Source organism: Diospyros lotus, chromosome 14 (assembly GCF_014633365.1).
Source record: "Diospyros lotus cultivar Yz01 chromosome 14, ASM1463336v1, whole genome shotgun sequence".
Taxonomy (NCBI): Eukaryota; Viridiplantae; Streptophyta; class Magnoliopsida; order Ericales; family Ebenaceae; genus Diospyros; species Diospyros lotus.
The window spans coordinates 28,375,164-28,519,342 of NC_068351.1; the positions used below are offsets into that span (position 1 = coordinate 28,375,164).

General features: G+C 34.2%; 3 protein-coding genes across 4 annotated transcripts; all 3 read right to left on the reverse strand.

The window, feature by feature from the left end:
• Positions 1-12,361: 12,361 nt before the first annotated feature.
• Positions 12,362-113,033, reverse strand: LOC127790519 (disease resistance protein RPV1-like). 2 transcript variants are annotated; one of them, XM_052320067.1, is made up of 5 exons: positions 112,343-113,033; positions 14,784-15,888; positions 14,289-14,687; positions 13,275-14,186; positions 12,362-13,158 (listed from the first exon to the last, which is right to left on the reverse strand). In XM_052320067.1, the coding sequence occupies exons 1-5, from the start codon at positions 112,870-112,872 to the stop codon at positions 12,487-12,489; spliced, it is 3,618 nt and encodes a 1,205-aa protein (XP_052176027.1). In that variant the 5' UTR covers positions 112,873-113,033; the 3' UTR covers positions 12,362-12,486. The 2 variants fall into 2 exon arrangements, with proteins under 2 accessions (XP_052176027.1, XP_052176026.1); XM_052320066.1 differs by having other exon boundaries at positions 14,289-15,888.
• A 3,029-nt stretch (positions 113,034-116,062) lies between these two features.
• On the reverse strand, positions 116,063-117,394 carry LOC127790983 (uncharacterized). The gene is made up of 7 exons (XM_052320720.1): positions 117,379-117,394; positions 117,040-117,283; positions 116,827-116,959; positions 116,655-116,742; positions 116,449-116,519; positions 116,254-116,367; positions 116,063-116,155 (listed from the first exon to the last, which is right to left on the reverse strand). The coding sequence occupies exons 1-7, from the start codon at positions 117,392-117,394 to the stop codon at positions 116,063-116,065; spliced, it is 759 nt and encodes a 252-aa protein (XP_052176680.1).
• A 1,121-nt stretch (positions 117,395-118,515) lies between these two features.
• LOC127790985 (uncharacterized) lies at positions 118,516-120,839 on the reverse strand. Its single transcript, XM_052320721.1, has 4 exons — positions 120,158-120,839; positions 119,582-120,052; positions 118,942-119,491; positions 118,516-118,840 (listed from the first exon to the last, which is right to left on the reverse strand). Exons 1-4 carry the CDS (start codon positions 120,837-120,839, stop codon positions 118,516-118,518), a joined length of 2,028 nt encoding a protein of 675 aa, XP_052176681.1.
• Between the last annotated feature and the right edge of the window lie 23,340 nt (positions 120,840-144,179).

The window sequence follows — 144,179 nt, forward strand, 5'->3', positions numbered from 1 at the left end:
AAGACCTATTCTTCTAAAGATTTCACTTACATCACCAAATAAAATTACACTTAAAACATTATGAATTCTCTTCATTCCTTCCTAGAAAATTCTAAAAAATATATATATTTTCGACCTCGCTTGGGCAAAATTAAGAATTTACACTTAGGCCTGAATGTGAGATTTGATCGTTAATCCTTTTGTTTCAACCTAAAATCAACTTAGTATTGTTCTACTAACAGAATTAAATTTTTCTTAGGGTTCTGTTGACTTTTTGGAAGTCCGTTACTATGATTCGATTTTTCAACCTAAATCATAGTAGCACCGAAAATTGTTTATGATATGATTACTTCTGATGTCATAAATCATGTCTCGAAATGCTTATTGATATCAAATCATCTTCCCTTGATATCTATGCTTTAGGGCCCTTAAGTCAATTCGATTATTCACAACTATATCAAAAATTATGTTAACACCCTAATCTTCTTAAGATTTCACTTACACCCCCAAATAAAATTACACTTAAAATCTTATGAAATTATTTTTGTTCCCTTCTCTAAGAAATTTAGAGAAAATATCTTTTCGACCTTCCTTGAGCAAAATCACGAATTTACACTTAGGCCCGATTGTGTGATTTGATCGCTAATCCTTTTGTTTCATCCTAAAACCAACTTAGGGTCGTTCTGCAAACAAAATTAAAGTCTCCTCAGGGTTCTATTGACTTTTTGGAAGTCTCTTGCTACGATTCGATTTTTCAGTTTGAATCACACTTCTCCCGAAAACTATTTCCGATCTGATTTCTTCCAATGTCATAAATCACTTCTCGAAATGCTCGTTATCTTATCAACTTCCATAGATATCTAGTTTACAAGGTATTCCTTGGAATTGATTCGGTTACTCATAACTGTACAAAACATTATGTTAAAGCCCTAATCTTTTGAAGATTTCACTTACACCCCCAAATAAAATTACCCTTAAAACCTTATGAAATTATCTTCATTCCCCCCCTGAAAATTCAGAAAAAACATCTTTTGACCTCCCTTAGGTAAATTAAGAATTTACATTTAGGCCCGATTGTGAGATTTGATTGCTAATCCTTTTGTTTCAAACTGAAACGAACTCAAGGTTGTTCTACTAACAAAATTAAAGTCTCTTCAAGTTTCCATTGAGTTTTTGAAAGTCTTTTATGACAATTCAATTTTTCAGCTTAAATCACAATTGTACCCAAAACTATTTCCAATCTAATTTATTCTCTTGTCATAAATCACGTCTCCAAATGCTCATTGATATCATATCATCTTACTTAGATATCTAGGCTACATGACATTCCTAGAGTCCATTCATTTACTCATAATTGTACTAAAAATTATGTTAAAGACCTAATCTTCTAAAGATTTCCTTTATATCCCCAAATAAAATTACACTTAAAACCTTATGAAATTCTTTTCATTCCCCTCTAGAAAATTCAGAGAAATATCTTTTCGACCTTGTTCAAAAAAAAAAAAGAATTTACACTTAGGCTCAATTGTGCGATTTGATAGCTAATCCTTTTGTTTTAACCTAAAACCAACTCAAGGTTATTCTCCTAACAAAATTAAAATATCTTAAGAGTTTTGTTGACTTTTTTGAAGTCTTTTACGATGATTCGATTTTTCAACCTGAATCACATCCGTACCGAAAATTGTTACACCCCCAAATTACATCATTTAAGTTAATTCGATTACTCATAACTATACCGAAAATTATGTTAAAGCCCTAATCTTCTGAAGATTTCACTTACACCCCAAAATAAAATTACACTTAATACCTTAGCAAATAATAGTAATTCCAGCATTGAAAATTCAGAAAAAATATCTTTTCGACCTCCCTTGGGCAAAATTAAGAATTTACAGTTAGACTCGATTGTACGATTTGATTGCTAATCCTTTTGTTTCTACTTGAAACCAACTTAGGGTTGTTCTCCTAACGAAATTAAAGTCTCTTCAAGGTTTCATTGACTTTTTTGAAGTGTAATACCCAAAGAGTCCAGAGAAGGGTAATTGATATGCCTTGCAAACTTAGAGGGTCACAAGACCTAAAAGGGTTGCGAGACATGGACATGAAGCCCAAAGGCCCAACGGGTTGTAGGAGATCAAGGAAACAAGCCGAAGGAGCAAGAGGTCGAGCCGAGACCAAGTGGGGAGGACCCACTCGGTTATGCCGAGTGGGTACGACACTTCTTTGATTTTTTAGGCAAAAATTTCTCATATGAGCTCTGATTGAGGTGATTCAAAGTCCTATGGAAAGCTAAGAGAATTATCTACAACTTTTGTGTTTTGAGTTTTGAGAGATTTGAGCTGAATCAAGGTGTAACTTGGGTATGAAATTGAGGTATGAGAACCACTCAAGACCAAACCAAGGAAAAGGGCAAAATAAGGCATGATTGAGTGGCCCCCCACTCGGTCATGACCGAGTGACACCCCACTCAATCATAACCGAGTGGACTTGGGCCAATCTCTCATCTTTTCCCTCTTAAATGGGCCATGAAATCATTGAAACGGGCCGCGAGATTCTTGCTTCGATTGTCGCACGTCTCCCCTCTCTCCTCTACTATAAATAGAAAGCCACGTCCTCGACACAAGGGATTCACTTTTGAGCCTTTCAAGTACAATTTTGCACTTTTGCTCTCGAGAACTGACTTAGTCATCGGAGGGTTTGGGCGGGGACCCCTATCGGCGTCCTAACGGTGCTCTCATTTTGTAGGCCACTCGGTTATCAAGGGCTACTCGATTATCAAGGATCACTCGGTTATCAAGGGCCACTCGGTTATCAAGGGTCACTCGGTTATCTTCTGTCACTTAGTTATCTTAGGTCACCTGATCATTAGCTTCACCAAGGGCCACGTGATCAGCAAGACCCATGTGATCGCTAAGACCCACGTCATCATCAAGGCCCACATAATCGTTAAGACCCACGTGATCATCAAGACCCACGTGATCGCCAAGACCCACGTGATCATCAAGACACACGTGATTGCCAAGACCCACGTGATCATCAAGACCCACGTGATCATCCAGACCCACCTGATCATCAAACCCTCAGTGCACATTGGTGACGAGACCCTCAGCGCACCTCGATAAGGAGACCCTCAACGCACGTGCACGTTGGTGACAAGACTCCACTCTCATCGCACCTTGGCGACAAGACTCTCAAGACACTTGACTCTCAGAACCCTCAAGACTCACAAGTCTCTAGAAACTTTCGTGGTCAACCACGCACCTTACATTCTCCCACGTAAAAAAAAAAAAATAGATTGTTGTATTTTGGCAACAACAATTGGCACCGTCTGTGGGAAGAATGACAAGAAGTCAACTTAAGAGTGGCAAACACCCATGGACATCGATGAACTCTCTCTCAAGGCGTCGAAACACGCCCATCTCCATGGAAATCTCAACAACAGGGAGCGCACCCGCCTGCTCGGGACCCTCACCCTCATGGAGCACCTCCCTTTATTCCAGACTCTCATCTGCTGGAAGCCCCTTTGCCTCCCCCCATCTCACAGTCACAGGGAGGTGCCCGCTCTAGATCCCCAAATCTGCAAGTGGGGTACCAGCTAGCCCCACTCCGCTTAACATTGGCTCACAAGCATACCCCATTGATCAAGCTGAGACTTCGCGACCACCGTCGCACATGGTCCTATGGGATGAGTATGAAGCATTAAGACAACAACATGCTGAGGGTATGCAGGCACTCTGAGACATGGTTGGGATACTCCAAGGCATGATTCCTAGAGGGAAATTGCCCGACACCTTGAAAAAGTTCATGCCAGAATCTATGCCGCCACCTGAATCTCATCCTGATGTGGGAGCTGATTCCTATCAGGAAGCCACATCCGATTCTCATTCTTGGTCCTCTCCTCGCTGGGAAGGTATGCCAAAATCACCACCACTAAGAAGGAATCTCACGCTATGCCCAAAAGAAATAAAAACCCAAGAATGGAGAATAGGGCTAGGAGCTAGCATAAACTGGGGTACTATGAAACTATGACCAGTACGCCAACAAGACCGGATAACCAAGCAGCAGCAAGTATACGAGATGACATGAAAATGGTAGTTGAAGAAGTACTTGAACGAAATAAATTGATCCCAACCACGGAGGAACAATAATGCAGAAAATGTCCGTTTACTACAGAGATATTGGAGAAACCACTTCCTAGAAAATTCAAGATGCCCCAAATCACCCCCTATTCCGGCAAGGATGATCCCTATGATCACATTCAAAACTATGAGTCATTAATGATATTGCACGGGTGGGATGATAGCATAATATGACGAGCCTTCTCATTAACTCTGTCAGGGCATGCCCAAACATGGTTTAATAGTTTACCTGAGGCCACTATCTCTTCATTCGGTCAGCTCAAAACAGAATTTGTTAAGGCATTTATGGTTAATAGTCAAAGAAAAAAGGGTGTCACATACTTGCTCAGTATTCGACAAGGGAACAAAGAAACTCTGCGTCAGTATGTGGATAGATTTCGGAATGCCACCCTCGAAGTTCATGACTTGCCAATTGTAATGGCAGTGTCTGCTATGTTACACGAAACACGGCTAACTCCCCTATAAGAATCATTATCTTTGCACCCTCCAACATCCCTAGCAGATTTGTTTACTAGAGAAAATAAATACATGCTCCATACGGAAGTTATGAGAGCTGTAGGTGGGAATGAGGACAGAGAGCGAAAAAGAAAGGAACGCGATGTTGAAGAAGACTCCAGACGAGTTAGGGGATCAAATATACCTCGACCCCAGTTCCACCATTACACAAGACTTCTTTAACCTCGATCGACCCTACTTGCAGCCATCAATGGGTCAGGTCTCATTAAACTCCCGAAAAAGGTTGACCATCCCATGGGGAAGAATAAAGAAGAATATTGCAGTTGTCACAGAACTAGTGGTCATTCCACTGATCAGTGCCAAGAGTTGAGAGATCAGATCGAGATGCTAGTTCATGAAGGACATTTTCAAAGGTATGTACAGGTCAAAGACAGGGAGCCTCAAAGAGAAGAAGATAGATAGGAAGAACGGGAGAGATCAAATCAGAGACATCAAGAGAGAGAAAGGGATTATGGAGAAAATCCACCTCTAGACAATGAACCAGTTCATGAGCTCATACATGTTATCTCGGGTAGTGAAACTATAGTAGGGGACTCCTCATTTTTCACTAAGACAAGCCACGAAAGGACAGGCCCTTGGGGGAAGGTGACCTATCATTGATGCCCTCAAAGAGAAAACTGGGAGCAAAATTCAGACACACTCAAGAGAGCCTATGTTAAATATCGAAAAACCAAACAGTTCAAAATTTTGCATGACCTTTGTATTTCGGGATCAGAGACAGCAATAAGACCCCAGAATTAAACAATGGAGGTACTTACTTATTTACTAAACCATTCAAAAAATGTCAGCGTTTTCATTACACATTGCTTTATGAAAGTTTGTTTGCTATGTTTTGCTTCCAAGAAATAAAAACAAAATCTTACCCATTGCCCCGCTCACGGCCCGGCAACGAGGGAAAAATATATTCAAGCCCGTTACCCCATGCATGGCCCGGCAATAAGGTAAAAGTACATTCAAGCCTATTGTCTCCCTCATAGCCCGGCAACGAGATAAAAGTACATTCAAGCCCGTTGTCCCGCTCATAGCCCGACAATGAGGTAAAAGTACATTCAAGCCCATTGCCTCGCTGTCACGACCCGAAATCTGATATGTCATGACCGACACTAATCCCTAGGACCAGCAGCCCCAAAATGGACTAGTAAGCCTTTTCTCTAGCTCGATTTGAATAAAACAATATTACTGACAAGATATAGACCATGAATAAAATACCAATTCACCTTCCAACGTAATATCTCAATATTCCATATACAGCAGCTGTACAAAATATCTATTACACTGCTGTCATAAATACATATATGTTCCCGTACCTTGGGCCCTTAGCACAATTATGTGCCAACAAAAATAAAAGACAAAACATCAGACTCTACAACACGTGTATGTCTCCACAGAGCATCATATAATACATTCGGAATCAAAAGAGAGTATGATATCATACCAGAAGATCTGCTGGACCAATAATCAAAAGGAGAATTCCCTGAAAATATTTTTAATAAAATGAGGTGAGTCTTGTGGACTCGCGAGTATAAGGTATGTCATGCCCACTAGGAGAGTATACAATAAAATGCTAGGATGATCATCATGAGTATAATAACGTAATAACAGTATAAACAGTGGAAATATGAACCATAAATTTAAATAATTTGAGATTTCAAATGAAAACATAGTGTAGGAAAAATAGGTGCCTAAAGACAACCCCCATAAGTTGTTCCTTAACCACCTAAGTCCCCCTATACTTTTGTATGAGATGCATGCACTGATTCTGAGGACACACTAGTAGAAACTGGCCTAACGCCTATATACACATGCACACAAGTATATATAACGGCACATACATCATCATCACACAATATCATCATAAAGGCCCACGTGATAGCAGTGCTGAAACATACTATCCGTGTCTCTCATGGCCTTGGCATGCCAAGCCTCACAGTACCATGATCTTTTCCTGCTGTGAGTCACCAGGGAATCTACTAGTTAGTCCTCTAATAATAATGCAAATGATACCCTAATTTATGCACAAGTCATAATCATTTATCATTTCATGTGGTGTCTAAAATACACCATATCATTCAACATTTCACATTTTCAAAACAAGAAATCAGTTAGGGTATCTTTCTGTTTATGTCTCTCCCAGTAGGATGAAAATATTTCATGCAAGTTAGAAACATTTAAGGGTATTTTTCTATGATCCGCATATAAAAATCATGTACGAGTTATGCATATAAAAATTTATACAAGTTTATAATATTTATGAATGAAACAGTATATACGTGCATAATATAAGGTAAACATAACATATCCTATCTACTCGCCTGGGAAACGATGACTCAAGTCCGAGTCTGGGGAGAAGATAGAACAAAATCCTGAGAATCTAAGCCTACAATAAATAGAATGGGGTGTCACATTTAGGTAACAAGAATAACGATATAAAGAAATTATCGAAAATCCTAACCATTGCCTAACACCCTGAATCGATTATTTGGTACCTTGGCCTGCGCAATATTCAAATCTGGCGTCATGGAATTCGTCAAGCTAAGCCATCGACTACGTCATCATGTCTCGCTTTGCTTGCTACGCGTAAGTGTATAGTGGAACTACACACCCACTTATAAGCTACAATATCATAATATATATATATATATATTTACCCATAAACTAGTTTTCTTTTAATATAGATAATATATTTTTTTATCTAAATTCCTCCTTTATCAAAAATACATACATATATATATTTATAACTAAATTGATAAATTTTCTTAAAAACTTAATAATTAATTAATAATTTAATAAATTATTTAAATGGAATAAATTACAATATTCTAGCCTTAGATAAAAAGAATCCATCAGAAATCCGGATTCGAAATAAACCCACATCATCATCATAGACTAGCCTAGAACGCACTCGGGGTCAGTCTTACTCGGTCTCGAGTCATCTAATAGGGCTTCGTCCTTAGGACTCCGATCAACAAAATGACTCGCCAATCATATCTCCAATTCTAAGAGACCTAAAGAGAACCCAAATTAGACCAACCTCGATATCCTGAGTAAGACCAACCTAACCAAGTCATCCTAGGTCCACGGACAAATGACGAGGGAGAACAAGCCGAGTAGGCCAGCCCAAGGGCTGCCACAACTGGGTCAGTCATGCCCAACACATCGGGCCATCCTAAAACCCAATCGTGCCCCGCCATCCTAGGCCAAAACCTAACCCGACATGCCCAACCCCAAAAGCCCTCATTTCCTTTTTCCTTATATTTTATTTATTTTTATTTTATTTTCTTTTATTTTCTTTCTTTTTCTTTTCTTTTTCTTTCTTTTTTTCCTTCCCATCAAACTGTCGCCACTGGCGACCACCGCCGACCGGCCAAAAATGGCCGATCAATATACCGATACGAAGCCCTCGCCACGAATAATAACATATATTAAAATGAAACCCATCGGACGGTCAGATCTCAATAGATCTGAAAATTAATTTTCGACCGAAAATAGGGGCAAATCTGGCCGTCGCCGTTCGCCTGCCGCCAACCATTTTTTTCGACGATCAGAAACTACACCGAGGTGCGCAACACTAAGGAGAGCAACATACCCAAAAATGAGAAAGATCGGACGGCTAGATCTTCATAGATCTAGAGTCAAACTCTCGGCCAAAATAGATAAACAAACTGCCAACGTCGCCGGCCACCGTGGCCGGCGATTTCTGGTGATCCAAGACCGCCACCCAACCCCCTCAAGCAAACCGACCAACATATCCAAGAATCAAAGAAATCCAACGGTCGGATCTTCGTAGATCTGACCTTAAACATTCGGCCATCAAGCCCCATCGCGCCTCAACCCACATTCCACGAAAACAACAAGAAAAACCGAAAAGATGAAGCCAAAGCACTTACCTCCTTGTAGATCGGGGGCACTTTAACAGTGAAAACGAAGTCGGATCGTCGATCGAACGGTCGGATTGCTCAAAATCGCCGAAAATCCGAAAGGGGAAATGAGAGAATAAAAGAGAGAGAGAGAGAGAGAATATTGTTTCTGTTTGGGGGGGGGGGGCTACCGAGCGCCTCCCCCTTTTCTTTTTATATTTTCATTTTTTTAAATTAATTATTATATATATAATTTAATTAAATTAATTAATTTAGTTTTTTTTTTTTATCTTTACACTCGCTCATAGCCCGACAATGAGGTAAAAGTACATTCAAGCTCGTTGCCCTGCTCATAGCCCGACAACGAGGTAAAAGTATATTCAAGCCCGTTGTCCCGCTCATAACCTGACAACAAGATAAAAGTACATTCAAGCTTGTTGCCCCGCTCATAGCCAGGCAACGAGGTAAAAGTACATTCAAGCTCGTTGTCCCGTTCATAGTCCGGCAACGAGGTAAAAGTACATTCAAGCTTGTTGCCCCACTCATAACCCTAATTGGGCTTAAACGGCCTATTAAACCCGTTACGGGTATAATACCTCCAGGTTTAATGTTCCCATTAAACCCAGAACGGGTTTGACCTGCCAAATCAGTCTGGAATAAACAATATTGGGTCTAGAATGCACAACAAACTTCATGTTTATTAATAAATACATCATACACCAATGCAAGTTAATCAAATCAAGATCACAAATCATTTTGTACATGTAAAGTTCATCCACGGGCATGTGTACAAAAATCAGAGTTTTGGACAAAAGCTTACTATATATTTTGATTACATATCAACATAATATACATTTTACATATGAACAAATTACATATACCAACTACACTACTATGCCTATACAAAAACATATGAACAAATTACGAATTACATATACAGTCAAGTATTACTATTTGTTGTGTGTTATAATAGGTTTAGCAATCCTCAATGTGTTCGTGAAATTAAAAAAAAATAATCAAGAAAAAGTTTGATCGTCTGACTTACTCATTTGCTAAATTAATGGACCCAACTCTAAAGGAGTTATGGTTTGGAGAGTTTCAGGTACTGTGATCAAGTTCTACTTATAAATCTTTCTACATTTTCAATTTTATCATGGCACTACATTTTTAGTTTTATCATCGTTGCTATCACCATAGCCATAAATTTGCAGAAACTGTACGCATGGGATTCAAAAGATGAATATGAAATTCATAGACGTTTTAATAAAAAAGAAAGTGAGCGATTAAAAGAAATGTTAGCTGTCATTAGAAGGGATCAAAGTAAGAAGCCAGATTGGATTGGTGTAGATATCTTCGAAGAAATGAAGAAATTTTGGAGCACCGAAACTTATAAAGCAAAATGTGAAAAAGCCAAGAAAAATAGAAGTTCTGAAGTTGGAGGAAATGTTCACACTTGTGGTTTCATACCCTTATCTGAGCATAAGGATAGATATGTATAATCACAAAACCTATTTCCTTTTTCCTTTATTCATTTCACTTAATTATTTTTCTATATAAATATAGTTGTATGAAAGACTTTTTTCATTGTAGATTAAAGAACATGGTGTCGAGCCTACTACATCTCATTTATTTGTGATGACCCACACAAAAAAAAGCACATCATAATTTATTGATAGAAGATCAAAAACTACGTATATATGTACACATTACTTATCTTGTTGCAATTTTAATATTTATGAAATTGGCTTTTCTACCAATTATTCATTAGCTAACCACAACTTTTGCAGGATGAATTTTAGGCATTGCAACAGGCAACATCATCTTGAGCACATGAGGAGGGCCAAGTCCAAGAGGATGGAAGTGATGGTGCCCAACACACACAGCCAACTATTGATGATAGAAGTCTTTAGGTGCAGGCTGTTGAAGGTAGAAAAAAGGATCGTGTATATGGCATGGGTTCAGAAGCTCATAATATCCCTTCTCGGTCTACAGGGCTGCCGCCGCCAACAACCCAAGCAGATATGACTCAATTGCGTAATGACATGTCTGGGATGGTGCATGCTGCTATAAAGGGCACCATAGATAATGCTATAGAGTTCATCGTTCAACGTGTGTTGCAGCGTATGAGAGATGCAGGATATTGATCAAGTGCTATAGTTACACTTCCATAGTAGTCATACCAGGAACATTGAGACTTGTCTTTTGTTAGTATATTTTTTGCATAATGTTCATATAGTTAATGATGAATATTAATGCAAGTTTTATTTTGATTTATGCATAAAATTTTTGATAGTCTACAATATCAATTTTTAATTCGAATTTTTTAAAAATAAATATAATTTTTTAACATTAATTGCGCAATTAAATCGAGACCGGTTTAATTGCCCAATTAAACCCGAGACTAGTTAAATTGCCCAATTAAACCCGATTCACCTTTAATTACACAATATTTTATGACAAATTCGTGACGGATTTTTGATCAGTAAAATTTCTAACTATTTATCTTTTTTTGAAATTAACTAATTAATTAGAGACTGAAAATTTGTCTGTAATTTTAGTCACAAAATACTACCAGGTTATATCGGTTGCTAATTTGGTATTCAATGAATTTTATTAATTTAGCAACGAAAATATAATCCGTTGCTAATTCGATCAGTATTTTTGTGACCAACATAGTATTCCGTCGGTAAAAATTACCGAGGAGCTGTTTCCCTACCGACACATTTGGTCGAAAATTCCATCGCCAAATCAGTATTCTGTCGGTAAATCGGTCGAAATATCAGTCGCAAATGAAATTTTTTCTTGTAGTGTTGTTCGATTCTTCTATTCCGATTCAGGTATATATTTACATACCGTATGCTATTTTTATAGAGGTCCTCATCAAAAGATTTATTTAGGCAAATAAGAGGAAAGTAATATATCATAAATAGTTGAAGCTCCCTTGAAGTTTGTAAATAAAGTAATAGATGTAGAACTCAAAATATTCATCCCTTTTCTTGTGGATTGCAATCAAAATTCCTTAAATTCTAATTAATTAAGTAGAGTCCGTTAATGACTTTTTGCTAGTTTTGAAACTAAATCAAAGTTATTTGACCAAGTTGGAAGCTTGATCTCAATCTGTTATAAGTGGCGGAGCCACATGTTGGTCAGCTGGGGCCTAGTTGGTTTTTTTATTTTTTTAATTTTTATATATATTAGTATGAATAATTATAATTTTTATAATTTGGACAGGACTAAAATTAGTCTTTGGACTGGACTAAAATTCTTCCTCGGCTCCACCACTGTCTGTTATGCTATTACAAGTACTCCTTGTTCTTCTGAGCATTTATTTTTGCACATTGGATCCACAATAGATTGTGAAGGACATGGATCGAAAAGGCATTTTTAAAGATTGAAGTTTAGTTATTCTAGGTGGTTCATTTCCACAACTGCTAATACACTATCTCCCAAGCCATTTATGTTCACTTAATCAAACATGTAAATAATCATAATCATAATCATAATCATAATCATAACCAAAGCAAGGAAGCATTATTGGTACTAAGTTTCCTTAACAGGGCAAGAATGTGGGAAATACCAAGCAGCCTTCTTTAAGTGATTTTACACGTATTGATGACTTCTAGCTGCTCCCTCCATTGTAGTGAAGCAAAGAGCTTATGTCTATGTCCTCTCCCATCGACAAAAAGTAACAAATGTTAATAATTCAATCAAGTTGTGCACTACCAAATTAATTCATGTAAGTATCAAAATCAATTTACGAGGGTTTATAATTCAATCTGCTTTTAAATTTAGCAATGTTTGTACCAAATGAAGAGCAGATATTGATGTGTGTTCGATAAAGATCGAAAGAGATCTAGTTATAACATAGTTGCACACAGATAAAATTTATAGCACTAATCCCAATAAGTACTGTTGGTTTCTCTTGGAAATAAATGAGCATGAAACAAACAAAATATAAAATCCAATCCATCACAAGCAACTAATTACCTCCAAATGTTTTAACCTGTCCTAGTCATATAGTGGTCTACCGAATAACCGTCGGGACAACCTGTGCAATACCAAGGATGAGTGCCGACAAGAATGACTCTGGTGCTTGCCGGATTTGTAGGCACCGGATAGTTCTTACACTTCTGGCAATCCTCATTGCAGCAACTAGGAACTGCCTTTCCATATAAGGAATGGATTGGTCGGGCGTCATCTGAATTGGTAGCTTGGTTGCTCTTCTGTTCTTTTGCCTCCTCCCTATACACAAGACGAACGCCAACCTCCTTCACTTGAAAAGCTTCAGTTGTAGGAACTGAAATGTTCAACACGTCGCCACCTTCTAGTTGATGATCCTCAAACTTCCAATAACTTAACCATAACAAGTCCTCATCAACTCCTGGAATGCCAACGACTGCCGGGCCGTAGCTCCATTTCAAATATTTGGTTTCATTACTAATAATAGTGTGTAAGCCCCAGCTATCCCCCCAGAAAGATGGAGCTATTAAAGCATCAGAAGGGTTAGAAAATGCAACAACAGAACACACCGACAAGCCTTGAATTCTTAAATAAACATCAGAGGGCATAATAGTAAAACAAACTGAGGTTCCTATGTTCTTGTGATTGAAACTTGTAGGAATCTTGTTCCCTCGCATAAAAGTGGTTAGCACGTGACGTTCGTGCAACACCTGTGCCACAAAAATTTACAATTTTAAATGTTAAAAAAGTTAACTCACACATGAAGACAGACATATATATACATCTATATATAAAGAGGGGGGGGGGGGGGGAGAGGAAAGAGAACCTGGGGACAAGACATCCTCTTTTTTACGGCAACAATACTTGAGAGAAGCTCTACAGGTGATTTGTCCACAACTTCAGAGTCTAATAAGCCAAACTTGTTAATTAGCTCTCCATCAACACTTTCTAAGGGTTCCAATTTGAATTTGCCCTTAATCTCAATTAGACTCAAACAACCATTATAGCCTAACCTTGGAGACATGCCCTGTGTTTCAAAGCTTATTTTTTCCAGCAACTTACATCCTTCAGCCATCAATAAGTCTATATTTTGTGGCAAACAATCAACGTTCTTAAGCCTTGGGCATGATAGCAAATACAATTCATGTAGTCTAGAAAGACCCCTGACGCTATTAGGGAGGCCATACATTGCGTTATTGCTCAAATTTAATATGCGTAATGAAGATAGGTTGCCAAATTCAAGAGGGAAACAATCATCAGATAAATTGCAATTTTCTAGACTTAAATGCACCAACGACTTGGGAAAAGAAGCCCGTGAAGTTTCTGGACAACTTCTTAGACTTGATTGCCAAGGCCACACAAACAAAGGCCACGCTTTGACCTCCTGAGTGATACAAAGTAATTGACTTTTTATAATTCCATCTGCATGGAGCACTGTCAAAGAATCCATATTGCCCAACTCTGCCGAAATATTTTCAAGATTTATGCAACCAGAAATATCAAGTGTTGCTAGAGATTTTCGCTTATAAATGATTTCAGGAAGCTTCCTCAAGTTCTGACAATTCCTCAAGCTTAAGAAAATAAGTCTTTCTAGGTGTCCAATAGATTCATGAACCTTAACCAACCTTGCACAGTTTTCAAGTATAAGTCTCTCGAGATTGGGCAACATCAAAAAATTGGGAGTCTCAGAAAGGTTATTGGAATGACTTAGATTGAGGATTTTCAATAATGTAAGGTGCTGTAAGACAACAAAAGAGAGACAATATTAATAATTTGATTAAAAATATTAAAATATAGCAAAAAAAAAAAAAAAATAGGGAGATGGAAATAAGAGACAAACCTTCACTCCATTCCAAACCTTTTTCAAGCAACTATAAGGCATTTCAAGAGCAACTAGCTTGTCCAAAGGGAAATCATCGGGCATCCTTTGTAATGGGAAACCTGACCAACACAACCATCTCAATCCCTTGGGAAATTTTTCATAATTTCCACATGGTTGTACATTGCTAATTTGCAGAAGTTGTAGGTTGGACATGCCTACAAATGCATCAACTTCCAATACTACTTCATTTGAAGTTTTTGTAGCAATGCCTACAGAGAGACTAGAGAAGAAGGAAAAGGAATCTCTCTTACGCTTGTTATACCAACTTTCTCCGTGGGGCCCAAAGTCATTCCATTTAGCTCTATCTTCCTTTAAGAAATGGGTATCAAGAGTGAGGCCTCTAATTTTTCTTGTGCCCTGAAAAAGAAAGGAGGAGAGGAAGCATTTATACATAATTAGAAAGTATTCATTGACAGATATGTACAAATATAAATGAGTAGGATTAATTCTTACAAGTTTTTCCCTCAAGACATTAAAGGAATCCTCGTGTTTCCAAAGCCTGCTGCGTTCTCCTAACGCCTGGGGTGATTCTTGCCGAACAATTTCTCTTCCCATTTCTTGAATCATTGGATGCATTACCAACTTGTTGTGTATGTCAACTCCTAATAGATTTCTATCAATGAGGTTGTGAATTCCAATCAATGAGAAATAATCACATCCATCTAGGATTGTAATTGCATAGTCTTTGTCTTTTCCCACAAAGAAGCATGCAATATCAAGGAATAAATTTTTGTCATGATCATCTTGTAAAGAGTTGTAACTTAGTCTTAGTTTTTTAAGAATTTCACTGTCAGGAATTGCTTTCAATTTTTGAAGTTGACTTTTCCACACATCTAAACTTTTCCCAGACATTGAAGAACCTAAAGTTTTAAGAGCCAGCGGGAGCCCATTGCAATACTCTACTATCCTCTTTGAGTACACCGAATAACCATCAATAGGATGGTTTTGTCCAAAGGCATACCAACTAAAAAGCTCTAAGGATTCATAAGGATTCAACTGGTCTACCTTGTGTATCATGCAATGTTCATGAGTTCTTAGCAAGTGTTCTCGTCTAGTGGTTATGATCATTTTGCTACCTGGAGAAAACGAATCTTGCATTCCAATAACTGCATCTAATTGTTCTCGTTTATCCACGTCATCAAGAATTATAAGAACTCTTTTAGATCCTACAACTTGTTTAATCTTAACAAGCCCTTCATCAACATTATTTATCTTTTTCTCATTTCTTCCCCTTAGAATATCTGAAAGAAGTTCCCTTTGTAAATGAATTAAGCCATTTTGTTGTCTTGAAACTTCTGTTATATTTGCTATGAAACTGCTACCTTCAAATTTGGAGAAGTTTAAGTTGTACAGAAATTTCGCAATGATTGTCTTACCAATTCCACCAATCCCGCAGATGACAACAATTCTAGCGTCACTTCCTCCATCTCCTAACCACAAATTAATCATTCTGACACGAGAATCCAGTCCAATGATGTATGGGGGAACATACAAGATTGTTGGCCTTAACTTGTCGTCAACTGCTTTGACAATGTTTTGAATAAACTTTGACTCGTCCCTATGATTTGCAATCAAGACAAACTATAAGATTTGTATATTCACTAAGCGTGTCATAACTTGAATATGTTAAAAATTTATTTACACTTAACAAATAAAAAATCAAAATTATTATTATCATAATATCTGAATACTTGTATCAATTGCAAGTTAAAATTTATCGCATTGAGAATATATTAAAAAATAAAAAAATAAAATGAAAATAACATAAATCTTAGAAGATACAATGGTATGGCAACCATGTCTAATAACACTGGAATCTTATTTTTTTGAAAAACAGAATTCATTCTTCATACTAAAAGTTTCTCTTGTTTCCCATCTACCCGTGCTAATTGAGTTTTACAATCTTTAATTCATGTATAGATTTAGATTTGGCTTGTAAAAATCTAATCAATTTAGAAATCTAATAGAGAGAGAAGAATAACCAAATCTGACCAGTGCATTATAATTGAGTTAGATTTAGATCAAGTAAATCGGTTTAGGTATTAAACCAGATTTATTTTATAAATGCCTCACCACAAAAACATTCCCCTAGCCACTAATTATTTGCAAAAAATAAATAAATAAATAAAGTCTCATATGTCTAAATCCTAATCTAATATTCCATTTCACATGCATATTAATTTTAGAAGATTTTATTCTCATTTATTAATAACAGTTAACATATTCATCCCATTGATTACTGCGTGAGTTGAGACCTCTCTTTTGAGTGAGCACTCACGTTTTTTATTTACCTTTTCTTTTGAAAACAATATTTCTACAGCCCCATTTTCCATTTTCACTTTGAGTTTGGATGTTATTTAAGTTTGAGTTCATGCATGGTAACATAATAAATAAGATATTTGGTGACCTTCAAATTTAATTAAACTCAACTCATCATTTTAGGTTTGTTAGAAGACCCAAATCACTAACTATATTTTGATGTATTTAATAAATTTAAGTATTTTATCAAATAATCATATATAATTAAAACTTAACTCAAGTAAATCAATTTTTACTAAACATTTTTATACATTCAAACTCACCTTGCCTCAATCACAAACCTCGACTATTCTCATTTCTCAATGTGTTTTTATAAAATAAATAGTTATATTAATTAAAAATATAATATAAAACTAAAATTGAAATTTTATCACATATATAATCAAAATATAAAAAATAAATAAATAAATAAAACAAATATTCAAATATGTTTAAAAACTCCATCAATGGCACTGTGCATGCATGCTGTTACGTGTTTCTTTCTTTATTATAAAGTTATAAATTATATGATAGGATAATAATAATAATGGTTACAAAATGGGATGCCCAATGCATGTTGCAAGACAAGATATTCTCTCTTTAATTTGCCTCATCTTGCTCCTGCATAATAATACTATTTAATCTTATTTTATATATAGTTTAGGTAGTAATTTTATTATCTAAAATATTTAAAATACTCTTGTATTAATTTTAATCACATGCATGCAATTTGGTTCCACGTACGTTAGTTAGGAAACATAAAGACTATTCCTATCTATCTAGTAATTAGTATCCTCTTTTCATGAATTAAAACTCAAATACATGTCCAAAATTTTCACATAAAGCTTGCGTTCAATTGTATAACACAACTTGTCTTTGTTGAACCTTACACTGGATACCTTTAATTTGAGTTCTCTCTCTCTCTCTCTCTCTCTCTCTCTCTCTCTCTCTCAGATTTCAACGTAAAAATAATATATATATAATAAAATTAATCTTTTATTTAATAATTTAAAATTTTAAATCTTAATTTTGAGAATCTTTATGCTCATCGATTAAAGAAGAATAAAATAGAAAATTTGATAAATAAATAAATCAATAGTAAGAAAATAAGAAGAATTTAGAGAGATTAAGGTTGAGAGGAGAAGAAGGATATCCATCTAGAGAGATTTATGGATCCATCTTAACATGGTGAATTGTTTCTAAAATTAAATTTAAGGTTGATTTGTGATTTTGATCAATTTAGATTAATGCTTATGATATTATGAGATTATTGTCTAGAACTAGAATAGATGATAGAGCCATTTGATTGAATATGGTTTGTTCGTAGAACTATACATGTCCTAAGAGAGCCCACGATCCTATATTAGAAGGTCGTACTAGTCACAGCTTCACTTAAGAATAAATATCAAAGCGGGTTAAAAATTGATTTCAAAGCTAAAAGCATGTTCATGCACTAAAAGCATGTTAAGAACGGATTTCAAAGCTATGAACCATGAACTGTGATAAGAAGTGGATGAGAATGTTAATTTACCCATCTAGTTGATCATGTAAAGCCATCCCTGCCAAATTAGTTGCTTCCTCCAAAGCTTTTCTCCATCTTTTCAATTTCTCCATCCATTTGCTTGCTTTAGACTTTCCTCCCTTGAATTGCGCCTTGTGTCTCATGAATGCCTCTGCATAATCCTCATTTTGTTTTCTAACCTCTGAAGGATCCACACCATAGAATACTGGCAAAATCATGTGGCGAAAATCTCCCATCTTTCGTCTTTCAAGAATCTTCACTAACTCATCAAGACACCAATTAGAAGATGCATAGTTTTTGGAGAAGACAATTATTGAAACCTTAGACTCTTTAATTGCTCTCTCCAATACAAGTTTGATATTTTCTCCTCTTTCTATCTCATCGTCATCTCTAAAAGTACGAAATCCAGCATTCACTAGAGCTGTATACAAGTGATCAATGAATGTCCAACGAGTATCCTTGCCTCTAAAACTCAAAAACACATGATAGCTGCTCCGAGAAGTAGAAGAAGAGGTTTCATGAACTCCTGTTGTAGTCATTTAATAGAATTAAAAATTGAAAGACTAATTAAAAATCGATCGTAATAACGAATCATGGAGAAAACTTGAGATCAGGTGTGCCTCTTTTGATTCCACAATGTTGGGTAGAAGATCATCAACTCTAAAAAAATTTGAAAGGGTGAAAGAAAAATGGATAAGAAAATTTATATTTTCAAGTCAAACTGAAATGAAGGTTTCACAAGGGTTTGATTTACTTATATAGTAGAACGGGGACTGATGCAATTAAATAATATTATCTATCCTATTAAATTTTTTATTTCAAAAAAAAAGAGAAGAGAGGAAGAGAGAACGTGTCACGTGCAGGCCCCCCTCCTCTTTCTCTCTTCCTCCATTTTTCACCTATTGGCTAATAGAAGCTCGCCACGTGTCACGTGCAGCCGCCGCCCCCCCGCCCCCCCCCCCCCCCCCCCCCCCCCCCCCGGCTTTCTCTCTTCCTCTGCCTCTCCCTTGCGGCAAGAAATTGAATGCGGTTGATAGAATGTCCTGACAGCGCCCCAACACAGCTTCTCCCTTATCCATTTTTCACCTATTGGCCAATAGAGGTGCGCCACGTGCCCTACTCTTTCTCTCATCCTTTGTTTTTCCCGCTGTTAAAAAATTAAAAAAATTAATACGATAAATAATATTATTTAATTTTTTAATAATATCAGATCGTAAACCTTATTTAATTTAATGAGATAGATAATATCATTTAATATCATAAATTTTAATACCATATCATCATGTCTAATATATTAGTAAAATAAAATAAGATTGAAAATGACAATAACAATTAAATTTAAAAATAAAAACCTCCAAGAATGCATAAGTTGGCTAATTATTCGTATTTATGTTAGATAATGTCTGATTAAGAAAATATGACAAACAAAAATATTAATTAAAACTAAAAAAATAATCATCATACCAACGTCTTTTGAAAATAGTTAGGATGATGCTACGTTGTTCACGAATTTTTTGGAAATAGTTAGGATGACGCTACGTTATTCATGAATCTTTTATAAAATAATTTAATGCGATAGATAATATTATTTAATACGATAAATTTTAATACCATATCATCATATCTAATATATTAGTAAAATAAGACTAAAAATGACAATGACAATTAAATTTAAAAATAAAAACCTCCAAGAATGCACAGCTTCATTAATTATTTGTTTTTATGTTAGATAATGTCTAATTAAGAAAATATGACAAAGGAAAATATTAATATATTTAAAAAATAATCATTATGTCAACGTCTTTTGAAAATAGTTAGGATGTTGCTACATTATTCACGAATCTTTTATAAAATAATTTAATGCGATAGATAATATCATTTAATAAGATAAATTTTAATACCATATCATCATATCTAATATATTAGTAAAATAAGACTAAAAATGATAATGACAATTAAATTTAAAAATAAAAACCTCCAAGAATGCACAGCTTCATTAATTATTTGTGTTTGTGTTAGATAATGTCTAATTAAGAAAATATGACAAACAAAAATATCAATATATTTAAAAAAAATAATCATTTTGTCAACGTCTTTTCGAAATAGTTAAGATGTCGCTACGTTATTCACAAATCTTTTATAAAATAATTTAATGCGATAGATAATATCATTTAATACGATAAATTTTAATACCATATCATCATATCTAATATATTAGTAAAATAAGACTAAAAATGATAATTGATAATTAAATTTAAAAATAAAAACCTCCAAGAATGTACAGGTTCATTAATTATTTGTGTTTATGTTAAATGGCAAACGAAAATATCAATATATTTAAAAAATAATCATTATGCCAACGTCTTTTCAAAATAATTAGGATGTCGCTACGTTGTTCATGAATCTTTTATAAAATAATTTAATGCGATAGATAATATCATTTAATATAATAAATTTTATTACCATATCATCATGTCTAATATATTAGTAAAATAAGATTGAAAATGATAATGACAATTAAATTTAAAAATAAAAACCTCCAAGAATGCACAGCTTCATTTATTATTTGTGTTTATGTTAGATAATGTCTAATTAAGAAAATATGACAAATGAAAATATCAACATATTTTAAAAAATAATCATTATCTGAACGCCTTTTCGAAATGGTTAGGATATTGCTATGTTGTTCACGAATCTTTTATAAAATAATTTTATGAGGTAAATTTTACATATTATTTTTAAAGTTTATGTATATTACATCAAGTATATTTGTGTTTTTAGAAGTAGTACAAATTTCCTTTGTTGTTAATAAAAAATACAAAATTTAATTATTTTATCCTTCCTTTTAAACCATTCTTCTCTAGTTCATTTTTATCTCTCCTCTTTTTTTTTTCTTCTCCCTTCGTGTCATTGATGGTTCGTCATTGATGATGGATTTCTTTCAACAAAGTTGGACGATAATATAGCTCCAAACCATTGGGATGAGTTTTTAAATCTAGAAATCTGCCACGATGATTTTTAGCCTCTAAGAAAGAGAGAGATGGGTAGTTTGGTTATCACTTTGTCATATCAGTATCATTAGAGATTTATGGATTCTCAACAAATGAGATTTAACAAAAAATACCATCAATGAAAATCCCATTACAGTGAAGAGCAATGGTCAATGGTATAGTAGTAATGGTCAATAACCCATTTCGGTGAAGATAAACACTATTATTTATTATTATTATTATTTTTGTAATTGTAGTGTAAAAAGAAAATGGAAGGTATTTTTAGAATTTCAAAAGAATTAACTCTCATTAGTTAACAATAAAAGGGGAAGGTGAATGCCGATAGCCATAAAAGTCTGGAGAGATTTGTGTTATTTTTAAAAACATAAAAATATTTAGTGCAATTTAGACTAATCTTAAGGATGATATGTGAAATTTTTCTTAAGTTTTTTGTTAGTATAAAAAAAAAAAAAAGAAAAAATCATTTTAGGAGCACTCATTGTTATGATAGCTTGATCTAGTGTAGCTTTTGCTTTGGGATATCACTTTATCATGCATGAAATTTTATATAATGATTTTGTAATGAAATTTTTCTTGAGGAAAATTAAATGTATGAAGGCAAAAGTCACAAACTATTGTTAAATGTCCACAATACCCTATTTACTAATCGTGTTAATTAAATTAAAATTTATTATCTAAAACAAAAGAGTGTCATCTAATGGGTTCACTAGAACCTTACCTATTAATTAGTGATGGTTTGGAACCTATGAGAGAGAGAGAGAGAGAGAGAGAGAGAGAGAGAGAGAGGAGGAGTTGGAAGGTTACCTACTCATCTTTGGTTTCAAACTTGAATTCCTTCTAGAAATTGTTGATGAGTCAAGTACAATGGTCAAAAACCTCAATTTGAGTTGTGGCTTTTTCATTCAAGTGGTGGCACTTGAAGCCATTATGGTTTAAGCATTACTTATGGCATATTTGGTAGTATGTATCATTGTAAATTTTAGAGATCTTTTGGTTTCGATTTGATTCAGTATGACCCTCAAAGTTAGAAATTCATTTTTCTCAAATGAAATCCTTTGAAAGTGGGTTGTTGAGTTCCAATTCACCTATCGCTTACTCCTTTCCTCGTTTCTCTCTCTTTTTCTAGCTAAACCCCAAGCATCTCTAGTTGAGCCGACTTTGTTTTAAGTTTTGTTTAATTTTATTTTATTTTTTATTCAAGGAATATTGTTATTAACAAATGAGGTGTTTTAGCTATTTTAAAAAAGTTTAGAAATTAATTTAATAAAAATAAAGTATAATAAAATGTTTGAATTAAAAGAAAAAACTAAAATTTTAAAAATATACCATCAATTTATGTTGGTGTGTTGATCAAGTCAAAAGAAAATATGTAAACACTATGAGAAGATGCTAAAAGGAAATTAGAGGTGAAATTTACAAGAAAGTGATGGGTTTGATTTAATAATTATAGCAACATGGGATGCGCGTGAGAGGTGAGGATTATAATTGATCTTGTTAAGATACAATAAAGAATTTAATTATTGGGAAACATCATCGTCAAGTCGCCTGAGTCTGTAAGGAAAGAAAACAGTCAGAAGGTGCAGAAGGGTCCTTGTATAAATATTTCGATACTTAAGTTAGACACTAAGAGTAATAAAAATCTAAGAATAGTATTTACACTAGTATCAGAGACGTATCTTTTTTAGAATGAGTGTTTTCATATTTATAGAGAAATATGAAGTAATCCAAAGTGTCCCATGATTAGAATTATTTGTAGATAATGTTTATCTTAATTATTTCTAGTTCGATTAGAACTAGAATTGTTGTGGACATCATTTATCTTTTATAGATGATGTTTATCTTGCCCATTTTAGAGATGAAATTCCTTGTGGATGATTGCCTTTTTTTTTTTTCTGGAAGGATTTTCAACTATCGGGGTTATCAAGTTCACGCATTGTGTGGGACCCCTTCTTATTTGGGAAAATATTTTAGTGGTGCACCAGATTCCCCGTGCATTTAACTAGATGGTGGGACTGCAAGTTAAGGCTACAGCCTAAGCTACGAGCCGTGGCACGGCTGCGGGTAGTGTCACAACGATGTGCCATATCACAACCTCAGGCAGTGGTTTGCGACCGTGGGCCTGGCTTGTGGTTGATGGTCGTATCATAGCCTCGGGCTATAGTTTGCAACCTCGGGCCTGGTTTGTGGTCGATGGTCATATCACGGCCTCAGGCTATGGCTTGTGACCTCGGGCCTGACTTGTGGCCGCGATTCTTTGGGGTCGCTTGGGCCAAGAAGTTTTCACGCACCTTCTTCTCGTTCTATTCATTCGAGTTGATCTATCAATTTAATTAATTTTTTCCTTTTATTGTATTTTTGCATTATGCCGTATCAATTACTCCACACTCTTTTTCCTAGGTTACCTAAGAAGAAGAGTAGTTATTCTTTACTAATTTTTTCACATGTCTTTTTTCATCAATGGGCTCTTCCAGAGGTATTTTTTGGGAAACTTTTGACTGAGCCAAGGTTTTTTGTGTGTGGTCCCCCACTAAGGAATGAGGGGCCTTCATTTTTATCTTCTTACAATTTTAATTTCTCTCTCTAAGGTTTGTTATACCCATTTTCTCCCAATTTTTTTGCTTCTTGTGCTCCCGCTATAAACCCTAGCGACCGTTGCTACCTTGCATCACTAGCTACAGTTGTTGCTAGCTCGTGTCACCAGTCGTTGCCACAATCGCCTTGGGTCACCAGCTACAATTGTTACCGCCTCACATCGCCAACCTCGGTAGTTCAATAGCTCCCTAGCTCATGGCTGTCTATCAGTCTACGGTCGTTTTGTCATTGTCACTTCTCCTTACTATTGTACTTTTGTTTTTTCGTTGATCTCTTATACTTGGATATGTACTAAGATGATATTTTTTGTCCGCATTGACTTGTTTCAATTGGCCATGATTTGTTTACTAACTTTTTAACTTTATCGCCTTTTGAAATGTATGCCTTTTAAATTGTATGCCTTATTTGGTTTTAACATCTACTGCTCTCCAATTCTTTAGCTGAACTAGTTTGGCTGAAGAACTTGTTGGGCGTTCCTTATGTAATACCCAAGAATGATTTGAGGCTATAAATAATATTTGATGAAGGGTACAAGTGGAATTATAGAAAGAATAAGGCTATAAGACACATTGTCATAGTCTTAAGTGACCGAATCAACTGGAGGGAGTATCCTGAACCCTAGATAACCAAAGAAAATGATATAGTATCGACAAGTGATTCGAATTATGATTTTTAGTGATGAAAGAAATTGGATCGGGAACAATTTTCGGTACAATTGTCGACCGGGCTGAGAAAACCGAATTGACGTAGGAGACATGTGAAAAGTGAACGGAGCGTGTCAATGACCTATATTTTATATATATAACAACCATTAAGTGATTTCAGGTTGAAAACGAATGGATTTAAGGTCAAAACGATCAATCGGGCCTAAGTGTAATTTTCTAAATTTGCCAAAGGGAGATAAAAACAATAATTTTTCAAGAATTTCGAGGGTCAAATGAGATGGTCAAAACTTGTGGGCCTTAGTGATGGTGTTGGAAAGATCAAGGGTATCATGGTAGGGGTTAAAAAGTCATTTGAAGAAATCTGGAGGTTGAAGTGTAATTTAGCAAAAATTTCAAAGTGTGAATGCAAGGAAAAGTCGGCCGCCGCACTGCCACCGCATGTGGCCACCGTTTCCAGCGATGGGACGGCCGAGGGATGATTGGGGAAGGTGCTATACGGCGGTAGGAAGGCTTGGGGGCCAGGCTTGGGGGCCAAGCTTAGCCAGAATTTTGCTATAAATAGCTAAGTTTTTGGTCAAGAATGGAGACTTAAATTGCTCGCGATTTTGGATGTTTTTGAGAGAGTGGATAGAGGGGGCTTTTAATCCTTGCATCAAGAGGAAAAGATCTGGAGCATCTGGTACATTTTCGTATGCGTTTGAAGCTGGTCAAGGCTCGGTCGGAATTTTGAGGCAGTTTGCTTTTCGCCGCCTGTAACTACCCGTTTGGGGCGTTTTTCAATGACTTTTCGGCATAAAAATTATGCCATTAGGATCAATTCTCCAAGGGTTTCAAGGGGGTACCTTTTGTTTGGGCATCGGAGACGTCGACGGTGGTCGAAAAATTGGGGAAGAAAGTGGCGCTCGACTGCACGCACCATACACACGCTCAGCCACGCGTGAAGCGCGTGAGCAAGGCTATTTTGGTAATTTTAATTTCAGTATTTTTATTTAATTATTTTAGGAATTATTATGTTGAAATATTTTGAACAATGTCTGAGAAGATAATTATTTTTGAATTATCGAGATGAAAAATAGGAGAAAAATAGAGAAAATTATGGAAAAATTGAGGAAAATGGATTTTAATGTTTCCTTAATTAAATATGGTGTTTAGGAAATGTTGTGGCTCGAGGTTGAGTGTAAGTTCAAGTGATTCCGATTTTGGCATGCAAATCAAGGCAGTACACGAGGATCGAGGCAATTCGAATATGCTCGAGGTGTGTGGTTTGACTCTAATTTTACCCTTATTTTGGATATGTCTTGGCGTGAGTGTAGTGAGTTCAAGTGAACGAGTGACACAGTAGGGCACTCGGGATACTATGCTTACACATTTTATTCATGTATATATGGCATCATTTGCATATTGATCATGTGGTATATTGCATAAACTGTTTTTACTTGCAAAAGAGTCGGTGCATGGCGTGTGATTTTCATATCATCGGGGCATTGATTTTCGTATCGTTGTTGAGTCCATATGGGACGGGATGGGGTCTACTTGAGAATGAGACAAGGTTAATCTAAGTGAACGAGTGATACGGTAGGGCACTCGAGAGATTAAGTATGTCGCGGCAAGGTCAACCCCAACAGTATGTGGAATGGATTTTCCACGGGAGGTTGAGTATGTTTGGGAGATTTCTCAAGTTAGACATGTTGCATGTCATTTTGTCTGTGTATGCCATGCTCGTATGTCTTTCATGCATTTTGTAAACTATTTCATGCCGTCACTTAGATGTTTTGTCATCTAACATGGGTTATGCCCCTGGAACATTCAATGTTCCAGCCAGGGTCTGCTACGAGGGCAAGAACATGGCCGGTTGAAGGTCAATGGTGCTTAGATTGATAGTCGTTGTAACCTTTTGGGGTTTTAGTATGTATTTTAGCTTGTGTATGAATAGTTGTACGATAACGTTGTTATCATTTGGGTTATCTACATTACATATTTTGTTATGGAAATACTATGTAAGAATCACGGTGTTTGATGTTAATGTATCCGTTATGTTATGATATGTCTCGTTTGGTTGTTAAGATTATTGATTTTGTTAAGTTAAACGCGCAAGACTGGGGTTTTCGGGATCCTGTATGTGCATGTGAAGATTGTTCATAAAGCAACGCGCGTGATAAAGTTATTAAAAAATAAGAATTCTCTGAAATACCCTTATAGTGACACGCCTGATGAGGCCCATGTTACACCTTAGTTTCTTTGTATCATGTCTTGAATTGCACATAACTATTGGGGAAAGTTGTTTTGTTGCTCCGTAATCTAACTTTTGTGTTCCTACAAGTGATTGTCCTCTGAACAAATTCTGTGGTGTTTTCTACTAACGACTTTGGCCGCATGTGTTCGAGGCGAGTCTTTTCGTCTATTGACCCTCGGACATCTTAATGGTATGTTTTTTCCATGTGTGTCTAAGGCGAGTCTTTTAGCTATTAACCCCCAGACATCTTAATGGTTTTTTTGTTGCATGTGTCCGAGGCAAGTCTTTTCATTTACTGATGCTATTGACCCCCAGACATCTTAACAATATGCTTTTACCGTGTGTGTCTGAGGCAAGTGTTTTGGCTATTAACCTCGTAGACATCTCAACAATCCTTTTTGCTTTGTGTGTCCAAGGCGAGTCTTTTCATCTATTGACACTATTAACCCTCGGACATCTTAATGGTATGCTTTTACCGCGTGTGTCTGATGTGAGTCTTTTTGCTATTGACACTTAGACATCTTAACGGTCTTTTTTTCTTCTTTATTATTGATCTGTGTGTTTGTGAATGGCTTGCATCATAGAGAAAGGGAATCCACAAGAAAATTTTATTGATCTATCCCCTAATAAGCTTGGGGATTCATTAATTACATAAATACTAACTTTGAAAAATAACTACTTTATTATGTCAAAACTTCAAGTAAATTTGTCAGGATTGCCTCCCTGTGGCATATGTAAGATGCACATGTTTTGGTCCCGTTATTTTTGCGATTAGGCTGTTCTGGCAATGGTGTAGTTTTTCTTTTTATCTTTACTCTTTGTGGATGTGATACAACAACTCCGTGCCTTCCTCTAATTGCCTCGAACTAGCCCTATTCCCTAGGCCATTGGGAACTTCATTAACAAGTATCCGAATGATATTACTGCCCTCATTTCATTTCAGAGTGGTCACCCTAAGATAACATTGTATGCTGGTGAAGATGTATTGACTACCATAAAGTTAGCCTGCCTAGTGATGTTCAAAGGCTCTATTCCCAAGGTGATTACAAGCTGTCCTGCTCCAACTATAGGGACTGGCTCTCCTATAAAATTGAATAGAGGGGAACGTATTTGCTTCAAATGATCTATAGAAATATTCATTTTTCCAAATCAATTCTAGTACCCTTTTTTCTGGAAGGATTTTCAACTCAGAGTTATCAAGTTCACGCATTGTGTAGGACCTCCCCTTATTCGAGAAAATACTTCGATGATGCTCCCAATTTCCTATGCACTTAACTAGACTATGAGATCGCGAGTTAAGGCTGCGAGTTGTGGCACGACTGCGGACTATGTCATGACCGTGGGCCTAGCTTGCGACAACGGGCCATATATATCATGGCCTCGGGCCGTGGCTTGTAGCCGCGGACCGTGCCTACGACCACAAGCATGGCTTGTGGCCACGAGTTGTATCACGACCTCAAGTAATGGCTTGCAGCCATGAGCCTTGTCACGGTTGCAGGCTGTGGCTTACGGTCGCGGTCTTTTAGGGTAGCTTGGGCCGCTAGGTTTTCACGCGTCTTCTTCTTGTTTCATCCATTCGGGTTGATTCATTGATTTAATTAATTTTTTTCTTTTATTTTATCTTTTTACACTATGTCGTATCAATAATAATACTAGATAATGTTTAATTTGTAAAATAAGACTACCAACGTCAATGGCATGTTTAATTTGTAAAATAGTCTTTCTTATGGAATGAGTAGATACGCTATCACTCTTATCATTTTTGAGTCTTTTTTGTGATGACAATATTTTTACGAGAGCAACAAAATGTAAGCATGAAAAGGAAATGGGGCAAAATTTACAGCAATTAATACTACACCTTCATTAATTAAATGTGATGATTATAATTAATATGAGATAATTTTCAATTAGTAAAATAATATTAGAAATGAAAATGATAAGTAAATTCAAAAAAGAAATAATTAAAGAGTGATTAGGATGTTGCTCTTATTATTTATAAACATTTTACATAATATTTTTTTATTATTATAGTTCTTACTAGAAATTAAAAAAAATAGGAAAAAGTAATCTCATATTAGCACTCGTTTATCACTTTATGATATATAAACTTAATTTTATCTAATGATTTTGGAATAATATAAAAAAAAGTAAGAAAAAAGAGTATGTATGAAAGGACTAAAATGTAAAATCACCCCATAAAACCTAGCAATTTTATCTAATGATTTTGGAAACTATAATAACAGTATTAATGTTATTATTATTCCCTCTAATATTTTCTTAATGTTAATCGAATTATGTACACAAACCTTATATTAATAATGACTAATTAATCATAATGTAACGTAATGTAAGCAACCATCAAGCATGATGATTGGTAGCAATTGTTGATTATTGTATTAATCATTTTATTATCACTTTCATGGCCATTTTTTACCATTATCACAAATGAAGAGCAGGATGATTGGATCAATTGACATGTCTTTCTTTCAGCTTATTAATTCGCTTGTTAATTAACTTGTTTAACAAGTTATGTATTTATATATGAAATTTGTAATTTTTTTTATATTTATCTCAAATCAATGAAACAACATCAAAATGACTTGATTCTCTAAGATCCTGGCCTCCAAATCAAATCTCCACTGTTCAAATACTAGAACCACATGTCAATGTACCTGCTAAATTTCAACTAAATTGGACCATAAAACACGATCCAATTATGTATTTGACCACAATTGTGCAAATAGAAACTAAAAACCACAAGTTAGTACAAAAACGATTTGATTTCCAAGGATTTCGGTCTCTAAATCAGATCTTCACGGTTCAAATCTTAGACCTATGAGTTTTGAACGTATAATCCAAATTTCAGCTCAATCAGACTACAAAATACTTTCTAACCAACTGTTTAATCATAGCTCTATAAGTAAAAATGGACCCAAAAATAATTTTTTGGGTTATTCCTTAGAAGATAAACATTCACAACTAATTGATATTGCAATTAACACTAAATTTTAATTCTGTTAAAGTGAGATTTATCACATAGATTTTAACTCAACAATTATTACTTTTCTCGTAATTATATTTTTATAAATTATTATATTTTATGTCACAAAATATCTGGCAGATTTGTAACATTGAAAGTGGTTGGGATTCCCAATGATCCATATTATGTATGCATGCTTAATGTTCGAATCACTGGGGGACATTAGACCCCACAAATGTCCCCCGCGGAATCCTTCTTTGGCTAAGAAGAACAGAAAAAAGAAATCAAGACGACTGGGAGCCCATTGAGCTGGTTTGATTGCAAACGATGAATGACAATATTCACACGAAATCCAACTTTCACTGGGTAGGTCTTCACCTCTTTTATTTAATCGTCGTTGGAACTTTATGGCTATTAAACAAATCATCGAACTTTAGGGCTATTAAACAAATCATTGATTGTACGATGTTGTCGGATCCATTAAAAGTTAAAGAAGTGTTTAATTATCATTACAAGTTAATGACTGAATTGTATACAATTGAGGAACAATCTTGCAACAATGAACACCAAAATGTAGACCCCTTTCATAAATAGTCAACTTTTTTTCAAAATTAAAAACCGTCAATTGCTTGATGAATATTATCGATAATTTTTATTCAACAATTGTGTGTAGAAATTCCAGGTGTTAGTAGATTATCTACCAATTTTTATATCACTTGTCAATCCTTGAAGCTCCATGATTTTGATATAGATTATATCACAATCCACTAATTAATCATCCACTTATTTTTGTTCATCCTGTTTTTCTTCTCTCAATTACTCAAGGTGTTAAGCTGACAAGGAAAATTCTATTGACAGCCCGTAAAATTATTCTTCACAGTTCATATCATGCAAAATTTTGCTCCATTTCCTTTTCATGCTTAAAATATTGTCATCACAAAAAAAAACTCAAAAATGATGATTGTGACAACTTACCTACTCACTCCATTAGAAAGACTATTTGTTTCTTCAAATTCAATTGTCATTGACGTTGGTAGTCTTATTTTACAAATTAAACATTATCTAGTATTAATATAATCCTCACGTCTGATGCCCATCCCATCCCATGTTGCTATAATTACTAAATCAAACCCATCACTTTCTTTTAAATTTCACCTCTAATTTCCTTGTAGCATCCCATACATCCTAGCTTTTTACGTATTTTCTTTTGATTTATCAACGTACTCCTATAAATTATATTGGGATAATTGGAGCTCTTGGCGTACCCCTTTGTGTTAGTTGAGAGTTACAGGAGATATGTAGAGATTTGTCAGCTGAGAAATTCTATTGGCAGCCCGTGAAATTACTCTTCGCAGCCCATACCATAAAAAATTCTCCACTAATTTTAAAATTTTCAGTTTAGCCTCATCTCTCTCTTTCTCCCCTGCACATATACACACATACACACACAAACAGGGAGGCAACCATGGTTGTCGACCCACCGCCATTACCCCCCCCCACACACACACACTCTCGCTCTCTTTCTCTCTATATAATGGCAGCTGACCCACTCTCTCTCTCTCTTCTCTCTACTACGACTCATAGCCATTGATAATATTTTAAGCATGAAAAGGAAATGGAGCAAAATTTAATGTTAGTGAGTAGGTAGGCAACAAAATGTAAGCATGAAAAGGAAATTAATGGAGCAAAATTTACAGCAATTAATGCTGCACCTTCATTAATTTAATGTTATGATTTTAATTATAATTAATATGAAATAATGTTTAATTAGTAAAATAATATTAGAAACAACAATGTTAACTAAATTTAAAAAACAAAATTAAAGAGTGGTTAGGATGTTACTCTTATCATTTATAAATCTTTTACATAATATTTTTTATTAGTATAGTTCTTATTAGAAATTAAAAAGGATGAGAAGAAGTAATCTCATATTAGCACTTATTTGTCACTTTATGATATATAAACTTAGTTTTATTCAATGATTTTGGAATAATGTAAATTTTTTAAGGAAAAAATTATATATGAAAGGATTAAAATGTAAAATCACCCCATAAAACCTAGTAATTTATTTTATAGTAACTGTTGGAAACTGTAATAGTAATAATAATATTATTACTCCCTCTAATATTTTCTTAATGTTAATCGAATTCTGTACACAAATCTTATACTAATAATGATTAATTAATCGGTAAGCAATGATTATGATTGGTAGCAATTGTTGCCTTGTTGTCACCTATTTTTTATAGTAAACTTTAATCAATTACTTTATAGTTAATTATTGTAACTGTTGTTTTATTATTACTTTCACAGTCATTTTTTATCATTATCCAGAGTGGATCCAGCTCATGTGCAGGGTGGACTCCATTTTTTTAAAAATGATTTTTTTAACCCAAAAATGATAAATTTTTTAACCCACCCAACTAGCCCAAGCCCAAACCCAAATCCATTGCCGGGCCAAACCTGAACCTAATCTCTAATTCTCAAACCTAAACTCAAATCCTACATCTGGCCCCGGCGATGGCGATGTGGCTTCTTCTTCTTGTCTCAGCTCTCTTTTGTCTTCACCTCTTCCTCAACAATGACAGCAAATGTACATAGTAACTAGTAAGCCATCTCTTCTCTCTACCTCTTCCATCTATCTTGTATTCTTGTTCAAAATCTGGGTCTCCGCCGGTGGAAACGGATTTGGCAGGGGATTCGATGGCATTGACGGCAGTCACGGCGGCTGCAATTCGGAGAGGTAGATGGGCGGGGGGGGGGGGGGGGGGGGAGGGGGGCTGGGGCATCGGAGATGGTCCAGACCGTCTGGACCGAGACTGAGATGGCTGTGGTTGTGGGAGAGGTTTGGAAAGGGGGGGTTGGAGCTGCAGAACGAGAGGATATAGAATTTGGTGGAAGAAGAAGGACACACGCCGCGACGACAATTCGGATTTTGGAGAGGTTACAGAGGTGGGGGCAGGGTGGCTGGGGCATGGAACCGTCTAGACCGAGGTGGAGATGGGTGTGGTGGTGGGACCACGGGACGGTGGGAGACAGGGGCGGGAAAAAATTCCCATTTATTTATACATATAAAACACGTTAAATTTTTATTTTTATCTTTGTATTTTTCTTCTATTAGTTAAACTCATGATAGGAAAAAAATTTTGAAACCTCCCAAAATAAAAAATCCTAAATCCACCCTTACGATTATCACAAATAAAAAAGATGATGATTGGATTAATTGACAGGTCTTCCTTTATTCATTGAGTTTAACAAGTTATCTATTTATAAATGGAGTTTGTAAAGTTTTTTATACATTTAAAAATTGATAATATATTTATAAGAAATTAGTGATTTTTTTACAAAATAATCAACTAATTTTTGAAAATTATATATATTTCTATGGCATAAAAGTATTTATAACTTTTTAAAAATATATATATATAAATAAATATATATATATGAACACTTTACATAGTAAAAATAGTTATAATTTTTGAAAATGAATTAATAATTTTATAAAAAAAATATTTATAATTTATTAAATATATAAAAGTGTTCTTTCTGGCCACAAAGGGGAGGCAATCGAACGTGATCTTATGATGGCAGGGAATGGGTTTTGGCGGGCGATTGGCATCTACAAGTACTCCGATACTCAAGTAAGTAATAGAGTAAAATGACAGAGTATTAGTGGACTAGAAAATAACATATATTGACTCTGATGAGAGTTGGTTTATATAGAAGAAGAAGAGGTCCTCCTGTATGTTTGCGTCATGTGTTTGCAGGGTGATAGAATTGGATATCCAACGCTGATGAGGCTCCCTGATGGTGGCATGGTGCTGATGAGACCCTCATTAATGTGTATCGGACCCACTATTAATTAGGATGTGATCTGTCATTAATGAGGATGAGATCTTGAGCAGGCACGAGAGTATCCAACATACGGTTGCAATGATGCTGTTGTAGGCTAGCGCAGGGTCAGGATAAGGTCGGGGGCTGAGATCGGCCCAAGACAGAGCTTGATTGGTCCGTGGGCCAAGATAGAGCTGGGTTAGGCCAAAGGTTCGATTTGGGTCAGTATAGTCCACAGCACCCCAAGTCGGATGCTTAAAAAATGATTTTGAGTTAGAGAATGGGAAGTTAGGCGCATTTTCTACTTTAACCAAGTTTGAGAGTTGAGTTGGCGTTAGGACCCGACCGGGATAGATGGCCGAGCGGACATGCGACTACGATTGGGGGGATGTAGGTCTTATGGGTACCTGAAGTTAGCTCAGTTTCTATGATGGGGCGATTCTCTTATGCTCTGGTGCGTAGCACGTGTGATTTCGAGATTTGAGGCGTTACGCTCGGGAAGTGGGATGTTGTAGACAGGTAATTGACAGCCCCTTTGTGGTTTTAAATGTGTGACAAGTGGCGATCTCATAGCGATAGATTGGTGATGAATGGTTCTCGACCGTTTGATGTGTCCATGCGGTCATTATAAAGGTCCCATTTCGCCCAGGGTTTTTGCTCCTTGTCTCTTCCAATTTTTGAATTCTTGCAACCTCGCGTGTTCTTAGCGTTTTTTCTTTTGTCTTCAGGGTCTATAGTTGAGATTGTGCTTCCTGCACACATTCTTCCTCCGCCAACAACTTGACTAGGTAAATCTTCAAATTTGGGTTCCTTTCATTACCGCAGACTTTTGTTTGGGCATTGTGGGGAGTTTACCAAGTGCATGGGTGATTTATCACTTTGCTTATTCTCATGTCCATATATCCCTTTGTAGGCAAAATGGCACCTTAGTTTCCCAAGAAATAGCTAAAAGCACTCTATAAGGGGGAGAACGAAGCTGCATTGGGCTCCGCGTTGCCTGTCAAAGCAGCTGAGAAGGCCCCAGCCTTACTCAAGTCTTATTCTTCTGCTAAGGTATCAATCTCTTGTCCTGAAGGGCCTACTATTTTTGAAGAGCTTGCTTGACACAAGATGTGGTAGAGGGACTCCGAGAGGGAGGCCAGACCGTCTGATGATTCAGACCTTGTCGGGGTTAAGGCTTACTCGATCCCGCTCTAGGATCTCGACTTTTAGAGCGACCTCTTCATCAATGCCCACTTGTATTCATTGTCGGGGCGAAAAAGGTTATTGGATCTTGGGTAATCTATTGCATTCCACCAAGTCGTATGCCAAGTGCTCTAGCTTGCTGTAGATTGTCGATCGCTTGAAGCAAACATCGTAAACTAACTTACCAATATGAAGGGAGAGTATGAGGAGAAACTATCTCAGGCCCAAGAATCTACGAAAATGGAAGTAAAGAGGGTCGTGGAGACGGTTACTGCCAAGGTAAGTATTCAGAAGTGATGGCCAAGGCAGGGGAGTCGGTGGTGAGGCAATCCATCCGCTATAAATAGGAAACAATTGGAGGAAATGGGAAGAAGAGAGACAACAAGCAACAACGACAACAGAGGCTGGGTGGAATGGCTATGGCCGACGAGGGAGCTGGGTGGCTTGTTAGCGGTCGATGGCAGCCGAAATGGTGGCTGGAGGCTGTTGAAATGGGCCGCCACAGCAAGCGACAGCCATAGCCTCAAGCTGCAACAGCTGGGTGGCGCGGCAGGGGCAGCAGCGAAGTAGGCACAACGATGGTCAACGAGGTCAACGGAGGACGGTAGCGGCGGCTGGCGGAGGCCAGGCGGTGGGTGGTCGGCGACTGTGCGTGTAAGCACCCCTGCCCGGATACCCCCAACCACCCGGACTACCCGAACGGAAGCGCCTACTGGAGGAGAAAAAGAATGAACAAAAGACAAAAACCATCCTGGCATGCATACACAAAAATAAGAACAACGAAAGCAAAACTAAACACATGCATGCTCTACGAGTACCCCGCAACATAGCGGTCACATGATAAATAAATAAATACAGACTCCTGTGCCAACATACACGAGACTTGAGGAAAGACCTGTCACAGTAAGAATAATAGAGTAAATCGTATTCAGACATCAGAGTTGACAGGGAATGACAAGATTGCCTGTATACCATACCGACTTTGCCGCTAAACGCTGACTCCCTTGCTCGGATCCACACTGGCACTACCTGGAATGATGGAAAACAAAGTGAGTCGAGAAACTCAGCAAGCATAAGGAAAGAAAGGCTGAAGGCTACACAAAACTAGTAAACTTCCCCCAGAACACCAACCCCAAGTACAAACAAGCCATGAGACGTCACAACACAATGGTATAGCAAAATAAAAGCACATACCGGTCCTTGGGGCCCACACAAGACACACGGCACCCAAGTCCCATACCAACCTGCCGCTGCCCTAAAAGGCAACATGAATCTCCAACAAACCTGCGCGCGCCATCCCGGGTCGGTACTCCAGGCACCTGTCCATGTCGGTACTCCCGACACCCGAGCCAGAGGCTCCCTCCGAACGGTACTCCCGTCCGAGAACCAAATACTACCAGTAACCATGCAATGCACATAACAATGCAATGGCGTAGTGAGCATCAACGTGATATAAGGCGCCCATACATCCAGGCATCAGGCCATACTCCGCCTGCATAATAAACTACACGCGATGCATATGCCCATGCTGGATGCAACCTGACCAAGCTAGCATGTCCGTGTCCAAGCATACTCAATAAATGAATATCCCAACATGCAACCCGTACCCATGTGCATATCAAATCATCAACAGTAATACAATATATATAATCATGCAGTAAATCACATACCGATAGAGCTAGGCAGTAGTGCTCGGCACCGGTCAACGGCCAGTGACTAGGAGTGTCCACTCGACGGTCCACATCAGGGCCATACAATAGTCTACCCCAACGTCACCAACAACCGACCCCTGCCCCACTGCTCGATAGCTCTAACCGAAACATAAATAAACCCAAGAAAAACAGTAAATAAACCCGATAAAATCGTAAATAAATCCGCACGTTTAGGAACCTAATTCCTAGGCTGGTTTAGCATCATTCCCAAAAGGAGTGGGGGCTGTACAAACTCCCATAGGCTCACAACGAATAAAATTCTAAAAGTCTCGGATTTAATTTAAATTAAAACAAATGAATAATAATTCAACAAATAAGGCTAGGTGCCGAATTAAAGTAAGAGAGGTGATAAAATACATGAAATCACGAGGTCTTTCACGAAAATTAAAGATCATGAGACGAGGGTTAGGAGCTTGCCTTTTACTAGCGGATTCCCACCTCCTGGCTCAACTGCTGCACAAATTAATACATTTTACTAATAAAACTAAGCTTCGATTTAAAATCCATACGCGTATTTCCAACAACCTAACCAAATCGGTATAAAATCGAAGCTATTACGGGTATATGAGGTCACTAAAAATTAGAAAGTAAATAGAGCTTACCTTATTTTGCAGATTTCTGGCTTTAAATGTCCGCGTACTGCAAAATAATATTAACACTAAAATAAACCAAAATACAGCTTAAAAATTACGATTTAATTCGTAGAAAATGTTTAATACAAACTGATTAACTTACCTCGCCTTCAAATCCTTACTAATATTACCTGTTACTATTATTATTTATTTAGATAACTCAAATTATACTTATAATCTTTAAGCAACATTTACATAAATGTATAAATATATATATATATATATATAAACAAACTTTATACTCCCAAAGGCATAAGGACGCTGCTGCCTACCACTTCCATCCATCAACATACATTACCACCTTTTTTATATATATTATATATATATATCATTCCAATTTCTCCCCTAGTAAACACACCCAGAGAACACACCCACTAACTATCTTAAACATACCCTAGTGAACACACACGCACACAGCAACACACACTCACACACACAGCCGAATAAGTATTAATAATATATATATATATATATAAGTCATCACTTCATGTATCACAACAACACACACACCCTGTGGATATATACATATATATATATATATATATAAACTGTGCCTACATCCCACAATCACCCCATCACGTTACAAAGCAGCACCCCCTGCTCGCTGCTCACACCCACCTGCACCTACATCCCACAATCACCCCATCACGTTACAAAGCAGCACCCCCTGCTCGCTGCTCACACCCACCTGCACCTACATGAATATATATATATATATATATATAAATCAACACCCACACTTAAAACACTCACAGCGAGCACCCCTTGGAAAATAACAGTAAAATTCCTCATAGAGGCCTACCCAAGAGCTGCTATACAGAGAATAACCATATATATATATCTATATATATATATATCTACATACCGCACGCATACGCACACACCCTCATTGCAGTGGCCATTCTCTTTAACATAATTTGGACTCACTCTCACACATAGTAACTTATCTCCGACCCAAGATGCTACATGCTCGCTGTACACCTGCGTGCATACATATATATATATATATATCCGCTTCACAGAAAATATAACAGCAAGAGGGAGGATGAGAGCTTGTTTATTTGCAGAATCGAAAGCAACAGCAACGCACCCGAACCCTCTCTGTTATGCAATTCTTTTTTCCTCCTTTGCTTCTTCTTTGCTTTTCTTCCCCAGTTTTCTGCTTAGCCGAGATCCTCTCTTTCCACTCACTTATCCACTAAACTCACCGCCTCAATTTGCTTTACGTAGTGCCTTAGGAACTTGGGAAGAAAATGATGCATTTAGCCACGTTTGGGAGCTTTGGGCATACACACACACACACACGAGCTCTCTGCCACTTGTTTAAAGCTCTTATACATAATACAAATAATATTATAATAACTATAGACACTAACTAATAATAATAATAATAATAATAATAATAATAAGTGATAATGTTAATAATAATACTAATAATAATTATAATGAGAATAATAATAACAGCAATAGCAATACTAGTAGTAATAATAAATAAATAAATTTGGGTCATTACAGTGCGTGCATAGCTGTTCACGTGCAGGAGAAGCAGGGAGGAGAAGGAAAAAGAAAGAAAAGAAAAAAAGAAAGAAAGAAAAAAAAGAAAAGAAAATGGAAGAAAAAAAAAACAAATGAGGGGCAAATAGAAAAAAGCTTTCGAAAAATTTTAAGAATTAATTTGGGCCTAGAAGAGCATGCTTGAAGCTAGGAAATTATTTAGGCATGTGTTTCAAGGTCAGGACACGCATACTAAAAAAGTCTGAGAGGCTAAGTCAAGGGTGCGTTGAGGTTACAAATTAAGTACATTAAAAGCGTGGCATGAGAATCAAGATATTCCGAGATACGTTCGAGGTAAGTGGTCCGACCCTAAACTCAGTTTCATATAAATGATTTTATCATGTTGACATGTCTTGTTATGCTATACATCATGTAGATTGCATTCACATATCATGATGATGAAATATGCATATGTTCATGATGATATTATTGATCATGGATCGCATGGATTTGAGATTAGGGACTGGCACCGCTGCTCTGGCAAGGATGCCCCCATACACCTCGGCTTGGTAAAAAAGTCGTAAAAATGGGGAGTAGCAGTTGGGTGCAGTCGACTCAAATGAAAGGAATGATGACATTTTGCATTTTGCATATATACATAAAATATAATATTTGTAACCTTACTTAGATGATTCATCATCTAACTTGAATTTTGTTTTTGGAATATTCGAACGTTCCAAATGGAGATTGTAGTAGAAACAAGGATGAAAGAGGCATGTAATGGCACTTAACAAAGTGTATGATGTATTGGTTGTATGTTTGTGTAACCTATGTATTTAAGTTCTGTTACTTTGAATTCTGAACGTTTTGAAGAATGATAATGTATAACCTTATTTATGGTTAATGATAAAGTTAATGTTTGATTCTTGCTTCTGCTATCGTTTAAGTACCTAGTCTAGCTTATATGTTGTATGATTTTTCATGCTAGTTGGGTAGATGAGAATTTTGGGAGTTTTGTATTATGTTGAGATTGTTTCTTGAAAAAGATAGCCCGAAATTTTCTAAGTTATAACACACTCGAGAAAGTGGGATGTTACACGCTTGGTTCGAGATCGCAAGGGCGAAAGCCGAGGCGGCCAAGACCAAAGAAGAGTATGAAGTGGCTCTGTTCCACGTACGAGTTATTTTCCCCAAGTTGGATCTCTCGGCCTTCGGTCGCGTAGGGTTGTTGATCCTTTTCTAACGTCCTTGTCTGAAACCTTCATTGAGTCGTGATCTTTTGCTTTTTCCCTTTTTCTTTGTGATAGTCTGTATGATGATGTAAGTCTTCTATTACTGTAGAGTACAAATCCTGTAATTTGCAGTTCTTCTATTTGTGATGCTTTACTTCCGTTGTTTCTTCCCTTCATTTTTGTCTTATTTGGCCTTTGTGATTTTGATACTTTTAAATTCTAATGCCTTTTATAGGCCTTTATGGACCTATTGTGCCCGAGGGTCAGGTGTTCATTGAGTAAGTTGGCGTGGAGCTTAGCTAGGTGTGACTTTGATTTTGAATTTGGGGGTGGCTCTGACACCTTTATTTGATTTCACATATGCTTCTAGAATTGAGGCCCATGCTTGAGAATGTGAGGCATGTTTGTAGGTGTATAGGCAGCCCATTACCCTAGGTGGGGCAGGCTTGTCAGGGCATTGATTGCAAGGTACGTGGCGGGATAGCAACGATTGCTTTGGCCTGTGTCGGTCTGATGGATGTCCTACACAATGATTATTAATATGCGTTTCTTCTGCATGTGCATACCTCTCGTGCTTGCCTTTAACTACTTGTCTATAAGGATTCTAGAGACCAGATTTTCCAGTCGGTTGGATAGTTCACTGGTCTGCTCGTCAATGGTCGTCCCGACTTCAAACGCCGCTTATGCGTATGACTGGGTAAGTGATGAGGTTACCAAGATTGCGTTGAGGTATGCTACTGATTCATCTATGGAAGCGATGAGGCGGACATTCTTCATCTCTAGGACTGAGGATAGGGAAAAAAGTTTCATCTGCCAACCATGCGGGAAGGAAGAACGTGTTTACTGTCTGGCTTAGGACGTTGGGTTTGTCTATATGTACGAGGCATTCTTCTAGCGACTGCGTTTGCGATTGCCTCTAACCAAGTTCCAGGGTTCGATTTTGCAAGCGATGAATGTTGTCTCGACGCATCTACACCTGAATAGTTGGGGTTTTATTCATGGTTTCAAGGTATTGGCTAATCTTTCACTAATGTGACAACTTTTGTGGTATTTTGATAAAATTTTTGAAATTGTAGCATTTTAACAATGTTTTAAAAATGATAAATTAGTAAAGGTTCTAGAGTTCGAGAATATTTTAACATAACAATGGCATCATATTATTCTGTTGATATAGTATTGTTTCTTCTCGACCTAAGGGAGCGATCGGAGACGGGCCTATAACGACAAGGGACGGATTCCGACGATCGGCCCATCTGAGAGGCGACTGACACTTGCAAGCACTCCGATGCTCGAGTGAGTAAGAGGGTAGAAAACTGGTAGAGTATCAATGGGTCCGAGAGAAGAACATATATTGGCTCTAAAGAGAGTTGGTTCATATAAAAGGATGAGAGGTCTTCTTGCATGCATGCGTCGTGTGTTTACAAGGTCATGGGATTGAGTGTCCAGCGCCGGTAGAAGTTCCCAGGGGATAGCATGACGTCGACGGAACTCTCATTAATGAGGATGGGATCTTCCATAAATGAGGATGGGATCTTGAGCGGGCTCGCGGGTTCCCAACATACGATTGCAATGATACTACTGCAGGCTGGCGTAAGGCCAGGATTGAACTAAGATTGGGTTGAGGGCCATGGGCCAAGATTGGGGCAGGGGCCATGGATCGAGATTGGGCCTATAAGCACCCCCGCCCGGATATCCTAGCCACCTGGACTACCCGAACGGGAGCGCCTACGAAAGGGAAAAGAATAAAACACAAGACAAAACTACCCTGGTATGCATAAACAAGAATTAAAACAACGGAAGCGAAGCTATATATACATGCATGCACTACGGGTACCCCGCTAGCATAGCGGTCACAAGATAAATAAATGATTACAGACACCTATGCTGATATACACGAGGCACGAGAAATGACCCGACACAATCAATAATAATAGAGTAAATCCTACTCAACCATCAGAGTTGACAGGGACTGACAGGACTGCCTGTACACCATATCGATTCTGTCGCTAGACGCGGCTCCTTTGCCATGGCCCACGCTGCCACTACCTGGAATGATGGAAAGCAAAGTGAGTCAAGAGACTCAGCAAGCACAAAGAAAGAAATGCTGAAGGCTGTATAGATCAAATAAGCTCTCCCCCAGAACACCAACCCCCAAGCACACACAAGCCATGAGACGCTACCACACAAAAGTATAGCATAAGCAAAGCACATACCGGTCCTTGGGGCCCACACAAGATGTAACGTCCCGCTCGAGCGATAGGAAGGTCCGGAACAACTTACCCTGATGGGCCTACACGAACTTCCCAGGGGGGTCACCCATCCCTGGATTACCCTAGGTTAAGCACGCTTAACTTGGGAGTTCTTTGCCAACATTCAGCCCAAAAAGTATCTAGCTAGTGTTGTTTCCTTTCTTACACTATCCTCGATATATACTAACTTTTCTGGGCTCTCGGGGTATTACTTGTAACATCCCGCTCGAGCGATAGGAAGGACCGGAATAACTTACCCTGATGGGCCTACACGAACTTCCCAGGGGGGTCACCCATCCCTGGATTACCCTAGGTTAAGCACGCTTAACTTGGGAGTTCTTTGCCAACATTCAGCCCAAAAGGTATTCAGCTGGTGTTGTTTCCTTTCTTACACTATCCTCGATATATACTAACTTCTCTGGGCTCTCGGGGTATTACACAAGACACACGACACCCAAGTCCCATACCAACCTGCCGCAACCCTAAAAGGCAACATAAATCTCCAACAAACCTATGCATGCTGTCCCGGGTTGGTGCTCCCGTCTCCCGTATGTCCGTGTCAGTACTCCCGACACCCGAGCTAGTGGCTCCCTCGGAACGGTCCTCCTATTCGAGAACTAATAACTACCAGTAACCATGCAATGCACATAAAAATGCAATGGCGTAGTGAGCATCAACGTGATACACTGACGTCCATACATCCAGGCATCAGGCGATGCTCCGCCCACATAGTAAACCACACGCGATGCATATGCCCGTGCTGGATGCAACCTAACCAAGTTAGAATGTCCGTGTCCAAGCATACTCAATAAATGAATATCCCAACATGTAACTCGTACCCATGTGCATATCAAATCATGAACAGTAATATAATAAATCTAATCGTGCAGTAAATCACATACTGGCAGAGCTAGTTAGCAGTGCCCGGCACCGGTCAACGGCCAGTGACTAGGAGTGTCCACCCGACAGTCCACTTCAGGGCCGTACAATAGTCTACCCCAACGTCACCAAACAGCTGACCCCTGCCCTACTGCTCAATAGCTCTATTCGAACCATAAATAAACCCGAGAAAACAGTAAATAATCCTGCACGTCTAGGAACCTAGTCCCCAAGCTGAGTTCGGCATCATTCCGAAAGGAATGAGGGCGGTACAAACCCCCGTAGGCACTCAACAAATAAAACTCTAGAAGTCTCTGATTTAATTTAAATTAAAAGAAATGAATAATAATTCAACAAATAAGGCTAGGTGCCGAATTAGAGTAAAATGAGGTGATAAAATACGAGAAACCATGGAGTCTCTCATGGGAATTAAAGAATAGAAAGAGAGGGTTAAGAGCTTGCCTTTACACGGCCGTTCCTTGCCTTTCTTGCACTCCCGCTGCGAAGTAAAACATTTCTTGGCACTAAATAAAATTGTAGCTTTAATTAAATAAATCTACCGTGTAATATGATTAATTTAGCCGTTTAAAATTCCACGTAGGCGCACCACAATTAAAATCCCAATGAGACTCATATTTATTTTAAATTAAATTATACCAATAACATCCTCAATTTATATAATTAATACACGAAACTGAAACGAATTAAGGGAATACGATGGGTTCACAAAATGGAAAGAAATCGTAAGGGTAGAGAGAGCTTGCCTTGTTTAAGTTGATTACAGTGTTTTCACGCTTGAACGCCACCAAAATAATACACGCTGTAAATTAATATAAACGCCCAAAATTAATAAAATTGGACCCAAAACGAAATTCTAACCATACAGAATGTTTAATACTAACTTCTCTACTTACTTGGCTAATTAAATCGCAATTAAACTGAGTTTAATCTTCAATTTTCTTCCAAAATTGGCCCCTGCGCGCGCTGCTTCTTCTCCATTTTCTTTCCTCTATTTCCCTTTCTGCTTACTGGTTTGAGAATGGCCGAAATCGGCTATTAAAAAGGCAAGGATTTGGGCGGTCCAACATGCGCCGCGTGGAAGCCAAGGGCTGCCCACCGCCTTGCCCAAAACGACGCCATTTTGGGCAAGGTTTTGGTTGAAAAATCATCCAAAATCCTTCCAACGCACGCATGCCCCAGGTCTCGATCCCGCGCTTAATCTCTGGCCCCCTCACGCCCGACCACTCGCGCCGCACGCATCCTTCAACCATATAGTGCCTTCAATTAAATTTAAAGTGACTTTCAGTCACTTTTCAACTTTTACACCAACACTCACAGCTTTCCATTAATTACACACACGCCCCCCTTAATAATTTTCCTTACACCCAAATTTCCTTAAATTGACACACCCCAAAATTTCAGAAATTCCACTAATTTAATTTATTTTTTTATTTTCATAAATACTTCCAAATAAATAATTATTTTCTCAAAATAACATAAATAAACATTTTCTTAAATCTCCCAACTCCCAAATAATTTAATTAATTACCTAAATTTCCTTTAAACTCACAAATATACAATAATCTCCACAAACACAATAATTAATAATTAATATGTCTCTTAAACCCAAAAATATTTAACAATTATTAATTGCTCTGACCAAATTAATAATCATTTATTTAATTCCCAAATTTCAGGATATTACAGGAACGGTATGGTCCAAGTATCATAATCGAATAATAACATATTCATGATCTCTTTGCACTATCTTGTGTAGCTTTTGAATATTTTAAAATTCAAAATAACCTTCGTAACTATCGTCAATAAAGAAATCATGAACACATGATATGTCACTCTTAAATAATTTTAAATAAATAAATTATCCAATGGAAAATCCATTGAAACATTAGAACCACCAATTAAAGAACATCTAATAACAAGATTTGAAGAAAAATATAAAGTATTAGCCTCGCCCTATAAACAGACATCAAAAGACCCAATAATTGTAGCTACTAAAGGAGATATTGATAAAATTATCAAACAATACATTTTTTTTTCAAATAAATATTTAATTCACTTAGGAAAAACATTAGGTAAAACATATACAAATGAAGAATCTTCTAGCAACACGCATAGATTTACAATAGAAAATAAGATAATACTATTTGTCGAACCATCAACAAAAGAGTTACTCCAACAAATAGAAGTAAAATTACAAAACCTTAGCCTACGTTCTATTTCATATTTTAATTTTTAGTTTTGAATTTATTTTCACCTTTTGTGTTTTGAATATATATTTTGAGATTTTGAAAAACATATTCTTTTTGTCATTCTGAAAAACTATTTTTTAAAATAGAAAACTAGAAAACGCGTTTAAGTTGGAATTAAAAAAATATATATTTTATAATATTTTATTCAATGAATTTGATTATTAAATAATAAAATTAACTCTTTTTAATGAAATTCTACTATTAAAATAAAATAATAAATTTAATTAATGAATTAGTGAGATCTAGCTATAATTTATATTAAATATTATTATACATAATATGTGTAATACTCTTAATAATATACTATATGTTATCCTGTATTTTTAATTATAATATAGATATACTAATTTTTTAAAATTTTAAATAAATATATAGTTTTATTTTCAAAATTTAAGAATAAATTTTTCTTTTTTTTCTTTTTCTTCTTTTATTCTCTTTGATGCCCTACATTTTCTCCGTCGCCCGCAACCACCGTCGACCGAAGATTCACACTATAAGAGCATACCATTAGAAACGTCAAGTCAATGGGGTTAACATACACAAAAATAGGCCAGATTTAACGGTTAGATTTTCATAGATCTAATTTTTAATTTTTGACCAAAACTAAGAAACACAGTTAGTTGCCACTGGCCACTGTGGCCGGTGGTTTCTGGTGATCAAATGCCTTTTTCACATTGTTGGCAGTCGGTGGACATTATGGCTGTGGGTCTTTTTCTTCACTGTTGTGATGTTGCCGGTAAGGGGATTAGGGTCATTGCCATGACCGATGACGCGTCGTCGATAACCGAAGGCTCCATGGCCTTGAATGTTGCCTTCCGTTGTTATTGGTTATTGATTTTCTCCTCTGACGCGTCTTCTTCAACCATGAACTCTTGAACGCCTCCGCCATATTTGACCAACCATGGCCTTATGCATCTCCATAGCCGTCGATCTTTATTGCTTTGCCATGGTCAGTGGCGGACATGGTCGATGATGGTTGTGGAGGGTGCGGTTGACAGTTGAGCCTTAAGAAGGAAGGTAAGAGAGAGAGAGAGAGAAGATATGTGTGCGAGAATGGGGTGAGGGGGTTGTTTTCCATGTTTTGGTGTCACTACAAAAAATCAACCTTTTAGCTACGGAATTTTTTAGCGACGAATTTAGTGACGAGTACCTTTCCTCGCTAAAAAAAGCGTCACTGAAATTTAGCGACGGGATTTGTTTAGTGACGAAATCAGCGACACAGGTTGTACTCGTCGCAAATCAGCAACGGAATTAGTGATGGATTTATCCCCGTTACTGATTAGCAACGGGAGATACCTATCGCTGATTAGCAATGGTACAACCCCGTCATTGAATTCAGAGACGAAAATTCCGTCACTGATTAGTGACGAAATTATTCCGTCGCTAAATTCAACCCCAAAATTCAAAATTTAACGTACGCCAGGCCCCAACCTCCCCTCATGTGCTGCCGCGCCTCTGCTCACCACGTGGCAGCGTTGGGATATTACTCCCAGCTATTATCTCAAACTCTCTACCGGATTCGAACCCCCAACCTCTCATGACCAAGTTTCGCATGCGAGCCAATCGATTTGGAAGCCTCCTTGTTTATTGATGTATATAAAATATATTTATAGTATTATCTTTCAAATATTTCAGAATTATATTTATACACCAAAATTTCTCAAAATTATTTAATGATATTAATTTTAATATTAATGTTAGTAAAGGGAAATGAATATTAATTTTAATTTTATTTTGTTATTAATTCAAATAAAAGTTTATTAATTATGTTCTTATTTTGATTTTAATTTGTAATATGTTTAAAAAATTATTAGTTTAATTTTTACTAATATTAATGTTAGTAAAAATTATTATGATATGTTTAAATGTAAATTTTTTTTATTTTTTAGCGACGGAACCCCGTCGCTAAATTTTAATTCTTTATTTAACTTTATTTTTTATTTTTTAGCGATGGGATGGCCCCGTTGCTAAATTTTAATTCTTTATTTATATTTATTTTTTTAGCGACGGTGTTGATATTGTTGCTAAATTTTAATCCTTTATTTATTTATTTTTTAATTTTTAGAGATGGGTTGACCCCGTCGCTAAATTTTAATTCTTTATTGAATTTGTTTGTATTTTTTAGCGACGGGGTGGCCTTGTCGCTAAATTTTAATTTTTTATTTAATTTTATTTATTTTTTATTTTTTTGCAATAGGGTGACCCCGTCGCTAAATTTTAATTTTTTATTTTTTTATTTTTATTTTTTAGCTACGGTTGACCCGTTACTAAATTTTAATTAATTAATTAATTAATTAATTTTTTAGTGATGGGGTGGCCCCGTCGCTAAATTTTATTTTTTTATTTAATTATTTTTATTTTTTAGTGATGGGGTTGACACCATCGCTAAATTTTAATTTTATTTATTTATTTATTTATTTATTTATTTTTTAGTGAAGGGATTTCCGTCGCTAAATTTAATGACGGGTTTTCCGTCGCTAATTCTGTCGTTAAATTAAAAAAATATTTAAAAATATTAAATATGAAAATTCAGTCACTATCCGTCGCTAAAAATTGCTCCTATAATAAACTTCTATAAATAACATTACTCCTATAATAAATTTCATCAACAATTGCTGGACAGACGAAAATAATAAACTTCCATAAATAACATTACTCCTATAATAAATTTCATCAACAACTGCTGAACAAACGAAAATATTTCTTATTTAAAGATTAGAAGACTTTTAGTAAAAAAAAAAACACTTTCCTTACCAGGTTATATGAAAGAAAAGATTGCAGATTAGCCTATTGGAAAGAAATATTTATTAATGGATTACCTACCTTTTTTGAGATCAAAGTCAAAGAAAATATAATTAGAGAAGAAAAGCCATCAAGGGACACAATAAACTATGATTTACGGACACATGGAGAATTAGTTAACATAATCACTAACACTAGATTACAATTATGCAACGATACAAAATTAGCAAACCAATTGAAAAAAGAAGTCTCTGCCAGTAAAAAGGAAATAAAAAATTGGTGTGAACAATTTGATTATCTAAAAATTAGAACCCCTTATAGGAAACACAAATAACATTATCAAGAAAAAAAGATATATATAACCATGAAAGGCCTGAAAAAATAAGAAAATATTACAAAAAGGAATATCACAAGAAGAAAGAAAATTATCCCAAAAGGCAAACCCATAATAAAATAGTCACATGTTACAAATGTAGAAAAAAAGGGATACATAGCCCCGTACTACAAAGGATCGCACTATTTGTACAGAAAAGAGATTACAAAACCCTTTACAAGGTGATATATTGCGATATTTTGATATCAAAATATCGCAATATATCGTGATTTTTGTTTACCCACTTTTCTCTCTCTCCTCGCCCCTGCGCCCTCGCCTACTCTTGTCGTCGCCTCGCTTCTTCTCGCCGTTGCACCCTCGCCACCTCCTCTCTATCGCCTCTCACCGCCTCGCCTCTTCTTGCCACCTTCCCTTTGTCGCCTTGCCACCTCGCCTCATCACCGCTACATCCTCCAACAACCAACGACCACCCAAACCAACTGAGGATGTAGTAGGCTGCGACAGTCGTCAAACAGTAAGGGAGAGGGTTTAGATTTTATTTAGAAATTGTTAATTTCTTAATTATTTTTGTTTGATGGATTCTTGGCCAATTAATGATTTAATGTGGCAATTTAGATCTTTAAATGAGAGAATAACATTTAAAGAGCATTTAATTCTAGTTATTTGTTGTAGAAATTAAATGTTAGGACATGAAGATCATTTAGTAATTTGTGATTAGAATTTAATTAATTAAAGTTATTAAGGAAGTGGGAATCCACGTGGGAGATGGTTTTAGTTTAAAGACTCCAAGTTATAATAGGAGTTGGAGATGGGCTTACGGCTGCCTATATATATATATAACCATAGCCATAGTTTTTCTCACGCCGCATTGAAGAACAGAAGCCAATAAGCTATACAGAGAATTTGTCAGTTGCAGCAATCTTCGAGTTTTATCAGTAACGTTGATCCGATTGATTGTAAGACAAGTTCTTCTCCTTGTAATCTTTTTTTACAGGAGCATGTTAGCATTCATTATCAGTTATTCCAGATTCCCATTCTAATATTCAAGTGTTATCAGTATCGTTTAGCAAAAACATTTATATATCTATATATATATATGTATGCGCATAGTAGTGAGGCCATGAGCAAGTATCTATCTAGGTAAACCATTCTTACGGGATCATGTTTCATTATTAATCTCAGTTTCAGTAACTCTTTGTTTGAGTTTTCATATTGATCAGACAGTATGTTCATGCATATGTATATATATATATATATATTCATGCGGTAACAGTATCCAGTGAGTTTTTGCTAAGTGATGCATAAATTCTTACAGTGTTTTTCCTCCAGAGTCGATCTTTGACTTGTCCTTATGTTAGTTCATGTCGATTGGGATTGGTCTCTCAAGATTTCTTTTTGGAATGGTGTAGTAATGTTAAGTTTTTGATTCAACATATGGTCTCTATTATGGTAAGCTTTGTTTCGTATAAATTTCAGTCATTCGAATGAGCTCCTTTGTCATTAAAATGAGTTCAATAGTATTCGAATGAGTTCCTTGTGTATCGCATCATTCGAATGAGTCTTGAGAGATATCCGAATAAGTTCTCAGTAAGTATCATATCATTCAAATGTATTCTTGAAGTTTTAAGTATGTCATTCGAATGAGTCTTCTTGTCATTCGAATGAGTGAGTCCTTGAAGATCCGAATAGCCTTTGTTTTAGAATTCAAATGAGTTTTCTATCATTCGAATGACCATGGTGTGGTCTATTTATTTCATTTGAATGGGTTACTATTGCATTCGAATGTGTCCCTTTCTGTCCGTTTAAATGTTTGCAATTTGCCAAATTCATTCGAATGAATTTAAGAGGCATTCGAATGTCTCTCTTATACTTTAGTTGTTACCCGATTATCATTAGATATCATTCGAATGACCTTATCCCACATTCGAATGTACCCCCAATATTACGTTTGATATCCGAATGCCTTTCCTTGCATTCGAATGACCTTCTTTGCATTCGAATGACTCTCTTGAATCATTCGAATGGCTTTCAGTAAATTCTTAATGCAAGTCTTAAATTTAATATAAATATTCAATACTTCAAATATTGAATTTTCGTGCCAAGATATGATAAACTCCAATATGCCATGCCCATACTCAGAAATTACAGAATCTTTGTATCTTAATATAGCTGATAAAAATCATATGTCATGTTTAGCAATTAGATATGACATGATTAGACTTTTTTTGTGAGATTATGTGCATACATTTTGGTATGAGCATTGAGCATGATTTTATATGGAGCACTACATATCGTGTGTCAGCATATATATGAGCATAACATTGCATTATGCGTGTCAGGCGGCTTGTCCACAGGGATCCCACCAGTTTTAGTTATAGCTCAGTATATGAGTTACTTGCCTGATGTCGATCAGGGGGCTAAGGGCATATTGCCCACAGTATGTACTTACAGTTTTTATGTTTGCAGGATTCAAATAAGTCAGGTATGTATTACAGTTATGTGGGCCTGTGAGCCAAAGTTGCATACCTGCATTTATTTTACAGCTTATGTGCATTACATCTCGTAAATGCAACCTTACAGTGATTCTTATATTTTTCAGTATAAGGATAAGTTATTATCTCTATGAGTATCGATATTTCTCAATTTAGCTTCAGTTATTCTTTCCAACTTATTACTTGCTGGGCTTTGTAGCTCACTTTGTACTCTTCACCATTCCAGGTCCTAGCGGGGGAGTACCAGATGTGGGGCCTAGCAGCAGTGGTTAGTAGTGTGTGTACATGGAGCCACTCAAGACCAAAGATGTCTGGCAGTTGTTAGTTATAGCGTCTTGTCAGTTTAGGATTGGTTTATATTTTAGTTGAGGGATTTTCCCTTTGATAATAGATTATGTTTCCTGATTATTTTGGTTTCAGAGTTTTTATTTCAGTTGTTTGAGATGTTCATTTTAGTTATTTATGATATCAAATTCCAGTTATGTTGAGTTTTATTCGATCTTTTCTCAGTAGCACCTCTTCTCGGCAGTTCTAGGAAATGGGGTGTTACACCCTGTAGACTAGATATCTAAGAAAAATGATATGATATCAACGAGCATTTCAAGACGTGATTTATGACATCAGAAGAAATCAGATAGGAAACAGTTTTCGGTGTAATAGTGATTTAGGCTGAAAATGAAATCATATTAACGGACTTCCAAAAAGTAAACGGAACCCTGAGAAAAATTTAATTTTGTTAGTAAAACAACCCTGAGTTGATTTCAGGTTGCATCAAAAGGATTAGTGATCAAATCGCACAATCGAGCCTAAGATTTTTTAGGGAGGGGGGAACGAAGTGAATTTCATAAGATTTTAAGTGTAATTTTATTTTGGGTGTAAATAAAATCTTCAGAAGATTAGGGTTTTAACATAATTTTTGGTACAGTTATGAGTAACCAAATCTATTCCAAGGTATGCCCTGTAGCCTAGATATCTAAGGAAGTTGATATGATATCACCGAGTATTTCGAGACTTGATTTATGACATCGGAAAAATCAATTCAGAAACAGTTTTTGGTACAATTGTGATTCAGGATGAAAAAGCTGAATCATCATAAGAAGCTTCCAAAAAGTCAATGGAACCTTAAAGAGATTTTAATTTTGTTAAGAAGACAACCCTGATTTTGTTTCAGATTGAAACAAAAGGATTAAAGATCAAATCACACAATCGAGCCTAAGTGTAAATTCTTAATTTTGCTCAATGGAGGTTAAAAATATATTTTTTCTAAATTTTTGGGGGTGGAATGAAGATAATTTCATAAGGTTTTATGTGTAATTTTATTTGGGGGTGTAAGTGAAATCTTCAGAAGATTATGGCTTTAATATAATTTTTGGTACAGTTATGAGTAACCGAATTGAGTCTAGGGTATGCCCTGTAGCCTAGATATCTAAGGAAGTTGATATGATATCCCTGAGTATTTTGAGACGTGATTTATGACGTCAGAAGAAATCAAATCGAAAATAATTTTTGGTATAGCTGTGATTTAGGATAAAAAAACTAAATTGTCATAAAAAACTTCAAAAAGTCAACGAAACCCTGAGGAGATTTTAATTTTGTTAGGAGAAAAACCCTAAGTTGGTTTCAGGTTGAAACAAAATGATTAACGATCAAATCACACAATCGGGACTAAGTGTAAATTCTTAATTTTGCCCGAGAAAGGTTGAAAATATATTTCATAAGGTTTTTAGGGTGGTGGAATGAAGAGAATTTCATAAGGTTTTAAGTAGGGTTGTAATCAAACTGAGTCGAGTCGAGCTTAGCATAACTCAGGCTTGGCTCGGTCTATTTTTTTGGAGCTCGAGCTCGACTCGATCTCAAAATCTTGTTCAAGCTCAGTTTCATTTTGTTCTTCATGAGCTCGAGCTTGGCTCACTTAAAATTCGTTTAGATTCATTCGCGAGCCAAACTCGAGCTCGGATAGTTAAAAGCTAGATTATTTTGTTCGAAAGTCGAGCTCGAGCTCGACTCTACAAATCCAAATCCAAATAGTAATGAACACACACAAAGAACACATTCAAATCTAAATCCCAATAGTAATGAACACATACAAATCCAAATCAAAACGCAAACAGTAACGAACAAAGAGAGAGATAGAGAGAGAAGGGTTGACTGGCGACGACCTGGGAAGGAGCAATGGCGGCAATCGACTGAAGAAATGATGGATTGGCAACGAGGCTTTGGGGTCGACACCAAGAGAGGTGAGGTTTCGGGGTTTAACTGGACCGGTGACGAGGCTTCGGGGGATCTTCGACAAGGAACAACGACCTGGAATCATAAGTGACATACGGGTCGGCGCTCGACGACGAGGTTAACATAAGGAGCAACAACTTGAGCCGAGTGTGCGTGAATGATGACGGAGGAGAAACAACCAGAAAAAAGAAGAAGAAAAAGAGAAGAGAGGGAAAATAGGCAAAGGTCTGGTTGGCCTTTGAGATGCGTGCAATGGGGGAACATTTCTCCCCCAATTTCAACTATAATTTGAGCCTACAAAGTCATTTTCTATCTTTTCTTATTAATTATTTTTTTAATAATATATATAATAATTATATATAAAATATTATATAAAAATTAATTACATAATAATATCATTTTTCATAAAATCTTTTAAATAATTATTTTTATAATTTTATATTAAAATTATAATTATAAAAAATACTCTTATTTTTTTAAATTTATAGTTACTCCTTATATTTTTTAAAATTATAATTTATCTCACGTTTTCATTTTCCCAATCTATTTAGAAAGGGTTTTAATCAAGATATTAACATCTTCAAGATCAATCCTAAAAGCAGAAAATCAACTTGAAGTTGCAAAGTGATCCAAGTTTCATTAAAAAGAAGCAAAAATAGGATAAGAATAAGAATAAGAAAAGAAGTCTAGGTAGAAGAAGAAGACAAGTAAAAGAAGTCTAGGCTTGATAAGAAGACAAGTTCACCAGTTGGAGGTAGCGACGGCGTTGAGGAGGTGGCGTGGCGGCAGCGGCATTGAGGCGGCAGAGGCGACGACTAGTGGGTGTGATCTGGAGGTGGATAGCATAGCCGTAGCGAGGAAGGCGGAGGTGGCAAGGAAGCAGCGACAAAGGCAATGGGTTGGAAAAGGTAGGGAGGGGGAAGGTAGAGCAATATGTGAAAGGGATTTAGGGATTTGGGGACTTGGGGGGGGGGGGGGGGGGGAAGGATTTGGGTAGGAAAAGAGCCGGGGAGATTTCTGTCTCTTTAATTCTATTTTTAAAAATATTTAATAATTAAATAAAAAATTATATAATTCATAAAAATAATATTAATAATTATTTAATTGATAAAAATAATATAATTTAAGATTATGATAGCTGACAAAATAATTTAAATTATGACAATTATTAAATATTGTAAATAATAATTTATTGTAATCATCTAAAATGTGATAATAAAATAATTTAAATCATTGCATTTCAAATTAATATTTATCTAAAAATTAATTATATTATAAATCTAATAAAAATAATAAATTAGTTTGACATATTGGATTATTTATTATTAGTTTGTTAACTCAAATAATTAATTTTTTTCTATAAATAAGAATTATATTAAACGAAAATCGTAGAATATCTACAGATTACTATGGTAGGTCTCGAGTCTTATATAAAAATAATAAGGCAAAACTTGTAAACAACGAAAGTAAAACTAAATATTGAAAAGATAATAAATTTTCAAAACTAATGATATAGAATTATCATACAAAGAGGTCAAACAATGATTAAGAAAACAACGAAGAGCTCGACACACGAAGACAAGCATTGAGAGAATTTAGAAATGATTTTGATAATACTTTCATAAAAAGTAAATAGATATTTCGTGAATTTATTTTAAAATAATTTATTCTTAATAAAAATTGCGTCTTCGAGTTAAATTATAAGAACTATTATTATATGTTGAATTTACACTATTATTGTCAAGATATAATAATAATTTTTTTTATGCAAGAGAATGTCTCAATCAAGATGCAAGAGAGTGTCTTTTGATATTTTCAAGAGGCTTGCAAAGAGAAAAACAAGTTTAGAGAGCGAATGAAATCACTTGCAAACCTTTTGATGCATAAGTCAGTCTTGTGTTCGAAGTGAAATTATAGTTTTATTAAGATTGTGTAGATATCTTATCTTAACGGAAAGTTCTCTTATTTATAAAAATAAAGAGATTGACAAAGTAGCCCTTAAACTCCTTTCTATATAATATAATTCTTCGATATTGTTTTATTTTTTTATTTCTAAAATTTAAAATAATAAAAACTTTAACTATATTATGGTTTTTAAACTTTTTATTTAATTTTCAAATGTAGTGTTTGTTTATATTTTGTATATATTTAATAAATATTACCAATAATTAATTATTATACATTTAACATATTTTTTTATTTTATGCATATGAAATATATTAATTGTTATATTTAAAATTTAAATAAATATATTTATTTTATATATTCATAAATAAAAATTTAAATATTTATAAATTAACATTTTCAATTCATCTTAACTTAATATATTTATTTAAAGTAAAAATTTTAAATTTTATAAATTAATTTTTTATATTTATCTCATGTTTAAATGTATATTTAATTTTTTATAAAATTTAAATATTTATATATTTAAATATTCATCTTGTTTAAATATTTATAAATTAGTTGACTAAAAAATCAAAAAAATTGAAAATTCAAATTAGCATTCAAAATATTTTTATAATAATCAAAATATATTTATAAAAATAAAGAAAAAGACAATTAAAAATAGTGAGGGATTGAACATTCTGTTTCTATATCAGCCACAGATTCACATATTAGTCCCTAAAATTAATTTTTTATTTTTTTGTTATTTAAATAAATATTAAATTTTTTTTTTATTTTTAATTTTAGCAACGGATTAATATTTCTGTCACTAATTTTAGTGATGGACAAGTGTTTCTGTTGCTAACTTTTAATAATAAAAAAGTAAATTTTTATTTAAAAATATTTTTATAATACTTGAATTATATGTATAAAAATAAGAAAAAGAAAAATTAAAATTAGTGAGGAATTTATCATTTCGTCGCTAAATCAACGATGGATTTGGAGAATCTGTCGCTAAAAATAATTTTTATTTTTTTATTTTTAATTTTAGTAAATGACAAGTGTTTCCATCGCAAAATTTTAATATTAATAAAAAAATTAAATTAAATATTTATTTATCGACAAAATTCATATTCCGTCACTAATTTTATCAACGTTTAGAATGAATTCTGTTGCTAATTTTAGAGATAGAAAATGAATTCCACTAGTAAATACAAATTTAATTTATTTTTTTTATTATTAAAATTTCGCGATGGAAACACCTGTTAGTCGCTAATTTTAGCGACGAATTCTTATTTTCGTTGTTAAAAATTTATTTATTTATTTTTATTATTTTAGTTCCGTCGCTAATCTGTTGCTAGTTTTTTGAAATTCTTTTTCAGTAATTCGTCATTATTCCATCACTATTCCATCGCAAAATTGCGAAGGAAATTTTCGTAGCTAAAAATCCGTCACTAAACACCGAATTTCTTGTAGTGCTCGAGGAGGCTTTTGAGTCTGTCTCAAGAGACTTATCTACGTAAGATCTTTGAACGGTTTCATATGAATCACTCAAATCCCATTGATACTCCAGTTGATAAGCATTATACCTTGAGTCATACTTGGTGCCCTAAAACAAAGGAAGAAAAGAAACAAATGAAGAAGAAATTGTACACTAGTATTGTTGGGAGTCTCATGTACCTAATGAAATGTACTCGTCTTGATATCTATTTTGCTGTTAGGCTAGTATAACGGCCCGTCTCCCGAAACATCCGCTAGCATAGAAGGTCTGTGAAAGGGTCGCCATAAAGAGGCACCAAAACAAAAATCCATAAGATAACCATTTCATTTCCATTTCAAAAGAAGCTTACATAATAATGAAACATTACATCAATCTTTTAATCGGGCACATCTGTAATAGCCCGCCTTCTCGGACGTGTTATATCTTAGGAAATTTGTTTTTTTTTTTAGTTATATTATTCCCGAAATTCCCTAAGGCCTTATCTAGTGCTTGACGAGATGTTTACACTAGAAATTAAATACAAGCGGAAGCTGAATCGAACCTGCTCATACATTCACGAATATCTGGACATAGTGTTTAATATAAAGTTATTACATAGGCTTCTGAAATAAAATAAATGTACATAATTCTTGAACATAACATAACATAACACATTTCTTCGTTCCCTGACGTCTCGCATCACTACATACCTCCAGCCTCGGTGTCATCACTGCCAGTCCCGACTGGAACGTTGAATGTCCCAGGGGCGAACCCAAGTTAGATGATGAACCATCTAAGTAAGGGTACATAATGCTATGTCATGTGTGTATGCAATGTCTTACCTCGTAGGTGTCAACTGCACCCTCATGCTACCTACCATTTTAGCGGCCACCTCTTTCGAAACCAGGGTGTATGGGCGCACCCTTGGTAAGGCAGCGGTGCCAGTTTGTACTCCCTACGGCCTCATATGCGTGTGTTCAATAATATCAACGTGCATTTATGCATTTCATAGTCATGTCATGGATGCAATCTACGTGATGGTTACATTTCATAGTATGTCAATATGACGTAAGCATTTTCAAATATTTAAGCTTGGAACAGTACACTTACAGCTAATTTGCCTCGAAAAGCGTGCCGAGTAGCTATTCCTTAATCTCCTTGCTCACAAGGACTCCTACAATATACATTTATTTTTAGAACACCATTTACTATATTTTTCATAATTTCTTTCTTTTGTTTCTAAGCTTTATCTTTTCGAAACTACATAATAATTATCTAGACTTCATAAAAATTTAATCTCTTTTTACTAATATTCCTTAAGTAATATTTCTAGTATTCTGAAATTTTCATGGAATTTTCCAACTTAAATTCCTATTTTTCCCTTATTTCATAATAGCTAAATATGTAATTATTACATAATAATTACCTAATCTTTCATTTAATCAATTTCTCTTTACTAATATTTCTCAAATAATACTTCTAATATCCTGAAATTTTCTTGGAATTTTTGAAATTAAAAATCTTATTTTTCTCTATTTCCATAATAGAAAAATCCACTTAATAATTAATAAATTTAGCATTTCCAGAAATATTTTTCACAAAATATGTCATAAATAAAATTTCTAATTTAATAAAATTTTTTACAAAATTTTCTTTCTTCTATTTCTTTATTTCTTTCCTTTTCTTTTCTTTTCTTTTCTTTTCTTTTCTTATTTTCTATTTTTCTGACGGGCGCGTGGGCTGCATGCGCCTTCTTCCCACTCGCGGGCACGTGCAGCCACGCGCCCGATGCAGCCATCTTCTCCGGCGGCCAATTCGCCGCCAGCTGCCCCTTCGAGCTTCCGAGCTTCGAAACGAAGCTCTCCCCCATATTTTCGACCTTCCGAACCCAAATACAACATCAAAATCAAGAAAAAATGGCACGAAATACCTTGATTTGCGCGATGAAGTCTCGGCTCCAGCGACTTGTGCAATTTTTCGGCGACCCTTGGATCTCCCTCTTTGCTGCTTCGTTGGCCTCCAAATTTTCCAGAAATGATGCCCACGACTTGAAGATCAAAACCCCGCTCTCAAATCTCTCAAACTCTCTCCCAATCGGCTGATCTATGAATTAAAATTTTCGGATGCATGGGGCTTGTGCGATTTGGCTATTTATAGCCCGATTTCGACGTGCCTTGCTTCCCCACCGTCGGCCACGCGTCCCAGAGGCCATACCTAGGTCACTTCGTCATTAAAAACCCCTCCCTTACCCTGAAAAATCAATTTGCAGGCGCGGCCATGCACTGGCCGCGCGCTGCTTCTGCAAAATCCAGATTTTTCGGATTTGATTTGATTTTATATATATATATATATACACTACGACATACATACATACATACATGCATATATTTATATATACTTATTATATATATACCTACGATATGCATATACTTATTTTTGCATATAAAGTTTTTGTCATAACTCATATTATTTCATTTACATATTTATATATTTATTTATATTTTACATATTGACATACTTACACATAGTAAGCACACTTTAATTATACATCATACCAAGCTAATATAAAATATAACTAAGTATAGTATTAATTTTTATTCATAATTACTTAGGGTATTACATTCTCCCCTCCTTACAAAAATTTCGTCTTCGAAATTTGATTATTCATTCATACTAACTATGGGATCTTCGAACAGGTATGGATAATTGAGCCTCATATCTTCTTCTCGCTCCCAAGTTATTTCTTCGCTTACCAGGTTTCTCCACAAAACTTGCACCAGGGGAATTGACTTATTCCTTAGAACTTGATCTCTACGATCCAAAATGTTTACCGGTTTCTCCACGTACGAAAGATTTTCTTGAATCTCGACAGCCTCGGCTAGCATTACCTGGGAGGGATCTGGCTCGTGCTTTCGAAGTTGCGATACATGAAACACGTCATGGAGGATCGACAGAGCCAAGGGTAGAGCGAGTCGATAAGCGACTGGTCCAATTCTTTCCACTATATCGTATGGTCCTATATACCGGGGGCTTAACTTGTCCTTTTTCTTGTTGCTTCTAGTCACCATTCTTAGTGGAGATATCTTCAGGTATACTTTGTCGCCCACTTGGAATTCCAATTTCCTTCTTCTTGTATCTGCGTAGGATTTCTGGCGATTCTGGGCTTCCTTAATTCTCTCTTGAATGATTTTTATCTTTTATGTTGTTTTCTGAACTATCTTGGGTCCCAAAATTTGACTCTCTCCTACCTTAGTCCAGCATATCAGGGATCTACATTTTCGTCCGTATAGAGCTTCATAGGGAGCCATCCCAATGCTACTGTGGTAGCTATTATTGTAAGCGAACTCAACCAATGATAAGTGTTCTTCCCAGCTTCCTGGAAAATCAATAGTACATGCTCGTAACATATCCTCTAAGGTTTGAATAGTTCTTTCTGATTGGCCATCAGTCTGGGGGTGGTAGGCTGTACTTAGCCTAAGCTGAGTACCTAAACTTTCTTGCAAACTTCCCCAGAACCTAGAAGTGAATCTTGGGTCACGATCTGACACAATGCTTACAGGTACTCCATGTAACTTGACAATTTCATTTACATACTGTTGAGCTAATTTGCTGATTGGTTGGTTTACTTTCATGGCCAAGAAATGAGCAGACTTAGTTAATCTGTCAACTATCACCCAGATGGCATCATTTTCTTTAGGATTTCTTGGTAACCCAATCACGAAATCCATTGTGATGTGCTCCCATTTCCACTCCAGAATTTCTAACGGTTGCAAACTTCCACCCGGCTTCTGATGCTCGATCTTGATTCTCTGACACGTGTCGCACTGACTTACGTATCTTGCCACACTTTTCTTCATTCCCAGCCACCAGTACACAACTTTCAAGTCTTGGTACATCTTGGTGGCGCCAGGGTGTATTGAGTATCTGGATCGATGGGCTTCTCCCAAAATTACTTGTCGCAATTCCCTCACACGGGGTACATATATTCTTCCTTGAAAACGAAGGATATTTTCTCTTACCTCAAATTCTGGTTTCTTTGCTCGCCCGTGATCATCCACCCACATCTTTATTCTAGGGTCTTCCGAGTAGGCTTGTCGTATCTGGTCCATTGATTCCGGTTGCAACGTGAGACTAGCTGCGTAGACTGAGTTTCCTCAGGAAACTACTCCTACCGCCATTAAGCTGAAAGCTTCAACTAGCTTTCACTCTGCCATCATTATTCCGGCCATACAGGGGGTTTCTTTCCTGCTCAGGGCGTCTTCTACGACATTAGCTTTACCGGGGTGGTATTGAATAATACAATCGTAGTCTTTTAACAGCTCCATCCATCTTCGTTGCCTCATGTTTAATTCTTTTTGCGAGAAGACATATTGCAGACTCTTGTGATCAGTAAAAATCTCGAACTTCTCACCATATAAATAATGCCTCCAAATCTTTAAGGCAAATACTATTGCCGCCAGCTCCAAATCGTGGGTCGGGTAGTTCCGCTCGTGGGTTTTGAGCTGTCGAGACCCATAGGTAATGACCCTACCGTGTTGCATCAGCACACACCCTAAACCGTTTCTCGAGGCGTCAGTGTAGACCATGAATCCTCCTGATCCATTTGGCATAGCTAGTACTGGAGCGGTTGTCAGCTTATCCTTAAGTGTCTGAAAACTTTCCTCGCACTGCTTACTCCAGTTGAACTTCACCCCCTTCTGAGTTAACTTGGTGGGGGTGTTGCAATTTTGGAAAACCCTTCCACGAACTTCCTATAGTATCCGGCTAATCCCAAGAAGCTCTTGATTTCAGTAACCAACCGAGGTTGCTTCCAATTTGCCATAGCTGTTATCTTGGCCGGGTCGACCGATATTCCTTCAGCCGATATAACATGCCCCAAAAATGCCACCTGGTACAACCAAAATTCGCATTTCAAAAATTTGGCATACAGCTTATGTTCTTGTAATGTTTGTAATATTATCCTTAAATGTGATTCGTGCTCTTCTTCTGAGGGAGAATATATCAGTATGTCGTCTATAAACACGATCACGAACTTGTCCAAGAATGGCCTAAAAACCCAATTCATAATGTCTATAAAAGTTGCTGGGGCATTAGTTAGTCCGAACGGCATCACCAGAAATTCATAGTGCCCATATCGAGAGCGAAAAGCTGTCTTAGGCACGTCTTCTGCTTTGATCCTTAATTAATAATACCCTGATCTTAGGTCAATCTTCGAGAAGACCTTGGCTCCTTGTAATTGATCGAACAACTCCTCGATCCTGGGGAGTGGGTACTTATTCTTGACCGTTATTTTGTTTAACTGTCGATAGTCGACACACATTCTCAGGCTCCCATCCTTTTTCTTAACAAAGAGTACCGATGCTCCCCATGGTGACATACTTGGCCTTATGAATCCTTTGTCGAGCAACTCTTGTAATTGGGTCTTTAGTTTCCTTAACTCTGCAGGGGCCATTTTGTACGGGGGTATCGAAACCGGTCCTGCCCCTGGCACGATTTCTATTGCAAACTCAATCTCTCGCCTAGGTGGCAATCCAGGCAATTTGTCAGGAAACACATCCCTAAATTCTCTGACGATTCGTACTTCCTCGATCTTCAATGGCTCCGTGCCTTTCTCTAGGACACAAGACTGGTATCCTTGTGCTCCTTGTCGTAATAATTTCTCAGCCTTTAGAGCCGAGATCCACCTCCGATCACTTACCCTCTTTTGCCCTTGAAACTTGACATTCAGGTCTCCACCCCTGAGACAGACTGTTTTAGCTTTACAGTCCAATGTCGCGTTGTACTTAGTTAGGAAGTCCATTCCTAGGATCACGTCAAAATCTTGAAATTCTAGAAGGATTAGATCCACCAGGAACTCAACTTCTCATATTCGAATCTTTCTATCTTTGTATCTTGATAAAGTTTCCAGAGACTTCCCCATTGGGGTTGTAACAATCATTCGACAATTCAAACTTTCTAGTTTATCTCCTAATACTTTAGCAAATGCATGCGAGATAAATGAGTGACTTGCACCTGAATCTATTAATGCATGCATGGGAATACCAGATAATAGCATGGTACCTTCAATTACGGCTGGGTCTTCTGCCGTATCTTGTTGTGTCAGATGAAACACCCTTCCCTGCTGAACTCTAGCATTTTCGGTCATCCCTTGAGATTGATTCGTCAGTCGCGGCTTAGGACAATCCTTTGCAAAATGACCAGTCTGCTGGCAGTTGTAACAGGTGATTCTCTTTTTTGGGCAGTTCTGATTGAGATGCCCCTCCTCTCCACAGTTATAGCAGCCTTTCATTCCAAATTGGCACGGCTTCCCATGGTGTTGCTTCTGGCACCTTTGGCATGGAGTACTAGGTTTGAACTTCGGCCTCTGGGGTTCCAATTTCTTGTCTGTTTTATGACTGCTTCCTTGTCGACTTTCTCCTTGAATCGCTTCAATTCGGCTCAGGTTGGCCTCAGTGGTAAAAGCTTGCAGCACCACTTCTGAATAGGACTGAGTATTTATACTACTCAATGCCCTCTGGAGTTTCAGGTTCAGCCCTCCCAAAAACTTTTGGGCCTTGATCCTTTCGTCTCCTTCGTAAATGGGCATGTACCAGATCAATCGGCTAAAAGCATCTTCATATTGAGCAACAGTCATGTCTCTGGTCTGTTTTAACTCCATGAATTCTCTTTCCTTTTTCATTCTCACATTCAGGGGAAAGTATTTTTCATTAAAGAGCTCCTTAAATCGCTCCCAGGTGATGTAGGGAGCCCTGGCCCGAGAGTTCATTTCCCTCTTGACTCCCTTCCACCACCTATCTACTTCGTCTTGTAGCATAAATGTGGCACAATTGACCTTTTCTTCTTCTCTACAGTGTAGGTGGTCTAGTAGCTTCTCTGTTTGCTTGATCCAAAATTCTCCTTCACTAGGGTCTGCGCCAAGCTTCCCGTGAAAGATGGGAGGGTTCTGTTGACGATAAAGATCAAGAATGCTGACTGCATGGCTGTCTCGGGAGTGAGTTTCTTGTATGAGTCCCACCACACTCCCCAGTATTCGCTCCATTTGATCTAGTCGACTACCTCCGGTCTCTTGACTGGAGTCGCCTTCTGGATGCCTACTGGTGTTTCCTTCGGTGTTGCCAACTTGTGGGTTGGGCGTCCTAGGCCCAACTGCTAACCGTCTTTGAGTGTTCACCATCTGAAAGAAAAGTAGCATCCTGGATTAGAGAATATGATCTTGCCATCCGATTACCTCTATTGATATTATACATTCAGCTACAAAATGTTATATGTACATGCTACATAGTCCCATAGATTACAGACAACACTATATGTAAATAGTTAGGGGGTTTCTGAGATGGGTCTATTTTGGTCCTGATGACCTCCAGATCCAAATGTTCTTTTCATCATCAGATTCGTATGGGGGTGCCTCGGGGTCATTCATCATAACTTTTGTCTCTTCCTCGTCTTCAGAATCGGTGTCCTTGAACTCAAGAAGGTCATCTTCGGCCCAGAATATGGGTATGTCGTCTTCTTCTTCTTCTGCTTCAATTGGATCTGCCATCTCTTCTGCTTCCCCTGGCTCAATTGGGTTTTCCATACCTTCTCCTTCTTCCTCTAGCGAGTCCTCCATGTCTTCATCGTGCTCCTCCACTGGTACTGGCTCGTACATTTTTATGAGTAGCTCGCGAACACGTGCGCAGTAAAGGCGAAATTCGGGGAACTGTTCGCCTTGATGCCGGACCCAATCTGCAAATTCTTGCAGCTCATCTTCCAATACACCGACCATCATATTTATCTGAAACTGAGCGAGTTCAGGCCAAAGTCGGTAGCTTGGGGGCACGTCGTCGATAATTTCTTCTATTTGGACGAGGTATTCCATGATCCCCTCGTTTGGTAGCGGAACTCGATGTTCCAAACAGTGTGCCCAATGGTCGACTAAGATTTGCTCTGAAAAATTTCCATCCATCCTGTCACCACAACTTTCGTTAGTATCCCTAATCGTTCTCATATTGGTACTCTCGTCCTGCTAGGCTTAATCCAAGTTTTCCTTCCTAGGTATTCTGTTTGGGCTCTGATACCAACTGTAAAAGCCCGCCTTCTCGGACGTGTTATATCTTAGGAAATTTGGTCTCTTTTTTTTTTTTTAGTTACATTATTCCCTAAGGCCTTATCTAGTGCTTGACGAGATGTTTACACTAGAAATTAAATACAAGCGGAAGTTGAATCGAACCTGCTCATACATTCACGAATATCTGGACATAGTGTTTAATATAAAGTTATTACATACGCTTTTGAAATAAAATAAATGTACATAATTCTTGAACATAACATAACACATTTCCTCGTTCCCTGACGTCTCGCATCACTACATACCTCCAGCCTCGGTGTCATCACTACCAGTCCCGACTGGAACGTTGAATGTCCCAGGGGCGAACCCAAGTTAGATGATGACCCATCTAAGTAAGGGTACATAATGCTATGTCATGTGTGTATGCAATGTCTTACCTCGTAGGTATTAACTGCACCCTCATGCTACCTACCATTTTAGCGGCCACCTCTTTGGAAGCCGGGGTGTATGGGTGCACCCTTGGTAAGGCAGCGGTGCCAGTTCGTACTCCCTACGACCTCATATGCGTGTGTTCAATAATATCAATATGCATTTATGCATTTCATAGTCATGTCATGGATGCAATCTACGTGATGGTTACATTTCATAGTATGTCAATATGACGTAAGTATTTTCAAATATTTAAGCTTGGAACAGTACACTTACAGCTAATTTGCCTCGAAAAGCATGCCGAGTAGCTATTCCTTAATCTCCTTGCTCACAAGGACTCCTACAATATACATTTATTTTTAGAACACCATTTACTATATTTTTTATAATTTCTTTCTTTTGTTTCTAAGCTTTATCTTTTCGAAACTACATAATAATTATCTAGACTTCATAAAAATTTAATCTCTTTATACTAATATTCCTTAAGTAATATTTCTAGTATTATGAAATTTTCATGGAATTTTTCAACTTAAATTCCTATTTTTCCCTTATTTCATAATAGCTGAATATGTAATTATTACATAATAATGACCTAATCTTTCATTTAATCAATTTCTCTTTACTAATACTTCTTAAATAATACTTCTAATATCCTGAAATTTTCTTGGAATTTTCAAAATTAAAAATCTTATTTTTCTCTATTTCCATAATAGAAAAATCCACTTAATAATTAATAAATTTAGCATTTCCAGAAATAGTTTTCACAAAATATGTCATAAATAAAATTTTTGATTTAATAAAATTTTTACAAAATTTTCTTTCTTCTATTTCTTTATTTCTTTCCTTTTCTTTTCTTTTCTTATTTTCTATTTTTCTGACGGGCGCGTGGGCTGCACGCGCCTTCTTCCCACTCGCGGGCGCGTGCAGCCACGCGCTCGATGCTGCCGTCTTCTCCGGTGGCCAATTCGCCGCCGGCGACCCTTCCGGGCTTCCGAGCTTCGAAACGAAGCTCTGCCCCCCTATTTTCGACCTTCTAAACCCAAATACAGCATCAAAATCAAGAAAAAATGGCACGAAATACCTTGATTTGCGCGATGAAGTCTCAGCTCTGGCGACTTGTGCGATTTTTCGGCGACGCTTGGATCTCCCTCTTTGCTGCTTCGTTGGCCTCCAAATTTTTCAGAAATGATGCCTACGACTTGAAGATCAAAACCCCGCTCTCAAATCTCTCAAACTCTCTCCCAATCGGCTGATCTATGAATTAAAATTTTCGGATGCATGGGGCTTGCGCGACTTGGCTATTTATAGCCCGATTTCAACGTGCCTTGCTTCCCCACCGTCGGCCACGCGTCCCAGAGGCCATACCTAGGTCACTTCATCATTAAAAACCCCTCCCTTGCCCTGAAAAATCAATTTGCAGGCGCGGCCATGCACTGGCCGGGCGCTGCTTCTGCAAAATCCGGATTTTCCGGATTTGATTTGATTTTTATATATATATATATATATACTACGACATACATACATACATACATACATACATGCATATATTTATATATACTTATTATATATATACTATATATATACCTACGATATGCATATACTTATTTTTGCATATAAAGTTTTAGTCATAACTCATATTATTTCATTTACATATTTATATATTTATTTATATTTTACATATTGACATACTTACACATAGTAAGCACACTTTAATTATACATCATACCAAGCTAATATAAAATATAACTAAGTATAGTATTAATTTTTATTCATAATTACTTAGGGTATTACAACATCAATCCACACATAGCAAAATAATAAAAATGGCACAAAAATTAAAATACATCAAATACAACTTTTAGCCCTTCACCCTCAAAACAACCCCCAAGGACCATAGGCTTGGAATGACTGTACACATATCTACACCCGCTCAAGCATAGCTAGACTCACCACCCTCCTTTGGCTTTCCTTTGCCTTTACTTGGAATGACGTAAAGAAGCAATATGAGCCACAAGGCTTAGCAAGTTCATATAGCAAATAAAGGCATAATGAATGAATTCAGATAAGCAAAACATGATATCTCAACTGCAAACATAAGAAACTCCCTTATCACAAGGAACTAACTATGGAATAAGATAAATAAGATTAGGTTGAGAAGTTTTCACCATGGCCACTTATTAATCATCATGCCTGATGCCATGCTATATGTTAATGTATATGAAAATCCATGCAAGATGCATAAATGATGTGGATCTTCGTCCACCCACGCTCTGGTTCAAACCATACAACATTCCATATTCTTGTGGATTGCCATCCACCCACACACTAGTTTAACACCAGGCGACATTATGGGCTTAAGCCCCCATGGCCAGGCACAAGGCTGCCGGCATTATTAGGATATCCTCTGTTCACGTACACATTTAATGCCATAAAAAAAATAGTTCAGAATGCACACATGTATGCCACAATGTACTATGCATCCTTACTACTAACCATATGGAATAATGCATCCACAAAATATTGTTACCCCCCTCTTAGTCAAAGATATTTCCATGATAGAATCCCTCTCTAACATGCTTTGATACGTTCATTTCATCCCAAGGTTCCCCATGCATAAGCACATCAACAAACTCCCAAATGTTGGTTGAAAACAATAAGATCTTCTTTGAAAACAAGGTTAGACCACTCAAATCTGGGCCAAATGATCTGAAACCTATACCAAAACAAAGCCTATCAAGTCTAGTTTACAACACAACAAAAGGTTCACAATTCTGATCTTTCTACAAAAAGTTAAGCCCAAAATAGTAAAGGGTGTGTGACCTATCAAAGGCCAGACTTAGTTGACAAATGGGGAAGCAACTGTCGACTAACAGAATCTTTTTCACCCTTTTTGTTGACAGTTTAGGGCAACTGTCAACTAATAAAATGCCTAAAAGCCTTCTGTCGACTAGATCAACCCCTTTTGTCGACATTCGGACCCCCAAACACGAGAATTAACATATGAACACCAAAAATACACGCAAGATGCACCAAATTCTTGCATGCTACTTCACCCTATCAACAAATACACCATTCCATACAAGAAAATAGGGAAGAACGAATTCCCTATTTAGATGATACGTATGGTTAACCCAAAATTTTGGAAAACAACACAAGATGCGATCAACCAGATTTACGTAAAAACAAACCCATTTCCAAAGGAAGGGTTTTTTTTTTTTTTTTTTCTAATTTTTACCCAAAGATGGATGTTCCGAGGCTTCTAACAGAAGGAAAAGATCTAGATTCATACCAGCAAGAGTCCCAAATGGAAACTTTCCATTTAAGAAGAAGATAGAGAAAACTTGCCTTACTCAAATGGAAGATCCTTTGGAGAAGAAGATGTTGAGCCTCAAAAACTCCACCAAAAGCTCTTAATCTTGACTACCAAATCCACTCTTGAAGCTCCAAGATGAAAAAGAAGAGATTAGGAGAAGAGGGAAAGAAGAAGAAAGAAACGAGAGGGAGAGAAGAATGAATGGGCTTACTCTCTCTCTTTTCTCTTTTGTAATATCCCCTCTTTCCCATTTTACCCTTACTTCATTATACAAATTCCCCTTTTTGTCACTTCCTCTTTTCCTTTTCTTAAATCATCACAAATTCACATATACCTTAACTCACAATACATAAACCATCTATTTTCATAAACACACTACAATTTCATCCACACAGAATTAATACCCAAAATAAAATATATATATATATATATACCCATGATCGAGTCGTTACAGCTAGTAAGTAGATACCAAAGCAATCTAGGCAAGAAACACTGAAAAGTTGTCAAGAGAATCATGAGGTATTTACGTGGTACTTGTGATTATGTCTTGGCCTTCCAAGGTGGAGATATGAAAGTGCGCAGTTATACTAATACTAATTTTGGCGAGGATATAGATGATAGTGTCTCCACGTCAGCATATGTTTTCATTCTTAGTGGAGGCTCTATTTCATAGCAAAGAAAGAAACAAGATCGCATTGCTGATTAGTCGACCATGGAAGCAGAGTATGTGGCTAGCTCAAAAATTTGAAAGACAAGCATCTTGACTTAGAGCTTTCCAACTAGAGCTTGGGTAACAGCTCAAGCTGGTGAACCTGTCAAGATTCATATCAACAACTTGGCTGTGATATAATTCGCACACGACCCTAAATATTATGATAGAGGAAAGCAATAAGAAAGAGATACCAACATTAGAGGACTATCAGGAATAAGGAAGTGATTTTAAATTATATTTCTAGCGTTGAAATGTTAGCTGACCCATTGACAAAGCCACTTAGTAGGATTGTGTTTGAATCCCATGTAAGGCGTACGGGATTATGTAGAATTTAAACTCCACATTTTGATCACTATTTACAACATTTATATTGTTTTTGTACTGATGGATATTTGTTATCTTCTTTCCATTTTCATGATATAACATTATTAATTGTGTTGTTGAGATGTAAAACATTAAAATAGTTGCATATGTTTGTGAATGTCACCAAGCTTCGATCGATCTTCTCACGCAGACGATCACCTTGACACCTGCATGGTGTGCAAGATGAGACAACTTATTCTTAGACTTATGTGGTCAGTGTAAGTGATTTGATACATGAGGGGTATTCAATGTTGTTAGTGTTGCTTTAGTATGGCTAAGATGAGGCTTATTTAAAGAAGTTGAATATGGATCTATCTTAAATTCCATATTAAGCATGATAATAGCTGGATGTGAGCACTCATGAGTTGAATGACTCAGGATGGTGCCTATATGGTGATTGGGACAACATTTGTACAATGTTTTGAGTATGACATCCCCTATTAGTGGGAGTCCCACTGTCACATGCATGTCATACAACATGCACTTGTATAGACACCACTACAGGGAAGTGACAAGATTGTCCCCTCTCTGTCACTACTTGGGACCTTATTTACGTATACCTTCTGACCTAGAATTGTTTCATGAATTTAAGGTTTAATTAAACTACTTTAGCATGTCTCCTAATTGGCCAACAACTAAGCACTAGGCAGGCCATGACTAGGCAAGTGGTTGAACCAAGAGATGGACTAATTCAAATTCTAGGAAAAATAATTTATACTGCGTCATGTAAGTTTTGTATCTCATAGTCTAGACGATCATCTGTGTGATGGTCATGAGTGCAAGAATTTCGAACGATGATCAAATGTTGTTCAAAGTTACTCTAGAGGGATTGGAAGTATTTGATTGATGTGTTATATATTGTCTAAGGCATAAATGACATTGCCCTCGTTTAATTTTTTATATGCAGTGAAATACTATGTGTTAGATATGAGCCCTAAAGACTGATTCTAGTGACACAAATGGACTCAAATCTTATAATTCTTTAAATATTATTTAAATAAAAAGTTTATGTTTTTATTTAAATTACAATATGATTTAAATTGAAAAATATATATCCATTAGTATAATAAGGAGTGGATACCATTCTTAAGAGTTAAGAATACGAGTTATGGATAATCCACAATTCGTTATACTATAAACAAGTTCTTGGGCATAGAGTTCCTAATCTGCATAATAGCAACTCGTAAAGGCCAGCACATCGTCTTTCTCCTTGTTCATTATGAGATATTGAAACTTAAGGTTGGTGAGTCTCGTGTTATTCTATATGAGATATAGAAGGAAGATGAATGGGTGCTCGTTACAAGAACGAGTTCACGGAATGCAACTGTTAACATTGAATCACATGGGTTATATCTCACGGGTCAATGATTCAGTGTTAGTTGCGGATGTGCAACTAGTCTTTAGACTTGAGATGACATGGATTTCTATGTATTGGTGGATAAGGATATCAACGATATTATATGGTTATTCTAATCAAGAATAATCATACGTATCTATGTACCAATTCAGTGATACATAAGGTATGTGTGCATTAGATATGAAATCTATCACCTCGAGATTTATGAGAAGGATATCTTATGCGATCCAATAATCACTTGACGATAAATCCTTAGCCGAGGTAATATGACGATGGAATTTGTTCCATAAGGTTGTGTCATAATTAGTCAATATTGATTTTGGATTTTGTCATATAACGAGATTAAGAGATTCGACCTACTGACTATGATCTCATATCTTGTTGGGATATAAGATGATAGAATGACCGTATATGACGCCCCACTCCCACTTACAGGTACCACTCTTGAACAATCATTCGAACTGCTCACATACCCAGCCATTTGTGAAGGGCGAACGATGTTTCAACATGAAACGCCCTAGGTGGGAACTAAGATTCGTCATTCCCTTTCTTTAATCCCAGGATCAACTAGCAGATTTGGGCTTTAACCATACCACACTTGGTTTGATTAATTTCCATTAAGTTGGCCCAATCGCCACTTTTAATTCTTCTCCTTTCCAAGAAATTTCGCCGGGCTTCATATAATTTAAAATTCCAATCAACCCATTGATATTTACCAATTTTGAGGATAAACGCATATGATTTAAATTTTTAAAAATTTTGACATTTTCTCCAAAATACCCAAAATCCCTTTATTTTTTAAAATTCCTCCGGAGCCCATAATCAACCTAGAAATGACCCCAAAATCCCTAAATTTCTGATATTTTTAAAAAAAAATGGCTGGCGGGGCCAGTTGGCCGCGGGTTGAGTGCGCCCATCACACGCTGGCCACACATGTCGCGTGCCTGCTGCCTACCGTGACCCCATGCAAGCCACCTGGTGGCCCCGACTGCTGCTACTGTTGTTGCCTTCTTCACCCTTTCTCCTCCCCCCCCCCCCCATTTTTTTTCCTCTTGGGCTTCCTAACCCAAATTTTCCAAAATACAACTACAATAAATATACTTCACATTTATTCAATTTTGCCTCTATTTTTCCATAAATAAGGCTTAAACAAAACTCTTGATGTTTCCACAACATACATCAAATACCCACTATTTTTCCACAAAAGCTTACACAACAAAGAAAAATAATATTTCTTACACCCACTCATTGTGTTTATTACAACATACATCAACACAACAAAAAAGTAGGCTTCCATAAGCCATACAATGGTCTTGAATCTTCTTTCTCATGCATCCACATGCTATTCCATCTTTGTTTTGATTTTCTCATGCCTTGACAACCTATATGTGAGGGTAAAAACCTCATGAGCTATTAAGCTCAGTAAGGGTGCAATGATAATAAGCATGAACATGAATATAAAATGTGATGCCAATGCATACAATGCAATAAAGTTAGAGCTTCCATATCCTCACAACCACCTTGGTTTGAGGCTTTAACCTATCCTATCCCACACAACCTCATGGCCATAGGTCCTTGAACACAAACAACATGCCAATGCACATATAAAAATTCATGAACTATACTTACAACCTTACTGGCCACTATCCCATGGGGCTATCCCTTACCTTAGCATTCTTTGAAGCTCTTAAACCCTTCCTAGCTTCATTCCATCCCTTCTACCCAAGAGATCCTTTAGATCATCCACCATATTCAACTTCAAGACTTTCTTTGCTTTTAATCCTTAAGAGAAAACAAAACTTTGGTGACTAAAAATTTTCTTGAATATTGGAATAAATGAAAGAATAAGAAGACTTTCTTCAAAATAAACCAAGAGCTTACCTATGCTCTTTCTTTTTTTCTTCTTCTCTTCTTCTTCTTTCTTTCTTTCTTCAAATGGCCAAAGGGAGACTTGTCCTCCCAACTTGCCATTTTATACTAAATTTTCCCACTTTCAAGAAGGGATCCTAACCCTTGGATCTTTATGGATTTAAGAGAATAAATCCTAGCCCTACACCAAAAGCACAATCCATATGCTTTACAAAGAATAAATCTTGGCCATTCACCTTTCTTTTAAAGAATAAATCTTAGCCATTGAAAGAAACACACTCCATGGCCTTTAGGTCTTGATAAATATCTACCCTTGGATCTCATTCACTTTTCAAGACAAGATCTTAGCCACACAAGAAAGCACAATCCATGTGCTCTTCTCATTTTAAATCCAAGCCTTTGGATTTTCAAGAACCATCCACCACCCTTGGATCAAGACTTCCAATCCTATAAATAGATTTTCTTTTCTGTTTATTTAATTTGGACTATTTTCAAGCCCATAATTTTGAAAGACATAATCACTTTCTTTTTCTTTTAAATAAATCCTACATTTTCCAACCATTAATGGTGACCATTTACCATTTTCATTTGGATTTTCTTTTTAATCCAACACCATCACTACATGAATGACTAATTCCATTAACATTTGGATTTTTTTAATCCCACCATTTTACTTGAATAAGAATTTACCAAGTGTCATCTCATTTTATTGTATAAAATATTAATTCATTATCATTTTGTGCTCCCCCACCCAAAAACATTATAAATAAATAAATAAAAGTGGGTTTAAATAATAATTCAAATCAAATGCAATAGATTTAAGGGTTAGCAATAGATGAAATTTCCAGCAAAAGTTTATAGTCTCTGTTTATATATATATAAACTTGTTATCAATTTGTTTACACTCTATGGAATAATTTTTGGCCAAAACACTTAGCAATAAATATAAGCTTACTATATTATATATAATATATAAAGGCGGGTTTAACCCTAACCAGGCTTAATAGGCCTATTAAACCGTACCGGGTTGAATACTATATTATACATATAAAGACGGGTTAAACACGAATCGGGCTTAATAGGCTTATAAAACCCGTATCGGGTTAATACTATATTATGCATATAAAGGCCTGTTAAACCCCGATTGGGCTTAAACGGCCTATTAAACACGTTACGGGAATAATACCTCCAGGTTTAATGTTCCCATTAAACCCGGAATGGGTTTGACCTACCAAATCAGCCCGGAACAAACAAAATTGGGCCTAGAATGCAAAAAAAACTTCATGTTTGTTAATAAATATGTCATACACCAATACAAGTTAATCAAATCAAGATCACAAATCATTTTGTACATGTATAGTTCATCCACAGGCATGTGTACAAAAATCAGTGTTTTGGACAAGAGCTCGCTATATATTTTGATTACATAATAGCATAATATACATTTTACATATGAACAAATTACATATACCAACTACACTACTATGCCTATACAAAAACATATGAACAAATTACGAATTACATATACAGTCAAGTATTATTAATTGTTGTGTGTTATAATAGGTTTAACAATCCTCAATGTGTTCGTGAAATTAAAAAAATAATTAAAAAAAAGTTTGATCGTCTGACTCACTCATTTGCTAAATTAATGGACCCAACTTTAAAGGAGTTATGGTTTGGAGAGTTTAAGGTACTGTGACCAAGTTCTACTTATAAATCTTTCTACATTTTCAATTTTATCATGGCATTACATTTTTAGTTTTATCATAATTGCTATCACCATAACCATAAATATGCAGAAACTGTACGCATGGGATTCAAAAGATGAATATGAAATTCATAGACGTTTCAATAAAAAAGCAAGTGAATGATTAAAAGATATGTTGGCTATCATTAGAAGGTATCAAAGTAAGAAGCCAGATCAGATTGGTGTAGATATCTTCGAAAAAATGAAGAAATTTTGGAACACCGAAACTTATAAAGCAAAATGTGAAAAAGCCAAGAAAAATAGAAGTTTTGAGGTTAGAGAAAATGTTCACACTTGTGGTTCCATACCCTTATCTGAGCACAAGGATAGATATGTATAATCACAAAACCTATTTCATTTTTCCTTTATTCATTTCACTTAATTATTTTTCTATATAAATACAGTTGTATGAATGAATTTTTTCATTGTAGATTAAAGAACATGGTGTCGAGCCTACTACATCTCATTTATTTGTGATGACCCACACAAAAAAGGGCACATTAGAATTTATTGATAGAAGATCAAAAACTACGTATGTATGTACACATTACTTATCTTGTTACAATTTTAATATTTATGATATTGGCTTTTCTACCAATTATTCATTAGCTAACCACAACTTTTGTCGGATGAATTTTAGGCATTGCAGCAAGCAGCTTCATCTCGAGCACATAAGAAGGGCCTAGTCCAAGAGGATGGAAGTGATGGTGCCTAACACACACAGCCAACTATTGATGATAGAAGTCTTTGGGTGCAGGCTGTTGGAGGTAGAAAAAAAGGTCGTGTATATGACATAGATTTAGAAGCTCATATTATCCCCTCTCGGTCTACAGGGCCGCCCTGCCAATAACCCATGCAAATATGACTCAATTGCGTAATAAGGTATATGGGATGGTGCATACTGCTGTAAGGGGCACCATAGATAATGCTGTAAAGTTCATCGTTCAACGTGTGTTGCAGCGTATGGGAGATGCATGATATGGATCAAGTGCTGCGGCTGCACCTCCATAGTAGTCATACCAGGAATATTAAGACTTGTCTTTTGTTAGGTATGAACTTGTATATTTTTTGCATAATGTTCTTATAGTTAATGATGAATATTAATGCAAGTGTTATTTTGATTTATGCATAAAATTTTGATAGTTTACAATATCAGTTTTTAATACGAATTTTTTAAAAAATAAATATATTTTCTTAAAATTAAATTACGCAATTAAACCCGAGACCAGTTTAATTGCCCAATTAAACCCGATTCACCTTTAACTGCACAATATTTTATGACAGATTCGCGATAAATTTTTGGTCAGTAAAATTTTTAACTATTTATCTTTTTTAAAAATTGACTAATTAATTAGAGACTGAAAATTCGTGTGTAATTCCAATCGCAAAATACTACGTACCAGGATATATCGGTCGCTAATTTGGTATTCAATGAATTTTATTAATTTAGCGACGAAAATATAATCCATTGCTAACTTGATTGGTATTTTTGTGACCAACATGGTATTCCGTTGGTAAAAATTACCGAGGAGCTGTTTCCCGACCGACACATTCGGTCGAAAATTCTGTCGCCAAATCAGTACTTTGTTGGTAAATCAGTCGAAATATAGGTCGCAAATGAAATTTTTTCTTGTAGTGTTGTTCGATTCTTCTATTCCGATTCAGGTATATATTTACATGCTGTATGCTATTTTTACAGAGGTCCTCATCAAAAGATTTATTTAGGCAAATAAGAGGAAAGTAATATATCATAAACAGTTGAAGCTCCCTTGAAGTTTGTAAATAAAGTAATAGATGAAGAACTCACACTACAAGAAATTTAAGATATTGTGACAAAAATAATTGTGATGGATTAAATTTTGTCACGAAAAATATCTTTTTTGTGACAAAATTGTGACGAAATCGAATTTTCTTATGCAAAATTCAAAAAGTAAATAAAGTTGTGACAAACAATATTTTGACATAATATTTTGTCATAATATAGTGATGTAGATAATTTATAATGACAAAATAATTTTTGTCACATCAAGTTGGCGCCAAATTTTTGGCGCCAATTCAACTTACATAATATGACAAAATAACTTTGTCACAAAAAATTTTGTCACAATATTTAATTATATAAGATGTAATTACAAAATTTTTTAGTCACAATAAATAATAATTTTTATAACAAAAATAGTTTGTCACAACATAGTATTATAAAAATAAATATGACAAAAATATGTACGTCACAAGAAATTTAATTTTTTGTGACAAAAATAATTTTAATGACAAAAATAATTTTATTAAATTTAATTTTTCATAAAAATACGTCATATTACCCATAAAAAATAATAATCTAGTGAAAAAAAATTCAAAATATTTTGTCAAAATAAAAAAACAAAAGACATGTAGTGACAAAAATATTTTGTTATAATATTTTGCCATAAAATATTTAGCCCCAATATTAATTTTGATGAATTCAATTTTTTCATAAAAATACGTCCTATTAGAGATAATAAAATAATAATTTAGTGACAAAATAAAAAATTTCAAAATATTATCACAATAAAAAAACAAAAGACATGAAATAACAAAAATATCTTCTTATAATATTTTGTCACAATGGGGCCAATATTAATTAAATATCTTGACAAATATATTTTGTCAAATACAATTTTAGTTACTATATTTTATCATAATATATATATACACATATCAATTTATCTCAACCCTTATTAGTTAAAAATATTTAAAAATTTTGATCAACCCCCTAAACAGAAGAAGGGTTAATTTAAATATTTTATTATAAATTTTTACATGTCATGTTTTGTTGGTGTAAATGAATTTTAACTAGACATATGTTATTCTGTTGTTTGATCATTGATTAAAAAATCACAATCACATACACATTTATCAATTGTCAGTCCAACCAAATGAGACGAATTAAACTTGATGACAAGTCAAATCAATATATATCATGATAAATTAATTAACTCAATTTGATTGATTGCCTGGCAAAACTAGTTAAGGAAAAAGATCTTAGATAATGAAATGATAGTAAGTAAATATTTTATTTATGAATATTGAACATAAATTTATTATTTTCACATCAAAGTTAAATGGTCACAATAAAAATCTATGCTATAAAATAATGTGGTCTCCTAAAACACCATCTTTTGTATACCCAATATATGATTAAATGACAAAGAATAAAATCTTATTATGTTACAACATGATGTCTTGACTTCCAAACATCCCTTTTTTCTTTTACAACTATACACTGTTTTGTTTCATATCTGGCATTTAATCATTGACCTTTTCTTAAATTGTCATTTTTTTTGTTTGTTGTATGCATATACAAACCCATATAGATATGGCCAAAAAAAAAAAAGAAAAACAAGAAAGAACAACCCCTCTCACAGAATGATTTTCTATATGGCGATAATATTTTATCAAGGATTTGCCAAGCTTACAATGATTAGATTGTGATTGTGATTATGATTGTATATCCCTATAAAGTTTCGATTATCAATTTGGGATTATGACATACATCTCCAAGATGTTTCAAAGATTCAGACGGATAAGTATTGCATATTTCAAATATATAAGCATTAAAGAATAACAGCACTAGAATCACCAAGTTTATGAGATCCTGAATCCGAATTGTTTTCTAACCAAGGACTTACTCAAAGGCATTACTCTGTAGGATCTTTTCGCCTAGATTTACAACTTCTACAAGAGCTTCCTTCCACCTCTTCACTCTGTCCATCCATTCATTTTTTCTTTCATCAGTTTCCACATTAGCTTCCTTTTCATGTCTAGCAAATGCTTCTCCAAAGGTCTCAATCTGGTTCATGACATGGGATGGATCCGCATCATAGAAAATAGCCAAAACAACCTGCCCAGATGTCTTCTTTCTCACCAGAATATTCACAAGTTCGTCAAGGCACTATCCTGAAGAAGCATAGGTTTTTGAGAAAACAATTACGAAAAAGCTTGATTGTCGTATTGCTCTCCTAAGCTCTGACTCAATATCTTCTCCTTTCTCAATTTCATCGTCATCTCTAAAGGAGTGTATTCCTGCTTGCTCCAAGACTGTATGGAGGTGATCAATAAAAGTCTTGCGGATGTCTTTGCCTCTAAAACTCAAGAACACGTGATAAGCACATTGAGACATGGAAGAAGAGGCAGCCTAATCTGTAGTAGTAGCCATCAAACAAAGCTCCGTGGGGGTCAAGAGATGAATGAATAAGAGAAATTTGTGTAGTGTATGAGGAAAACTAAGTACTTGCAGACATGTCAAAATAGAGAGACAATTTCTCAAAATAATCCAAATCAACTCAATGCAATAGGGAAAAGGATAACAAGATAGTCCAAGGCAAATTCTTTCACAATTGCACCAGTCTAACTGCAAGTGGACTCAATTTTTTCTTTTTTCCATTGAGTCTGCCACTGTCACAAATTGGATATCCAAATGATCAAGAATGAACTAGCATACCCAAATGATCTATGAAGATAAAAAAGCAATCCAACCAGTGAGCAAAAATCCAAATGGACAAAAGAACATGCCAAATGAATTAGGCAGGAACAACCCAATTCAAAACCAAACCAAACCAAATAGAATAGTTTACCAATTGAACATAACAGTAAACAAATCTCCACTATAAACCAAAATGCAATTTGCCAAGAAAATAAGCTAACAACTATCGTCCGCATAGCACATCTGAATAATCGGCAGCTGCACAACCGAACCACCAGTAGCAACCCGTGCTATTACTGAAGACCGAAAATCCAGCATCCACCTCTACTTGAACTTAAACAACCTCTTGTGATCATTCGATAATTTTGCAAACTTTTATTCTTCAGTACTAGATATGATCAAAACATAAATTGATCTTGTGATCTCTTCTTGAAAAATTATCCTGTAAAAAAATTAATTAATAAAAATAAGTGAGATTGTACATAATAATTAATAATAAACATCATATATAATTGTGATCTTAATAATATATGAATTAAAAATTTTTCAAATTATATGTAACACAATATTAAAACTTACCGTCATCTTCATCTTCATCATCTTCGCTACCACCACCATCATCTTCTTTATCATCAACATCATCATCACAATAATCAATAATAGTATCATCTTCTTTATTGTAATCTTCTTTGTCACTACAAATATCATCAGTTTCATTTCTTGTTTGGACCAATTTCTTATTTGGAACAACAATGCTAGCATCTATTTCATCTGGAAACACATCTTCTCGAAGCAATGATCCTATATTTTCTGCATCTATTTGTTCAACCTCAATAACATCATTTACCTCATATTGTTGATATGGTTCATCATTCAAAATTAACCTTTCACCTTGTTCTATATTTTCTGGAACATCATATACATTTCTAGGACATACTTTCTACACAAATTTCCAACTGCTTCCATTTGTCGTGTCACCAATATAAAAAACTTGTTCTGCTTGTATGGCTAGCACATATGGATCATTGACATACCATTTTGGACTCGTATTAATACTCACTAGTTGACCATATGTCTTCATTCCGTTTCTTTTATCTCCTACATTCCACCAATCACATTTAAACAAAAAAACACAATTCCCATAACAATACTCAAGCTCAATGATATCCACCAAGACACCATAAAAATCAATTTCTTCTGAATTATGTCCTCATTTTACCACAATACCACTATTTTGTGTACGACGATACTTATCACGCTCAATCGTGTGAAATCTAATTCCATTAACTATTATACCACTATATTTTGCAACACGAATATCAGGACCCAGTCCTAATGCATATAATTGATCTTGTGATCCAACTGAGCCATTTATATTTAAGTGTGCCACCTATAAAACAAATCAAACAAATTATCCAATGTAAAGTTTTTTTTAATATTAATAATTTATGCTTAATAAAAAAAGCACAACATACATACATGTTGCTTAAACCAAAATGGAAATTCATTTTCATGTCTTTCTTGCACATCAATCAAGCTTTGCCTTTGAACTTCTTCCTTATGTAAACTGTATGTATAGCAACAAATAAAATAGTATAATGAAACAATAATATTTATATAAATGATCTTCGCAATTATTAAGTGTATACCACTGAATTTTCTTGAAATCAGATGAGGATAACAATTGTTATAGTTTGAATTCTAAGAAATGTCGAACCCCCTGAATGTATGCAGGGCAAAATTTATTCTTTAGTTTTATCCAACTTTTATCCATCAAGTTATCCTAATATTAAAGAAAAAAAAAAGAGTGAAAACTAAGAAATTCAATAACTCATAAAAATATTACAGATACATAGTACACTCAACTACCAAGACAAAATTGGTTTGCCTCAGATTCCTCTGTAATAAAATGCAAACATAACGATATTAATTCCAATAAATAAATTTAATACTTTATAGTCATAGAGAAGGAGAAAGGAATAAATTAAAAGGCCCAACTCCACAAATAAAGACAAATATATTATAGCCCATGAACAATATATCCTTGTGTTTGAAACTAAATGCTTTTCTCCATCTGGATTATGGCTTAGGCTTTTCTTATTAGCTGATTAACTCCTCTGAATTTGGGAACAATCATAAATGCACTTTGGATATCTAAACAGTTCCATAACAGTTAAGAAAGATTTGGTTTTTTGGTCCAAAAAAAGAAAATCAAGAAGACAAAGTTGATCAGCCTATTGAAGTAAGGCTTTATTTTGAGACACATCGTAAAAGTGATGATATTTGGACTCATCCACAAGCTCAAGAAAACTATGTAAGTTCATTTTATTGATTTTTAATGATATGTTATTTTAACTATTAATTTATATAAATTTTTATGCTTGAATTAACTTCTATTTTTATTTTTATAGGAGCAAATGAATGCTCTTTGGGTCAAAGCAATGGAGGATGGTACTGAAATGACTGGGTGCCAGATTCTCGAAAAGGTTTTGAAGCCAAAATCTGGATATATTCGTGGACTTGGTTATGGGGTGAAACCAAGTAAATCTAGAGAATTAGAGCTAGAAGCTCTTTTAGAAACTGAAAAGATTGAATCTGGAAAGCGAAATACTGAATTAAAAGAGCAAATACAAAGCCAACAAATCAAAATAAGTAGCTTACAAGAATCTTATGATCAACTTAAAGTTTTGATTGATGAGTTAAGGCATAAACGAAGTGGTGAAATGAATACATCTGCTTCTTTTCATGAAGGTAAATATATAATTTAATTATTAATTAAGTATTTTATTCAATTCAAATTCATTTAATTTTCATTTATTCTATTGATTTTCTTTTTGATAGGTTGAAATTATGGAACAACAAGATGAATTATGGAGCAACAAGTAGATGAAGATCAAGGATGCTCAGTGTCAAGTAACTTTATTTAATTTTTATATTTCAAGAGTGAAAGTAGTATTTTTTTTGAAGCATTGTTTTTATTTTAGAAACGATAACTTTCCATATATGAAGTTTTTTTTATTTGTATTGTTGATTTTATTTATTATATTTAGCATTGTTGACTTTATTATATTTCAAGCTTTTTTAAATTTTTATTTTATATAAAGATGAATAATATCTGTCTTAAAATAATTCCATCAATATGACTTTTATCACAAAAAATAATTTAAATAAAAAAATTGTCACTATTTGTTATTATTATAGTTATGAGAAATGGAATTTTTTTTGTCACAATTAGATTATTGAAAAATGATTTTATAGTTTCAAATTTTGACAAAAAATCACATTCTTCAAAAAATTCGTAACTTTTACCATTTTTTGACCAAAAAAATCACTTTTTATAATTATTGATATAAATAATTTTGTCACTATTGAGAATATGACAAAAAAAATATTTGTCACTCTTTAATAATGTCGATGAAAATATTTTTGTTGCTATTTATGATTTTGGAAAAAAATAATTTCATCAATGTTAATATTTTCTTAAGAAAACAATTTATCACTTTTATGAATTACTGACATAAATATTTTTCTCACTATTAGGAAATTGAGAATATGATGAAAATATTTGTCACCCTTTGATAATTCTGAAAAAAATATTTTTGTCACATTTTTTGATTTTGTGAAAAAATAATTTCATTAACATTAATGTTTTCTTACTAAAGAAATTCGTCATTTATGTGAATTATTGACACAAATATTTTTGTCATTATTGAGACATTGAGAATATGACAAAAATATTTGTCACCCTTTTATAATTTTAACAAAAATATTTTTGTCACATTTTTTGATTTTATGAAATTCAATTTCATCAATATTAATATTTTCTTACTAAAAAAATTTGTCACCTCAAGTAATTACTAACAAAAAAATTTGTCACTATTGGGACATTGAAAAAAATATTTTGTCACTATTGAATAATTTTGAGAAATTTATTTTTTCACTATTTCTATTATATCAAAAAAATATTTGTCACAATACTAGATAATTGACAAAATTAATTTTATCACATTAAAAATTATGTCAAATAAGTTTTGTCACTATTTAAATTGTGACAAAATATTTTTCAATTTTATGACAAAATAATTTCATTAGTATTAATATTTTCTTATTAAAGAAATTTGTCACTTGTGTGAATTATTGACAAAAGAATTTTTGTCACTATTGGGACATTGAGAATATGAAAAAAATATTTATCACCCTTTCATAATTTTGAGAAAAAAAAATTGTCACATTTTTAATTTTATGGAAAACAATTTAGTCAATATTAATATTTTCTTACAAAAAAAAAATTTGTCACCTATACTAATTACTGACACAAATATTTTTGTCACTAATAGGACATTAACAAAAATATTTTATCATTATTGAATAATTTTGAGAAATTGATTTTGTCACTATTTCCATTTTATCAAAAAAATATTTATCACAATATTAAATAATTGACAAAATTAATTTTATCACATTAAAAATTTTGTCACTATTTAAATTGTGACAAAATACTTTTTGTCACAAGATACATTTTGTCACGATAAAACATATGATTTTTATCTAAAATTTGGATTTATTGTGACTAAATAGTACCTATTGTGACAAAAAAACTTCTTTTACAACAAAATAATTTGTCATAATAAGTTGGTTTAAATGACAAAATATTTTTTGTCACAATAGAACTGTTGATATTATGACAAAATTGCATTTTGTCACGATATACTTATTAAGACAAGCTTGTTGTGACAAATTTCATAGTTATTGGTGAGGGGTTTATACTCGTCAGTGTACGAGTACAATTATAGTCTAAATTTAAATTTATATTTTCTGGATGAATCCAGGTCGTCCACTGAGAGATTTATTTATGGCAAAAGAAAAAAAATCACACATGCACACACGTATTTGGACGAATTGACAACAAGATTTTTTTATGATTTTTTAGACAACAAATACTAGGAAATAACGCAAGGCAGATGTTGAAATAAATACTGGACATGAGAATATGAAATTGGATAGCACTTGAGTTAAGACAATTTCAGCACCAATCCGTTGATTCCCAAATTTTAGCAGAAAAGATTAGCAACATTAATTTAATTTCAGATATGAGGGTTTGCTATTAAATGCAATTAGAGATGGTGATAGTTCTAGTTTAAGCAATCCCCATACATGATATGCGGGATTCTAGTTTAAGCAACTACCATAAATTCGATTGCAATTAATACACAAAACAACTAAATTAATCATCCGGGTTTGGGTATGATAGCGTTTCCAGTTCTAGTAACTCCTATACATGGCATGAAAGCTCTAAGTTAAACTTACACTCTAATCCAAATCTAGTAATTTCTCAATAATTACTACACACCCATACTGAAATTTAAATTAATGTCACTCATTTAAAGCGTAATTTTTTTGGGGAATCATTGGCGTTGGACACTGTCCTTGCTTTAACCCAAGATTGGATTTAGCTACTCATCTCCATTTAAAAGTTAATTTACAGGAATTTAAATAGCGTAATTTAAATAACAGAATTTAAATGACAGGAATTAAAATTGCAGAAATTTAAAGGCAGGAATTAACTGACTATTTAGGCTGTAGATAATAAAGTAACAATAAAGGACATAAGAATTCAAGAAAAAAAATAAATAAAGTAAGATCACAAGAGAAAACAATAGAGAAAAGAAGAAAGAACAACAACAATTCTCAAAGAGAATATCTAAGAAAACAATTAAGTTTTGATTCAAGAATCATAATCACTCTTACAAATGCAATTAAGTGAACTATTTATAGCCCACAAGATGCAATACAAATCACATAATTTCAATTATTCAAATAAACATAATTATATCTAATGGGCACTCACACACTTAAAGTTAAATGGAATTTAGCTATAATACACACCTAAAGTTAAATGGATTTTAGCTAAAATACACACGTAATAAAGTACTTATAAAGTTAAATGGATTTTAGCTATAATACACACCTAATAGTTAAATAGATTTTAGCTAAAATACATACCTAATAAAGCACTCATAAAATAAATATTAAAAAAAATAAAAATAAATTTCTACAATTGGATTTTTTTTATATCTTCATTAGGATTAAAAATAATGCTTTGGTCTTCTCCAAATAATGTCGTCCATGAGCTTACTCAAATTGAATCTTAATTCTTCATAGGCTTTAATTCTTCATGGGCTTTAATTCTTCATTCTTCAATCCAATTTGAGTCTCCAAGCCCACATTCTTCATGCTTACAAACAAGCAATTGATTGTTATTAATAAATTATATTATATATATATGTATTACACACAGCACATATATACACTACAAGAAATTAGGCTTCTTGTGATAAAATATTTTCTAACAATAACTATGAAAATTGTCACAACATATTTGTTGTGACGAAAATGTTTGTCATCATATTAGTCACAACAAGCTTGACTTAATAAGTATATTGTGACAAAATTGAATTTTGTCACAATATCAACAATTCTATTGTGACAAAAAATATTTTGTCACTTAAACCAACTTATTATGACAAATTATTTTGTTGAAAAATAATTTTTTTTGTCACGATAGGTACTATTTAATCACAATAAATTCAAATTTTAAATAAAAATCATATGTTTTATTGTGACAAAATGTATCTTATGACAAAAGTATTTTGTCACAATTTAAATGGTGACAAAATTTTTAATGTAATAAAATTAATTTTGTCAATTATTTAATATTTTGACAAATATTTTTTTGATAAAATTGAAATAGTGACAAGATAAATTCCTTAAAATTATTCAATAGTGACAAAATACTTTTGTTAATGTCCCAATAGTGATAAAAATATTTGTGTCAGTAATTAGTATAGGTGACAAATGTTTTTTTGTAAGAAAATATTAATATTGATGAAATTATTTTTCATAAAATTAAAAAATGTGACATTTTTTTTTTCAAAATTATGAAAGGGTGACAAATATTTTTGTCAATAATTCACACAAGTGATGAATTTCGTTAGTAAGAAAATATTAATATTAATGAAATTATTTTGTCATAAAATTGAACAATATTTTGTCACAATTTAAATAATGACATTATTTTGACAAAATAGAAATAGTGACAAAATAAATTTCTCAAAATTATTCAATAGTGACAAAATATTTTTGTCAATGTCCCAATAGGGACAAAAATATTTGTGCTAGTAATTAGTTCAGGCGACAAATTTTTTTAATAAGAAAATATTAATATTGATGAAACTGTATTTCATAAAATCAAAAAATGTGACAAAAATATGTTTGTCAAAATTATAAAAGGGTGACAAGTATTTTTTTCATATTCTCAATGTCCCAATAATGACAAAAATATTTGTATCTATAATTCACATAAGTGACGAATTTTTTTAGTAAGAAAATATTAATACTAATGAAATTATTTTGTCACAAAATCAAAAAATGTGACAAAAATATTTTTGTCAGAATTATGAAAGGGTGGCAAATATTTTGGTCATATTCTCAATGTCCTAATAGTGAGAAAAATATTTATGTCATTAATTCATAAAAGTGACAAATTTTCTTTTTTGTAATAAACTATTAACATTGATGAAATTATTTTTTCCCAAAATCATAAATAGCAACAAAACTATTTTCATCAACATTATTAAAGGGTGACAAATATTTTTTTGTCATATTCTCAATGGTGACAAAATTATTTATATCAATAATTATAAAAAGTGATTTCTTTTGGTAAAAAAATGGTAAAAGTTACGAATTTTTCAAAAAATGTTTTTTTTGTCAAAATTTGAAAATATAAAACTATTTTTCAATAATCTAATTGTGATAAAAAAAAATTCCATTTGTCGTAACTATAATAATAACAAGCAGTGACAATTTTTTTCTTTATTTAAATTATTTTTAGTGATAAAAGTTATGATGATGGAATTATTTTTAAGACAGATCTTATTCCTTCATCCTTATATCAAATAAAAAATTAAAAAAAGACTTGAAATATAATAAAATCAACAATGCTAAATATAATAAATAAAATCAACAATACAAATAAAAAAAACTTCGTATATGAAAAGTCATTGTTTCTAAAATAAAAACAATGCTTAAAAAAAAATACTACTTTCACTCTTCAAACATAAAAATTAAATAAAGTTACTTGACACCAGGCATCCTTAATCTTTATCTACTTCTCCATAATTCCTCTTGTTGTTCCATAATTTCAATCTACCACAAAAAAAAAAAAAAATCATTAGAATAAATGAAAATTAAATGAATTTGAATTAAATAAAGCACTGAATCAATAATTAAATTATATATTTACCTTCATGAAAAGAAGTACTTCACCACTCCGTTCATGCCTTAACTCATCAATCAAAAATTTAAGTTGATCATAAGATTCTTGTAAATTGCTTATTTTGATTTGTTGTTTTTGTATTTGCTCTTTTAATTCAATATTTCGCTTTTTAGATTCAATCTTTTCAATTTCTAAAAGAGGTTCTAGTTCCAATTCTCTAGATTTACTTGGTTTCACCCCATAACCAAGTCCACGAATATATCCAAATTTTGGCTTCAAAACTTTTTCAAGAATCTGGTGCCCAGTCATTTCAGTACCATCCTCCATTGCTTTGACCCAAAGAGCATTCATTTGCTCCTATAAAAATAAAAATAGAAGTTAATTCAAGCATAAAAATTTATATAAATTAATAGTTAAAATAATATACCATTAAAAATCAATAAAATGAACTTACATAATTTTCTTGAGCTTGTGGGTGGGTCCAAGTACCATCACTTTTACGATATGTCTCAAAATAAAGCTTTACTTCAATAGGTTGATCAACTTTGTTTTCTTGATTTTCTTCTACATTTTCTTCTAAAATCTCTTTCAAATTTTCCTCAATAAGTTCCTATATTTAAAATTGGTAAAAAAAAATTATACATATCAAAATATTTAAAATATATATATGAAATATAAAGTAGTTTAAATAACTATGCTTCAACTTATAACTAATTAAACATATCATTTCATACATGCATTGGCAGAAAGACTTTGAACTTGACGTGTGTGAAACTTGCATCTTCGCTCAATTACTTGTATTTGATGCACTTTGAGCCTACAAATTTATACAATATATAATAATAAAAGAAAAAAAGTACTATGAACAATTAAATTACAAATGAAAAAATTTTAGAAAATTTATTTATTGTATCTAAATTTATTAGAAATAAAATATTACCTTAAATTTTTCCTCTTCAAAATGTGTACATAAAGCTTTCCAATCATTCGATTCCATGTGATCGATAGGATTTGAACGTGCTTCCTCCGAGGTAGAAAATTTCTTGTAATGCATATGGCATTAGTATTTGTAAATCGTAAAACGCCTAGCCATAATCTTATCCACTACTTTTTTTGTATGTGGATCACTCAAGTATATGTCAAACTTACTTTACAAATATTTAGTTCAAAATAAGTAATTTCTATATTATAAAACTTAATTACACATAAAAGTTCTTATAAGAAAATAAAAAATTATAAATATATCTCACCTCGATTTTTGAGAAGAGGGGCTTCTTAAGAGCATCTGTCATTTTTTTCCAATAAAACACCTTTAATGGTGCCAACAATCAAGTGACAACTCCTATCTCTATTTTAAAAATCTTTTCAACAGGGCCAATTGATAGATGCATTGATTTTTTAATAATAACTCCTCCAATCTTTTTACCCTATTTCATCTGCTTTTTAACCTCAAATCCTCTAGTTATTCCTCGACCTCTTTTCTTTGTATTACCAATTGTAATTTAACCACATTGTACAAATAAGCTAAGTTTATCAAACTAAACTAAAATTAAAATTAATAAAATGGAAATACAATCAATGGATAAATAATTAATTGGAAAGCAAAAAAAAATATAAATAAATAACTAACCTCCACCAATTGTTGACTCAATTGTCTCCATGTCATTTGGAGAAATTAATGAACTCCCAATCTTATTCAAAGTGGATGGGGAAATACCATCATTTGTTCTTGGCGGTGTTGAATCTTTTTCTCCAAGTTGTGTAGTATGAACCATGGTTGGCAAAGAGACATTCTTCTTGGAATTAGGTGGCAAAGTAGTGGATTGTATTTGCGTACTAGAAACCTTTGATGGTAAAGTATTAGATTTGGATTGCACACGTGTAACCAGAACATTTAACGGTACAATAGTGGACTTTGATTTCAAAATAATTATTTTTTCTGACTAGGTGCCATAGCAATTAAATTTATTATATGATAAAACAAAAATATGTAAGTCATCCATAATAATATTGTTTATCGACTATCAAGATGAAAATTTTAATATATCGATCTATTAAATCAAACCATATTACAAGGTAGAAATAAGAAAAAAAAAAACTATAAGATATTTTATTTATCCATCCACCCTTCCTCCCTTTATTTATTAATTGAATCTGTTAACATAAACAAAACTATAATTTGACAGGGCCATATCATAATTTTACTCTTTATTATTTTTCATTGTTGCCAACAATTATTAGTACTATTAGCATAAAAAATGCCAACTAATTCTTGAGATAAAAAGAAATAAAGAATAATTTAATATTAAAAATACTAGTATATATATCTTTTAAAAATTAATCTGTTATTCAACAGATTAATTTTGAACAACACAATTAGCTAAAAATAATAATTAAGAACTTGGCGGCTTGACATGTGCCAGGGATACAGCTAGAGCTAGGAATGCAATTCATCGTAAATTGAGGAGAGGGGGAGAAAGAGTAAGAAGAGAGAAAAAAAAATATATTAATTATATATATAGATTACAAAGACAGAGAAAGTGGGCGTGTAGGTAATACGCAGTTTTTGTATACACATACATATATATAATTTGTATACACATACAGATTATATATAGATTATATATACATGCATGTAACTACATATGCAATTGCTTATGTACGTGTATATAATCTGTATGCACATACAGATTATAGATAGATTATAATTATATATAGATTATATAATCAGATTATTTATACAGATTATATATAATCTGTATATATATATACATAGATTATATACAGATTATTTATATAAATTATATACGTACATAAGCAAATGTGTATATAGTTACATGTATATGATTAGGAATTTTTCATATTAAAAAAAACAAATGACAAATTATAATACAAGAGAAATACTTAATTATACAATTATATATATGAATTACATAGAAATCAAACCTGTTTAACTCGAAAAAAATTGAACAAGAAATATGAAAAAATCAAGAAGATTTATTTTTTAACACAAAAACGCATATATAGTTCTACATATAAATAGTAATAGATAACATAAAAATCAAACCTGATTCAAAAAAAGACACGCTAAAAATTGATATTGACAGTGCTGGATCTGACGATTCAAGTGCTCGGTCTGATGATTCAATCTGACGATGTAAGGCAAAGGGAGAATAAAATATAAGAGACAAAAGGCTTTTGAGGGTGTGCACGACGCTGAAATTGTTATGATTTAATAAAGCTTTTACCGTGTAAAAGCAATTGGTGGGGGGAAAGGGAAAATTTAGGTGCATTGCTCCGTGGAGGGAATAAAAAATTATTAAGCAAATAAATTTATTTTTAGTATGTAAATAGGAGAATAAAAAATTAATAAAGAGGGAAAAATGTGTAGAGAAATTTTTAAAACAAATTTATTCAGTGTTTCTTTTGTAATTTATTAATAAATTTAAATTATATAATTGTTTGAAATTTAATATTTAACCATATAATTAAAAATAATTAAATTAAAATTTAATCAATTTAACACTTACAATAATATATAAAATTAATTTTTACTTATTAAAAATATATAATTAATTTTTATATATGAATCAATGAAAATAATGGGACTTCTTATGCTACCTAAATATGATTTTCGAAACCTAGTATCAAAAAAGTGATTGAGAAATTCTTTTGGAAATAGTCTTCCAAAAAGAATTATTTATAACAAAAATAATGTATTTTTTATGAGAACTATCACAAAAAAATGAGTACAACAATAGTTATACATGTTAAAATTAGTGAAATAAATATTAAAATTAAGTAAATAGAAAAAAAAAATATAATTAGCTTCTGTTAAGCTCACTCAAAATATATAATTATTGATATAATGATTAACTAATGTAGTGGAGCAAATTAATTAATATAAAATAGTTGAATCCATTTTGTAGATCGGAAGAAAAAATATAATTAACTTACCTTAAACTCACTCAAAACATATATAATTATTGATATAATGATCAATTGATGTATTGAAACAAATTAATTAATATAAAATAGTTGAATCTATTTTGTAAATACGAAAAAAAAAATATAATTAGCTTACCTTAAGCTCACTCAAAGCATATAATTATTGATATAATGATGTATTGGAGCAAATTAATTAATATAAAATAATTGAATCCATTTTGTAAATAGGAAGAAAAAAAATATAATTAGTTTACCTTCAGCTCATTCAAAGCATATAATTATTAATATAATGATCAATTGATGTATTGGAGCAAATCAATTAATATAAAGTAGTTGAATTCTTAATCAAATAAATTAATCATCATATGACATTTTTCTCAAAAATAAATTTTGATAATAAAAAATTAATTTTAGTATTACAAAAAATCAATTATTGGATCATACTCTTTTTTAAATATATAAACCACCAAGGTTATGGCAATCCAATAATCGATTTTAATAATTGAAATCATGAGGTGGCTAAAAAATCTATGACAATAATAATTTTTATGAGTTACTGAATTGATATTATTATTTGACTGGAATTGACCCGAAAGATTGATATTCTATAAAATACACTTCGGGCAATTAGTTCTAAAAAGTTCTAGCAATATCCCTTTGGAAGGACCTTCCCAAAAGAATTATTTTTCTAAAAAATATTATCCTTTTTGGATCTCATTAATTAGCAATTATTTGTCTCCATACATTATTGTGCAACGATAGATCTTTGACATTAATATACAAAACAACTGTGTTATATTCAGTCTAATTACAAAATAACACAATCAAAATCAATAACAAATTATAAATTTAGTCACTACTGATTTCAATAATGCTCCACACAATAATACAATAAAATACAATATAATAGTAATAATTAGATATATATATAAGTAATACAATAAAATAATAATAATGCTAATTAGAGATGTATCTAGTAATTAGTGACGAAACAATTTTATAGTTGATAGATAATACAATTAGTGACGAACTCTTTTTGTCACTTTTTTAATAATAAAAAATGTGAACAAATCAATTAGCTATAAAATTAATTATTTTATAGTGACAAAACTTTTACTAATAATGATATTTAACTATTAACAAATAGTTTCATCTCTAATTTAGAGATAAAATATGTATGAGTGGACAACAAATAATGAACTAATTATTAATAATGAATAAACATCTCTTAAAATATTAAAATTTTTACTAGTACTCATCATTTACAATAATTAAATAAAAAGACTAATCAATTTAAAATTGTCAATTAATAAAAATAAAATAACAACAAAACCGTAATACATACCTAGTTGATGCATGTGTAATTGTTTCTAAAAGTAAATTAGCATCAATATTATTTAGAAAATATCAATTTAATAAAAATCATATAATTTAATTATCTAATAATGCTATTTAAACACAGTGTTTGTATACAAATTTCCAATACACCTTCTTTGACATTAACCCCACCATCATCATTTCATTCTTCTCAATTAAATATAGTTTCAATCCGCTCAAGATATAAAGAACAAAATGTTAAGCATTCAAAAAAATGTACCATAACATCATAAAAATACTAGAGGAAAAATCAATTCCGTCTTACATAAAATTTAACAATGTCCTTTTCCATAAATTGATAAGATTTCTCCCTCCAATTACAAGGATAAGTTACATGCAATTCAGATTCAATAATTTTTTATCAATAATCCTTAATATAATTATATATTATGTAAATTCACGAATATAATTATTAAGCAAATATAATTGAGTATTGATTATTTATTGATAATACACTATATTAAGAAATTATGAACATATTAAAAAGAATAAAATATATTAAATTAATTTATTATAATTATTAGATTTATAATATAATTACATTTAAAAAAATATTAATTTGATACAACAATTTAAATTATCATCATAAATTATTATTTTATTTATCATAATCATAAATTATTATTTTTTATTTAATAATAAAATATCTCAACTCAAAAAAAAAAAAAAACCCAAAAATGATGGGAGGAGATGCCCCGCCTCCTAGCCAAATCCCCAAATCCCTTGCCTTCATCTCCCCTTCTCATACTCCCTCTTTTAGCCATCTCCCCCTCTCGTACTCCTTCTCTCAGCCAGTCTTTTCTAGCCTAACGCTGCCGCTGCCTCAACGCTGCCGCCACCTCCAGCTCCATCGCGGTCTCCTCGCCGCCTCTATGCCGTTGCCGCCTCAAGATCCATCGCCACCATCGCGTCATCGTTGATTCAACGCCGCTGCCGCCTCCAGTAACTTCAGAAACCCATTCCTCTTTTTGTGATTATATTTATATGGTTTTAGATTCTCCCTATTCTTCTCTATATTACTTCCTTTTTATTCTTGAAATCAGTTGTTGGGTTTAGCTATTTCAAAATCTTTCACCTTTTTCGGCGATATTCATCCCCTAGCTATTAATTTTGTATCTTCCTGTGATTGTTTCTTTCGATCTAATGCTAACTTGAAGAGATACAGAGAAGAACAGATTTAGCTAAGTGAGTGTGATTATGTATATATAATACTATGTACGTGTACTGAGTATATCATATTCCTTGTCCTTTTTAACTTAACCATGAGATGTTATATATTCATTCAGCTAGTTGATATCTAGAAGGAGAAATTCAGTTGGTATTTCTGAAATTTAAAATCTTTCAAATGCTTAGTCATACTAATGAGAAGGATCTATTCATAATAACTTGAAATCACTATGTATTATCAGTTCTTCTGAACATATTTATTAAGTGCATAAGTTTGCATTGTAGAGTCTTGACCTATTGGATTGCAAAATATTAATGCACATGCAAGCGCATGTACACACCTATGCCCACTCGATAGTATGTGCACTGTGCACGCGTATTATGTACGGATTGATTGACCAATGTCATCATGTTTCTAGTTTGACATTCAGAAATATGAAAAATGCTGCTGCTTTTATTATTTGCATATTTGTGATTTTGGAAGTTAGTTTAAACTCTCCCAGCCAAAGATTACTAGGTGGTAATGAAATCCTTTCTTTGCTAGAGTGGGAAAGATACTTCAAAATTCCCGTCAGTACAACTTTTTAACAACAGTAAATCAACTTTTAAATATTGATTTTTCTGTTGTTAAAACCCATTTTTTTTGTTGTGTTATGATCTAAGTTCACAGTATATATGTATTTTGTTTGTGTGTATGGGCCTCAATATATGTATTTTGTATCTTTTTTGTGTGGGCTTCAATATATGAATTGCCTTCATCTCACGGTACATATTATGTATTTTGTATCTCCTTTCCTTTGGCTTCAATATATTTTATGCATGTTATAGTTTTTATGCACTATGTGTTTTGGTTGAAAGTCCTTTTTTAGTTTTTTTGTGCACTATGTTACAGTTTTTAGATTTATGCATGTTACTGATTTTGCCCTACATGATATAATTATATATAATATATAATATATGATATATATTATTTTATATATAATTATATATAAAATATTATGTTATTATAAATGTTAAATGTTAAATGTTTTGTTCTTCTTAAATTGATTATAGGTCATAGCAACAATGGCACCATGTGGACGTAATCTAAGGCAAAAAAAAAAAAAAAAATACAAGGGATAAATGTCTAATCACCAACTATCACAACTAGCATAAATTGCCAACAAGAATTTAATTTAAATGTAGATATCATGAGTTAAAAAAGAGAGAAAATAATGGTTCTTTTTCCTCTCTTGTACATGTAGATATCATATGTTGCAATGAAAAGTGACGAGATGATAAATTGTTTCTTTGCAAGCATTTATGTGAAAGGTTGTAAAAAGTTTGTCTTTAAGTGCTTACATTCTTATTCTAACAGCAAGCTAAGAGTGAGGCCGTAGCTGCCTTTGGAAATGATGGTGTTTACGGTAAATTATTCTGTTAACTGTAAATTAAATATTATTGTTGGTTACGACAATTTATTATGTTAACTATAGATTAAATATTATTGTTGGTTTATTATTTTTCTCATATTATTGTTAGTTTTAATTTTTTTTTTGTTCATTAATATTAGGATAACTTGATGGATAGAAGTTGGATAAAGCTCAAGAATAAATTTTGTGCCGCATACATTCAAGGGGTCCGAGATTTCTTAGATGTTGCAAAATATCATGTTGACTCCATTGGTAGGATTTGATGCCCATGCCAAAACTGTAACAATTGTATTCTGAAAAGTTTAACAGAAGTTAAACAAGATATTTTTCTTTATGGAATGCTGGAAAATTATACTCAATGGATACATCATGGTGAGCCTTTTCAATTAGATAATGTTAATCAATGTGGTGATTCATATGATGGAGGTGATTTTGATGATCAAGTTCATGATCAGGATAATGATGTTCAAATGATGTTGAATGACATGCATAGAGGAAACCTTATGGAAGGTAATATAGAGGAAATTTCTAATACCCACGACACATATGATATTTTCACTCTTGTAATGAAATGGTTTTGATAAATGACTATATGAAAATCAATTTATACTATGAGGATTATATGAATGAGAAAATGAATTTTTATGTATATATGTTTGGAAGCAAGATATGAAAATCTATATGAATGATAAATGGCTATAAGTTTAAGTTTTGAGAGTGATTTGTTTTCAAAATAAACTTTTGATAATCTCAACTTGCCTTCAAAAAGATCAAAATAAGGATATGTTAAAGTTTTCTATATTTTCAAAAGGATAGTCGACTATGTGTTTTATTCTGTTGACTATGTCTTAGAATAGTCGACTATGCTGTTAAGGATAGTCGACTATGTATAAGGATAGTCGACTATGCTGGTTTGATCTGTCGACTATGTGAGGGATCTGTCGACTATTTCTTAATCTGTCGACTATCAAGTAAGGATAGTCGACTATGGCTTTTCATCTGTCGACTATTTTTGTTCTTAGAATTCAAAAATTTCTTCACATTTTTACAATAGTCGACTATGTAAAAGGATCTGTCGACTATGGGATTTTAGTGTTATAAGATAGTCGACTATGCCTTTCTGTCTGTCGACTATGTTTAGTTTTATTTGATAAAATAGTCGACTAACCTATTTTCTCTGTCGACTATGTGTTTCACAGAATCTTATAACGGCTAGTTTTTGGCGCATTAAATGCTCGCCCAACCACCCACAACGGTCCAAAATTCAACTTACTGTTATATATTGAATATCTATAAATAGGTGGTTGAAGACGCATTAACTATAAATAGGTGGTTGAAGACGCATTAAAAGCTGCTGAAATATATTGAATATCTTGAACGATCAGGTCTTCACTGTTACATCGAGTTTTAACTTTTCTCTCTGTATTTTTCATTTAAGAGGCTTTGATATTTTACTGTTATATTACTTTTAAGCCTCGATCTTACATTTAAAGAGAGAGCTTGTAACTAAGAGTTGTACTCTTAGAATCTCTATTTCATTCTCTGTATTTTTCCTAGCGGTAGCTAGAGGGCCCATTAAGTTGGGAGGTTGTAAATTCCCTAGTCAAGGACTAGAGGACCTGCTCGTATTGAGTAGGGGGTTTGAGAGTAAAGATTGGTTTTAAAATCCTTAGTTGATAGCTAAGGTAGTGGACTAAGCTTGGAAAGCTGAACCACTATAAATACGTGTCTTCACTGCTTTCCATATTTTTTTTTTTGCTTCCTTTGCATTTCTGTTTCTACTGACTTAGAATGTTCATTGATAAAATTCCATTTTTACTTTTCACCATTTGAAAGTATCTTTGCTTCTCAAAAGAATTTTTTTAATTATACCAATTCACCCTCCTCTTGGTGTGTGTCATATAAGTTCAATTCTATCAATATGTCTAAAAGAGAAGTTGAGAAATTTACTAGACTATTGAATGATACTGAATGTGAACTTTATGTAATACCCCATGTTCGTATGAAGTTGCCACATAATTTTGATAAGTTTAGGATACCGAAAAATTGGTTTGATAGCAGTTATACGTACCGAATCGACTGCAGGGAATGACTCGGAGTGAAATTATCTAAGGAAAATTATAAGGTCTCGACGAGTGTATCGAGATAGGATTTATGATATCAAAAGAAATCGAATCTGGAACAGTTTTCGATACAGCTAAAATACAGCTGACAATTAGGCTGTAAAACTGAATCGTTGTAGGAGACTCCTGAAAAATTAACGGAATCTTAGGGGGGCTTCGGTTTTGCGTGATAAGCAACCCTTCAATGGTTTCGAGATGAAACAAAGGTCCTGAGAGAACGCAAAGGCGAAATCGCCAATATCTAGTAATCTTGGGTTATTAATTTTGCATTTTTTGGTATTGTAATGCAATTTAATTTAACGTTTGAGTATGTAATTACAATTAGAGAATTACACAAGTGTAGTAGAAATGAAAAGTGATATTTAAATGTATAATTTTCCTATTATTATAATATAATATGTAATTATATATATTTATATATATATGAGTGGGTGAGAAGGCTAGCTTCTATGAAGCTTTTAAATGGCCGAGATTTTCTGCAATGGGAGAGAATATTGGATGCAAGATTTGAGGAAAAAAAAAAAAGATTTGAAGAAATCTAAGGTAAAGAGATTGAGAGGATTGTGACGTGCACTTGCATATATATATATATATATATATCCGCGTAGTGTGTATGCGTGTGATGGCTGCCCTTACCCTATAATTCCAAGCCATGTCCTGCAACCCCACGATCTGCAAACATATGGTAATTTGAGTGTGTTATACGCAAAGAGAGATGGCTTAGGCAGGGGAGTCAGTGGATGCTTCGACTATATAAAGGGAAAGGAGAAGCGAGTTTGAGAGCAAGTAATAACACAGAGAGAGAGAGAGAGCTGGAAGGAGGCGCGACCATGGCAACAGCCATGGAAGCACCGCGACAAGCAGGGGAGGCCGTCGGATCAAAGGCGCTGAAGCTCGGGCGAGCAAGAAGTGCGCGGTGTCGACCAGTGGAGGCTGGGCAGCGGGCGGGTGGCAGCTATTTGTGGCAGACGAGACGCGACAGCGAGCTGGAAGCTCGCAGGAGCTGCGACTTGTTCGCGGTAATGGCGGAGCTGGTTGCGCGCGGAGGAGACGGTGGCAGCCATGGTGGTGGCCGGCGATGCTGGTGGCAGCGGGAGGAGGCCCAAGCGTTGGCGGCGGTTGGGCATGGCCGTGCCCAGCCCATGTTCAGGCGTTGCAGAGAAGAAATAGAGAAAGGAAGAGAAGAAGAAGAAGAAGAAGAAAGAAACAAAGGAAAAAGAAAGAAAAAAAAAAAGAAAAGAAGAAGAAAGAAAGAATGGAGAAGAAAGAAAAGAGGGAGTTACAGGCGCTAGAAGAAGAAGGAGGAGGAGGAAGAAGAAAAAAAAAAAGAAAAAGAAAAGAAAAGAAAGAAAAAAGAAAAGAAAAATGGGAAGAAAATGAAAAACAAATGTCGAAAAATCCTAGAAAAAATCTCAAAAATTAGGATTTTAATAATTACTAATATTTCGGAGATTTTGGGCGAGAGAATGGTTCGGGCACACATTTCAAAAATAGGGCACGCATACCGAGGAAGCCGGAGGCTAAGTCAAGGTAAGTAAAATTTCTTAGAAAATTCTAGAAATTTCAGAATATTATTTTATGAATTGTCGTAGTGAAATATTTGAGAAAATATTTTAGAAATATTTAGTCTGGATTTATTGAGGAAAATAGGAAGAAATAGAGAGAAAATTATAGAAAATGCCAGTAATTATGGAAAATAGGTTTTAATTTTTATTTAAATAATTATGGTGATTAGGATGCTTTGAGGCTTAAATTGAAGAGAGTTGTGCAAATTTTGAGGTTGGCATGCAAATCGAGCCGATGCACGAATTTCGAGACAGGCGCAAATATCAAGGTAGCCCGATAAGCTTGATAAGGTAAGTGGTATTTTCCAATTAAATTTAGTTTTATGAAAAATGCTTGGTTTATGTTCCTCAAAAATGTATTCATCATATTGATATGCCCTGATATGTATCCATCACTTAGGCTGCATACATGACATGACTATGAAATGCATAAATAAATGTTGATATCATTGATCACTTGCATTTGAGGCCATAGGGAATACAAACTGGCACCGCTACTTTACCAAGGGTGCACCCATACACCTCGGCTTCGAAAGAGGGGGCCGCAAAAATGGTAGGTAGCATGAGGGGTGTAGTTGACACCTACGATTAAAGACATTGCATACACACATGACATAGCATTATGTACCCTTACTTAGATGATTCATCATCTAACTTGGGTTTTACCCTTGGAATATTCAAATGTTCTAGGTGGAGATTGTAGTAGATTCGAGGATAAATAAGGCATGAAACGACACTTAGCAGAGAGAGTGTATGAAGAGTGAAATGTGTGTTGTATAGCCCATGTATTTAATTTCTGTTACTTTAGATTATGAACGTTTTGAGAAATGTTGAATTTATTTACGATTAATGTTAAGATATCAGGTTTCGATCATTACTTCCGCATTTGATGTGTATAGTGATTCTCTTTCGAGATCAATGTATGGGAATTCTGGGACGAATTCGAGATATGATGTGATTTAGAATTAAATTTGAAAAAAAAATATTATTTTCTCAGAATTGTCCCAAGTTATAAAACGGGCCCGGAAAAGTGGGGCGTTACACTTTATCCTAGTTGCAAGAAGTACTTGAAGTTATCTTTTCTTGTCAAGATGTTGTACAATAAGACAATAACTAATTACAGTAACAAGTCTTTTAGTCTAAATCTAGAGTTGTTCAAGGATGCTCTTCCAGAAGGTGAAACACTTCCAAACTCTTATTATGAGATCAAGAAATTAATGCGTGATCTTAGCCTTAGCTATATGAAGATAGATGCATGTGTGAATAATTGCATATTATATTGGAAAGAGTATGAACATCTTGATCAATGTCCTAATCCAACTTGTAAAGCTTCTAGATGGAAGTTTGGTAAGGGTAAACGTAAGAAGATTGCTCAAAAGGTGGTTAGATATTTTCCTTTGAAACCTAGACTCCAAAGATTATTCATGTCCAAAGAAATTGCAGAAGAAATGAGATGGCATAGAGAAAAACGTGTTGATGATGATACAATTAGGCACCCAACTAATGCTAAGGAATGGAAAGATTTTGATAAGTTACATAGTTGGTTTGCTCAAGATCCTCGCAATGTGCGGCTAGGCCTTTCTAGTGATGGATTTAACTCATTGGGCAATATGAGCACTAATTACTCCATGTGGCCAGTTATTTTATTGCCCTATAATTTGCCACCTTGGAAATGTATGAAAGAGCCATTTATATTTTAATCCATACTTATCCCTGGTGAGGATTCTCCTAGGAATGATATTGATGTATATTTGCAACCATTAATAGAGGAGTTGAAATAATTATGGGAAGAGGGAGTTGAAACATATGATGCATATTCCGGTGATAAGTTTCAATTGTATGCTGCATTGTTATGGACCATAAATAATTTTTCTGCATACAGAATGTTATCTGGGTGGAGTACAAAAGGAAAGTTAGCTTGTCCTATTTGTAATGAGTGGACATGCTCGCTTACTTTAAAGAATGGGAAAAAATAATGTTACATGGGTCATCGTAGATACTTGGATAAACAACATCCATGGAGAAAAAGTAAAAGATTTAATGATAAGGCAGAGTATCAGTCAGAACCAGAAGAATTATCTGGAAATGATATATTAAGACAATTTGCTCATGTTCCTGATGTGAGATTTGGAAATCAATCTAATATAGGAAAACGTAAACGTGTTGAACAAGAGCTAAATTGGACCAAAAAAAGTATATTTTTTGAATTGCCTTATTGGAAAACATTGAAATTACGACATAATTTGGATGTGATGCACATAGAAAAAAATATATGTGAAAATATTTTAGGAACATTGATGAATATTGATGGAAAGACTAAGGACAATTTTAAGACTCGTATGGATTTGGAAGCAATGGGTATAAGAAAAAAGTTGCATTTGCAACAAGATGGTGACAAGTTCCTAATGTCGCCTGCATGTTACACTTTGTCAGTGACAGAAAGGACAAAGTTTTGTGAATGGTTAAATTCAATTAAATTACCAGATGGATATGCATCAAATCTAGCTCGGTGCGTAAATATTAATGATTGCAAAATATTGGGTATGAAAAGTCATGATTATCATATATTTTTACAGCGGTTACTTGCAGCTACATCACTTGGTTATTTAAAAAATGATTTATATATTGTATTGTCAGAGTTGAGTTCTTTCTTTAAGGATCTGTGTTCAAAAACTATGGATAGGGTTATGTTGAAAAAGTTACAAACCGACATCATTTTAATATTATGCAAGCTTGAGATGACATATCCTTCATCATTTTTTGTGATTATGGTACATTTACCAATTCATCTATCACGTGAAATTGAATTAGGTGGATCAGTTCATTATCGATGGATGTACTTTATTGAAAGGTATTGGAACATTATTTCAATTTATTATTGTTAGATGCACTTCATGAACAACAATAAACATGTATATGTGTATTGTTGTCTATGTTATATTATTCGTTCTTTTTATTACATTATGGTTGTAAATAGGTATTTCTATACTTTGAAAGAATTTGTACGCAACAAAGCTCATCCAGAAGGTTCCATCGCTGAAGCATATATTAACAAAGAATGTCTTCATTTTTGTTCAATGTACTTTCGTGGAGTTGAAGCTAAGCACAATCAACTGGAGAGGAATTATGATGGACCTCAACTGGAGATAGATAACGGACTTTCAATTTTCACACAAAAGACAAGAGCTTTAGGAGCCCCTATGTATCATGTGTTATCCTCATCTGATTTCAAGAAAATTCAGTGGTATATACTTAATAATTGCGAATAGATAGAATTTTATTTAAAGTAAGTCTATTTTTTTTGTTATAAGATTAATATTAATCGATAATTTATATCAATATTATTGTTTCATTATAGTATTTTATTTGTTGCTATACATACAGTTTACATAAGGAAGAAGTTCAAAGGCAAAGCTTGATTGATGTGCAAGAAAGACATGAAAATGAATTTCCATCTTGGTTTAAGCAACATGTACGTATGTTGTGCTTTTTTTTATTAAGCATTAATTATTAATATTAAAAAAAACTTTACATTGGATAATTTGTTTGATTTGTTTTACAGGTGACACACTTAAATATAAATGGCTCTGTTGGATCACAAGATCAATTATATGCATTAAGACTTGGTTCTAATATTCGTGTTGCAAAATATAGTGGTATAATAGTTAACGAAATTAGATTTCACACGATTGAGCGTGATAAGTATCTTCGTACACAAAATAGTGGTATTGTGGTAAAAGGAGAACATAATTAAGAATAATTTGATTTTTATGGTGTCTTGGTGGATATCATTGAGCTTGAGTATTGCTATGGGAATCGTGTTTTTTTGTTTAAATGTGATTGGTGGAATGTAGGAGATAAAAGAAACGGAATGAAGACATATGGTCAACTAGTGAGTGTTAATACGAGTCGAAAATGGTATGTCAATGATCCGTATGTACTAGCCACACAAGCAGAACAAGTTTTTTATATTGGTGACACGAAAAATGGAAGCAGTTGGAAAATTGTATAGAAAGTATGTCCTAGAAATGTATATGATGTTCCAGAAAATGTAGAACAAGGTGAAAGGTTAATTTTGAATGATGAACCATATCTACAATATGAGGTAAATGATGTTATTGAGGTTGAACAAATAGATGCAGAAAATATAGGATCATTGCTTCGAGAAGATGTGTTTCTAGATGAAATAGATGCTAGCATTGTTGTTCCAAATAAGAAATTGGTCCAAACAAGAGATGAAACTGATGATAGTTGTAGTGACGAAGAATATTATAATGAAGAAGATGATACTATTATTGATTATTGTGATGATGATGTTGATGATAAAGAAGATGATGGTGGTGGTAGCGAAGATGATGAAGATGAAGATGACGGTAAGTTTTAATATTGTGTTACATATTATTTGACAATTTTAATTCATAAATTATTAAGATCACAATTATATATGATGTTTATTATTAATTATTATGTACAATCTCATTTATTTTTATTTTTAAATTTTTTTACAGGATAATTTTTCAAGAAGAGATCACAAGATCAATTTATGTTTTGATCATATCTAGTACTGAAGAATAAAAGTTTGCAAAATTGTCGAATGATTACAAGAGGTTGTTTAAGTTTTTTGTGTGGATTGCATGCAGTGGTTCATCCACCAAAGACTTGCTAGTTTATAGCTACTGAAGGAGTTTCAATGGATTCGCAGCCAGGCTAACCAATGACGAAGTTGCCAAGCTTTCAAGTGAAAATTTTAAAAGCCTAGCATCTTAAGACATATAGATTTATAAAATCAATTCATCAAATTAATTACTCATCGTTACATGTTCTTTTACTTTTTAAAATGCTGATTAGATCAAACTTTCACTATAAGCTCTGGTTAGATAGTTTAGAGAAGCTGGCCATATGTGTTTTTCATTTGTTAGTACTGACATAATTTTCTTGATACTATGTAAGGGCTCTCCATTAACAACTTTGACCTTAATGGAACCACATATCTTTTGATTTGGGGAGGAAATTTTGCAAACTATACCATTGGTTGTTCTGTTTTGATGATGACTGGTATTCTAATCTCGGTTCCTACTTTTGGTTTGTTTCTTTTCCTTCATGGGGTTTTCTGTTTTACAATTGATGGGAAGTTGTTCTGTATCTGTTCTAATTTAATTAGAAGCAGAAGCAAAGGTGGATGTTGGATTTTCGGTCTTCAGCAGTAGCACGGTTCGATTTTGCAGCCGCTGATTATTTAGATGTGCTATGCGGACCGTAGTTAGCTTATTTTCTTGGCAAATTGCATTTTGGTTTACAGTGGAGATTTTTTTACTGTTATGTTCAATTGGTAAACTGTTCTGTTTGGTTTGGTTTTGAATTGGGTTGTTCCTGCCTAATTCATTTGGCATGTTGTTTTGTCTGTTTGGATTTTTGCTCACGAGTTGGATAGCTTTTTGATCTTCATAGATCATTTGGATACGCAAGTTCATTTGGATGTGCCAGTTCATTTTTGATCATTTGGATATGCCAAAAGTGAAGTGACTGTTTAGTGATATTTATTTTCAGTGTGCTTTGCCAAATTTTATCCAATTTGTGTTGTAATATATGAGAAACAAAATAGTGTATAGTTGTAAAAGAAGGAAGACATGTTTGGAAGTCAAGACATCATGTTGTAACATAATAAGATTTTATTCTTTAATCATATATTGGGTTTTACAAAAGATGGTGTTTTAAAAGAGTACATTACTTTATGGTATAGATTTTTATTGTGATCATTTAACTTTATTGTGAAAATAATAAATTTATGTTCAATATTTATAAATAAAATATTTATTTGTTATCATTTCATTATTCAAGATTTTTTTCCCTATCTAGTTTTGTCCGGCAATCAATCAAATTGAGTAAATTAATTTATCATGATATATATTGATTTGACTTATCTAATTAATTTTAATTCATCTCATTTGGTTGGATTGTCAATTGATAAATGTGTACGTGATTGTAATTTTTTAATCAATGATCTAACAACAGAATAATATATGCTTAGTTAAAATTCATTTACACTAATGAAACATGATATGTAAAAATTTATAATAAAATATTTAAATTAATCCTTCTTCTTTTTAGGGGGGTTGATCAAAAATTTTAAATATTTTTAACTAATAAAGGTTGAGATGGATTGATATATGTATATATATATATATATTATGATAAAATATAGTAACTAAAATTATATTTGACAAAATATATTTGTCAAGATATTTAATTAATATTGGCCCCATTGTGTCAAAATATTATAACAAAATATTCTTGTCAGTTCATGTCTCTTATTTTTTTATTGTGATAATATTTTGAAATTTTTTATTTTGTCACTAAATTATTATTTTATTATCTCTAATAGGACGTACTTTTATGAAAAAATTGAATTCATCAAAATTAATATTGGGACTAAATATTTTATGGCAAAATATTATAACAAAATATTTTTGTCACTACATGTCTTTTGTTTTTTTTTTTTTTGTTTTGACAAAATATTTTGAATTTGTTTTGTCACTAGATTATTATTTTTTTATGTCTAATATGACGTATTTTTATAAAAAAAATTAAATTTAATAAAATTATTTTTGTTACAAAAAATTAAATTTCTTGTGACGTACATATTTTTGTCATATTTTTTTTTATAATACTATGTTGTGACAAAGTTTTTTTGTTATAAAAATTATTATTTATCGTGACTAAAAAATGTTGTAATTACATCTTATATAATTAAATATTGTGACAATTTTTTGTGACAAAATTATTTTGTCATATTATCTAAGTTGAATTGGCGCCAAAATTTTGGCACTAACTTGATGTGACAAAATTTTGTGACAAAAATTATTTTGTCATTATAAATTATCTACATTACTATATTATAATAAAATATTATATCAAAATATTGTTTGTCACAACTTTACTTACTTTTTGAAATTTGCATGAGAAAATTCGATTTTATCACAATTTTGTCACAAAAAAGATATTTTTCGTGACAAAATTTAATCCATCACAATTATTTTTGTCATAATATCCTAAATTTCTTGTAGTGATATTAGATTATATTATATATATATATATATTACATGCACACATGTATTAATGTATATGTATTATATATATTTATATATGTATTATTATTATTATTTTTAAATTTTACTTTAGAACTTCATTTTATTCATTTTTCAATTTAAACTTGCATATAACCATAAAATATATATTAATATCTAATTTAAACCATTTTTAAGATAAAAAAATGTGTAATTATAACAGAATTTTTACAAAATTAATCACTAATCAGATCCACAATAGATTGTGAAGGACATGGATCGAAAAGGCATTTTTAAAGATTGAAGTTTAGCTATTCGAGGTAGTTCATTTCCACAACTGTTAATACACTATCTCCCAAGCCATTTATGTTCACTTAATCAAACATGTAAATAATCATAATCATAATCATAACCAAAGCAAGGAAGCATTATTGGTACTAAGTTTACTTAATAGGGCAAGAATGTGGGAAATACCAAGCGGCCTTCTTTAAGTGATTTTACACATATTGATGACTTCTAACTGCTCCCTCCACTGTAGTGAAGCAAAGAGCTTATGTCTATGTCCTCTCCCATCAACAAAAAGTAACAAATGTTAATAATTCAATCAAGTTGTGCACTGCCAAATTAATTCATGTAAGTATCAAAATCAATTTACAAGTGTTTATAATTCAATATGCTTTTAAATTTAGCAATGTTTGTACCAAACGAAGAGTAGATATTGATGTGTGTTCGATAAACAACGAAAGAGATCCAGTTATAACATAGTTGCACACAGATAAAATTTATAGCACTAATCCCAATAAGTACTGTTGGTTTCTCTTGGAAATAAATAAGGCATGAAACAAACAAAATATAAAATCCAATCCATCACAAGCAACTAATTACCTCCAAATGTTTTAACCTATCCTACTCATATAGTGGTCTACGAAATAACCGTCGGGACAACCTGTGCAACTCCAAGGATGAGTGCCGATAACAATGACTCTGATGCTTTCCGAATTTGTAGGCACCGGATAGTTCTTACACTTCTGGCAATCCTCATTGCAGCAACTAGGAACTGCCTTCCCATAAAAGGAATGGATTGGCTGGGCGTCATCTGAACTGGTAGCTTGGCTGCTCTTCTCTTCTTTTGCCTCTTCCCTATACACAAGACGAACGCCAACCTCTTTCACTTGAAAAGCTTCAGTTGTAGGAACTGAAATGTTCAACATGTCGCCACCTTCCAGCTGATGATCCTCAAACTTCCAATAACTTAACCATAACAAGTCCTCATCAACTCCTGGAATGCCAACGACTTCCGGGCTGTAGCTCCATTTCAAATATTTGGTTTCATTACTAATAATAGTGTGTAAGCTCCAATTATCCCCCCAGAAAGATGGAGCTATTAGAGCATCAGAAGGATTAGAAAGTGCAACAACAGAACACACCGACAAGCCTTGAATTCTTAAATAAACATCAGAGGGCATAGTAGTAAAAGAAACTGAGGTTCCTATGTTCTTGTGATTGAAACTTGTAGGAATCTTGCTTCCCCGCATAAAAGTGGATAGCAAGTAAGGTTCGTGCAACACCTGTGCCGCAAAAATTTACAATTTTAAATGTTAAAAAAGTTAACACACACATGAACTTAGACATATATATACATCTATATATAAAGAGAAAGGGGGGAGAGGAAGGAGAACCTGGGGACAAAACATCCTTTTTTTTACGGCAACAACACTTGAGAGAAGCTCTATTGGTGATTTGTCCACAACTTCAGAGTCTAATAAGCCAAACTTGTTAATTAGCTCTGCATCAACACTTTCTAAGGGTTCCATTTTGAATTGGCCCTTGATCTCAATTAGATTCAAACAACCATTATAGCCTAACCTTGGAGACATGCTCTGTGTTTCAAAGCTTATTTTTTCCAACAACTTACTTCCTTCAGCCATCAATAAGTCTATATTTTGCGGCAAACAATCAACGTTCTTAAGCCTTGGGCATGATAGCAAATACAATTCATGTAGTCTAGAAAGACCCCTGACACTATTAGGGAGGCCATACATTGCATTATTGCTCAAATTTAATATGCGCAATGAAGATAGGTTGCCAAATTCAAGAGGGAAACAATCATCAGATAAATTGCAATTTTCTAGACTTAAATGTACCAATGACTTGGGAAAAGAAGCCCATGAAGTTTCTAGACAACTTGTCAGACTTGATTGCCAAGGCCACACAAACAAAGGCCACTCTTTGACCTCGTGAGTGATACAAAGTAATTGACTTATTCTAATTCCATCTGCTTGGAGCACTGTCAAAGAATCCATATTGCCCAACTCTGCCGAAATATTTTCAAGATTTACGCAACCAGAAATGTCAAGTGTTGCTAGAGATTTTAGCTTATAAATGATTTCAGGAAGCTTCCTCAAGTTCTGACAATTCCTCAAGCTTAAGAAAATAAGTCTTTCTAGGTGTCCAATAGATTCATGAACATTAACCAACCTTGCACAATTTTCAAGTATAAGTCTCTCGAGATTGGGCAACATCAAAAAATTGGGAGTCTCAGAAAGGTTATTGGAATGACTTAGATTAAGGATTTTCAATAATGTAAGGTGCTGTAAGACAACAAAAGAGAGACAATGTTAATAATTTGATTAAAAATATTAAAATATAGCCACACAAAAAAAATGGGAGATGGAAATAAGAGACAAACCTTCACTCCATTCCAAACCTTTTTCAAGCAACTATAAGGCATTTCAAGAGCAACTAGCATGTCCAAAGGGAAATCATCGGGCATCCTTTGTAATGGGAAACCTGACCAACACAACCATCTCAATCCTTTGGGAAATTTTTCATAATTTCCACATGGTTGTACATTGCTAATTTGCAGAAGTTTCAGGTCGGACATCCCTGCAAATGCATCAACTTCCAGTACTACTTCATTTGAAGTTTTTGTAGCAATGTCTACAGAAAGACTAGAGAAGAAGGAAAAGGAATTTCTCTTGCGCTTGTTAAACCAACTTGAACCGTGGGGCCTAAAGTCATTCCATTTAGCTCTATCTTCCTTTAAGAAATGGGTATCAAGAGTGAGGCCTCTGATTTTTCTTGTGCCCTGAAAAAGAAGGGAGGAGAGGAAGCATTTATACATAATTAGAAAGTATTCATTCACAAATATGTACAAATATAAATGAGTACGATTAATTCTTACAATTTTTTCCCTCAAGACATTAAAGGAATCCTCATGATTCCAAAGCCTGCTACGTTCTCCTAACGCCTGGGGTGATTCTTGCCGAACAATTTCCCTTCCCATTTCTTGAATCCTTTGATGCATTACCAACTTGTTATGTATGTCAACTGCTAGCAAATTTCTATCAATGAGGTTGTGAATTCCAATCAATGAGTAATAATCACATCCATCTAGAATTGTAATTGCATAGTCTTTGTCTTTTCCCACAAAGAAGCATGCAATATCAAGGAATAAATCTTTGTCGTGATCATCTTGTAAAGAGTTGTAACTTAGTCTTAATATTCTAAGAATTTCACTATTAGGAATTGCTTTCAATTTTTGAAGTTAACTTTTCCACACATCTAAACTTTTTCCAGACATTGAAGAACCTAAAGTTTTAAGAGCCAGCGGGAGCCCATTGCAATACTCTACCATCATCTTTGAGTGCACCAAATAACCATCAATAGGATGGTTTTGTCCAAAGGCATACCAACTAAAAAGCTCTAAGGATTCATGCGGATTCAACTCGTCTACCTTGTGTATCATGCAATGTTCATGAATTCCAAGTAAGTGTTCTCGTCTAGTGGTTATGATCATTTTGCTACCTGGAGAAAGCGAACCATGCATTCCAATAACTGCATGTAATTGCTCTCGTTTATCCACGTCATCAAGAATTATAAGAACTCTTTTAGAACTTACAACTTGTTTAATCTTAACAAGCCCTTCATCAACATTGTTTATCTTTTTCTCCTTTCTTCCCCTTAGAATATCTGAAAGAATTTCCCTTTGTAAACGAATTAAGCCATTTGGTTGTTCTGAAACTTCTCTTACATTTGCTATGAAGCTGCTACCATCAAAATTGGAGAAGTTCAAGTTGTATAGAAATTTCGCAATGATTGTTTTGCCAATTCCACCAATCCCACATATGACAACAATTCCAACATCACTTCCTCCATCTCCTAACCATAGATTAATCATTTGGCACGAGAATATAGTCTAATGAGGTATGGGGCAACATACAAGATTGTTGGCCTTAGCTTGTCGTCTACTGCTTTGACAATTCTTTGAATAAACTTTGACTCGTCCCTATGATTTACAATGAAGACAAATTGTAATATTTGTATATTCACTAAGCGTATCATAACTTGAATATGTTAAAAATTTATAACAAATAAAAAATTAAAGTTATTATTATCATAGTATCTGAATACTTGTATCAATTGCAAGTTAAAATTTATAGCATTGAGAATATGTTAAAAAATAAAAAGGTAAAATGAAAAAAAAAAAAACATAAATCTTAAAAAATACGATGGTATGGCAACCACGTCTAATAACATTGAAATTTTATTTAAAAAAAAAAATAGAATTCATTCTTCATACTAGAAGTTTCTCTTGTTTCCCATCTACCCATGCTAGTTGAGTTTTACAATCTTTAATTCACGTATATATTTAGATTTGGCTTGTAAAAATCTAATCAATTTAGAAATCTAACATAGAGAGAAGAATAACCAAATCTGACCAGTGCATTATAATTGAGTTAGATTTGAATCAAGTAAATCGGTTTTGGTATTAAATCAGATTTATTTTATAAATGCCTCACCACAAAAACATTCCCCTAGCCACTAATTATTTGCAAAAAAAATAAAAAAAAATAAAGTCTCATATGTCTAAATCCTAATCTAATATTCCATTTCACATGCATATTAATTTTAGAAGATTTTATTCTCATTTATTAATAACAGTTAACATATTCATCCCATTGATTATTGCGTGAGTTGAGACCTCTCTTTTGAGTGAGCACTCACGTTTTTTATTTATCTTTTCTTTTGAAAACAGTATTTCTACAGCATGGTTAAATATAAAATTCACAAAAATATTATGACAATAACATTTTTTTCAATATAGTTTAATTCAGTGAGTTTTCATATTGTGAATGTACGGATATGAATGTCATATCACCTCCTCCCTAGCTAGATGAATTTTTTTATAAAAATATGTCAAAATATGCATTAATAATTGTATCATGAAATTCAAACAATAAAGATGAAATTCAATTCCTCTATAAAAATTTCATGCTATCAAATACATCCACCCTTACATCTCAGCATGTACTTGGACAAACAAAAGAAAGTAAAATATTTTTCACAAGAAGACTAACAAAATTTTGGTATACGCAAGATTTATTCATGTACTATGTTGATTAAAAAATAAAAATTAATTAAATTAACAAGATTTAAACTCATATTTTTTAAATAATAATTAATTTTTCAAACAATTTTATGATCACTATATTGATACTCATTTTACGTATGATTCCACTGTTATGTAACTTTTAAAGAAATTCGTTAAATGCCACCAACTTTGTTAACAAGGCTGAACTAGTCCAATGTTTTAATTTTTATTTTTTTATTTTACTTTAAAAGACATTTAGAATGAGTTGATGTCAATTATTTATCATTTTGCTGAAGCATGGGTTATTTATTTTTTTATTTTTTCAATGTTTAGAAAACTGGGCCAGGACATTGATCTAGAATAAAGAAAACGTCTATTCTCATTTCTCAATGTGTTTTTATAAAATAAATATATAAATAATAAATAAAAAAACAAATATAAAATAATAAAATATTCAAATATGTTTAAAAACTCCATCAATGGCACTGTGCATGCATGCTGTTACGTGTTTCTCTATTATAAAGTTATAAATTATATGATAGGATAATAATAATGGTTACAAATTGGGATGCCCAATGCATGTTGCGAGACAAGATATTCTCTCTTTAATTTGCCTCATCTTGCTCTGCATAATAATACTATTTAATCTTATTTTATATATAGTTTAGGTAGTAATTTTATTATCTAGAATATTTAAAATACTCTTGCATTAATTTTAATCACATGCAATTTGGTTCCACGTACGTTAGTTAGGAAACATAAAGACTATTCCTATCTATTAGTAATTAGTATCCTCTTTTCATGAATTAAAACTCAAATATATATCCAAATTTTTCACATAAAGCATGCGTTCAATTGTATAACACAACTTAGTCTTTGTTGAACCTTACACTGGATACCTTCTGAGTTTTGGCCACCTTCTCTCTCTCTCTCTCTCTTTTGCTTTCAAAGTAAAAATAATATATATATATAATAAAATTAATCTTTTATTTAATAATTTAAATTTTAAAATCTTAATTTTGAGAATCTTTATGCTCATAGATTAAAGAATAATAAAATAAAAAATTCAATAAATAAATCAATAGTAAGAAAATATGAAGAATTTAGAGAGATTAAGGTTGAGAGGAGAAGAAGGATCCCTAGAGAGATTTATGGATCCATCTTAACATGGTGAATTATTTCTAAAATTAAATTTAAGGTTGGTTGGTGATTTTGATCAATTTAGATTAAGGCTTATGATATTATGAGATTATTGTCTAGAACTAGAATAGATGATAAGAGTCATTTGATTAGATGTGGTTTGTTCATAAATTGACATTACAGATTATAGATTGTGTGATGTAAGACTTACATATTTACTATACATGTCCTAAGAGAGCCCACGATTCTATATTAGAAACGGATTTCAAAGCTATGAACCATGAACTATGATAAGAAGTGGATGAGAATGTTAATTTACCCATCTGGTTGATCATGTAAAGCCATCCCTGGCAAATTAGTTGCTTCCTCCAGAGCTTTTCTCCACCTTTTCAATTTCTCCATCCATTTGTTTGCTTCAGACTTTCCTCCCTTGAATTGCGCTTTATGTCTCATGAATGCCTCTGCATAATCCTCATTTTGTTTTCTAACCTGCGATCGATCCACGCCATAGAATACTGGCAAAATCATGTGGCGAAAATCCCCCATCTTTTGTCTTTCGAGAATCATCACTAGCTCATCAAGGCACCAATTAGAAGATGCATAGTTTTTGGAGAAGACAATTATTGAAACTTTAGACTCTTTAATTGCCCTCTCCAACACAAGTTTGATATTTTCTCCTCTTTCTATCTCATCGTCATCTCTAAAAGTACGAAATCCAGCATTCACTAGAGCTATATACAAGTGATCAATGAATGTCCAACGAGTATCCTTGCCTCTAAAGCTCAAAAACACATGATAACTACTCCAAGAAATAGAAGAAGAGGTTTTGTGAACTCCCGTTGTAGTCATTTAGTAGAATTGAAAATTGAAAAACTAATGAAGAATCGATCTTAATAGCGAATTGTGGAGAAGATTTGAGATCAAGCGTGCCTCTTTTGATTTCACAATGTTGGGCAGAAGATCATCAACTCTAAAAAAAATTGGATGGGTGAAAGAAAAATGGATGAGAAAATTTATACTTTCAAAGTGAAATTGAAGTGAAGTTTGCACAAGGGTTTGATTTACTTATATAGTAGAACGGGAACTGATGCAATTAAATAATATTAGCTATCCTATGAAATTTTTTACAGTAAAAGAGAGAGAGGAAGAGAGAACGATAAGCGGGGGGGCGCACCACGTGTCCGCGTACGTGAAACGTGGCGCACCCCCCGCTTCTTGTCTGCCGCTTCAAAATTTTTCATCAAGATATTCTTGTCTGCCGCATGAGAGAGGAAAAAGCCGCCGCATGGGAGAGAAAAAAGCAGACGACAAGATCTTCTTGTCTGCCGCGCGTCAGAGAGAGGGAAAAAAAGAGAGGAAGGAGAGAAAAGCAGAGGAAGAGACCGGTTGTCCTGTGGCAGCGCGGCCCCGCACAGTTTCTCCCTTCCTCCATTTTCCACCTATTGGCTAATAGAGGCTCGCCACGTGCCCTCCTCTTTCTCTCATCCATTGTTTTTCCCCGCTGTTAAAAAATTAAAAAATTTAATACGATAAATAATATCATTTAATTTTTTAATAATATCAGATCCTAAAACTTATTTAATTTAATGTGGTAGATAATATTATTTAATACTATAAATTTTAATACCATATCATCATGTCTAATATATTAGTAAAATAAGATTAAAAATGATAATGACAATTAAATTTAAAAATAAAAACCTCCAAGAATGCACAGGTTCATTAAGTATTTGTGTTTATGTTAAATAATGTCTAATTAAGAAGATATGACAAACGAAAATATCAGTATATTTAAAAAAATAATCATTATGTTTATGCCTTTTCAAAATAATTAGGATATCGCTATGTTGTTCACGAATCCTTTATAAAATAATTTAATATGGTAGATAATATCATTTAATACCATATCATTATATCTAATATATTAGTAAAATAAGATTAAAAATGATAATGAAAATTAAATTTAAAAATACTAACCTCCCAGAATGCACAGGTTCATTAATTATTTGTGTTTATGTTAGATAATGTCTAATTAAGAAAATATGAAAAATAAAAATATTAATATATTTAAAAAATAATCATTATGTCAACACATTTTTGAAATAGTTAGGATGTCTCTATGTTATTCACAAATCTTTTATAAAATAATTTAATACCGTAGATAATATCATTTAATACGATAAATTTTAATACCATATCATCATGTCTAATATATTAGTAAAATAAGATTGAAAATGATAATGACAATTAAATTTAAAAATAAAAACCTCCAAGAATACACAGGTTCATTAATTATTTGTGTTTATATTAGATAATGTCTAATTAAGAAAATATGACAAACAAAAATATCAATACATTTAAAAAAAATAATCATTATGTCAACGTCTTTTCAAAATAGTTAGGATGTTGCTATGTTGTTCACGAATCTTTTATAAAATAATTTTATGAGGTAAATTTTACATATTATTACATCAAGTATATTTGTGTTTTTAGAAGTAGTACAAATTTCCTTTGTTTCTAATAAAAAATTAAAAATTTAACTATTTTACCCTTGCTTTTAAACCATTCTTCTCTAGTTCATTTTTATCTCTCCTCTTTTTTCTTCTCCCTTTGTGTCATTGATGGTTGTTGATGGATTTCTTTCAACAAGGTTGGACCATAATAGAGTTTCATACCATTGGAATGGGTTTTTAAATCTAGAAACTTGCCACCATGATTTTTAGCCTCTAAGAAAGAGAGAGATGGGTAGTTTGGTTGTCACTTTGTCACTTTGGTTGTCACTTTGTCATATCAAAGATAATGTCGCTAATACGTCGCCAAATTAGCGACGTATTAGTGACGGAAAGATTTCCGTCGCTAAGTATATTTTTACAAAAAATTGCGACGAAATATTTTCGTCGTAATATTTTTAAAAAAAATAGAAAATAAGATATTTTTTATTAGCGACGGAATATTCCGTCGCTATTATTTTTAAATTTTTTTATTAGATTAATTATAGAAACGAAATTTCTAATATTTTAAATTTTGCGACGGAAAACTCCGTCGCTATTTGTTTTAGAATTTTTTATTAAATTAATTTTAGCGACGAAATTTTTTGTCGCTATTAATATTTGAATTTTTTATTAAATTAATAATAGCGACGGAATTTTTCGTCTCTATTAATTTTTGAATTTTTTATTAAATTAATAATAGCGACGAAAAATTCCGTCGCTATTAGTTTAGAATTTTTTAAAATTAATTTTAGCGATAGAATTTTTCGTCGCTAAAATAAATTAATTTCTTTTTTAAAATATAAAAAAATTATTGCGACGGAATTGTTCCGTTGCAATTCATAAAATTGATTGCGATGGAATAATTTCATCGCAATTCATTAAAGTTTTTTAAAAATTTTAGCGACGAAATTTATTTTAGTGGCTAAAATTAATATATTTTTTAAATTAATTTTAATTTATTATTTAATTTATAAATTTATTTATAATTATTATTAAACAAATTATATAAAAATTCTAAAATTTATATTTATAATATAGCTAAAATTAATATATTTTTTTATTTATTATTTAATTTCTAAATTTATTTATAATTAATTATTAAACAAATTATATAAATATTCTAAAATTTATATTTATAATATAGAAATTAACATTCAAACAAGATACTAATAATTGTCTGTTACATACTAATCGTTACATAAAAATAACTGCAAAAACTAATCATCTAAATCATCACCAGAGTCAGGTTGAGGAGTCGATTGTGGCTGAGAAGAAGAAGAATGAGGAATTATGCTACGAGTAGATGCAGTAAGTTGTTCAATCAAAAATCGCATCTCTGACATCTGTCGTCGAACGTCGTTCAGCTCATGAGCCTGTGAATTTATTTGCTCCTCCTGCAATTTTAATTTCTCTGTCATTTCTTGTATAACCGAGTTTCCATTAAGACCAGATAAGACAGAAGATGAGCTGCCAACATTAGAAAATTTTGATTGGGATAAGGATCCCGTGCCATAAATCCTCTTCTTTTTGTTTTCCCCCCTGCCAGCCTAGATGAATATCTGGTCACAATCTGGCTGCTGAGGCTCCTCAAACCCCTCATTTGGTTGAGTTGCTTGTTCTAGCAATTGTCCGTACGTTTCCTACAATAGTTTAACGAAGAAAATAGAATAAATCAATTATGAATATTAAATTTGACGTTAATTATAAAAATGATATTTTTTACAATTAAAAAACTTACAGCGACACTCGAAGAACGTCTGTCGACATACACCATCTGTCTTTCCTCAGTTTTTTTAGAATGAGTTCGTTCAAACAGTTCAATCAGTGTAGGCTCTCTCCCAAACTCCTTTGTCTAAAAAAAGTGATAAAATTAACCATTTTAATAATATATTTTTTTAAAATATTAACAAATTAAATAAATTAAATCTCTTACCATTCGTCTTTTATGCTCCGCTGAAGATATAGAACCCCCAATATGGCGGGAAGGACCAGCATCAGGACCACCTGTCTCACTCAAACGGTTCAGTGATGCTTGTGCTGACCGTTTCTTGAAAGCTTCGTCTTGTTCCTATTTCTGCATCCAACTATCCCAAACATCATCTGGCACAAAGATCGCTTTTCCATTGGCATGTCACTTACGAATGTTGTCGATATATCGCTTAGCTGCTTTTTGTGCCCACTCTCTTCTCACCAATGCATCAATTGCAGGATCCCACTGAAAAATTTTCTGTAAAAAAAAATAAGATTAAATAGTTTAAACATTTCTACATTAATAGTTAATATATATATATTATTAATTTGAATTTAATACCGCAAATTCATCCCAATACAAGCCCTTTGTCTTTGAATGCACTTCTTTCCAAACATGACCTTCCTTATAAAGACGTTTCTTGAAGATTGTCGATATAATATGGGAAATGTTCATTGTACGACAAAAGATGCTCCTGCATACAAATAATAATAATTAGTATAAAAACTAACACATATCATAATGTAAAAAAAAATAAAAATAAATTAAAGTTACCCATCGCCATCTTGCTGTATAACATGCAGTGATTCGGATGTAAAATGACTAGTAGTCGAGTGAGATGATGGATGTACTGGTGACTCTGTAGGAAGGGTCGATGCAGAAGCAACTGTAGGGGCAGCAACAGGAGATGCTGATGGGAGGGAAGCCGGTGAAACATCCCCCAAAATATGCGGTGCTGTAGTAGATGAGGTAGAAGCAGCAGTGGACCCAGAAGAGTTAGGTCTAGAACCACTGCATCCTGCACGATATCGTCATCTAACACCTGTCATACCTATAATAAATAAATCAATATCATTAATAATTAAACATAAGTATTTAAGTCATAAAATTTACCTCTAATCACTATCATATAAGTCTACATCTGTGTCATTAGATTCTAAGTCGTCATCAGAATCTAATTGAAGAACTTATTCATCCTCTGATTCAGAATCATATTCAGAATCTGATCGCAAGACTTGCTCATCATACGATTCAAACTTATCTTCAGAATCAAATCTCAAAACTTGCTCATCATTCAACTCTGGGGCTTCGTCAAATTCTGATTCCATAACTGGCTCATCATTTAAATCAGCGTGGTCACCATCATTCACTGTCTCAGGGATTTGGACATCATCAACTGCAATATCGTGTAGTTCCACGTCATCCTCTTGGTAAGGCAATGCTTCACGTGGAAGAGTCGCCTCTTGATTATTAAAAGATTGTGGAACCTCTACTATGAACCTTGGTTTGACTTTTGTTACAACCAACCAATCGCTTTTCTTACACCTCAAGCTTGGATATTCACAAAAATATACTTGAATCGCTTGAGAAGCTAATATAAATTGTTCGTTTGTATTCCATTTCTTCTTTTCATTGACCTCGACGATCTTATATGCATGATGAATCTTCACCCCCTCGTTCAAAGTTGGAATAAACCAATCGCCCTTGAACAATACAACTTTCATGAATGATGATACTGAAGGATACTCGAGCTCGACAATCTCTGTTATCCGACCATAATAGTCCTTCTCAGGGTCATCGTAGTTGGATCCTTTAACGCACATGCCACTATTCATAGTGGCTTTATTTGAACCACAACTAATCGTGTGAAATTTAAATCCATTAACAAAACAGCCAGGGTAGGTTGTAACAGTGTTAAAAGGTCCTTTTGTGAGATCCCTTATGTATGGATTGGTCACATTGTTCGTAGGATCGCTAGCCTATTAAATAAGACAGATATATAAGAAATTATTATATAAGAAATTGAGTGGAATTAATATTTTAATTAATCAACTCACATAGCTATTGAACCAGCAAGGGAATTCCTTATTTGTTAATTGTTCAATGATGTGGTCGCCAATGCCGAGATTATGTTGCCTTAGCTCAGCATCATAAATCCTTAAAAAATTAATAAGAAAAATAAAAATAACTACATTAAACTATTTAATTTAAATATAATTTAGAAATTAACAACAATTAATTAGCAAAATCTTACTGCAGATACGGTTCAACTTCTGGACAATTTATCAAACTATATCTATGTGCAACATCATATTCTTCACCGAATAGCATTCGTGACTTTTTACATCCAAATGGTTGACAAGGATGCTTGAAAATTGATAACTTCCCCTCCTGGTCATCCCCTTTATTTACAACACCAGCATCATTGCGCGGCACTCGTGTATGCCTTGTAACAACATGGTCTTCAAAGTAATGAGAACACAACAATGACGCTTCTTCCACAACGTATGAATTAGAAATAGAGCCTTCCACTCGAGCTTTATTTCTAACTGTTTTCTTCAACTTTCCAAGGTATCTATATAAAATGTGTATAGTAATTAGATAAGTAAACTACAAAATGAATATGTTTCTTATAAAATAGAAAGAAAAAAAAAATATCAATCTAATAAATAGTACCTTTCAAACGGATACATCCATCGATATTGAACTAGACCTACTATCCTTGCTTCATAAGCCAAATGGACTGGAAGATGCTCTATAGAGTCAAAGAAGCTTGGAGGGAATATGAGCTCCAACTTACACAAAGTGATGGGGATGTCATTCTCTAATTTCATCATGTGCTCACTTTTAATAGTGGTCGATGCCAAATCTTTGAAGAAAAGACTCAACTCAGTTAGTGCCTCCCATACTTTTTGCGGTAATAATTCCCGAAATGCAACGGGCACCAACCTTTGCATGAACACATGACAGTCGTGGCTTTTCATCCCAAACAACTTAAGCTTCTTTGTGTCAACACATCTAGCCATGTTCGACACATACCCATCACGAAATTTTAGATTTTTGACCCACGCACACAGGACAACTTTTTCTTTCTTGTTCAGAGTAAAAGTTGGTTGAGTAATGCGGCGACAATATTGATTCAACTCTTCTCTCGACTTCACCGTGTCCTTAGTTTTGCCCAGTGCATTCATCACTGTATTGAACACATTTTCAAACACGTTTTTCTCTATATGCATAACATCCAAGTTGTGTCAAATAAGTTGAGTTTTCCAATAAGGCAAATCCCAAAAAATGCTCTTATTCTTCCAACCACTACCATGACTGTTATCCACATTAATCTGTGCAGCATTGGGTTCTGTCGCCTTCAGTAAACCCAACTCATCTAAGGAAGCAAGTATCTCAAGTCCAGACAGTACAAGAGATGGTGTTTTTTTTATCAAAGTATTTTTGCGAAATCCATACCTATTCCGTCGATACGGATGATCTCGATGCAAGAATTTCCGATGGTTGTCAAACCATGAAATCTTTCGACTCTTTGACAAGTAAAATGCGTCCGAATGAATCGTGCAATAAGGACATGCCAACTTTCCTGCCGTGCTATACCCCGAGAGCATTGAATATGCAGGAAAATCACTAATGGTCCACATCAAAGCCGCTCTCAGTTGGAAATTTTGTTTCAATGAGATATCATATGCCGGCACACCAACATCCCACAAATGTTTCAACTCTGCAATAAGAGGTTGTAAGAAAACATCAAGTTTTGCCTTAGGATTCTCTGGTCCTAGCACTAGCACCGTTAAGAACATTGTTGTATCCTTCATACACATCCAGGGTGGTAAATTATACACCGTGACAATGACAGGCCAACAAGAATATTGCTTCCCAAATTAACCAAACGGCTGAAACCCATCAGTACAAAGACCAAGTCTGACATTCCTTTTCTCGGCAGCAAATTCTATATGAGTCTCGTTAAAATGAATCCACGCAGGGGAATCCGACGGATGACGCATGACACCATCTTCGACCACATGATCTGCGTGCCACCTCATTTCTGCTGCTGTTGAATTGGATGCATACAATCTCAGAAGCCGAGGAGTTAAAGGAAAATAATGCATCTTCTTATGAGGAACCCAAGTTTTTTGTCGTTTTCTACTGTCAGCTTGATCAACTTGCTTGTACGGATTCTCATGACAAAACTTGCAGACTGTTAAATCACTGTCATCACCCCAAAAAATCATACAGTTGTTTCTACAATAATCAATTTTCTCAACAGGAAGGCCCAACCCTCGAACCAGTTTTTTAGTGCTGTAAAACTTATCAATCACCGTATTAGGTTCAGGAAGAACCTCCTTAAGTAATTCACAAAGTTGATTAAATCCCCTCTCAGATAGATGGTGCTCTGACTTAAAGCTAAGCAATCTAGCAACAAGCGACAACTGCGTATGCTTTCGACAACCAAGATATAACTCTTTTTTTGCAGCACTAAGCATGTCATATAATGCTTGAGCTTCCGGATTTGGAGGTTCCTCCTCCATATTCAGATTGAAATCAGGCCCGGCAGCATCCATTACCATAGTCTCAAATAAGTTGCTTGACTCTGCTTCAAGTGTTGATGCTGAGTAAGACATATCAACCAAATCTACCGTAGCAATAACTTCCCCATGAAGTGTCCACTCGTAATACCCCGGTACGAAACCTTTGGTGAGCAAGTGACTTGTCACGGTTTCCTAGTCACGAAAAGTCGTGTTCCTACACTTTGGTTGATTACAGGGACATTTAATCTTATTCCCATCCATCCACTCTGGTTGACTCTTAGCAAAATTAACAAACTTCTCAACACTCTTGATAAATTCCGTAGAAATATAACCATCTTCCTTACGCCTGATATACATCCACTGACGATCTAATCTCATTTTTTTCCTGTGGTAATTAAATAACAAAAAATTACTAAATTATAATTACAATATTTTTTTTTATTTGAGTTGTTTTAATATTATTCCACTGAACCACTCCTTATAACTCCTCCTTAAAATTTTAAGATTAGAACCTATCCCATCCGGAAATGAATCATGATATGACCACTAGCGAATGCATTTACTCACAATACGAAATTTCGGCAGCATCTCAGCACAGTTCTCTAGATCCACGATAAGGATTAGTGCTGATTCATACAAGTTAAACTCAATTTGAGTCAATTGCATGAATCAAAACATATTCTTATATGCAACCGGAGAACAACGTGAAATGCTACTGAATTTTCGTACCATGCATGAGTAAATGAATGCGTATTAGCTGGGCACACAACACGACACCAAATTTCCAGACTGTCCAACTGGACAATTCAGTGATCTCCTCGCTCCATCGAGGAAGTCACCGAACAGGAATCTAAGGTTAAGTTCCAAGAAATTTAATTAAATAGCTAAAAAATATTTAATTAATTATATTTTTTTATTTAATATAATTTTTAGAGAAAATTCGACAAAGTCTCCCCTATAAATGGACTACACCCTATGTAAGAAAAAAAAAATAAAAAAATATAACACTTCAATATATGCAACATCATCAATTCTCAACACATCATATATTTCATAATCATCCTATAAAATAAATAAATTGCACTTTTAAAAAAGACATGTAAAAAAACAAAATTGCACTTTGATATGTAATAAAAATACTAAGATAACAGTGAGGGTCTTTAAGGTGATCGTAAAAACAAAATTGCACTTTTAAATCGATAATGTATTTTTTATTTTTTTAATATTACAAAACAGCTTCAAAATATTTTTAAAAATACAAAAATGACTTGAAACACACTCAGTTTCTTGACTTTTCAAGATCAAAAACATTTAGGAAACACAGAAAAGTAACATTCCGATGCTCCCATGCAGAGAAGAAAAGTGTGTAAACTTAAGGTTGCATATGAAGACAATAATAACGCATTTTAAAGAGAGTGCAGTGTATTGCGAAGGGGGTGCCCTGTAAAGAATATAGGAAAGTACGCAATGTAAAACCCATGACATAAATATCAAGAAATGCAATATAATTTAAAAAGACCGCAATAATATTTTCCATATTAGGGGAAATAAGAAAAAAAAAAAACATTGGGGAAGACTCCAGTGCCTAGTACTAGGACCCGTTTAAACACCCATTCCTAGTGAAACTAAACTCATTCCTCCTATTATATTTATTTTATCTACTGAATATTACAATTCAACTACTATAAATAAAAAAAGCTTGAGAAACAACCCAATAGGGTTTTCAAACCCACCACCCAAAATAGTTAAAATAGGAAACTGGCAAACTAGACCATCAAATCCAGGGAGCTACGAATTATAATCGAATGGTTGGTTGGTTCAATTAGCCACAATCCTGGAAGCTACGACTAAATATTCATCGACCCAATGGGGTTCAAAAGAGCCTCTCTGTGCTTTTAGGACCTAACTTGTCAAAAATCACAAGATTAAAATTATTCTAGCTTTAAGATTAAAAGAACTACTAATGTTCACACCAAAATCCAAGGTAGAAAATACTACTACCAATCTCACAAACAGCATCTCAGTGCAGCGAAAATAGATTGGTCACTAAAATGGCCAAACTAATGGGTTGACCAATGGATAGAGCATATACTCGTATGGCACACGGATCATCTCTTAGTCCAAACTTAACCTTCTCTTTTACCCAGCAAAAAAAATAAATAAATAAATACAATTTTTCTAAAACAAATAACAAACAGACGCAAGGCACTAGTATTAAATTTGAACCCGAATGGAATACAACACCAAAGATTGAACCAAACCTCAAAAGACTGAACCAAAGCGTCCCAATGTCAATGCAGAGTGGCGAGCAACCCAGTCACCCAGCGAAAGCATGACTTAGAGAGCTAGATCAAGTAGCTAGAGATGCAACCTCCCCAACTACCAACTGAGAGGCGAGGGAAAGGGTGAGCCGCGAGAGGCGAGGGAGAGGGTGAGGCAGCGGGTGAGGCGAGCCAGTGAGCGAGGGCGAGGGAAAGGGTGAGCTGCGAGAGGCGAGAGCGAGGGCAAGGCAGCTGGTGAGGTCGAGCCAATGAGGGCGAGCTAGTGAGGTCGAGCCAGTGAGCGAGGGCGAGGGCGAGGGCGAGGGCCAGCCGCGAGAAATCGAACGAGAGAGAGGGAAAGAGGGTACGTAGAAGGGAGAAAAGGGAAAGAATACGCAGAAAGGAGAAGAGGGAGAGATGGGGGTCGGGGCAGGGTTTTATGGGGGGAAGGGAAAGAGGGGGAAAACCAGGGTTTTACGGGGGGGGGGAAGGAAAGAGGCGGGAATAAATTTTATTTATTAATAATTTATATAAAATTTATATAATATTAAAATTATTAAAATAATTAGTATTATTATTTAATTAATAAAATTTATATTAATGTAAAATTTTAATAATGAATAAAATTATGATAATTATTAAATAATTTTATTAACAATTTATTGTAATCATTTAAAATATCATAATAAAATAATTTAAATCATTGCATTTTAAATTAATATTAATTAAAAAAATACTTATATTATAAATCTAATAATTATAATAAATTAATTTGATATGTTATAAATACTACTTTAATAAAAAAATTTATAAAAGATAAAAAAAATTCAAAAATGTTGTAACAATATTCTTTATATATTTTGAATGTTGAGTAGTCTTTAATTTTTTAAAGAAAAAAATTTTGATTAGTTTCTCTTTCATATATAAAGAGTTTCCCTCATTGTTAGGGGTACGTAAACGATCGATTCAATTATCGAATTAATCAAAAATCAACAAATTGAATTGAGAAATTAAACTAAACTAACTTGACCGATTAAACCCAATAAACTAAATTAACTAATAATAGAAAAAACTAAATATAGACTACATAAACTAAACCGATTCAATAAACCGAACAAACACATAAAAAAATTAATTAAAATTTAATTAACCGATAAACCAAATAAGCTAAAAAATAGAACAAGTTAAAAAATTGTGTGATAGGCCAAAAATGACGTCATTTTATTACCATAAAAACATCATTGTCTTAAAATCCAATCGATTCGATTATTTTTAACTAAAAATATAATCGAAAACAAAAAACTAATTTTTTTTAAAAACATTAATTGAATAGAAGCGAATTTTAAAAAAAATGATAATTTTTATTAATTTGATTCAATTAATTCGATTATACTGAATTTTAATTAATTTGATTCACTAAAGTAGTAAAAACCAAAAATAAAATTAGAAATTAAAAAATAATACATTTTAAAAACTAACGATATATTGTCATACAAACAAATAGGTTATATCGAATTTTAACAAATACTGCCAAAAGAAGAGAGAGAGATATGGATTAGATCTTGTTCAACATTAATGTTTTATACATAACACTTAAACTCCAAAAATAAAAATTAACCTCCTATAGTTTTTTTATAGTATAACTATTAAGGGAGAAATCTATTATTCCATATCTTAGCCCGAAAACTATTTCAGACTTATCTTCATACTCATTTATCTTACTCATTTTAACAAGCGCTACATAAATATTTTATTATATATTTTATTTTTTATTATTTATTGTGAATGACTTAATTATACATTTAATTGTTTTATTTTTATATAATTCTCCTAATTATAGAGAATAAGACATTGGTAAGATAGCTCATAAACTCTTTTCTATATAATGTAATCCCTCGATATTGTTTTATTTTTATTTTTATGCACATGAAATATATTAATTTATGTATTTAGAAATTAGTAATATTATGATTTTTAAATTTAATATATTTATCTAAATTTTATAAATTAATTTTTTTATATTCATCTCATGTTTAAATGTATATTTAATTAAATATACATTAATATATTTAATTTCTTATAGAATTTAATATTTATAAATTAAATAAATAAATAAATAAAAATTAAATTTAGTGACGAATTGAAAGTTCCACCTCTATTTCAGCAACGGACTCGGACAATCCGTCACTAAATTTATTTATTTATTTTTTGTTATTTAATTCCATATTAAATTTTAATTTTTTATTTTTAAAATTTGCGACGGAAAAAACTTTCCGTCTCTATATTTGAAAAGCAAAAAAATTACAATTAAAATTTAATTTTTTAGTGACGAAAATAGTTCTGCGTCGCAAAAAGTAGTGACAGAATTTATTTTTTTAATTTAAACTAATATTATTTTTTTTATTTTAAACTTTAGGGACAAAATTTATTTCCATCTCTAATATTTGCGACGAAAGATAAATTTCGTCGCTAAAATTAACGATAGAAAATAATTTATGTCTCTATCTAAAAATGTATTTTTTATTATTAAAACTATTATTAAAATAAATTCCAGCCTCTTGAATTTATTTATTTTAATATTTTAATTATATAAAAAATAATATAATTTATAAAAATAATATTAATAATTATTTAATTGATAAAAATAATGTATTTTAAATAAAATTTTATTATTAAATCATTTTTTTAAAATCTTACTGTAATTATCTAAAATGTGATGATAAAATAATTTAAATTATTTTATTTTAAATTAATATTTATTTCAAAGTTAATTTAAAAAATTAATTTGATATATTGAATTATTTATTAATAGTTTGTTATATTAAAAAATTAATTTTTCTATAAATAAAAATTATATTAAATGAAATCTACATAACATCTATAAATTTTTAGGGTAATTTTCAAGTTTCATAAAACAATTTAAAAAAAAAAATTCAAAACATTCACCGAACTTAGGATTCTCAATCATAGAATAGAACAATACTAATGGCAGAACCTATCTGATCAACATAGTGGGTTTTAGATTGTTGAATTTCATCTATAACTCAGAGACAAAATTAGAGAGGACAAATGATAAATAGATATATTTATTTTTTTCTTGATCAACATTAATATTTTATACATAACACTTATATTAGATAGTGACATATGATATTGTTATCAAGTATAAGACACAATGTCGTCCATATATTGGCCCCATTTGTTGCAACTTAATTAAATAAATTATAATTTATAACTTCTTAGATTATAGTTTTTAAAACTTAAAATAAATTGTGAACTTGTTTGTTGCAACTTCTCAAAAAGATGTAGAAGCTGGGGTACCCTAGTTTTGAAAAAGCTAGCTTCTACCATTTCTAAAAGATAGTAGAAGTTATAAGTTATAATTCTACAAGTTAAAACAAATAATACATTATCATTTTTTTTAAGCTAGAAGCTAAAAATTACAACTTTTAAACTGCAACAAACAGGTCCATTATGCTTGGTTTTTAAACTTTTTAGCTTAGCAAAAAATTCTCATATTTATAAAGAGAAAGTGATTGACAAGATAACTCCTAGACTCTTTTCTATATAATGTAATCCCACAATATTTTTTATTTTTATGATTTCTAAAATTTAAATAAATTTTTTTTAATAATATTATGATTTTTAAACTTTTTATTTATTTTTCAATTATAGTGTTTGTTTACATTTTGTACATAGTTAAAAAATATTACAAATAATTAATTATTATACATTTAATTGATATAGTTAGAATTTAGCAATATTATGAATTTTAATATTAATATATTTATTTAAATTTTATGAATTAATTTTTTAATATTCATCTCATGGTTGAATGTATATTTAATTTTTTATAAAATTTAAATATTTATATATTTAAATATTCATTCCAAATTTAAATATTTATAAATTAATTAAATAAAAAAATTAAAAATTAAAAATTAATGGCAGCGACGGATTTGGATAATCCGTCTCTAATTTTAATTTTTTTAATTTGTTAATTTAAAATAATTTTTTATTTAAATTTTTTATTTTAAATATAGCGATGAAAATTTATTAAAATATTATTTCATAGCGACGGAAGGGTATTTCATAGTGACGAAAAATTATTTCCGTCGCTAATTTTAGCGACGGAAGGGTATTTTAGTTGCTAAATTTTAATAATAAAAAAATTAATCTTAAAATTTTATTTTAATTATTTAAACTAATATAAGAATTAATTTTTTATTTTAAAATGTTGCGATGGAATTTTTTTCCATCGCTAAAAATAGAGACAGAAATAAATTCCATCTCTATTTAAAAATTTATTTATTTATTTTTTATTATTATTAAAATTTAACGACGGAATATTATTTCCGTCGCTATTTTTAGCGACTGAAGGATATTTCCATGGCAAAAAAATTATTTTTTTTATTTTTTTTGCAATGGAATATTTTCCGTTGCTAAAATCGGTTGCTAATTCTATAAAAAAAAAAAAATCGTAATCCATCGCGATTCCGTCGTTGTTCCGTCGCAAAATAGCGACGGAAATATCCACCGTTGAAAATCCGTCGCTAAATCCCGAATTTCTTGTAGTGTTACAGTGAAGAGCAGTGGTCGACGGTACAGTAGTAATGGTCAAGAACTCATTTCGTTGAAGATAAACACTATTTATTATTATTATTGTAATTGTAGTGTAAAAAGAAAATGGAAGGTTTTTTTAGAATTTCAAAAGAATTAATTCTCATTAGTTAACAATAAAAGGGAAGGTGAATGTCGGTAACCATAAAAGTGTGGGGAGATTTGTGTTATTTTTAAAAACATAAAATATTTAATGCAATTTAGACTAATCTTAAGGATGATATGTGATTTTTTTTTAATTTTTTTATTAGTATAAAATAATAGGAAAAAATCATTTTACGAGCACTCGTTTTATGATAGCTTGATCTAGTGTAGCTTTTGCTTTGGGATATCACTTTATCATGCATGAAATTTTATATATTGATTTTGTAATGAAATTTTTCTTGAGGAAAAATGTATGAAAGCAAAAGTCACAAAGTATTGTTAAATGTCTACAATACCCTATTTACTAATCATGTTAATTAAATTAAAATTTATTACCTAAAACAAAAGAGTGTCATCTAATGGGTTCACTAGAACCCAACCTATTAGTGATGGTTTGGAACCTATGATAAAGAGAGAGACGAGGAGATGGAAGGTTACCGACTCATCTTTGGTTTCAAACTTGAATTCCTTCTAGTAATTGTTGATGAGTCAAGTAGGATGGTCAAAAACCTCAATTTGAGTTGTGGCTTTTTTATTCAAGTAGTGGCACTTGAAGCCATTATGGTTTTAGCATTACTTATGGCATATTTGGTAGTATGTATCACCGTAAATTCTAGAGATCTTTTGGTTTTGATTTGATTCACTCAAAGTTAGAAATTCATTATTCTCAAATGAAATCCTTTGAAGGTGGGTTGTTGAGTTCCAATTCACCTATCGTTTACTCCTCTTCTCGTTTCCCCCCCCCCCTCCTCTTTCTAGTTAAACCCCAAGATCTCTAGTTGAGCCGACTTTGTTTTAAGTTTTGCTTAATTTTATTTTATTTTTGATTCAAGTAATATTGTTACTAACAAAGGAGGTGTTTTAGCTATTTAAAAAAAGTTTAGAAATTAATTTAATAAAAATAAAGTATAATAAAATGTTTGAATTATAAAAACTAAAATTTTAAAAATATACCATCAATTTATGCAAGTGCGTTGATCAAGTCAAAAGAAAATATGTAAACCCTATGAGGGGATGCTAAAAGGAAATTAGAGGTGAAATTTACAAGAAAGTGATGGGTTTGATTTAATAATTATAGCAACATGGGATGGGTGTGAGAGGTGAGGATTATAATTATTGTTGTCAAGATACAACAAAGAATTTAGTTGTTGGGAAACGTTATCGTTAAGTCGCTTGAGTCTATAAGGAAGAAAACAATTAGAAGGTGCGGAAGGGTCCCCGCACAAATACTCCGATATTTAAGATAGACATTGAGAGTAATAAAAACCTAAGAGCAATATTTACACTAGTATCAGAGACGTACATTTTTTGGAATGAGTGTTTTCCTATTTACAGAGGAATATGGAGTAATCCAAAGTGTCCCATGATTAGGATTCTTTGTAGATAATGTTTATCTTAATTATTCCTAGTTAGGTGGAACTAGAATTGTTGTGGATATCATCTATCTTTTATAGATGATGTTTATCTTACCCATTTTAAAGATGAAATTCCTCGTGGATGATTGTCTATTCTTTTTCTAGAAGGATTTTCAACTGTTGGAGTTATCAAGTTCACGCATTGTGTGGGACCCCTCCTTATTTGGGAAAATACGTTGGCAGTGCACTGGATTCCCCATACACTTAACTGGAAGGTGGGACCGCAAGTTAAGGATACGGCCTAGGCCACGAGCCGTGGCAAGGCTGTGGGCGGTGTCACAATAACAGGCCATATCACGACCTCAGGCAGTGGTTTGCGATCGCGGGCCTAGCTTGTGGTTTGCGACTGCTAGTCATATCACAGCCTCGGGCTGTGGCTTGCGACCTCAGGCCTGGCTTGCAATTGTGGGCTATGCCGATGGCCTTGAGCTTGACTTGTGGCCACAATCCTTTAGGGTCTCTTGGGCTGAGAGGTTTTCACGCACCTTTTTCTCATTCTATCCATTTAAGTTGATTTATCAATTTAATTAATTTTTTCCTTTTATTTTATCTTTTTGCATTATGTCGTATCAATTACTCTCCACTCTTTTTCCTAGGTTACCTAGGAAGAAGAGTAGTTTTTCTATACTAATTTTTTCACATGCCCTTTTTCATCAGTGGGCTCTTCTAGAGGTATTTTTTGGGAAACTTTTGATCGAGCCAAGATTTTTTGTGTGTGGTCCTCCACTAAGGGGGGATGGGCCTCCCTTTTTGTCTTCTTATTTTACTTTCTCTCTCTAGGGTTTGTTCTCCCTATTTTCTCCTAATTTTTTGCTTCTTGTGCTCCAGCTATGAGCCCTCGCGACTGTTGCTACCTCACGTCGCTAGTCGCAGTTGTTGCCAGCTCGCATCACCAGTCGCTACCACAACTACCTTAGGTCACCAGCTACAGTCGTTGCTACCTCATATCGCTAGTCGCGGCCGTTTGATAGCTCTCTAACCTGTGGTTATCTATCAATCTACGACCATTTTTTCATTGTCACTTCTCCTTACTATTGTATTTTTGTTTTTTCATTGATCGCTTATACTTTGATATGTACTAAGACGATATTTTTTGTCCACATTGACTTGTTTCAATTGGCTATGATTTGTTTGTGAAATTTTTAGCTTTATCGCCTTTTAAACTGTATGCCTTATTTGGTTTTAACGTCTACTGCTCCCCAGTTCTTTAGTTGAACTAGTTTAGCTGAAGAACTTGTTGGGCATCCCTTAGTTTCTTCGTATCATGTCTTGAATTGCACATAACTATTGGGGAAAGTTGTTTTGCTACTCCCCAATCTAACTTTTGTGTTCTTATGAGTGATTGTCATCTGAACAAATTATGTGGTGTTTTCTACTAATGACTTTGGCTGCATGTGTCCAAGGCAAGTCTTTCGTCTATTGACCCCCGGACATCTTAACGATATGTTTTTTCCATGTGTGTCTAAGGCAAGTCTTTTAGCTATTAACCCCCAGACATCTTAATGATTTTTTTGCTGTATGTGTTCGAGGTGAGTCTTTTCGTTTACTGACGTTATTGACCCCCTGACATCTTAACAATATGCTTTTGGCTTATGTGTCTAAGGCGAGTCTTTTGGCTATTGACCCCATAGACATCTCAACAGTCTTTGTTGTTGCGTGTGTCCAAGGCGAGTTTTTTTGTCTATTGACGCTATTGACCCCCGGACATCTTAACGGTATGCTTTTACTGTGTGTGTGTCTGAGGTTAGTCTTTTTGCTATTAACCCTTAGACATCTTAATGGTCTTTTTTTCTTCTTTATTGTTGATTTGTGTGTTTGTGAATGGCCTGCATCACAGAGAAAGGGAATCCACAGGAAAATTTTATTGATCTATCCCCTAATAAGATTGGGGATTCATTAATTACATAAATACTAACTTTTAAAAATAACTACTTTATTATGTCAAAACTTCAAGTAAATTTGTAAGGATTGCCTCCTTATGGCGTCTGTAAGATGCACATGTTTTGGTCCTATTATTTTTGCAATTAGGCTGTTCTGGCAATGTTATAGTTTTTCTTTTTATCTTTTCTCTTTGTGGATGTGATACAACAGCTCCGTGCCTTCCTCTAATCGCCTCGAACCTGCCCTATTCCTTGAGCTATTGGGAACTTCATTAACAGGTATCCGGATGATATTACTGCCTTCATTTCATTTAGGACTAGTCGCCCTAAGATAACATTGTACGCTGGCGAAGGTGTATTAACTACCATAAAGTTAGCTTGCTTGGTGGTGCTCAAAGGCTCTATTCCCAAGGTGATTACAAGTTGTCCTGCTCCAGCTATAAGGATTGGCTCCTATAAAATTGAATAAAGGGGAACGTACTTGTTTCAGACGATCCATAGAAATATTCATTTTTCCAAAACAATTCTAATATATCAAGTTAACCGAACTGCCACTATCTACCAGTATTCTTCCAATAAGATGTTTAGTGATTATTATCGAAATGACTAAGGGGTCATCATGTGGCATTATAACCTCTCCTTGGTAGACAAGTGTGAAGGTAATGGCTTCCTCATTAGCCTATACCAGTATTACTAAATTGACTTGATATGCTTGTCAAATGTAAGCCTTATTTGACAATAAAGTATGGTTATAACACCCCATCTCCCAAGCTACCCTAATTCTTGGGCAACCTAGAAGAGAGCGCATTGTGAATCAAGAAAAGATTTGACAACCATTGACAAACAAATAATATATCTATACATCAAGCTTAAGCCATCAAACCCAACATGTAAATAGAAACTCTAGGAGTTACAAACCCAAGTCTAAGTTAGGTTACATATTACAATTTAACCTATACAATTTTTAGCCACACAATTTCCCCAGGACCTTTGATTTGAGAGTAGACCTGTGCACACATCTTACTGCCCATCCATCCTACTTGACCCCTTGCCAGTTATTTCTTTGCTTTACTTGGAATGGTGAAGAGTACAAGGTGACCTATAAAGCTCAGGAAGTATAACAAACAAGAAGGAAAAACATGGCAAATAGTAACATGACAGAGGTTAGGTGAGTGATATCTGAAAAGCATCTAAAGGTGGATGATAGATTACAACACATGGACCACCCACCCACCCATGATAATAATGTCATGCACAGCACACAAGAAAGCCGGTAAACACATAATTGGCCAACGGTCTCACATAACAATATAAAATGCATCAAAATACATACTGGCCTATAACTAATAACTACAACCATAGAATTTGTGATTATATGTGGACCATAGGTCCTATCTCATATACTCGGCTATAGCCATACATTTATATAATCTCGCCCAGGGTCGTCACCTCTGGGTGCGCCTCTCAGTCGTCACCGCATGAGCATAACTCTAGTCAGGCTAGTGCCTATTGATTTTGGGGGATATATCCCGGTGGTACACAACTGCAGCAAGCAGCATCTGCCCATTGCTTCCATGCAAATGCAATGCAACAACTTGGTTGCCACACTCAATGCTCATGCAACAATAAATATTTGTGCTTCATGAGAACGCATGTAATGAGAAGTTAATGTTCACACATAACAACATGCCTATGATGCACAATTACCACACCATAAAAACATGTCATGACGGGGAGTAACATTCTCAATTGCCATTATTCTCATCTCATAATCATGGACATCACAGTGATTGAATAACACTAGAAGTAAGGAAATTTCACACTCAACACATAGGAACATGAAAAGTAAGGGAGAATATCTTTGGGCGTGTGAAGTAGTAATAGGGCTCCAAATATACATACCATGGTTGGGAGTAATATTTGAATTTAAAAATTTATTCCCATTTCATGTCATGACCATTATTGACAGTAAATCATATTGAGGATATGGAAGACTTCACTCTTAGGCTTCAAGAGTAAATCAGAGTAAATTGGTTAATATTTGAAACGTTGGCAGGGCATGGGGAAGGAACAAACTTTCCATGCAAAATCTTAACATAATCACCATTCCTTAAGGAAAGTGGAGAAGAACAAGCCCCACATGGTTATCAAAACATCCCCTAAGTTATAATCCATTAACCTATAAGAATCAACCGTATGACACTCACACCTCTGTTTATGTAGTAGCTTTTATTTATTTCCCCTATATTCAACTTCAACAACACCCTTAAGTGCATAGATCAAGGTTCTATCCAAAATTTCTAGAACCCAATGCCACGGTTGTAATGAATTATAATTCAAAAGATAGGAAGGAAGGAAGAAAACTTGCCTTCTTAAGCTTCATGTGACTCTCGATAGTAGCTAGAAACCTCTTGGATGGTGGTATTCGACTTGAGGTTGGAGAGGAGAGAAAGGTTTGAAAATTTACAAAGGAGCTTACAAGAGAGAGAGCTCAAGTTTATCTCCTCTGTTTTTGTGATATTTTTCTCACAATCTCTTGTTTATATTTTCTCTATATGTCATGTTTATTCATTCTTTTATTCTCTTAAATCTGTTTATTATTACCCAATCTAGAATCTTCTATATGTTTCTTGAATCAATGGCAGTTCGGGTGATATATATATATATGTATGTATATATTTTTAAATCACTGGAGGAGGCATTCAAATATAGCTTAAGACATTCGTATGATATATATATAGGCAGTATAGAAGGTATTCGAAAGAACTGGGCACATTCGAATGAGTTATGAGACATTTAATAAAGGAATTGAGAAAATGCAAAATACATTCAAATGGAATGATTCATAGTTGAATGAATTAGAGACAAATTTCAAGTTATGAGAGTGACATTCGAATGATGCAGTGGGGCATTCGAATGAATTTTGAATAGTTAGGTGAATTGCTGAAGAAATTGGGAGGTCATTCGAATGCAACAGTGGCCTCATATGGATGAATTTCTCAATTTTATCTTGGCTCATTCGAATGGAAGGGTAGTCATTCGAATGTGAGGGTTTAATTTACAAAAAAATGAATTCTAGACAGTTTCAACACCTATTTGAACTTTGGGCATAACTTTCTTGTCCAAACTCCGATTTAGGTGATTCAAGATGCTATGGAACGAAAAGAGAATGATCTACAACTTTCATGTTTTGAGTTTTGAGAGATTAAGAACGTATCATGGTCTAAATCTGATTACAAAGAAAACATGCACAAAGGAACACAGGCCATTCGAATTGCTTAGCTCCTCATTCGAATGCTCCACACACGATTCGAATGGCTTCCTATAGCATTCGAATCTCTTCACTAAAAATTACAAAACTCATCCAAACAAAACTAAAGACTCACACATTCGAATTCCTAAGCTCTCATTCAAATATCCTAGCTTACATTTGGATATCTAAGCTACAATTTTCACATACATTCAGTTACAACACCAAAAATCTAGCTTAATCACTTAGTTTACACAATTAACCCTTATCCAACACTTAGAAAATCATCACCGAGACAATATATTAAACATCAAGGGTAACCAACTCAATCCTCTAGGAATGACACGAGAATAACTAAATTCGGGTCATTACAATGGCCTACCATAGTCTCTCCCCCTGATATCACGTAGATTGCCTAATTGGTTGGTTGGTTATCTACTAAGAGATTTCACCTTTCCTCTCTTTCTTGATCATCTGCTTGCCTTTCCTCAACACGTTGATCCTTTCTTCTTGTCTCCTCTTTATGTCTCATTCAGTCTCTTTCCTCTGTTCAAACATACCTTTGTAATCATCCATTTTTTTATTAAAGATTCGAGTTAGTTCATCAATTTTTAGCATCGGTCTGTGTTGTGCCCATATACTATGAAATTGACAATACGCTTCCCTTTTTCTTCTGATTGGTTGATCTATTTTTCTAGGAAACTTCAACAAATTAGTCATCTCAATGGCTGCTAAGATATGAGAATGGGAATCGAAGAGCGGGGTGTAGTTTTTATACTGTAACTTTGGGGTGCTATCCTTTCTTCTTGCCTTGTCTTCTCTTCTGTTGTCAATGTCTTTAGAGTCTCGTCCATTCTATTTTTAGTCCTTTTCTTCATTTGTCTCCATAGTCTTCATAACCTCCATTTGTAGAATATATTTGCTTTCTCTTATGAACAAATCGTCCAGAGAAATTGGTAGCTTTTTAGCTAAGAATTTTTGTAATGATGTAGACCGTGTTTTGTGTAATAAAGTTTCCACAACTACTCCCACTTGAAAATCTCGCACCTTCAGTGTAACATTTTGAAATCTATCAATGTATTGGAGCAACATTTCTTTACTACTTTGTTTGATACTAAGGAGGTATGTGGTGTCTTTCTTTCGGTTGCTATTAATGATGAAAGCTTTCATGAACTCATATTTCAACTACTCAAAAGTGGATATAGAGTGCTTTGGTAGACCGTTGTACCAAGCTTGAGCATTTTCAGTTAGAGTTAGGGGAAAAGCTAGACACATAATTTCATCCCCCCATTTATGTAGTATCATCAAAGATTCATAATTTTGGGCGTGGATCGTGAGGATCGCCCTTGCCTGAGTACTTACTCATCTGAGGCATTTTAAATTTCCTTAGTAGAGGCTTATCCATAATAGCCGACGTGAAAGGGAGACGGTGTGATGAGATCAAGCCCTATGCAGTTCAGGTGCAGTCTCTGAACTTTCTCTCGTCCTTCTTAGGGTGGCTCGAACCTGCTGTAAATCTCTTGAGGGTCGATGGTAGAACTGTTTGTGGGGTTATATTTTTTTGTAGATCTGTGATTTCTCGTAATACCCATATCCCCTCCTTGTGTTGGTGTTGTAAAGCTTCATATTCCACCCGCGGCGTCATGGAGAAAGCACAGCTGGAGGGATTAACGAATTCTACCAGGCGAGGATCTTATTGGTTTTGAATGTATGGTTCTAGTTGACTCTGGGAGTGAAATCCTAAATGATCTTTAGGTGGCATCCCATACTAGCCTTGGGGATAAAAGCCCAGTAGTCCTGGAGGTTAAAAACCATGTTGATTACTCGCCCAGCAAAACTATTGACAGAGCCTAAGGATGAATACTTGGCTGGTTGTAACTAGAAATCCCCAATTATTCCTAGGAAGGATCGGTCTGATGCCTTGAGAAATGAGCCATCTGATGCTTCAAGGGAGGAGCTGTTTGGTGCCTTGGGCAAAGAGCCCTCTAATGCCCTTGTGGAGAAACAGTCTGATGTTCAGAGGGAGTAGCCATCTGGTGCCCTGGGGGAGGAGCTGCTTGACGCCTTTAGGGAGAAGCCGTTTGATACTCGAAGGGAGGACTGTATAGTGCTCGAAGGGAAGAGCCGTTTGATGCCCCTGAGGTGAAGCCGTCTGATGTCCTAGAGGACAGGCAGTCTGATGCCCTTATGGTTCTTGTGATTTCACTTCTATTCCATCTTGTCGTTCTTGTTGATTAGTAGTACTTCTAGTCCTGGCCATTGTAGATAGACTGATTAGCTTTTCATTTGAATTCCCACATATGACACCAAGATACAACATAGAATCTGTTTTCATGAAAATGTTGTCGTCAAATTGCTTGAGTCTGCAACAAAGAAAATAGTTAGAGAGTGCAAGAGGGTCCCCACGCAAACACTCCGATGCTTAAGTTAGACACTGAGAGTAATAAAAGCTTGAAAGTAGTATTTATACTAGTATTAGAGACATACCTTTTCTAGAATGAGTGTCTGCCTATTTATAAAGAAATATGGAGTAATTCAAAGTGTCCTGTGATTAGGATTCTTTGTAGATAATGTTAATCTTAATTATTCCTAGTTCGACTGGAACTAGGATTGTTGTGGATAACATCTATCTTTTATAGATGATGTTTATTTAACCCTTTTGGGGGGATGAAATTCCTTGTGAATGATTGTCTATCCTTTTTTTGGAAGGATTTTCAACTATCAGAGTTATCAAGTTCACACATTGTGTAAGACCTTCCCTTATTCAAGAAAATACTTCGACGACGCACCCAATTTCCCATGCACTTAATTGGACCGTGAGACCACGAGTTAAGGCTACATCCTAGGTTGTGAACCATGGCATGGCTACGGGCTGTGTTACGATCGTGGGCCTGACTTGCGACGGCGGGCCGTATTACGACCTCGAGTCATGGCTTGCGGCTGTAAGTTGTGCCTATGACCACAGGCCTAGCTTGTGGCTGTGGGTTGATCATGGCCTCGAGTAGTGGCTTGCGGCCACAAGCCTTGCCACAACCGGGGGTTGTGGTTTACGGTCGTGGTCCTTTAGGGTCACTTGGGCTGCGAGGTTTTCACACGTCTTCTTCTTGTTCAATCCATTCAGGTTGATCCATTGATTTAATTAATTTTTTTTTATTTTATCTTTTTACACTATGTCATATCAATAATAATAATAGATCATGTTTAATTTGTAAAAGAAGACTACCAACATCAATGGCATGTTGAATTTGAAGAAACAAACAGTCTTTCTAATGGAGTGAATAGATATGTTGTCACTCATTTTTGAGTCTTTTTTTGTTATGACAATATTTTTACGAGGGCAACAAAATGTAAGCATGAAAAGGAAATGGAGCAAAATTTACAGCAATTAATATTGCACCTTCACTAATTTAATGTGATGATTATTATTAATATGAGATAATTTTTAATTAGTAAAATAATATTAGAAACAATAATGATAAGTGTCGACGTTCGGATTTGGTCGACCGTGATTGGTTTTTCCCGCTCTGAGAAATGAATATCAAAGGGAAGAAGAGAAGACGCATCAGGGATGTTTATGTGGTTCGGTTAGTATTCTGGCGGCCGGCACCTGCAAGCACTCTAACCCTCAAGTCAGTAAGAGAGTAAGGAGAAAGCCGTGTATTAGTAGGTCAAAGGCAAAAACATACCTCTGCTCTGAAGAGAGATGGTTCATATAAGAGAAGGAAACATCCTTCTCTCTATATGCGTCATACGTTTGTAGGCGATATGACTGAGCATCGGCGCCGATGGGGGTTCCCAGGAGATGACGTGGTGCTGATGGGACCCTCATTAATGTGGATGGGATCTGAGGCGGGCACATGAATACCAAGTAGCTACTGCAATGATATTGTTGCAGGTTAGCACAGGGCCAGGATGGCACCAGGATGGGCCAAGAGATGGCCAGAGAGAGAGAAGGGCTAGATTGGGCCCAAACGATCTAGCCTGAATGATGTCTAGCCCATGACTATTCTTTGGTCATTATGTCGCCTTCTTGTTATGTGAGCTGAATGGTCGGCCTATGAGCTAAAGGGGTCGCTGGGAACTCGCATGGTTTCGCAGTCTGCGAACTAAGAGCTTCGGTAGGAGCTTGCATGGTTCCGTAGTCTGAGCTCGGAGTTAGGCGATGTGCGACCTGGCTCTGACGACCTCGACCTTGGCTTGTTGGGCTTTAGGAGATTGGCCGGCCTGTTAGATCGAGTCCAACCCACTTCATGTGATCAGAAAATACATATAACATTAGCCCCCCTAGCTCTTAGTGCGATTTGTGGACTGAGAGCTGATGTATGCTGATTAAAGCGGGCTATGCGAGGTGTCGATCTGGCTTTCCAATCTATTTCGTGCCGCACGTCCAGCAGATAGTGGACTATAACATTTGGGCAAGCGAGAGCAGATCTCGGCTAACATACCATGGCTCAGTAGAAAACTTGATTGAGTTATATTCTGTCAGAATTGACCTGCATCGCCAAGCTATATATCTAGGTAAATCGTGCCACGATCTCAACTAACATACCATGGCTCTGACTTGCGCCGCCAAGCTATATGTCCAGGTAGATCGTAGGTTGATCCCAGCTAACATAACATGGCTCTGTCTTGCGTCGCCAAGCTATATGTCCAGGTAGATCGCGCTACGATCTCAACAAACATAGCATGGCTTTGTCTTGAGTCTCCAAGCTATATGTCTAGGTAGATCGTAGGCTGATCCCAGCTAACATACCATGGCTCTGTCTTGCATCGCCAAGCTATATGCCTAGGTAGTTCGTAGGTTGATCCCAGCTAACATACCATGGCTATGTCTTGCGTCACCAAGCTATATGTCTAGGCAGATCACACTACGATCTTAGCTAACATACCATGGCTTTGTCTTACGTCGCCAAGCTATATGTCTAGGTAGATCGTGCTACGATCTCAACTAACATACCATGGCTCTAAAGGATTTAATGAGCTGAGAGGGAACACCCAAATAAATCACAGACTATGACTTGAGTCAAGATGAAAGGACCCCAGCTAGTGAACTCTTAGCTCAAAATCATTAACGGAAGTGGTTGCTCAGTACGTACCAAACCATGACATTAGGTTAAGATGAATGATCCTCAGCTCTCAAACTATGACTTGGGGGAGGACCAAGAGGAATGCTCAGATAAGCTGCAAACCATAGCATGGTAGCAAAGATGAATGGGCCCCAACTCACAAACCATGGTATCTCTACCCCCCCAATTTTAAGGATATTCAATCGAATATCCACTACAAGAAAATTTAAATTTAGTGATGGATTTTGTGACGGGAACATACCTGTCACAAATTAGTGACGGATTTAGTGACAGACACCTGTCACTAAAAAATTTAAGGTTAGTTTTATATAAAATTTAAGATTTAGTGACAGAGCTGTCAGCCCCGTCACTAAGTTCGCTATTTAGTGATGGGGTTGACATTCCCATCACTAAATTTTTTGTTTAGTGATAGGGTTGTCAACCCCCATCACAAATTTAGTGATGGGCTGTCAGCCCCATCACAAATTTAGTGACGAGGGCTAATAGCCCCATCACTAAACTTCTTGTTTAGTGATGAGGCTGTCAGCCCCCGTTACAGATTTAGTGACGAGCTGTCAACCCCATCACTAAACTCGCTGTTTAGTGATAGGGTTGACAGCCCGTCACTAAACGAGGACTTTAAGATTCTTCCCTCTCCTCTCCCAGCGTTGTTTTCTTCTTCCCCACCTCCTACAATTTCTCTCTTCTCCCCCATCTCCTTCTGCACTGTTTCCTTCTTCCCTATCTCCCTCTACAATTTCTCTCTTCTCCCCCATCTCCCTCTACAATTTCTCTCTTCTATCACATCTCCCTCCGCGTTATTTTCTTCATCCGTTGTTGCCTCTCGTCGGTGCCGCCTCTGTGCCATTACTATCGCTTTTTCAATCTTTTGGAGGTAATTTAATTTAAGGTTAGTTTTATTATTCAGTTAATAGTTATTTTATGTTAGTTTAATTTTAATTATTCTGTATTGTTAGTTGAGTTTAGTTTAATTGTTTAAAGTTAGTTATTTTTTGTTAGTTTAATTTTAGTTATTTTGTGTTATTATGTGTTGTTAGTTTAGTTTAGTTTAATTGTTTAAAGTTAGTTATTTTGTGTTAGTTTAATTTTAGTTATTTTGTGTAGTTTAGTTTTAGTTTAATTGTTTATATTATTTGTTACATTTAGAAATTAAAATATAAAATTTATTAATTGTTATTTAGTAGTCATAGTATAAATTTATCCTATTTTGTTATGTAATTATATTAATAAATATTTTTTTATTTAAAATAGTAAAAGTTTTCAATTTCAAATTTTTAATATTTTCTTTTTAATGTTAATTTTTATTTATTTCTATAATTAATTTTAAATTTTTATTTATTATATATAATTTAAATTTTTAAAAACGTTTCTTGTTATTTATTAAATTTTTATTTTTTTATTTTAAAATTATATTTTTTTAAATTTTTTAAAAGGATCTGTGACGGGGAATTCCTATCACAGATCTGTGACGGGTTGCAGAGCCGTCACAGATCTGTGACGACTCTGCAACCCTGTGACAGATCTGTGACGGGATCCAAAAATCCGTTACTAAAATTTAGTGACGGATTCCTTACCCGTCACTAAAAAATTTAGTGATAGAATTTCTATTTTTAGTGAGGGATTTTTCCATCACTAAAACTAATTTTTCTTGTAGTGATCAAACAAGAGTAAAGTGCATTAAGCTTATAGAATGAAAATTCATAAATTCCAATTGGAAATATGATAATTAATTGTAACAAAAAGTTGAACCATAAGTAAGAAAAGTTATGCTAATTGGGAGTAAGGACAGAGGTGTTCGGCATTCCAAACACGTGGGAGAATAACCCCATCCATATTTGCTAAGCGATACGCTCCGTTTCCCAAGCCTTCTTTGAAAATATAGGGGCCTTCCCAGCTTGGGCCTAGTGTCCGGTTGTTGGCCTTGTGAGCTACATTAAGAATGAGGCGTAGCCCAAGATCACCGACATCATAACATTGAACTCGAATCCTCCTGTTTGTACTACCTCGTGACCCACTATTTGATGGGTAGCCACCCTCACGCAATCTGTTAGATGTTCCTGCTCAAGAGCTTGACTAGGTTCTGGTTAAGTTAGTTGCCGGGGCTGCTAGTTTTCTGGTCGCACCACATAATCATGCAAGCAACCTCTCTTGATCAATTCCTCAATTGCGTCCCTCAATGCCCAACATTTGGAGGTGTTGTGTCCCACTTCGTCGTGGTAAGCACAGAATTTGTCCTTATTCCTGAACTTATTGGGAGTCCTTATAGGATTAGGCCTCCCAAAATCCTCTTTGTTCTTCTCAATAGCGAAGATCCTATCTTGTGTGTTAGACAAGACACTTTAGTTCTTGTAGCGACCTTAGTGCGCAAGTCACTCGTCTCTTAGCTCATTCCTGACCTTCTTAGCAACCTGATCATTGTCACCATTATCCCTTTTCTTACTCTAGTTGGTGCTTCCAATCTCATCCTTTTGGTCACCTGACTTCTTCGAGCAAAAAGTCTCCTCCCATCTGATCTCTTTCGCAGCTCGTTCGTAGAACTCACCCAGGTCCCTTAAAGGGGATTTGTAAATGCTCTTATAGAGCTTCCCATCCTTCCGGAGTCTCGCAGATATGGCGGTCAGAGTACTTTCCTCTGATGGGTTCTCAACATTATTGACCTCATGCTTGAACCTCTCAATGTAATCCTTCAAGGATTCATTGGATCACTAGAACACCGTAGCGAGATGACAGGTCGAGGTGAGTTGCCTCCTAAGCAACCTGTACTGATTGACAAACTTTTTCTGACACTCCTCCCAACTACAGATGCTGTGATAATGGAGGCTCCTTAGCCAAGATCGAGGTATATCTCCCAAGGTCTCGAGGAAGACATGGCATTTCACCAGCGAGCTTGAAGTCTGAAGGTCCATCTGGACGTTAAAAGCATCCAGATAGTCATCTGGATCGTCGTCTCCGTTGTACCGAGGGATATTGGGGATCTTGAATCTACGAGGGAGAGGCTCCAGTTCGATTTCCCTGGAGGAGTGGGGTTTTCTCTTCGCGACCTTCCCTCCAATCACTAATCACGTGTCTTGCCTCTAGCTATTGGACCCTCTACAATAATCTCTCCATGGTGGGGTCTCGATCTATAGATCACCTAGTATGAGATTGCTTCTCCCATCCGTTCTCTCACTTTAGCGAATGGCGATCTCGCGGCATACGCCGCCACCTATTCTTGGGGTCTGGCAAGTTGTGACATGGGGCATGACCTTGGTTAACCCTAATCGAGCTTTCTCCTCTGCGTGAATTTCCACGCCGCCGATTCCTTTCATGAATCTCTTCACGGCGATCTCCATAACGATTCACCCTAACCCTCAGGTCTGTAGGGTGCACCTCCAGTTCGTTGTTATGGCATTGCCGTTCTTCAATCCCTGGAGACCGTGAATTTGAGGAGTGCACTAATCCAACTCGTCATGGCATTCTTCTAACTTCTCTTTCATCCAAAGTAGGTCTTCCACCATGAGGCTGAGGGATGCCTCCTGGTGGCATGGCCTTCAATTGTACTTGGGCTGCTTGAACTTGCGTTTGGGAAAACGCCCTAATCACATCAACGAGCTATATAACTGTATTCTCCAAGGCTTCTTGACATTGCTGTCAGGCCTACATCGCCTCTATCCTGGGGGTAGGGGCCACAAATTGGCAGGGAAACCACACGGGGATGCCAGGGACGGCTCCAGTCGATGGGGGCACAGAAGTAGTTGCAATGGTTACGACCGTGCCCCCGAATTGTAGAACTTCCAACAGTTGATTAACATGGTCTTCAGAACTTCTTGTGTTTCTCCTTCTCACCATTGATATTGATCAGAGCAGGCCCTCCTTCTAGCACCAAAATGTCGACATTCGGATTTGGTCGACTGGGATTCATTTTGCTCTCTCTGAGAAATGAATACCAAAGGGAAGAATAGAAGACTTACTAGGAATGTTTATGCAGTTCGGTTAGTGTTCTGGCGGTTGGCACCTACAAGCACTCATATAAGAGAAGGAAACCGTGTATTAGTGGGTCAGAGGGAAAAACATACCTCTGCTCTAAAGAAAGCTGGCTCATATTAGAGAAGGAAATATCATTCTCTCTATATGCGTCGTACGTTTGTAGGCGATGTGACTGAGCATCGGCGTCGGCGGGGGTTCCAAGGTGGTGACGTGGTGCCGATGGGAACCTCATTAATGTGGATGGGATTTGAGGAAGGTGCACGAATACCTAGTAGCAGCTGAATGATATTCTTGCAGGTTGGCATAGGGCCAGGATGGGACCCAGATGGGCCAAGAGATTAGTCGAGAGAGAAAGGGGCTAGATTAGGCCTAGACAGTCCAGCTTGAATGATGCCTAGCCCATGACTGTTCTCTGGTCATTTCATGGCCTTCTTGTTATGCGAGCTGAATGGTCGACTTGTGAGCTGAAAGCGTCATTGGGAGCTCGCATGGTTTTGTGGTTTGCGAACTAAGAGCGTCGCTAGGAGCTCGCATGGGTCTGCGATCTGCGAATTGAAAGCGTCGCTGGGAGCTTGCATGGTTCCGGGGTCTGAACTCAGAGTTAGGCGATGTGCTACTTGGCTTTGACGACCTTGGCCTTAGCTTGTTAAGCTTCAGGAGATTAGGTCGGTCGGTTGGATCAAGTCCGACCCGCTTCATGTGATCAGAAAATACATATAACAATAAGTAAATTCAAAAAAAAAAAAAATTAAAGAG

Excerpts from the sequence above, each read along its gene's own strand:
- LOC127790983 (XM_052320720.1), bottom strand. Across the intron at positions 116,743-116,826 it reads TGTATTGGGATGAATTTGCG|AAAATTTTTCAGTGGGATCC; the intron begins GTATTAAATTCA and ends TTTTTTTTACAG. Across the intron at positions 116,368-116,448 it reads CGGAGCATAAAAGACGAATG|ACAAAGGAGTTTGGGAGAGA; the intron begins GTAAGAGATTTA and ends CACTTTTTTTAG.
- LOC127790985 (XM_052320721.1), bottom strand. The coding sequence starts at position 120,839 with ATGGTAATGGATGCTGCCGGGCCTGATTTCAATCTGAATATGGAGGAG. Across the intron at positions 119,492-119,581 it reads TAATGTGGATAACAGTCATG|AGAAAAACGTGTTTGAAAAT; the intron begins GTAGTGGTTGGA and ends TTATGCATATAG. Across the intron at positions 118,841-118,941 it reads TGGATGTATCCGTTTGAAAG|ATACCTTGGAAAGTTGAAGA; the intron begins GTACTATTTATT and ends CATTTTATATAG.
- LOC127790519 (XM_052320066.1), bottom strand. The coding sequence starts at position 112,872 with ATGACTACAACGGGAGTTCACAAAACCTCTTCTTCTATTTCTTGGAGT. Across the intron at positions 14,187-14,288 it reads AGGTTTGGAATGGAGTGAAG|CACCTTACATTATTGAAAAT; the intron begins GTTTGTCTCTTA and ends GTTGTCTTACAG. Across the intron at positions 13,159-13,274 it reads AGAGGATGTCTTGTCCCCAG|GTGTTGCACGAACGTCACGT; the intron begins GTTCTCTTTCCT and ends TTTGTGGCACAG.